This window comes from Vanessa cardui, chromosome 10 (assembly GCF_905220365.1).
Source record: "Vanessa cardui chromosome 10, ilVanCard2.1, whole genome shotgun sequence".
Taxonomy (NCBI): Eukaryota; Metazoa; Arthropoda; class Insecta; order Lepidoptera; family Nymphalidae; genus Vanessa; species Vanessa cardui.
In genome coordinates this window covers 11,329,104-11,473,282 of record NC_061132.1, presented here as the reverse complement: position 1 = coordinate 11,473,282, position 144,179 = coordinate 11,329,104, and the positions used below count along the sequence as shown (strand labels likewise).

The 144,179-nt window shown below is 33.7% G+C and overlaps 10 protein-coding genes across 22 annotated transcripts in view; 6 read left to right on the top strand and 4 right to left on the bottom strand.

Annotated features, from left to right (window-relative positions):
- The window catches only part of LOC124532820 (serine protease gd-like), a 27,960-nt gene extending 10,148 nt beyond the window's left edge, over nt 1–17,812 (top strand). For 2 of the 6 annotated variants that reach the window (XM_047107903.1, XM_047107901.1), the window contains 9 exons: nt 917–1,401; nt 1,707–1,820; nt 7,346–7,424; nt 10,339–10,446; nt 11,054–11,230; nt 11,904–12,071; nt 16,276–16,432; nt 17,027–17,059; nt 17,416–17,812. In XM_047107903.1, coding sequence (XP_046963859.1) covers nt 917–1,401; nt 1,707–1,820; nt 7,346–7,424; nt 10,339–10,446; nt 11,054–11,230; nt 11,904–12,071; nt 16,276–16,432; nt 17,027–17,059; nt 17,416–17,603 — 1,509 coding nt within the window. In that variant the 3' untranslated portion in view covers nt 17,604–17,812. The remainder of the gene's footprint in view (nt 1–916; nt 1,402–1,706; nt 1,821–7,345; nt 7,425–10,338; nt 10,447–11,053; nt 11,231–11,903; nt 12,072–16,275; nt 16,433–17,026; nt 17,060–17,415) is intronic. The other 4 variants (XM_047107902.1, XM_047107906.1, XM_047107905.1 and 1 more) reach the window with 4 other exon arrangements.
- A 3,454-nt stretch (nt 17,813–21,266) lies between these two features.
- LOC124533010 (sex-lethal homolog) lies at nt 21,267–42,719 on the bottom strand. 6 transcript variants are annotated; one of them, XM_047108166.1, is made up of 9 exons: nt 42,576–42,719; nt 41,890–42,096; nt 34,678–34,893; nt 33,577–33,684; nt 32,520–32,701; nt 31,366–31,453; nt 30,624–30,680; nt 30,011–30,098; nt 21,267–21,950 (listed from the first exon to the last, which is right to left on the bottom strand). In XM_047108166.1, the coding sequence occupies exons 2-9, from the start codon at nt 41,968–41,970 to the stop codon at nt 21,676–21,678; spliced, it is 1,095 nt and encodes a 364-aa protein (XP_046964122.1). In that variant the 5' UTR covers nt 41,971–42,096; nt 42,576–42,719; the 3' UTR covers nt 21,267–21,675. The 6 variants fall into 6 exon arrangements, with proteins under 6 accessions (XP_046964122.1, XP_046964123.1, XP_046964124.1 ...); XM_047108167.1 differs by having other exon boundaries at nt 30,026–30,098; XM_047108170.1 differs by lacking the exon at nt 21,267–21,950 and adding an exon at nt 29,131–29,613 and having other exon boundaries at nt 30,026–30,098.
- Nucleotides 42,720–43,417: 698 nt separating this feature from the next.
- On the top strand, nt 43,418–63,415 carry LOC124532878. Its single transcript, XM_047107991.1, has 3 exons — nt 43,418–43,648; nt 44,219–44,377; nt 60,355–63,415. The coding sequence occupies exons 2-3, from the start codon at nt 44,235–44,237 to the stop codon at nt 63,188–63,190; spliced, it is 2,979 nt and encodes a 992-aa protein (XP_046963947.1). The 5' UTR covers nt 43,418–43,648; nt 44,219–44,234; the 3' UTR covers nt 63,191–63,415.
- A 2,598-nt stretch (nt 63,416–66,013) lies between these two features.
- Nucleotides 66,014–95,886, bottom strand: LOC124532879 (ceramide synthase 5-like). Its single transcript, XM_047107993.1, has 8 exons — nt 95,562–95,886; nt 92,478–92,592; nt 74,686–74,910; nt 73,832–74,053; nt 73,024–73,142; nt 70,693–70,837; nt 68,224–68,315; nt 66,014–67,600 (listed from the first exon to the last, which is right to left on the bottom strand). Exons 1-8 carry the CDS (start codon nt 95,738–95,740, stop codon nt 67,591–67,593), a joined length of 1,107 nt encoding a protein of 368 aa, XP_046963949.1. The 5' UTR covers nt 95,741–95,886; the 3' UTR covers nt 66,014–67,590.
- On the top strand, nt 84,509–85,038 carry LOC124532880 (histone H2B). The gene has a single exon (XM_047107994.1). The coding sequence runs from the start codon at nt 84,553–84,555 to the stop codon at nt 84,925–84,927; it is 375 nt and encodes a 124-aa protein (XP_046963950.1). The 5' UTR covers nt 84,509–84,552; the 3' UTR covers nt 84,928–85,038.
- Nucleotides 95,887–102,062: 6,176 nt separating the features above from the next.
- Nucleotides 102,063–134,812, bottom strand: LOC124533176 (ceramide synthase 5). Of its 3 annotated transcripts, XM_047108345.1 has the most exons (9): nt 134,444–134,812; nt 133,544–133,664; nt 133,009–133,029; nt 109,233–109,454; nt 108,627–108,848; nt 107,856–107,974; nt 106,938–107,082; nt 106,207–106,298; nt 102,063–103,680 (listed from the first exon to the last, which is right to left on the bottom strand). In XM_047108345.1, the coding sequence occupies exons 1-9, from the start codon at nt 134,620–134,622 to the stop codon at nt 103,671–103,673; spliced, it is 1,131 nt and encodes a 376-aa protein (XP_046964301.1). In that variant the 5' UTR covers nt 134,623–134,812; the 3' UTR covers nt 102,063–103,670. The 3 variants fall into 3 exon arrangements, with proteins under 3 accessions (XP_046964301.1, XP_046964303.1, XP_046964302.1); XM_047108347.1 differs by lacking the exon at nt 133,009–133,029; XM_047108346.1 differs by lacking the exon at nt 102,063–103,680 and having other exon boundaries at nt 106,203–106,298.
- A 1,196-nt stretch (nt 134,813–136,008) lies between these two features.
- On the top strand, nt 136,009–136,504 carry LOC124532962 (DNA-directed RNA polymerase III subunit RPC10). The gene is made up of 2 exons (XM_047108100.1): nt 136,009–136,149; nt 136,319–136,504. Exons 1-2 carry the CDS (start codon nt 136,009–136,011, stop codon nt 136,502–136,504), a joined length of 327 nt encoding a protein of 108 aa, XP_046964056.1.
- A 3-nt stretch (nt 136,505–136,507) lies between these two features.
- LOC124532960 (yrdC domain-containing protein, mitochondrial) lies at nt 136,508–137,322 on the top strand. Its single transcript, XM_047108098.1, has one exon. It carries the CDS (start codon nt 136,508–136,510, stop codon nt 137,282–137,284), a length of 777 nt encoding a protein of 258 aa, XP_046964054.1. The 3' UTR covers nt 137,285–137,322.
- A 387-nt stretch (nt 137,323–137,709) lies between these two features.
- On the bottom strand, nt 137,710–138,609 carry LOC124532961 (mitochondrial inner membrane protease subunit 2). Its single transcript, XM_047108099.1, has one exon. It carries the CDS (start codon nt 138,450–138,452, stop codon nt 137,958–137,960), a length of 495 nt encoding a protein of 164 aa, XP_046964055.1. The 5' UTR covers nt 138,453–138,609; the 3' UTR covers nt 137,710–137,957.
- A 385-nt stretch (nt 138,610–138,994) lies between these two features.
- On the top strand, nt 138,995–142,162 carry LOC124532936. The gene has a single exon (XM_047108068.1). It carries the CDS (start codon nt 139,490–139,492, stop codon nt 141,548–141,550), a length of 2,061 nt encoding a protein of 686 aa, XP_046964024.1. The 5' UTR covers nt 138,995–139,489; the 3' UTR covers nt 141,551–142,162.
- Nucleotides 142,163–144,179: the final 2,017 nt, after the last annotated feature.

Below are 144,179 nucleotides of genomic sequence, written 5' to 3'. Positions count from 1 at the left end.
GAGTCTTTGATTTATATTAGTATAGATTACTATAATTAATATTGTTGGGATTTTTAGACTGTATGACAATAAACATTTAACATGTTACGATTTAAAAAAAAAACATAAGAATACGTTCGGTACATCTCTAATTCTATCTGGATAAAAAAACACGTTTGTTGTTATTGATTTATATGCATAAACCTTATTTACGTACGTAAATTGAAAATACATAGCTAGAACATTTTTAGCAATATTTATTACAAATTTTCATTACCAATTCAGTCAAAATTCAAAGTAAAAAGTCGTAGAATTTCTGCATAAATTAGTATCATTTTAACAATGTTTTTATTAGTTGGACGTATTTTTTGTTTTCATTTATACCTAAGTTGACCTTTAGCGCGTGCAGTGATCGTTCGTTTCTTAGAATAACTTATATGAATATTAAGTTTTTTACGCATAATAGGAAATAATTTATTATTATATATACCCTACGTCTTCTTTAACTTCTATATAGTTAACAAAACGTAATAATTTCTCCTCTTTGCTTGGTTAAACAACTCAACTGATTTTGATGAAACTTTGGTGAGCTATTATATTCTTCCTGATTTCAAATCGATATTATTATTTTTTTGAATTTAGCATACCTGTATAACACATTGACTTTATAAACAGTAGACTATACTGACTAGAATTGTTGTCATATTTTAAAGACAGATTAATAATAAATTATAAATACAATTTAAATTAACAATGTATTACAAAATGATAAGCGTTTGTTAATAATTTGATTAATAACCTACTGAGCAAATTAACAGTTAATAAATATGATATTATTGTATGTTTTTCTTTGAATGTAATTCCATTAAAACCCTTATCTTAACGGTTAGCTCATTTTATAACAATTGACGAATCGTAATAGGGTTTTTTTTTGTAGAACTGGGTTGGAGACGTCACGACCACAGACAACATAGACTTCAAAGTTGAAAATACAAAAATGAAAATCCACCCGGGCCCAGCACTTTCCGTTCGATTCTTCGTCCAGTACAATCCTCTTAATAAAGTCCCAAGACTGCAAGCGATTAGACTTAACGGCAGAGAGATATGCAATGCCAATTCCCCTCAGCCAGCCATTGATCGTGTCGACACAATCAGACCTGATATAACATCAAGCAGACCTCGGCCTGACTCCGGTGTGGAACATTCTCAGCCCGTGGAAAGACCCGTGGAAAGACCTGTGGAAAGACCAGTAGATAGACCACTAGAAAGTAGACCGAGTAAAAGACCTCAAAAGCCAATTATTAGGCCCGAAGACAAGCCAGAAACCAAGCCTGTGTATGGAAGACCTTCAGGAGATGGGCCCGTTTACGTAGCACCAAGTAATCGACCAGGAGAACAGAGCAACGCTAATCCCTACAGCATGTAAGTATCGTTGATTTAATACCATTAAACGCAATCAAATACATTTAAAGTTAATGCATGACGTTAAAAAGGAATAAAAAATCATGATAGTAGTTAGTAGACTTTTCTCTTTTCTCCACTGGCATCTAAATCTACTATCTCTTAAGTATCACATTCAGTTGCATGTATAAACGATTTACAACTTTTTCTTAAAACTGTCTGCCTTTGAAATAATTGTCGATTTTATTATTGGTGCTAAAATTGGACATGCCAATGCTCCCGTGTAGTAGCTATCTTCACTAGATTAACTTCACGCTCGTTAACAGCGGTGATGGCCAGGTGCCTGTTCAGAGCGTTACAGAAAGACGCCCGAATCATCAGCTGACAACCACATCATACCGTCCCATCAAACAGAATGACGACGACTATGATAGTGTCAGGTAAGGCTTGGCGTTAATATACTTTAAATACGCAGTAGCAATCTTTATGGATTAAGAACTCACTGTATAATGGTAGATCCATGACACAGACTTGGCATAAACCTCAATTGAATTTTGACTATGCAACTAAGCGCAGACAAAAGTCGGTGTAATGGAAAATTCGGAGCTATTCTTGATAGTTGAAAGTCTGTACGTATATCCGCTTATTATTTGGAGCTATATAATTGACCAGTAAATAATTATTAATTGATTAAATTTTTAATGAAATAAGTATGGAATACACGAGGCAAAAAAATGCGATTTATATTCAATAATTCTAGTTGATAAAGTTTTTAATGAAATATGAATGAAATATAATGGAATTGCAACGATACTGCTACGTCTGTGTCGTGTGGACCCACGATAACTCCTGAAATGTTGAAATCTGCCATACAGTGATACATCGTGTGACCCATAACACTTCCTGTCATCATATTCTGTAGTTTCAACTTTAATTATACACATTAGCTCCACTTATTAAAGCTTTTTTCTGTAATAAAATAGTATTAAGGATTTGCTTTATTTGAAATTTAAGACAAAGTCAATGATAATGTCATCAAAAACCCAAATTAAAAAAAAAAATCTGAAAGAAACGAGCAAACTTTATTATCTTGGTGTGTGTGACAGCTAATACAAGGCAACTCTTGGCCAAATAATGGCCAATTATTTGTCCAAGAGTTGGCCCATATTTTTTTTGGAGGCGTTTTCAAATCTTTTAGTCTGTCTAGACATATATATGATCAGAGCTGAAGTTATGATCGCTCTTATGTGAGTATAAAATGTGAATCAGTTCCTATAATTTTAAAAACACTTCTAGGAATTATTAGTTGTCACAATTGGCCCAACTAATCAAGTTTCCTAATTTCTATATTCAAATAATCTAGATAGTATGTATTTTAAATACCTATTCAATTTAATTCAGTTCAAGGCTACAATTTTAAATTTCGAATTTATTGTTATATTTTTCGTCTTTGGAAATTAATGTGTTTTTATTCTCAAAAATAGAACTATGTTCGATACACAGACGGACATAGTTTGACATAAGGCTTATTCATTCGATATTTAAAAATACAATCTATAAATATAATAAAATTGGAGTGCCTGTTTGTATATTAAAATAGCCCTTTTTTACTCAATGCATATGTATTTATACACGGTACATATACCAAAATAACATTTTTTTACAATTTTTGTCGGTCTGTGTGTTTGTTCCGGCTAATCTCTGGAATGGCTGGACCGATTTTGACGGGACTTTCACTGGTCGATAACTGATATAATAGAGAGTACCATAGGCTACATTTTTTTGTTATATTTAAGGGGGCCGTCCTTACGGAACGCTAAAATAGCACTTACTAGTTTTTAAATATCTGAAAACTGGAGCATCGAATATGGATAAAAAATTACATGCAGTATCTTAATAGATATGTCTCAAGTTTTACATCTTAATATATCTAAAATATACATCAATAACCTAGCATATTCATCGCCAACATGACTCCAAACACTGAAATCGACCTTTTTTATTTAGCTTTACTGAGCTATTTAGCTGCTAGTTTATTCATGTATTTTTGCTTAAAAAGGGTCTCAAAAGTGCAAATAATAATTGTACCACATTAAATTTTTATTATATTACACAATATTTTAGTATTTTTTATTTAAATATTACTTACTTTTTTGCATTCGTCGTCCATACATTTTAGTATGGAGAAAATCATTTGACGGTTTTGATTTTTTATTCGACATCGCTGTCAATAAATCTTCAGTCCCTCCCCAGAGCTCAAGGTGAGAGCACGTCAATTTTATTTCGAGCCGAACATTATAATTACGCGAAACGTCTACGCACACATAGACAAGCGAACATAAGGGTGGGGCCCGAGTGTCGTGGGACGCAATTGTTTTTTTTTTACTTTTCAAGGAATCAGATGAACTGAACAAGTATGATTGCTAATCGGTTAATGTTTTACTTATCATTGCTTATTAGTGCAGTCATTTCGTCGAAAAAAAAGGCAGATAAATGACAATGAAAGGCCATGAATTCCGGGGCGCTAAGGCCGCCATCTTGAAAAAATGGTAAAATTTGTTCCCGGCAATAACTCGGCAATCCGATGAGATTGGAAAATTTTTACGAGAACCTTTTTTGTACCTTTTTTTGTGCTCTACAAAGATATCTTAATCATTTTCGCGTTCGTCGTTATCGTCATCATCGTCGTCATCGTTATGAAAATGTCGATCAAAAAAGTCAAAAATTAAGCAACAATTTTTGTTTTAATTTTTATTTTTGGTCATAAATATCGAAAAATTTGTAAGATGCATTGCGTAGCTCGATCGCCCGTTCGCTGAAATGGATATTCGAGTTGTGGAGATCATGTTGCACAAGTCTCGTGATTTTGTAGTTTGTCTGAGCCCTATCTGATGAAGTAGATGTTTACCTCGTCGCTCCTGCATGAGCTGCAGAGTCTCTGTTGAAGGAATTTCTTGCCTTCATCTCGCAGAATTCCTACCACTTGTGCAAGTTTCTGGTCAACGTCGTTTGTGGCTTCCAAGGCAGCGAATCGGTTGCTATCTCCGGCTTGAAGCATGTTAGGTCTAAACGTAGACTTCATCAAATAGGCACGTTCGAGCTTGAAACGAATATCCAGAGTGCCTCGTACGAGTTGGTGATCACTTCCGGTATTAAACCCGGTGACCAAAGAGACATCTCCTAGTATCCGTCGCTTGTCCTTTATGATGAAATTTATCTAATTTATGGTCATTGCATCGGGGCTTTGCCTGATATGCCTTGGTACATATTTTCCTCTTTATCATCTGAAGGTGTCTTGTTGGGTGCGTAACCTGTACAACTTTGAAGAAGTACGCAACCCCTGTCAACTCACTGGAGATTTCGACAACGTTATTAATGAGATTTAAAATTAACATGGCTATTTTTATCATGAGACTCATGCACAAGACATTCGTAGATAATGTCCAAAATGGAGCTGCATCTAAGAAACATAAAAAATATGGTAAATATCCCATTTGTTTTGAAGTTATTAATGAGGTCCTTATGCACCAGAAACCCGGTCCCGCATTGAGATTGTTGGTTTCCCTCCCTGAAGTTCATAAGAGGACCCGAATCTAAGTGATTTTGTCCTCTCCCTCTCTTCGGACTTCGCAGATACCTCAAAGGTATTATCTTATATATTTCAGTTCCTCTTCCAGTTGCACCAGATGTTCATCAAACCTAATCGTTTGTATACGATAAACCTAAACCTAAGTTTAGTTGAGTCGAGATGGCCCAGTGATTAGAACGCGTGCATCTTAATCGATGATTGCGGGTTCAAACCCAGCAAGCACCGCTGATTAATGAGCTTAATTTGTCTTTATAATTTATCTCGTGCTCTGCGGTGAAGGTTAACATCGTGAGGAAACCGAAGAACAGCGTGGTGGAATATGTTCCAAACCTTCTCCTCAAAGGGAGAGGAGGCCTTTAGCCCAGCAGTGGGAATTTACAGGCTGTTGTTGTTGTAGGGTTAGTTTGTTTGTGGGGCCGTTCGTAACACGGAGTTTCTTGGCAGAGCCTGCCCTACTGTTACTGTGGCCACCGCCGTAATCAAGAATAGTAGAATAGTGGAGCCGTGGACATTTTGGTCCTTCTTTTGGAGTAAATGTATAATACTCGCCAAGCTTGGCTTTCGGGCTGGAAATCGCAGGGCGTTCACGCATAGGTGACTATGTCTGTATCACTTATTTACGCTGTTTTAGATGTTCATCCTACCATCAATCGGTCGCCAGGGTCGCCTCGTAGATCAGGGTGCACCACATGCAGATGTGGATGACTTGGGGCACTGAGATGAAGTTGCGCCCCTTTAGGTACACTTTTACGAGCAATTACAGAAAATCACAAATCGCAATTCGGCATTTGGATACATGATTTCAAGCATCTTCAACTTTTAAAAGAAAAAAAAGGATTTGCATTCTGAATTTACCTCTGTAAAATCTTAAATATTAATGTGCAAAATTTTTAATGTCGAATTAGAAATGCAAAATTGTGAGGATGAAAATTGTGGAAACCTGAATATAAATGAGACTGCTGTGTCTGGTTTTATGTCGAAAGGTACTGGTTATGCTGGATTAAAACAGGTTTCTGCTTATCTTGCAATACCCTGTAAATCTAAAAACCTGTACGATTAATGTCATACATGGAATGGAAGAAGCTGCATAGGAATTTGATTTAGTGTTACTTGACGTCGCAGTAGACATTAACGGAATACCTGTGATCATAGTAGTAACTCATACATGCTCGTCTAACAGATCATACAGAAAAAACTACACGGCTCTATCATTTAATCAAAGACACTCTATCGTCATATATTTTTAAAATTATATTCCAAAGTATTATTATATTTCTCGGTTGACTTAACTGGAGAGTTTTACTGCTTTGGAGCTGCTGTTTTATGGAGGATTTGCTGCCTCACAGTTGCCTAATTTTTTTTTCTAAATTCCAAATTTAAAACGAACGGTAACTCATACCATTGCTCATGATGTTGATGACGTTAGTCTGCTTAATTCTTAAATATTTAACTGCTTTATTAATACATTACTTAGTACATAGTGCTAAGCAAAAATGTTGATATACATTCCTCTGTGTATTGATGCTTAGTACTTTTTATGAGCAGATCCCGTCAACGGCCCAACTTTATTTTTATATACCTAATATAAAACAATTTTAATTGAATTATTTCATAAAAAACATTTTCTTGTGTTATTGACTTGTTTAACCAAGACAAAGATTTTTTATCCCCCATAACACCAAAAAATTTGTTTTATTTTTTTGTAAATGTATTATTAGTTTTTTCTGCTTCTGATTGTAATTTATATAAAAAAAATTGTTTTAGATATTTTTTTCATATCGCTGTTATCGTAATAATTGTCAAATTGTAATATTTTTTGTGTTTATTTAATAGATTTTAGTGAAATGAAAAAAAAAAAGAATATAATTAATATATGCTTCCGTTATTTTTATTTATTAAATATTAGTAAGTGATTATTTAATGTGTCTAAAATATTCTCAAAATAATAATTATTTATTTAGAAGCAACAAAAGCAGTTGAAAATCTAAAAATCATTAGGTATATTAGGCATCTTATTGCACTCGGACCGCACCCTTTGCTAACAAACAATTTAAAATTGATTTTGCGAGTGACAACCTCATAGCTAATTACATTGCTCGTATTTAAATGTATTTTTATAAATCCTACGTTGTGAATGCGCAATGAAAATATAATTTATTCGTTGCATCGACAAAAAGCAACTAAGTATTTCAGGGGATGCGTACGATACACCGAAAAATGCAAATGTATTATTGTAAAATACCTATGTGTGTGTTCGAAAATAAATTCCCACGCTTACAGACTGCGCTCTTAAAGGCGTACAAGTTCGCGGGCACAGCTAGTTTAAAATATGACATCAAATTCTGAATTTAAATATATGTTTATTTTCTCCAACAGCAGTGATCCCTCCGAATACTTCACCGGTGGTTACCTTCTTGTTACACCAGACAAAACTGTGGGTGGCACCAAGAAAAATGTAAGTTTAATATGATTGTTTTATTTAAAATAGGTAATATTATATTTTTGATAAATCAGCGATTATAATAAGTAGATCTTTAAAAAGGTTACAATGTATGGAGCGATGGATTAAAAAAAGAGGCATTTTGGTCTAGAGCACAGAGCAACAAATTTGGAAGATAAGAAAATTGGCGATTTCATTAACGCTTTTCTTATTTTCCAGAACAAAATAAAATATCCCAAGTTGTTACTAAGAAGTGATTTATTTTATTTTTCTAAAAAAATTGTATCGAAACTTATATCATTCACTATACTGATATATCAAAAATGGGGCAACATATTTACAGTGCCCAGGAGCTTCAAATAATAATAATAACAGCTTGTAAATTTCCCACTGCTGGAATAGAGCCTCCTCTACCTTTGAGGAGAAGGTTTGGAACTTATTCCACCACACAGTTCCAATTGGGGTTAGTTGGATTCACATGTGGCAGAATTACGTTCAAATTAGACACATGCAGGTTTCCTCACGATGTTTTCTTTAATGGCTAAACACGAGATGAATTATAAAGACAAATTAAGCACATGAATAGTAATGAATAATTAGTGGTGCTTGTCTGGGTTTGAACGCGTAATCATCGGTTAATGCACGCGTTCTAAATACAAATAAGCTACTAAAATATTTTAAGAATCAACCATAGCGTGAATTACGATAGAACTCTCCATTGTTGCCACACTACAAACTTCTAGGTCTGAGTTAACTTCGTATATTGAAATTTACAAGGTATTAACTCAGCACAAATATTCGCATGTTAATCTAGCGAGGATGCTTACAGCGCTTCTATTCTAGACCGAAATTCCAATTCCTAATTAAATACTACTCTGCGACTTAATATACCAATTTCATTATTTAATTTTGATTAATTACCTTCTCAAAAGAGAGGGGAGGCCTCAGGCCTGCAATTAAAGACTTTGACTTTTCCAATACTTTTGTCTGTGCGTAGCCTGTGTCGTGTGGACCTACCATTATATACGAAGTGAGGCCTCAGGCAGGACATTTGTCCTGATATTTACATACTTTGATTTTATTCCGACTAAGAAGTTTATGCTACTAGATATATATGACGAAAAGTTATGATCATTAATCTTAAAAATATCAGCCTGTAATGAGCTAGACTAAATTAAGCCTCTTCCCCTGTTGAAGTGAAAATTTGCTGCTTCATAGCAGCATATGGTAATAACCCATTACATACCACATGTATAGTAAAATTTCGGACGACAAAAGCAGGTTTACATTTTACAATAGCTTCATCAAAGAAAATGAGACAATTATTACGAATTCGCAGTCTTTTTAATTCAAAATGTTGAAAGATTAATATTGAACTAACTTCACTGAATGCTGGTTTTCATTTAAAATTGGACAGAAGTAAAAAAAATAAAGAATACTCAAATCAACCACAATTTTTTTTTTCTCATAAAAGACTTATAACAATAGACATTAAAAAATACTCTTCTATTTTTAAATATTAGCTGTTTTCCGTATAAAAAAAAAACACTAATTCTAGACCTGGTTTACATTATGTAGGGCCGACAGTTATATCGCTGACCCGACATCTCTCAATATTCACACTATTGTGCTTACACACTACACATTTGTCAAAGATGACCATGTAAAATAATATGTGAATATGCTAATCATGTTATAATGTACAGTAATTATGACGTTGATATCAGGACCTATTAATATGAATAGAGTCAATGGAATTCGTAGGGTAGAACGGTCTGTAAACGGTATACTGTCAAATCTCGATTCGACTTAATGTAAACCGGATCTAAGCTAACCAGTGTCAATTAATCATCGAAACGCCATTTTTTTTTCGTTAACATTTATTCATATATTTCTTACTATAATAAGGAACTTTAAATAACCTTCACCTCTACGGATTTATTATTTATGGCTAATATAGTGGTTTTTTATCATAAAAAGAATTATAAAAAATATTACAATTTTTAAAGTAATGTGTTAGTTATTCCTATTTTGTTTTTGTTTTTTTAAAAATTGTTCACAATTAAAAGTAAAAAAGTAGTAAAGTAACAGCCTGTAAATTTCCCACTGCTGGGATAAGGCCTCCCATTAAGGGGAGGGTTTGGAACATATTCCACCACGCTGTTCCAATGCGGGACGGTGGAATGCACACGTGGCAGAATTTCGATGAAATTAGTCACATGCAGGTTTCCTCACGATGTTTTTTAACACAAATAAGTGCATATTATTGAATTTTTCGTACGTCACTGTTTTGAAATTATTTAATTGTCAGCGAAGATTATATACTATTTATATAGAACGCTAGTATTTTTAATTTGTCATTTAAAGTTTCCTATGTAAATTAAATTATAATGGAATAAATTCAAAGTAAGGTGAAACAGGCTCGTAATTATGAATTTATTTATAAGTCCATACGGAGTCCATAAGGCGTACGGATTCAAGTTACTTGTTCTAACAAAACTTGCTTTATTGTAATATATTTAAATGTTACTGCCCACTAATATGCCAAATATGTAAAAACCGTTAGCGTTCTATAATTAACTTATAGTTATAACACCATTCTCTCTGACTCTTATGCTGTTTAATATACCATATAAGAAATATAGACATGAATTAAACATGACGAGGCCCATAGGTAACGCAATATATAATACATTAAAAAGTATACATTATTTTATTTTTTCCGAAAATATGTCAAAATGTTTTACAGACCGATTACTAAAAAAATTGTGACCTCCAATACTCAGAACATTGTAAGCTAGAACCTTTTTAGAACTTAACCTTCTTGGAAGTGATCCAAATATGTGTTTACACTTCTGAATAGAAAAGCGACATAAAAATTCGCTGCATTACTTTCAATTGTTTAATATTAAATCGTTTGTAATTTCAGAGTCAGTGTGGTAAAGTATTACGTAACAATCCCAATCCTCTCGTCGTGAACGGAAAGCCGACTCTAGAGGGACAGTGGCCCTGGCAGATAGCCCTCTACCACACTCAGGTACCAAAATTATTCCATAATATATCCACAAGATTTAATGGATAAAAATATTGATGGCAAAATTGTACATTACATCATAATATATATAGCCCTTTCTGCGTACGGTTGCAATACTACAGAATGTTTCTTGTATCTTTACTATAATATCTATGTATTATATACAAAACCTTCCCCTCTAATCACTCTATCTATTAAGAAAACCTCATCAAAATTGTAATCGTAGTTAATTTTAAATATCTAAGCAAAGGGACAGACAAAAGTAAGAAGTAAGTGACTCCGTTTTATACTATGTAGCAATTATGATGATAGTGATATAAATAAAGCACCTTTCTAGAATCCTCTAGAAGATCTGTCAATATGTCAATTATTTAGTATTTGCCGAAATACCATAACAAGTGGTATAACAAGTTCACCTTGCATTGGCCCTTAAATTTTTACAAATATTGACCACTTTCTTTTGTCCATTTAAACTGTTTTCTGATCATTCTAATTCTAATATAATATTTATAATGATCACACCGTACAATAATAACGATACAATATTGATAGAAGAAATCAAACAATCAGCATATTTCATCATCTCATCACACCGCATATTGATCTCTAGGTGGTCGACAGTAAGTACATATGCGGTGGTACCCTCATCTCCCACAAGCACGTGATCACGGCAGCCCACTGCGTCACGCGCAAGGGATCCAGTCGACCTGTCAACAAGAACACCCTCACCATATACCTCGGAAAACACAACTTAAGGACGTCGGTAGAAGGAGTTGAGATACGTTTGGTAAGTATGACAAGACATTTACATTACATAACTTACAAGCTAAAGAACAGCCTAACAACAATGTTTTGACGACCTCCGTGGTCGAGTAGTGTGTGCTCGGATTTCATGGGTACGCCACTCCGAGGTCCCGTGTTCGATTCCCAACCGAATCGATGTAGAAATTTCATTACTTTTCTATGTTGTCTTGGATCTGGGTGTTTGTGGTGTCGTTACTTCTGATTTTCCATAACACAAGTGCTGTAGCTACTTACATTGGGATCAGAGTAATGTATGTGATATTGTCGCATATTTACTTATTTTTTATTTAATGTCCTCTATCGGTCCACTGCTGACTAAGCCCATAGCCTACCTTTGATGAAAAGGGTACATAGCGAACTATAAAGTTATTGTAAAGTACATCCGTACTTTTGGTTGGAGAATAAGAGTTCATCTGTGCCAATTAGCTGCCATTGGGATCGGCGGATGAAACAATAAATTAAGAAGTATTTATGGTACTAAATATATACAAATATTTCTCATCACACAATGTTTGTATTAAGATCCAATTATTGACGCTTTATTTAATTTTTTACTCGAAATTGCGTTCAAGCGAAGATTTAGTTAGCTCTGTAGTACTCATAAAAGTATACCCTAAATATTACATTACCAACCTTAATATGACAATAACTTTCAGGTTTCCGACATAATAGTTCACCCACAATACAACGCTTCATCGTTCAGTCGAGACGCCAGCATCTTAAAGATGCGTCAGCCGGTTGAATACACGGAGTTCGTGCGGGCTGCCTGCCTTTGGCCGGAGGATCAGATAGACTTGAGCTACGTCATTGGGAAGAAGGGTTCAGTGAGTATTTTTTGATAACTTCTTATTAGGAACGCTTCGTTACGTAACGCGTAACTTTGAAACTATATCTGGCTCCCTTCCTCTTGGTGAGATATCCACGCAGGCCCGCATAGGCCCCGGGGTAACTGGTCGGGGCGATGGCCCCCTACAGTGGTGGCAACGCCGACTGCAACTACAGCCGGGTCACTGGGTGGATTGCAATCCATGGTGTTCGATCTGGGTGGGGTTCACGCCACAGGGCGATCAAGCCTTGGCAATCGGCAACCTGTGGCGGATCCCACTGTGGTATGTCCATGTGATGGCTTCTCCCGTCGCGCAGCGAGGTCGAGTTCGTCGGTGGATCCCGGCGAACGCCCGTCAGCCGGCGACGACGAAGCGGTCATGGTCGAGTGAGGTCGCGTGGTAATCCTCTTGGGTCCGGTGGTCGCCGATGGTATGGCGCAATGCCCTGGAGATGCTGGGATCGCGCTCCGTCGGCCCTCGCGAACATACAGTAAACAGCAGCTATAAGTAGTCTTATCTCTCACTCTAACAAAGAGCGCTAGCTGTATTTTGGAACAGTTATCACTTCTGTCGCGTCCCGATACCCAGATGTATTTCTTTTTTATATAATCTTCTACTTAGTGGTAGGGATTTGTACAAGCCCGACTGGATAGGTACAACCCACTCATCAGATATTCTACCGCTAAACAACAGTACATAGTATTGTTGTGTTCCGGTTTGACGGTTGAGTGAGCCAGTGTCACTACAGGCACAAGGGACATAGCATCTTAGTTCCCAAGGTTGGTAGCGCATTGACGATGTAAGGAATAGTTAATATTTCCTACAGCGTCATTTTCTATGGGTGATGGTGACCACTTACCATCAGGTGGCCCATATGCTCGACGCCAATCTATTCCATAAAAAAAATCATCACCAGAGAAGTATTTGTCATGCCTTTTGTACATCTTATTTCGATGAATGTAGTTTTGCTAACTATTCAAATTTTTATTATACTTTAATCTTGTAACATTTTGATTGCCATAAGTGTCTTCAGAATAATTATATTCTACTCTATATTCTAAATCACTTCCTAAATTTTAAGGACAATCTCTCGAACGAGATACTTACATGACTTGAGATTCTGATAAGACGATAGTGCAACTTGAAAAATTCATTTCTTTCTTATATAACAAGTACGACACAACTTAGTTGTAGCATCGGCAAAATTCGTAAAACCGATCACATCCGAATTAAGTACGCTATCCCAAATTATCAATATTTATTTCTCATGCGAATGTGATCTTTAAAACGTAATAACTTGTAATATAACAAACGTAATAACGTAATAACAAACGTAATAACTTGTAATATCATATGACCTAATATATTAGTCAATTTGACGCGTCGATTTACATGCACTTGGTTTCTCTGACGCGTGAATCTATAGCGACGAACAGCGTCGAATGGCGCGATAGGGAGCTATTTCTATTGGTTGTGTAAATCGTCAGCAATCGGTTTTATTTTCATTCCATTGCATTTTCCGATGCTACAACTAATTTGTGTCGTACTATATATAGATATACATATGTATATTAAGCTTCTTGATAATTAACTTAAAAATTGTCCGAACAATGTGTTTTAATATTTCGAATCTTTTTTATTTTTTGTTCGTCTATAATATATATTGATTGAGTGCTATATTATATATATAGGCGGTACATTTATACATCATAGAATTTTCACGCCCGTGTTACCCAGGGTAGTTCGTTAGTAATACATAATAATTTATTTGTATTTCTCCATAACGAAGTATCAAAAATGTAAACAAAAATTTTAACTGTATAACACCAGTTCAAAATTGCACAAATAAAGTGTAAATAATTTAACGAAGTTGGTCGTTTCACTAAAATTTGTTGAATCAGCGTCTATCTGCAATGCCGACGAGATCGATCCGTAACAAATTCAATTCCGCTGTTGTTTGTTGTTTCCACGTAGAATTGTTTATTTGAAAACTTATTTGTTAAAATCATCTCGTTAATTACATGGAAACGATGAATAGATCATAACAAAATAGTCAAAATCAAAAATCTAAATCAAAATAAACTTTATTCAAGTAGGCTTTTATAAGCACTTTTGAATCGTCATTTTACAATTAAGTGAAGCTACCACCGGTTCGGAAAGTAGATTCTACCGAGAAGAAACGGACAGAAACTCAGTACTCTTTTTTAACATTTAAAAAATACAACGTCATGTTAATTAAATACAATTATTTCAATTAATGTATCCTGCTTGGTAGTCAACAGGTATTAACTTCACGCTTTTTTATCATCTATAAAATCTTATATCGAATAATATGCTTTTACAAACGATTTGAATTAACTAAACGGCAAATTTAAAAATTTCTGCGGAATTTTATCATAGAAACGGATACTTTGCCCCAAGAAGGATTTATTGACTTTGCGGAGTCGGAAACTTGGCGTTATAAGCTTATCCTTACTCCTAGTGCACATACAATGATCATCACTGATTTTATCAAAGTGATCAATGCTACTGTGAATATACATAATATTGTTGTAAATATATTGCGACGCAACAGTGAGTATTCCCACTTTGTTAAAAACATCCCGAAGAGAGTCTCTAGCTCCAAGATTATAAATAAACCGGATGGCTCTCTCTTGTTGTCAAATTTGAACAGGTTTTTTTATAAAATAGGTAGTTTTTTGGGCTAATGATACCTGGTGGTAAGTCTGTCTTCAGACATGGTTCCGCTATTTTTTTAACAATTACATACATCACCAATTCACCTTTTAACTGGGATGTTATGTCCCATGTGACGATGATAGCGAACTCAAACTTGGTGAAGCATTTCTACATATTCATGATTTTAATATGTGTTTATAAACATACCATACAATATAATTCCATACATTAGCCGTGCTACTGGGCGCCAACAGTGGCGTAAATAGGGTGGTGACATCGGTGCCCAGGCACAGAGTGTAGACTCTCGAGGGCACAAGAATAGACAGACTGTGCAGGACTATTGTTTTTTCGTTTTGCTCTTGTTAAGATTCCGCTGAGCCCCTAGTACTCGATTCCAATACAAACGTACTCACATGCTAGTATCATTAAAAACATACATCGCGCTCACTTTTTTGGCAACGCACGAGCGCATTTGTGTTTAGTGTCTATCGTTAATGGGCAACGCATTTGCAGTAGTGAACCTGTGTTTAAGTTTTAGTGAGTGAGACTGTAAAATAGGCAAAGGGTCTGCTTAAATAGGGCGCAGTTATAGAAGCTCGCACAGGGCGCAGAAAAGGCTATTTACTGCACTGGGCGCCAATTAATTAATATTACTTGATTATAAACCTTTCTAACCGAAGTAGGAGTTTGGGGGGGCAAACTCATATTCTACCGCCAAACAGCACGTGTCAGTGTTGATGTCTACCGGTTAAGAATTAATTAGAAGTATAAGGATGGTGGCGCTTTGTTCATTATGTAGATGGGCAATATCTCCTCTATGGGTAGTAGTCTATGGTCCGTGTCAGTATCTATGGTAGGGTTAATTAACCCTTACGATCAAATAGTCCAGTTACCAGTCTGAGTATCAATTTCAAATGACAAAATATTATAATTAACTAGCGACCCGCCCCAGCTTCGCACAAGTGCAATACTTATACTACTTATACTACGCAATTTGTTTATTTATGACATCAGATCAGAAACTTCTAAAATTATCCGTGTTTTTTTAGCATATTGCCCATGTATTATATATAAAAACCTTCCTCTCGAATCACTCTTTCTATTTAAAACAAACCGCATCCAAAACGGTTGCGTTACTTTAAAGACCTTATCATACATAGGGATAGACAGCGGTGTGCAACTTTGTTTTATACCATCTAATGATTCCGGCTACAATGATTTTATTTTACGTTATGTTTTGGTTTGACGACCTCCGGGGTCGTATAGAGTTTACACCGCTTTTCAAGGGTACGCCAGTCTTTAGTCCCGGGTTCGATTTCCGGACGAGTCGATGTAGAAAAAGTTTATCAGTTTTCTATGTAGTCTTGGGACCGGGTGTTTGTGCTACCGTTGTTATTTCTGATTTACCATAACACAAGTTGAAATACTTACATTGGGACCAGTGTAATGTATGGGATGTTGTCCAATATTTAAAAAAAAAATGTCTATAATAATAAATTATGAATAATATATATTTGTACAGGTTGTGGGATGGGGCTTCGATGACACGGGGGTTGCAACCGAAGAACTGACATTAGTCGAAATGCCGATCGTGGACACTGAGACCTGCATCCGTTCCTACAGCGAATTCTTCGTTAAATTTACTTCCCAATACACATTCTGTGCTGGATACAGAGATGGTAAGCTTTTTTTTTTAAATCGTTATTTGTGATCAAAGTCCATCACTTGAATAAAATGTAGATTATAAATTTTATGGTAGATTAAAATATCATAGCTTATAGATTCATTTTTTTTATATCATCTATGGCTTCTGCTTCGTTTTTACATTTAGTTATTTATGCGGCCTCTATTAGCTTATTAGTACTAGTTTGTTTAAAAAATAACAGTTTTAGAAGACTCTAACTCAAATGACATTCAGTCTGAAATAGTATATATATATCCAATTTAGATGCACAAATATAACAATGAATATTCAGTAATCCAACAAGAATGTGGAGAAATAGAATTAAAAAAAAAAAAAACAGATTATAAATATTCAATTGAAGTTTATAAATCCAAATATTTATGAAAAAAACAGTACCTACATGTTCTACTTAAATAGTTAATTAAAAACATATTTAAAATACTGAGTAAATCTTTAATATATAATACAATTAAATAGTTTTTGTTCATAATTTATTTAAAAATGTATGTTTAAAATTGGGTAGCTCTGTTTGAATCGTGAACTAGGAAGCGCTTTAATCATAACTGTATCATTACAAAATTTATTACAGGATCGACCAATGACCGTACCGGCATTAGAAAAAGTATGTTCCCTCATAGAATTAATATAGCTTCAGTCTAATTGGGAATAAAAAGACAGCGCAGCTTTCCAATAATTTATCTTTAACTATTCTGAACCCTCTGTATTACTCGCATGTTATTTTTACTAATTTTATGTCACTAGCTGCAATAGCTGCTTCTCATTTTAATCCCAAAAACATTTAATATTTAAAAAAAAATTATAAACACGTTTAATGAAACACTAAAAATATTAAGCAATTAATGGATATTATGGAACTAACCAAATAATTTAAGCATTATTTTTTTTAATCTGTCAAGCAACTAATTAAAAAAAAATCTTAATGTTGCCATTTATATATTTTTGTGTTCTGTACGACAGGTACGTCCGTTTGTAATGGTGACAGCGGCGGCGGTATGGTCTTCTATATGGGGGATTCATGGTACCTCAGAGGTCTGGTCTCCCTGTCTGTTGCGAGACAGAACGAGTATCGATGTGATCCAACGCACTTCGTAGTTTTTACTGACTTATCCAAATTTTTACCTTGGATTAAACAAAACATCGAATAAGTATTTCTAAAGGAGATTAGATATAAAAACTTTTTATAGTTTTTTATGGATATATTTAGTATAACGCACTCCATGACTTTTGTGTAGTTTGTGCTATTTTAATCTGCGTAAATTTAATCGATCATTTGTGTATGTGTCAAGTGTTTACCTAAATTTTTGTAATAATATTAAGGGTGATGAATGATCTAAAAATAAAAATTATAAATGGACTATATCGTTTTTTTACCCTATTCAAAAGCGAATGTAATCACCATCAATTTTTTTTTCAGATGACATATTTTGTTAATTCAGTCTTACACAGATTATACAGACTATATACACTTTTAGCTACGACCATTAGTATCAGTAAAAATAAACTTCAAATAATTGGCCATACTGTATCCAACTGGCATAACATAAAGGCACAACTGGCATCACATGAAATAAGTTGATGATACTTGAGGCGAACTCTTGTATCATGAGTTCGATTATTATATACTTATAGAAAGACTACTAAAGCTGAAAACGTATCTAAAATAGTTGCCAATAATTACTTATAGTGTGCGTTTACATTAAGTAAACGCACACTAGATTTCTTTTCGTAGATCTTTTGTATACACTCTATAGGCATATAAATAACTCGATTTTTATTATTTGTCACAGTACTACATAAAGGTTTTTCATGTAACTATGGCTGCATTTCATTTGTCAAGTAACAGAAATGGTAGAGTTGATGTTCTCTTGGCGATTTTGGCCAAGACAATATTTTGGGCACACTCAAACCCCTCCAGTAGTTTGAAAGACAATAAAGCATCAACTGAATTTAAATATGTTTAATTTTGGTCAATCTACTTCTATTATTAGTATACTTTCCAGTATTTCAGTAATATAATTTTATAAATTTAGTCTTAATTACCATTATTGATTGAATTTAGCATTTAACGATGCGGCGGATATATGCATACCTATAAAAGCCCCTTAAAATACTAGAACTAAAAAAAAGAACCTTCAATAAACAATCAGTTCCACCGATATAGTTATGTATTCAGAATGTTTCATATAAGTGGGAATTCAAAGTAAATAGAAAAAAAAACATAATATCAAATCATTATTTTAATAAAACCAACATGTTATTGTTTTTTCTATATTTTACAAACAGACTTACCCAACAAAAACAAGCAATAAAAATCTTTACATTTTTATCTACATCAAGGTAGAGAGAGACAAAAAATATAAATACATTAAACTAAATCATACATTCTATGGACAAAAAAAAAACGTTTAAACCAATAAAGAAAACATTTAAATAAGGACAAAACTTAATTAAACCTTTACGACAAAAATGCAGAGAAATCCATAAAGAGAAAAAATTAAAAGAGTTCGAAACTGCGTTTCCGTATTGAAAGTCAAGTTGGTAACATCTGTGTTACCAGCAAAAAAAATATGAATTATTGGTTACATTCTGTTGAATAGCAGACAGAAATTGCCAATTAATTCACAATAATGCTAATAATATATCCATTTAGCTTAATTATAGCAAATTAATTAATCCCTTTTTTCCCAACTTGCTATGCACATTTCCTTTTGGAAAATTCCCACCAAAAGCTGCGATACCTGAGTTACACATTAAAAAACATTTCACTAAAGAAATAATAGGATTATTTTAACGGGCAACCCTCACTAATGTCAATAGTAATCACAGCGTTTCTTATTCCAACACATTAAATATACCGTTGTAGATTTATAACAGACTTCGGGGAAATGTCTCTTTATATAAAGTAGTTGGTCACACATTCAGAAGGCATAAAAGTTGTAAATATTTTTTATCTTATATGATTAGGTATATTAATTACTGAAAGCGTACGTAATAAAATACTGGGATTTTAAAACTTTTTCAAAAGAGTGTTGTTAAATTTATTTTATTAATCAAAATTACTTTTTTCTCATTATTAAAAAAAATAGGCAGGATAACTGCCGAAAATATCATACTTTTAGTAAAAATACATCTGTACTATAAATCTATACATACTAATATTATAAATGCAATACTATAGTTTATAGTTACTCTGTATCTTTCTCTGTGTGTTTGTTGTCCGTTCATGACTAAACCAATGAACTGAAATTTATGAAACTTGCTATTAAGCACAAAGTAAAAAGAATAGACACAGACTACTTACTGTATGGCTTACACGCCGACTAAGCCTTAAAATGCAAGCAAAACCGCCGTCGACAAAAAGGACTTTAATACACAAACACGCCAGTTATATTGATGGGTAACTTTGGGAGTGGGAAGCGGGTACAGGGAAAGCGCGCGATATTTGAATTGACCAAACAGCGCGTGCTAGTAATGTTGTCTTAAATTTTCGCGATGATTACACATTTAAATAAAACTATTTATAACGGATGAATCGCGTATATTAATTATTTTTAAGTCTGCCCGTGACCACGAACACTGCAAAGTGCTCGAAACGTCGGGATGTTTAAAAATAATTAATATACGCGATTCAGCGCGTGCTAGATTGAGTTGAGAAAAGCCCCGGTCGTCAAATAGGACTTTAATAAATAAACCCGCTGCCAGATATACTGATGTGTTCGTGCATATTTACAATACAGTTAAATGCATTAAAGCTAGGGACATACCTCCTACTTTAAGAGCATATTTGAAGCTCCACTGAGGATACATTTCACATCGCTGCTTCGCTGACCGTCAACGAGTCTATATGAAACATTTACCAAAATCTGCTATTCGAAACACTAATAATAATAATACAATCGACTCGAAATCTTCACACAAAGATAGCAAGAAACGTTTCTCTATATAGCAAATGTATGTCAGCATATTTTCATTCATACCACACATATACAAATACACCGATACAATACTATTTAGCTCCGCTGAAGAAGATCGCTGAAGCTACATCCATTATTATGATTTAAACATATCTAACTAAGGTAAACCTACTCCAATCACAGGAGATGTAAACACATCTTTAATATTAACTTGATATGATTCATAATGAATTCGTGAAAAAATGGCGATTTGGATCTTTTCGAAGTTGTGGCGAAACTTTTCAATGAAAATCAGACTACATATAAGTAGTTAAGTAGATATTTTTTTGTATTATGAATAAATTGTATAATAATCTTGAACTGTTTGTAGTGCATAATCAATCTAATAAAAGCGAAGTCTTTCTTTTTCGCAGAATTTTCACGATATCTCATAAACTGTAACACCTGCAAACATGAAATTTGGCAGGTAGGTTCCTTAGAGGGCGTAGTAACCCCTAAAAACGGATTTTACGAAACTCTACCCCTTAGGGGATAATACAGGTGTATACATTTTTTTTTATATAAATTTCCCGCGGATAAACCCGCAGGTTCAACTAGAATATAAATATAGGATCAGATCGCATATAAGGATATATCTATATATCCATGGCATTTTATAAGGAAGGCACAAAGCAAAGATGTTAGTATATAATAGACTATATATCCAAGTTGCAATTAACAATGAACATTCTAAATTCACGAGAAATTGATTTTTTAGGATATTTACTATTACGTCTTAACCAAGTTTAAAAGCCTCATAAACCCGGCATTGGAAACTAGTTAGATTTTCTAATAATTATTGTATAAGTAATTTTAGGGAATAATTTAATTGCATTTATACAAAGACCGTAAACGTTGTTTCATTCACCGGTCGTTCAATCGTTCAACCTCCACAGACGGTAGTACGAAATTTATAGAAACCTTATCATCAATCCAAGATTACAGCCTCAATGTAACACCTAATGCGAGTGTCAAAATCATATTTAATCTTTTATTAAAACATAGACTTAGGGCGTAAGGCATTAAGGTTCAAAATCGTACACGCAATTATTACATATTTTGTCAGTTAACAATAGTCGTTAATAAGAATGTTTATAGCCTTATGTCTGACCTTTCGACCTTTATGGTCAGCATAATTTTCTTCCACAGTTAAGGACAAATATCAGACGCACTCCGAAATATCACTTCTTATCACTTCGATCTCCTCAAAATGACTATTTACAGCATGAGATCATATCACACATACAAACGCATTCAATGTACCCTACCAGTATGGGGCAGTGCCGTTTCTACACCGCTGTACTTTATATCTCTCGTCGCCGCCGAATCCTTGACCCCAAGGTAGATTCCTACCTCTACCTGATCTCTGAGCTGGTTTACCGGGGTGATTTTGGGGGTAACCCATCCTCTGGTTCGCGCAGGCGCCTGGCCGGCATCCGTTTCTGGGTGTATTTGGGTGGCTTCCTGACAGGGGGGGCGAGGAGAAACCGTCCCACGATTCCGGCATCATGCAGTTCCCGCAGCTCCATGCGAAGTCACCTTGAAACACGGTATAAAATCGATATTAATATATCGAATAATTAAGCAGTTTTGTCTTTTACAAGTAAAAATTTGGGTATCTACAATGAAACAGATGGCGATTTAGTAATTATTATTTATTTTTACAAGTCTACCGTTTGGCCAAAATTTGGAAGAATACCTGTACATTCTGTTTCCATCGACGACAATACTTACATAACAGTTAGCACTAGCGCGCACTGGTGATTTTTGTCACGGTGTCTGTTTCGTCACACTTGTCAAGTTCGTGAATATGTACAGGTGACGACACAAATGTCACGTCGTAACGTGCGCGCACCTCCATACATATTCATGGACTCGACAGGAGTGACGAAACACTCACCGTGACAAAAGTTACCAGTGCGCGCTAGTTCTTATCGATAAAAAATGAGCGTAGGTAATTATTTCTTTATAATGTTTCGTTTACCTACCAACATATAATATGTTATGCAAATTATCATTGAAAATATCATAACGATCTTTTAAAAGTATTAGTGACTACAAGCGAAATCGATTCGGAATAATCGTAACGTCTAAAAATTTCGAATAATCTTATTAAAAGGTAAAAACTTTTTAAATATATTAAATACAAAGATTTTTGGTCATCTACTTATATACCAATATAAAACACATTTTCTACATAACAAGATTATTTTTTATCTGACGCTAAGAGGTTCGATTTACAATAAAGTTTATAATTATAGAATTAACTTAAAATTATTTCGTTAAGATTATTCATAAGAATTTTTAAATTAAGAACATATGTCTGAAAATAAAGTTTTTTAAATGTATAAAAAAATATTTCGTATTGAGGTTGAAAGAGTTTATAATAAAAAAATAATATTTAAAAATATAGCATATGTTTAATTTACAGATTAATAATAAAGAATTACATGAGCTTGTTTGTAATTAAAATAAATTAACATTCAAAGATTACATAATGTTACTATGTAACCTGTGTGCAAGAGAGAGACAGAACTAGCTAAAACACTTTCTTACTTCTTCCACATTAGACTTGGAGTATCATAATAATATATATTTATAGACCTGCCTGCATCACAAAGGGTTGATGATACACAAATGATATATTACGACATCATAGTTTTAATGCTGGTATAGAAAAATCCAGAGAAATTGGGTACAAATATAATTATAACTTATAGCACAAAAATATTTGTGATAAGCTTTAATTTAAAAACAGATAATATACTGGGGTTCATCGGTTTTCTCTTTGAAATCTTTGATAGTTAATCTATTTTAATACAAACTCCTTACATTTCAAAGATAAAATATTTTAATACTTAAAGAATAGATGAATGCGTTCTAAGATTATTAAAAAAAAAACTAAATATTTACCGTTGCTTACATCCTATAGATTAGTTTAAGTTTTATTTCCCAAGAATTAAAATTAGTCGAATATAAAAATAAATATTAATAATAATTCAAATTTGAAGTTTTAAATTTATCTTCTTGTTCACTTAATAATAGAAATTAAAAAAAACAAAAGTCTGTATTTGGTATAAAGTTCGAATAATTTTATCGTATGGCAATACAACAATTCAAATTAAATACAATTAGCGAAATAATAATACAATAATTTAACTAAAATAAAAAAAAATACCCAACAGCTGTCGCATATGATGTGTAACATCAGACATCTCTCTTTATATCATCTCAGAAAATAGGTTGGTACCACCTGACAAACTAACACCGTGCGCGCTCATTGTTCAAATCAAATAACATGTATATCACCGGCTTTAAGTTACACACTTCCGTCCCTTTCACCCAAAATACCAATGGCGGATTTACCAATAGGCTAAGTAGGCTGGAGCCTAGGGCGTCAAATTTAGCCCAATTTTTTTTATTATCTTACAGAAATAAAAAAAAAACATAATTATATGCATACACATTACGTCCGCAATCCGTATACTCGTCACTGCATAGCGGGTTGGAAAAATAACCTAGTAACTGACAGAAATATCACCTAGTTTATAATCATACTAATGACTGGAAAAACCGATGTAATAAGGACGATAGAATACAAATCATAAATATTGCAAAAAAAAGTAGGGGCGGCAAAAAATTTAATAGCCTATAGAATAGCGGCAAATGTGTAATCCGCCACCGCAAAGCACACTAACACGTTTGCAAGAACGAGATAGATGATGCTACACTTCATAGCCACACAAAAAATACAGTTCTATTCGAAAAAAAATAATTGCTAAGGATTTTAAAAACTTACATAAATATATGAAACGCGAGTTTCTACTATACGAGGCCAATAATATATCTAAAGCTAAGTAGATATTGCTTACAAAGCTGTAACAATGATTAGACTATAGCCGATTTAAATAGGAGGTATAAAGTGAAACAAACAATGTTGACCTTGAATTTGTAATATTACATATTAATAAAAAAAAGTAAATTTGTCTATGTCTCAATTCCATTGCCTCTGAGTTCATACAACATTTGACAGTACGCCAGAATGCTATTTTAGAGAATATTTTGAAGGATCAAAGTGATGAGCAACTGACGCAACATCGACAAATATCTCTATAATCTGTGATATACCCGAAAAAAATGACATTTCGAATGTCAGATAAATTGTTATTGAATAATCTCGACCGTACCGTTCATTCATCGTGTCTTCTCCATCGCACGTGACATTGGCAACATAAACTGTGCCCTCAAGACAAAAATAAAAAAAGTAATGAAAGCAAATTAAAGTAGACATTAGTATAATTAAAAATTTGTTTGATTATAACTAAAAATGATACAATAATCAAGAGTATTTTACTTCATAAAGTAGCAGGCTATGAGCTATTCGCATGGACAATTTGAATCTTAGATTTGTCTATCTTTACTCCTCCCGTCATCGAAACACATATATATATCTTTTCGTTCTATTACCACACAGAGACCTCAAGAATTTTCATCCGTATCTAACAATTACAACGCAGTCTTCACTTTGAGTCAATTCATAAAATCCTGATTTATGATTTATAAGATGATTTATTGATCCCAGTGATTCTGAGATGACATCTGCATGTAGAAAAACTCTTCATAATAAAACCATAACCCATTATGGTTTTATTTTGGAGAGTTCCAGCCGTGGAAATGCAGAAAAAATAATACGTGCGAAAAGACGTCGTCAGCTAACAATGACCAGGGACTACAATATATTCTCTTAAGATATAAGAAGAAATGATATTCTATGTAGTTAAGTAAATTTCAGGACTAACCATTGAACTTGGCACCCATTTAGATCTCATTTTTTTTATCGTTGAAGTCAAAAACCAAGGCCTATATCAAAATATTGAACTTGGCTCCCATTTTACATTTATGGTTTTGATTCTAACATGACTTTGTATTTTTTAAATGTTAAAAAGAGTAACTACTGAGTTTCTTACCGGTTATTCTCGGTAGAATCTACTTTCCGAACCGGTGGTAGCTTCACTTAATTATAAATGACGATTCAAAGGTGCTTGTAAAAGCTTACTTGAATAAAGTTTATTTCGATTTAATTTGATTCGATTTGAAATTCACAAGAAAATTTTGACGTTTAATGTTAATCGCCATTTTTTTTCATAAGGATTTTGACTCAAAGGGAAGACCGTTTGCCCATCGATTATTTATGAATATAACGAATATTCGAGAAACTATCTATACAATTATTAATTCGATAGAATAATTAGTACTTCCCAATAGCGTATATACAATGAATTTGTCGTTTCATAATAATCAACTCGTTCCTAATTACGTTTCTATAATATAATTAATAATCTATTTTATTTCGTTCAATTATATGAAACACTAGTGATGTACCAATCAAATTCATCGTATATCGATATAAAATTAAGAAAATCTTTAACAATGAGCAACGACAGTTTACGCTTAGAAAATACGCATTATTAGGCACAAATCACTTCCGTAAACTATATCTAGCATTCTATACCTACAGACCATGTTCAGTGATGAAACGTTTTGATCTTTGATTACATACGAATAGAGTTCATAATTGAATAACAAAAAAAATACAAATCAAATCATTTCACACTGAACAATCATAAGTACATAATCTACTTCGTTTATTAATTAGTATATTAAAAATTTTAATTTAAATAACTAATTATGAAGATATAACAGATTGTTTTGGGTGTCAGAGGAATAATAATAATAGTTTTTTCTAACACAGATTAAATATACTTATACTTACGTAAACTTCTACAAATTTACGTAAATTATATAACCAATACGACTTATAAAGACAATATTTAAAACTTTTTTGTCCACTAAAACAAATATACACATAATAGAGTATATAGAAAAGTGACTGTATAAACCGAAAACATGGTACCAAAAATCACTAACTCAGATACCCTGAACTGCAACCTAAAAACACCCCGAAACAGTCTAAAAAGTCACCAAAACGATTTCTATGCTCAATTCAAAGATACACAAAACGCACAAAAGGTCTGCGTTGATTTGAAAATTAATTAAATAATAGTAATGAAACATCGGAGCTGAGATGGCTCAAAGGTTAGAACACGTACACCTTAATCGATGATTACGAGTTCAAACCCAGTCAAGCTGCAGCTAGCAGGTTTATACTTCATCTCAAGCTTGACGGTGAAGGAAAACATCGTGAGAAAACCTACATAAGTCTAATTTCAACGAAATCCTGCCAAAAGTGAATCGAGCAACTCGCATTGGTACAGAATATGCTCTTAACTAGCTCATCAAAGGAAGAAGAGGCCTTAGCCCAGCTGTGGGAAATTTACAGATTGATACTGTACTGTACTGTACTGTAATAGTCCGTCTGACACCCACCACAAGTATGGAAGATACGAACAAGTCATTCATAAACACTAATAGACTCCGAATTAACTAGAACATTCGAATCACCGTTTTATATTGTCAATGTATAACCCGAGTCGATGAGAACGATTAAACGTAACACATTTGAAAATGGAACAATCTATATTCACCTCTCGCTCGCACAATATCTCTGCTTATCCTTACACTTACAGTGAAAAATATAGAAATTTCCAGAACAATCATAAAGCTAGTAAGTAATAAAAAAAAATAGTTTAAATAAATTTGTTTCAAATTACCATTATTTTGATTTTAATGACCAAAGAGAACAAAGTCAAAATTTATAAAACGTCATAAATATCACTGTTCTTTTTTTAAAATTATATCAATGGCACAGAAAAAATAAATAACATCATTCACCGCTCGAGTCTTCCAATATTTGTATTTGAAAATAGAACGTCACTTATGACATTAGTCAATTACAATAAATATTTGAAATTATTAACCCATATATTCGAATTATTAGACAGGCAAATGAAATGGTATATTCTGCCTATGAAATTGTAAGGAATATAAAGGCATTTTTAAAACCGTCAACGTACCACCTAATACGGAGTCAAATTTGTTAAATCCCTTATGTAAATATACAGGCTCTATAGGTCTTCGAACTGGTACGCATAACAAATGCTGTTCCGTTACGGGACTTGCGAAAAATTGGTCAAAAATGATCATCATCATCATGACTTATCTCAAGTCTTTATACCTTACACGGAGTCACTTCAGACTATTATAACAATACAATCACATCGAGGATAAATCTTTACATTAATTTCATAAGAGATTTCTACTTTTATTTTATTTATAATTTTTTTATCAACAGTAATAAACTTGTTTATTCGAAAAAATACTACTACATACATACTCATTTAAATATAACTATTACAGACAGTAAATGTCAAAAATACAGATTAAAGAAAAGTCATTATTATTTGACATTACTAACATAGAAAATATACTGTAAATAATATCATTATATTTTTAAATGACAAAGCGTGCAATCAACTGTAACAAAAATAAACATCATGTTTTTTTAAATAGACTATTATTTATTGAGCACATCACGGTTCAAGCCATTATATATTAATACCATCGGCCTAACTTGAATATAAAAAATAAATATATTGTCTATGGATTATATTGTATAATATGCCCTTATATATGACCTACTATAATTTCTATAATTAACATTTCAGTATTCATTTAGTTATTTTCATTACGGCCGTTGGTATATCATATACATATATATGAAATAAATTGACAAACGCACAACTAACATTAAAGTAATCTATTATTATATATTTCTTGTTCCTCGCTAATATTTTTGTAAACTAATTTGCTAATTATTTAATAATATTCATAAATCTACCTCGAAAATATTTATAATCATACATAATCTAAATTATCTACAAATATAGCGAAATAAAATATATTGTTATCATTTTCATATTAACTTATTAATAGTTTAATACTGCTTGATTGACCTTCATACACCAGAAATAAAAAAAATAAAAAAAACAAATATTTTTACTTTTTAAAATCTCTGAAATTAATATAATGTTATTAAAATAAATAACGTTACAGTAATTACAAAAACAAATGTTTACTATTTATCTTGAATTAAGTCTATCTAAAAATCACATTTTTTTATTTATAACATTTTTTTATATTATTGTTTATCATATCAATTCCATAAAATAAGGTTTAATGAGAAAAAAAAAACTAGTTGACATTTTCATTATATTACTGGTAACCCTAATTTAATAAACGTCAGTTACATAAAAAGCTTAGGATCGTAACAATGGAGATGGGAATCTAGACGCAAATAAATCATTAATTTATACATATATTTCGTTGTGGAGGAAACTTTACTATATAAATATATTGTCACTTAGACTAGCATCTATGAAATAATAAAAAGAAACTATACGTTAAACTCTAAACGTTTTTTATAACGACCTCTTTGAATTAACTTGGAATACGTACTACTGGTATGTTTATATTTTCTTAGATATTTTTTAGATTAACTGTTAATACATTCGTATGATCTCGAAGGCACTATGGGAAAAGCCACAAGGAGAATACAAGTTTGATCAAACAAGTTTCTGGTTTATTGCACAGTATCCAAAAAGGACCAAGAAGCACACACAGATCACTGTATAGAGTACAACGCCAAACTGATAACTATCCTGAGAAGAAGACAAGTCTTAAATCAACCAATAGTAATTGGTTATTCATAGATTATCTTGCCAATTTAATTTAAAGAAAAACAATTGTCATGAGTCACGTTTATAGCACACCCAAAAGCAATGAGATACTATTTATGTCTGTTACTCCAATAACAGATTAATCTTAACAAAAATATTTTGACGTGACAATATTCAATATTTGAACCAGCAGAGGTACATTTCCAAGCGCATCCATAAACAATACCAGATCACATACCCATCAGTATTCACCTATACAAATCATATAATCCTTATAGCTGACTGAAAAATGAACATCACTACTAACATAGCTACAGATAAAAGTATCCCCCACAACGCACATCACTAGCACTAGCACTGATCGTCCAACGCCTATATCCGTGAGTCGGTCAGGCGAAACTTCTTACAGTAGAGCCCTTTTCAAAACGGACGGTGGTGGGCCATGTAGGCAGGCTGGTGCTGATGGTACTCGCGCCGGTACCTGTTCTGCTGCAAATACAGGTCCTGTCTGTGCAGCATGTCGAGCTGATCGAGGCTGTGGTGACGCTGCGGCGTCGCGTGCGGCACTGTGTCCGAGCAGCGTGAAATGTTTCGGTTTGCGCGTTAACACGTTTGCGTGCGTGCACGTTTTGCGCGTTAACACGTTTGCGTGCGTGCACGTTTTGCGTGCAAGCACGGTTTGCGTGCGTGCACGTTTTGCGCGTTAACACGTTTGCGTGCGTGCACGGTTTGCGTGCGTGCACGTTTTGCGTGCGTACACGGCGTGTACGCTCGTAATTATAACCCAATCACTATATATCAGGAATTTGATATCCAATTCATTGGCGTATGTTAAACTTTAGTTATGTATGAAGTTTTTTCAAGATTACGATATTTACAAGACCGAATAATAACTAATATTCATAGTTAGCTTTTACACTAAAGACAATACGATACTTTAATTCTACACTATTTTAACTGTACCTTTAATGGCCTCACCTCGATTGTGATGGAAGCCCGCCGCCCATCCAGCATAATAAGCGGCTTTTTGTTTACCATGCTCCTCCGCCACCTAGAAAGGAATTTGATTCTGAAGACCCAATTTCCATTACGTACAGTTTATTTCATATATTTTTTTGGTCGTTAATACTAAATTATTTGTTTATTTCCAAAACCAATAGCATCGGCTCTGCTTCAAATATGTTTATAAAATTATTGTATCGCCACGCTTTATTGTATCAAAACATATTATCTGTGTTATCAAGATATGATTCAATGAAAAAAGGGGCGCATTATATATAGCCTCATGGATGTTTTTCAACAGGCTCATTTTTGCATAGTTTTCAATTTTGATTTTGGTATTGATCGACCTTTTTATTTCCAACAAGCACTGTAGTAATCCAATCATGGAAGATTATTAATTAAATTACCATTTATCAAGTAGTTAGTGCTTTAAATAATGTAACTTTGTTTAATACATAAGATGAAATTGAGGTCAATATTTAGTCATTGATCATAAAATTTGTCTTCGATTTTCAATCATCAAACGTTGATTGGGCAAGTGGATTAAACGTAATGTTATAGTTATCTAGCGCACCGTAGTGTCGCTGAGCAGTCTCCGACGCGCTCCGTACACTGTCCCCACGCTTACCGTCTAATTTAGACCATGTCCCAACCCAAGACAGCCAATTGGTAGCATGCACAGAGAAGTTCAAACGATAGAAAGAAGGATAGACATTTGAGTACGATGGAGAGGAGTTATGGAGGAAAATACTCTAACAGTTAGAATGAGGGTAGTTTTAACATATCTACTAGGTATAGGTATAGGATCATTGACAACACTAAACCCTGAAGGAGGGTCGGGGGGGGGGGTGTTGCTTAAGTCAGACTTTCTGTAAAAGATTGCTATTGTTATAAGGCCAGGATAATGCTTGGATATTGGGTCAAATGTTTTGAATGTGTTGGTCAATAATTTACATACAGTACACACATACATATATAATGTATTCAGAAAATGTAAATGGATTTTTTAATGTACCATGCATTTTTTAATTACATTTGATATAATATATTATATGTATGATTTGAAAACATAAAGGATACAGTAATTGAAATAGAGTTATTTTTCTTGTAACAGTAGCAATGAGAAACTTCGAATAAATTTAACTGATATCGATTTAATTGTGCGAACATCTTAATCGCTTTTATATCGATTATGCAATCGATTAATTTAATTTAAAATTCGAATTTGCTCATCACCAATAAAGTTTACAGTCGACATTCGAGTTGTCATAAGAGAGAAAGAGAAAAAAAATCGAATAGATATTCGAATCACCAACCTTGACGCTTAGTGGTTCCGTACCACCTTCCGGTATGACGTTGTTTAGGGCCGCTATTGCTTCTTGGGCTTCTTCTCGCTTGTCGAACCTAAGAAGAAAGCACCATTTATTAGGATGGGCTGCTGGGCTAAGGCCTCCTCTCCCTATGAGGAGAAGGTTAGGAATATGTTCCACCACGCTGTTCCAGTGCGGTGACATATGTGGCAGAATTTCTATGAAATTAGAAACATGCAAGTTTCCTCACGATGTTTTCCTACCCCGTTAAGCACGAAATGAGTTATAAATAAAATTTTAACAAAAAGAAAAACCGACTTCAAACAAAACACTATTTTAAAACAAATAAAAATTTACTAAAAAGTCATAAAAATAATTGCATATTTAACATATTTTTGAGAGTCCTAGTTAAAATGAAATGAAAAATATTAGACTACTTAAAAGTCGATTTACGATTATATAATGTAGTTATAATTATTGCTATATTTGGAGCCGGTGTCAGCCACGGGCACACGCTTCAACAATCAAAAGAAAGAAGCGATACGAGCCTCTTGATTGACCCAGTATAATATCGTATAAAAGGTAATTTGTAAGAAACATATTTCTTAAAGTATTCTCGTATGGTTTTTTGATATATATAGTATAGGGTTGGCTGATATAAATAATTAATATACGGAATTTAAATCCATTAAAACTAGTTTTATTTCAACACAAATTAAACATATGAATATTCAGTGGTGATTGCCTGGGTTTGAACTAGCAATCATCGGTCACGATGCACGCGTTCTAACCCAGTGGCTAGTGATCACTTAAATTTAACATTCTAACTGGCAGGTTGAACTAAATGTTATCAATTAGGCCCAGTGGTTCGAACGCGTGCATCTAAACCGATGATTGCGTGTTCACACCCAGGCAATCACCGCTGATTCATGTGCTTAATTTGTCTTTATAATTCATCTCGTGCTCAGCGGTGAAGGAAAACATTGTGAGGAAACCTGCATGTGACAAATTTCATAGAAATTCTGCCACATGTGTATTCCACCAACCCGCATTGGAACAGCGTGGTGGAATATGTTCCAAACCTTCTCCTCAAAGGGAGAGGAGGCCTTTAGCCCAGCAGTGGGAATTTACAGGCTGTTGTTGTTGTAGGGTTATCTCACCTTACAAAAGCGACACCCCTCGGCGTGCCGTTACTCTTGTCCCTCAGGATGTGTTTCTGCACTATCCTTCCGTACTTGCCGAATATCGTCTCCAACTGTTCCTCGGTTATCGCACGGGGGAGATTCGTTACGTACAGATTTGTGTCTTTTATGTCTTCACCTGATGGACGAGCGTAGGAAACCTGATAAAAAAAAAGCAATTTTAGTTCCACTATGCTATAGAGGCTGCATTTGACGAAACGCCCTCCCAAAGATAGCAGTCCTATACGCTCATTGGGTAACTCACGTGGTCTTCATTGGCCTAATCGCTTTGATTGTTATACATAGATAGATATAGATATTGGACAACATCAGATACACTACTCTGCTCCCAATGTAAGTAGCTAAAACACTTGTGTTATGGAAAATCACAAGAAACGACGGTACCACAAACACCCAAGACATAGAAAACTAATGAACTTTTTCTACATCGACTCGGCCGGTATCGAACCTCGGAGTCGCGTACCCATGAAAACCGGTGTACACACTACTCGACGGAAGTCATATTTATTATATTGTATTGTCTTTATTGTTAACTATTTAGTCATCTGTAGCCACGCATCGACCAATGAGATTTGAGTATTTTGTGTCCTAGGAGTTCAAATCGTGGAATGGACTAGAATACTATATCGTTTTTGTCCCAATTAGAACTTTTAAATGACGATAGGCACAATATAGAACCTCAGCACCTGTTTCCGACCTGATTCCAACCGAATCCATCTCTCATATAAAATTATTTTACTACTAGTTGTCGACCGCAGTGACGTTCGCGTTTTAGGGCTTTGGTTATCATTTATCAGGCACAAAAAGTAGTCTATTTCCTTTCTTGAAGGTCAAATTTATTTCATACAAAGTTTCATCAAATTCGGTTCAGCGGTTTAATATTGAAAGAACTACAGACTATAGAGTATAGATCTTCCTTTAGTAACGTAACACAGTATCTTGTAACGGTATTATACTCAAGCGCAAAGAACAATGCTAATAAATAATTATGTTAATGAACAGATATTACAATAACCTTTAACCGTTTATTCCTGAGCTGGTAACCGTTGAACGTATCTATTGCTCTCGCGGCGTCCTCTTCCCTCGTGAAATTGACAAATCCAAAGCCGTAACTATAACCAGTCTGAAAGTTAAAACATATCATATTACCAAAATAAATATAATAAAGGAAATACATAAAAAGTGGGCGTGGCTTAAAAATTACCATAACATTTTATTTTTATATATAGACATTTTTCAGTCAATCAAAACAATAAACATACGACAATCAACCTACGATGAAAAAAGGAAATCAGGAAAATAGCATATTGCATATTTACAGTCGAGTTAAGAAAAGGTTCGTCACCTTAAGATCTATTTTCGTGTGCTCAGTATGAGCGATAATCTGCTTTACCGATCGAGAATGACATATTGCGTCGCAATGATTTGATGTTCAGATTCAAAAGATCATAAGGGTTTAAGACTTGAAAGTTTTCTTACTCAGACTGCACTCGAGCTAATTCTCGTTTGATCTTTTATTCAATAAATAGAGGAAGACTGCGAAAACATTTTATTTATTTATGTAGCTAAGACTTTGCTTATGCCGTTTATGTGGATTTATATAGCAAAGGTATGCTAAATAGGCCACCTGATGATAAATGGTCACAACTACCAAAAGACCATTCCTTTCATCGCCAATGCTTCATCAACCTTGGAAGCCGAGATATTATGTAGCAATACTTGGTGGTAGAGCTTTGTGCAAGCCCGTCTGGGTACCACCCACTCATCAGTTATTCTACGGCCAAATAACAGTATTGTTGTGTTCTGGTTTGAAGGGTGAGCCAGTGTAACTACAGGCGCAAGGGACATAACATCTTAGTTCCCAAGGTTGGTGGCACATTGACGATGTAAGGACTAGTTAATATTTCTATGCTCATCCGCCTACCTATACCATTAAAAAAAAATACATACCATCGCTGTTTACCTGTAGAATGTATATTAAATGATCTGTGGTCAGGGGGGCTTGCACAGAGTCTTGCATTAAGGTAAAGAGCTCATGAAATGCTTAAGAATGGGGAATGAGGAGAAATCCAAAAGTACTACTTTTATACCCAAAACTTAAGGATACCATAATAACCTTAAAATCCTTCATAACGCGACAGCTCTCAATCGGTCCGATGGTCATAAACATGGCGTACAGATCCTTCTCTGTCATCGTCTGTGGCAGGTAGTTGACGATGAGGTTCGTCTTCGCCGTGTCACCTCCAGCGGAGGATATGCCGCCTCCTTCAGACATGCTGCCCCAACACCGGACACCGCCACCGACTCGACCTCTATACTGCTGTTGGATTTGCTGCAACCACAAAAGAAATGTCATAAGAAAATTTCGTTTAGAGAATATTGATAGACAAAATGCTTTATTTGTCAAATATAGTATGACTTTTAAAGGTTTCAATGATACCAAGCGATATTTAATTTTGGGTTGGTTTCAAAATCAAAAGTCAAGATCAAAATAAAATTTATTCAAGTGCGCTTTTACAAGAACTTTTGAATCGTCATTTTACAATTAAGTAAAGCTACCACCGGTTCGGAAAGTAGATTCTACCGAGAAGAACCGGCAAGAAGTAGTTACTCCTTTTCAACATTTAAAAAATACAGTCATATTAGTTAATACAATTATTTAAAATTAATATTTATTGGGATAGGTTTTTGGAGTAGTTCACGGCGGTAATCATTTATTAATCATCAAAAAATACAATATAATATGCTTTATTAGTGAATAGTTCCTAGGTGTCAAAAATATAACCATCATTGTTTATGATGTAGAAGAAACTTTCCAGGCTCAAAGATGGTAAATCTTGGCTACGAGGAATTCTTAGATACTAAAAACATTTGCCTCGTCCAACTTGTGTACAAAACAGGGAACTAAGGGATCGTATAGAGATAAAGTCCTATAAGTTGTTTTGCGTGTATTCCATAAAAATCTTCTCTAAGAAATACATTAGCCCATCTAACAAAGCCAACTACATATACATATATTGGTAGGAGTTATTCGCAATACCAAAGATTTATCATCTTAAGAATCCTCATGGTGGCACAAAAATAATGCTATCTAAATCTTTCTTAACACAGGCAGGCGTCAAGCAGGCGGCAGCCCGGAACAGTCTGCCAAATACCTTTTTTCCAATGTCACAGAAATTGACAAATATCCCGTATTTAATCGTTTTTATAAAAAAGAAGAAAATAATTGATTTTAATTGATACTTTTTTTTTAATAAATTTTTGAAGTTGCATTTTTGACAAATTATGAAAAAAGCTAAAAAACACGATAACTCAAAAATGGTTAATTTTTGCACCATGGATATGAGGGGTATTATTGCAAGTAGTCACCCCTATGACCACCTAATGGGAATACGTCGAGTTACCAATAACCCTGTATATATAGTATAGGTATACTTAAAAATGTCAGATATCAATTACTATAATTTAAATACATAAATGTAGGTATTTGTTTATTAGAAATACTTATTAATTACTCACGTAATTACGTTTCAAAAAATGCCACACGCTACATACCCGCTTTCGAAAACGACTTACTCATAAATAAATAAAAAAACGAATTCAAAAACCTTAAATCTCATAAATACACAAAGTAAAACTCTCTCAAATTCCGCATTTCCGCAAACATGTCAATACCGAACGTACAAACTATAAACATAATCATCTGAAGAAAAAAAAACTAGACCGAAGCCGTGACCTACAAACATGTTTTACTATTATATGCAACTCACTCGATTCCAAGAGTGCTTGCCAAGAGCCCCTAAAACTACTTGAAAGTGCCGATAGAATGATCGCTATTGTTACCAAAACAAAAGGGCGTGATGCTGTAAGAAACACAGCTCCTACATTAAATGGATTACAAAACATACAATTGATAGACCTTTCTTTTCTCTTTTAACGTTACAATGATCAGGCAAACGTCCAAATAGGTCATGTGGATGGAAGAAACTTTAACCCTTTCTTACCTCCCAAAGAACGCAGCCCTATACGCTCATTGGGTAACGCACGTAGTCTTCATTGGCCTTTATTTTTTTTATTTTACGCTTTGATTGTAATCGATAGATGGATATAGATATTGGACAACATCACATACACTACTCTGATCCCAATGTAAGTAGCTAAAACACTTGTGTTATGGAAAATCAGATGAAACGATGGTACCACAAACACCCAAGACATAGAAAACTAATGAACTTTTTCTACATCGACTCGGCCGATAATCGAACCCGGGAGACCTCGGAATGGCGTACCAATTAAAACCGGTGTACACACTACTCGACGGAAGTCATATTTACTATATTGTTGTCTTTATTGTTAACTATTTATTCATCTCTAGCCAAGCACCGACCAATGAGATTTGAGTATTTTGTGTCATAGGAGTTGAAATCGTGAAATGGACTATAAAAAATAAATCATTATAAACACCTTTCTTTTCTCTTTTTACGTTACAATAATCAGGCAAACGTCCAAATAGGTCATATGGATGGAAGAAACATTAACCATTTCTTACGTCGCCAATGGGAGCCAACTATCTAAGATGTCTTATCGCTCGTGCTGAACCAGATCACTGACCTAAAAAGTTATGTTGTTTGGTGATCGAATGATTAATTATTGAAGCCATACCAAGCCAGAAGAAATTCACATAGACTTCTACAAGTGCACACAAGACATCCATTAATAACTGCTTCTGTGTGTGTGATATATTCATTTCGAATCTGACACACGTAAAATGAAAATGAAAATTGCGAGTTCAATCGGGAAAAATGTCAACCTACGTGTTTCGTAAACTCGCTGTTGGGTTCCAATAACAGCGTGGTAGAATCCGCTCAAAACCTTCTCGATTTATATTTAAAAAAAAAATTGTAAACATAAATAGGTATTTAATTGTCGCCGGGACAGAGCCCCCTTGGAGCCCTGGCAGACTAGACAAGTAGCCTAAATAAAACACAGAACGAGCAATGTTTCATTCAAATCTTTTGTCTTGACAAGATCTTTGTTTTTGTCAGATATATATTTTGACAAATCGCTTAGAAAAAGACCCGGATAATATGAGATTGTACGATTTCACGACCAACCGCCAGCATTACATCTAAAAGTAGGTTACGTATAGGTCACGAAAAATTAGGACGGAATCAAAATTGTGAAAATCTCTACATATTGTCAAAGCCCCGAAATTCATCTCCACCGTTCGTCCGCTTGAATGAAGAAAGTGTTAATGTAGGTGTTTAAACCTTAGAGAAGGGACCTTAGGAAATGTAACAAATTAATTCACAACTTTTTTTACGGCGTATGTGACAAACGAGCAGGAACTTGCAACACCTTGAGGTTTGATGATATCCATGACCCAAGACGGCCCAGTGGCTAGAACGCGTGCATTTTAACCGATGATTTCGGGTTCAAACCCAGGCAAGCACCACTATATATATGTGCTTAATTTGTGTTTATAATTCATCTCGTGCTCGGCGGTGAAGGAAAACATCGTGAGAAAACCTGCATGTGACTAATTTTATTGAAATTCTGTCACATGTGCATTCCACCAACCCGCATTGGAAAAGCGTGGTAGAATATGTTCCAAGCCCTCTCCTTAATGGAAGAGGAGGCCATTAGCCCAACAGTGGAAAATTTACAGGCTGTTACTTTACTTTTTACTTATCTTTTTAGTACACCGAAAGGAGTATATGAGATTTTCAGTACGAGACATAGTTTAATCTCAATAACTCAATGATCAATTCGGACGGCTAGCGACGTGAGTTAACAGCTTCGACCCTGACATCTTATTATTATCCGTCTTAGTATTCCTAGTAAGACTAATACTTACGAGGAAAATAGTAACATACATAATATGTAATGCCATAACAACTGAACTACTAAAATCTTTACACAGATAATCTTCCACACGTGTAACTGAACATACCTAAAGCGTTAAGCCGATTTCGATGAAATTGCGTATATTTAGAATCAAGCGTCAAAGTTTCGCGTAAATGATAAATATTAACGAAAATATTTTTAATAACTTGTGCTTGTTCCCAATTCTGAAGAAACAACAACGCTTTGGAGCCGTGTGGTGGAATAAGGTTTCAGAAGAGTTGAGATCTCAAAAGAGGCTTTAGCCTTAGTTGGGCGTAAACGTTAAAAGATTTGATACATTTATATTACTTTTATTGAAGTATGCATAAATATTCAAATAACAAGACTAGACGTAAGTTATCCATTGAACAAAAGGCTATTTGACAATGCGAAAAATAAATTGTGAATTATTGTTATCAGTGTATATTATGAGTTTAAAAGTGGTTATTTACTAACGAAACTTGAAAATAATACTTAATTTATTAAAAATCAATAAATAAAAAGGATTTTTTTTTATTTTGTCACAAAACGCTCCTGATTGGCCGGGCTTATGATGAAGCCACTTTCTTGTAAACCTTGCTTTTCTACTATATGTACCACAGATTAAAATACAGCAAAGTGACGTCACCGACCCCATCGCAGCGCCATATTGTCCAAGTGGCGTTTTCGCGCGTTATTTCAATATGGAATTTTTAATATGATATTTTTCGGTAAATATGTACTAGAAATAAAAAAATCAACTTTACTGGGTTCCATAACCTCTACTAAATAGTATAAAATGGATTTTAAAAACCAGTCAAATAGCCAAATATCTTCACGATCTATATTACTAGCTGATTCAATCCATATAGTGTTTTCCGTTGTAAGTTTATAAAGAAAACAACAACAATGTTATTTGTATATGCCTAAACAACAATTGCTATCCAAATATCATCCAAAAGTATGGCGCGCCTACACGTTCTTGCGGGCAGACAAGAGACTCTGGCAAACGTCCAATATAAATGGCTTATTCTTTATAAACTACTAATGCATTCGTTACGACTTTCATTAATAATGTATACCGATGCTGACATAACTAAATTACTCTGTTAAGTAAAGAAGATTATACGTATCATGATAGCTTATTATAAAACTTCTAGAATAAGAACACGAATTTCACGCTTGTCTCGCGAATAGACTGAAAGTGAAAACTGCTAAGTGAATCTTCAAACCGCGCTGTATCTTCTGGTAGAAGTATCATATATATTAATTAAGTACCTTTTTTTACTAACGCATTACAAAAAAGTCTCCTTACTTATAAATTACAGATATTGTGATTCTGTTTCAAAATAGTAATGCATTTACTTACGCAAAATTATCTCGATTTTTTTTCTTCCAAAAACAAAAATAACAAGCAAATCGACAAAAAATAAGACAAAAAAAATCCAAACCGTTTAAACGCAATAAACAACAACGAACTATTTATGAAAAGAAACCAACTAGATCATTAAAATCTATGAGGCTCGAAAATACTTAAAGATTTACAAATAAAACCTCTTTTCAAATAAATACTAACGGAAACATTTTTTTTTTTTTGTAATGGCATGCATAACAGGCACTTGACACAATGCCTAACATAACTTTGGAAGCTGCAATAGAGACCAAAGTTATGTTAGGGATGGTTAATATTTCTTACAGTCCCAAAGTCTATGGTTGGCGATAACAATTACCGTCAAATGGTCTATTTAACAGTCTGCCTGCCTAATTCATATTTCACAAAAACTTATCAAATGATATGATCGTCGAAAGAAGTCATCTGTCAAGAGTAGAATGGAAAAATTAAAATTTTTCAAATATTGGTAAAGAACTACTATGGAATTTCTTGTTGGTTCTTCTCGGTAGAATCTACATTTTGAAGTAGCTTTATATTAAACATTATTCTGTAAAACGACGACCTCCATTGTCGAGTGGTGTGTACACCGGTTTTTGTGTGTAACCCACTTCCATTCTCGGCCGAGTAATAGTAGATTTTCATTAGTTTTCTATGTTGTCTTGGGTCTGAGTGTTTGTGGTACAGTCGTTACTTCTGATTTTCCATAACACAAGTGCTTTAGCTACTTACATTGGGATAAGAGTAATGTATGTGATGTTGATGTCTCATATTTATTAATTTATTTATAAAACAACCAATTTATTAGTAGGAGCCTTATTGAATAAAGTTTTTGTTTTGATTTTGACATTGATCGATAATTTTTTTCAGACATATTTGAAAAGGTGACAAAGAAAATCTCCTGATAATCCGGTTACCTGGGTCCATGTTCATTCCAAACCAGTAATAGCTTTATATTTATTATTAAAATATAATTTCCTAAAAAGTCTATCAAAATGTTTGTTAAAGCCTATTTGAGTAAAGTATACTTTCCGATGAGAGCCATCAAGTTCAAATTATATATGAAAGTGTAAATGGCCATAGTGGTGATATTCTTTTTATCAACAACTTTCTGTAGATCAGCCAAAGCCAACATTATAGTAATGTCTATCAATAGCATAAACAAAAAGATAAGAAAAACTATAAAAGGAGATATTTTTCTGAGGTCATAAACTCAGGTCTGTCTAACAGGGAGGTCTCATTGGGTAAATAACAAGAACAAGATGCATATATGCCTATATATAATGTATATGACATATAAAAAACAAAAGACATTCCATTATTAAAATGCTTCCCCTCCAATTGAGAAGATTTAGGGAATGATGATGAATTCTAAAGAATATGTCTTTTTTAATGACAATTAAATTGTATGCATAATTACTACATGTATTTGTTTATCTGTAAAATTTCTCATGGTATATCAGGCAAGCACCGTAGTACACTATTTATGTACTTTATAACTTAATCTAAATCTATCCCACAGACAGCTGATACAGTTATCATTAATAATTTATAGAGAAATGAGATTTAACTCCATCACAAATTGTATATGTAACTCTGACTACATCCTATTAACATGGATTTTTTTTGGATTGTTATGTAAGTAGTAATTTTGTGTTACTCACAAATGTGAAAGACCCACTAATTTGGAGTATTTGTTGTTTTAATATTATTATCATGTGCATAATTGTAAATCAATGATATTAAATAACCATGATTACTATTTTCAATGTTGGAAATTAATTTCTTACATTTCAAATATATAATATGCAATTTTTGGTTTGACTGATGTACAAAATATAAAATATGGCTTAAATGCATCGAAAATTTCAATTTCGAGTTTTGAAGTTAACATATTATTTTAACATTTATACACAATGTAATAAAATTGTTTTTAAGACTATTATATTATTGTATTAATACTATGATGAGGTCAGTATCATATTTGTCTCATAATAACTTGTAGAATGAGTGAGATATATTATCTATATTTTGAGCAGTGATTTGTATATTTTTTTTAAATATATAACTTACATTTTCTAGTGAATTAAAGCTTCTATCCCAACTGCTGACCGGAGTCCCCCCGAACAGGTATCCTGGGTAGCGTTCACACATTTATCAAACTTTTATATACACTTGTCCTCAAAATCTTCTTGTATTCCAATTGTATTGAGCAAATTATCTATTATAACTGCATAGAAATCATTTTATACACCTATTTAGTGTGTTTGTTTGTAGAATCTGAAAAACAAAAAAATATTTACTTATTTACCAATTAATAAAATCTTGTAAACAGGATGGTATACAAAATATTTTATTTTTTTAAGAGGGCAAAGAATTTCGAATTGATAACCTTTCATTTGGTCAAAAGTATGATGAACAGTTTACATTTTTGTGACAACAAACATGATTCGAATATTTTTTTCCGAATACTTTATTATGTAAAACATATAATAAGTATTAGCGATTGTATTGATTAATCTAATTATAAATCCACACAACAACAATTCATTAATAATACACTCGTGTTCGAACATATTATTGATTTATTTGCTGATCATTTTAAATATCCCAAAATAGTACCGTTTACATTTTAGGCAATAATTGGTATAAGGTAATACTTTATTTACGCAAATAAAGTATCGCCTTAAGTCGTTTTATGATCATAAAATTCCACGAATGTTATTATTAATAATTTAATTAGGTAACAATAAACTCACAATTATAAGTTGAGAAGTAAATAAGTTATAAGATACGATTTTTTATATTCAAATAGGATTTCTAATGAAATTTATCAGCGCTAACAATTCTGAAATGTCAATCACTTTTTTTTATTTTCAGTTTTACTGACCCTGAATCTCAGTTTTTGGTAACTGTCACTTCTTTAGTCATAGACAAGATCATATCACAATTTAAGAGATAAGATTTAAAAAATTGTAATATTAATAACAATTTTGAAAATACAAAAAATTGCATCATTTGGGAACAGTAATTAAAATAATAACAAACTAATTTTTACAGCAACAATAAGGCAATCTTCAACTTTACCGAACTAAAATATAATTGCAAACATAAACAGTCTTACAAGATCATTTCATCGTTATAGTTAGCAAAAATTAATAGAAGATATAATTAAGTCAACATGAATATGTACGTATTTGAAAAAAAAACTAATTAATAAGTACGTAATTAATTTAAAAATCAAATGTACGACAATAACATAGACATTTCCAGTAAATAATTATTAGGCATCCCTAAAAATTATCATAATATACACACGAAATTTAAAATTTCAACTAACATTTATGTAGATTTTAGAAGATAGATATTCAAAAGCAAAGGTGTTTCAATCTATTTAAATACATATTATCATGTATGGTCTGAGAAATCACGTCGTAAAATTGTAAACTTTGGCTTCCACTGTGTAAAAATCAAGAAGGGTTATAGTAATAAGTAAGGTAATAATAATAAATCATTTGAAAATATTTATAAAAATACAAAATTGTGTTTTATTTTTGTCTGGCAGCCCATTCTAGTTACAATATCCGCCGCGTGTTTTGTTTTCGTTTGGTTGGCGATTGGCGCTGACGGCGCGTTGATTCTGAATTCTGATTGACGATTCACAATTGTCATTTCTTTACCGCCATTTTGTTCTCATGTTAGCTTGGAATAGTAAAATAATGATTTCGTTATTAGTATGTGCTAATTTGTTAATTTTGTGACTTTCCTGTGCCTAAATATGACATACATTTTGTAAGAGCAGTGTCTGATATATTTTTTAGCATTTACGTAGGTAAGTTCGCCCCAAGTTCCTTTCTATAATGCATCAATAGATAGTTATCATAAAGTATTTTTTCATGTAAAGGATTCTACTTATACTTGTTATGAATCATTTAGACAAATCATTGTGAAATATGAATAAATCCTTAAATAAGAATGTAATGTTTTGTTATGACAAAGATAACATTTTAGCATGTAACAGACCACTAAAAGTCAGCGCTAAACTATTAAATAAACTAGTTCAAAATACTCTAGTTTATAGCTATAGACGTATTATTTACGTTGGAGATCATCACAATTACGCTTTTTACTATGAAAATTACCAATTATATATTTTGTAGAGCACTATCAATGTGTAAAATCTTACGACAAGTATTATATAAATACAATACTAAGTTATCTTTACTACTTATTGAATTTTACAACCCATATATGTCGTTTGCATTTGTTTAATGTATGAAACAACTTCAAAGTAATTTACTTAAATGAAAATTATAAATAAAGGATGATGCTGATCAAAAAATCATCTAGAATATATATGTTCAAATTCAAAAATGGACAGGTTGTTTCAATCTGGTTATAGATATCACCGTGCAACCATGAGTGTCATCATTAGACTGCAGAATCTGCCGTGGTCAGCTAATGCTCTCGACATTAGGAATTTCTTTCGAGGACTTTCTATCCCCGAGGGGGGTGTGCACATCGTAGGCGGCGAGCTTGGAGATGCGTTCATTGCGTTCAGGTAGCTATGTATACTTCACAGATTATAAATATTAAAAAAAAAATCACATTAAAACTGTAATATCTCCCTGAACTAATTTCATTGAGAATATTACAGCTAAGAAACTAAGCATAATTAGATTTAAGTAGTAAATTGGTTAAGTTATTTTTTTCTAAATAAATGAACCACACAAATGCTGTCTTTATACCCGCAACATTGTTATCTAGCATAAAATAAATACATTCTTAATTTAACTGGAAACACATCAGCATCACGTAAATTAATTTTAAAAAACAACAAAATATACACTGGTTTTAAATATTCTTGTCTTTGAAAACTATAATATATTACATGAGTAAATAAAGGCTAGCTATAAGAGTTAAATTGACATAAATAGTATACTGGAATATATTTGCAAATAAGTTACATTGAAAAATCCATCATGTAGTTTCGTCTTCATCATATGCTATAATCGTAAACTGGTAATGAGCTACATACTGTCTATAAAACTAATAAAACCTATTTAAATATTCCTCATTCTTCTCAAACTGAATAAGGTGTTGGTCGTAAATAGATAACATTAGTGATGCGTTTTAGTAAATATATTCACCGTAAATGTACTTGAACTTGGTATTTGTACTTTATTAAGGTAAGTATTCTGGTGTGTATAGAGAACATATAATTAAAAGTATATGATAAAATAAATGATACAAGAAGTATATGATAAAAAATAACACTTGGAATCGTAAGTGGTTTGGTGGGATGATCAAGTATAAGACACGAGTACAATGATGCTGCTTAGTTGGGAAACTCGCTTGAAGCATTGATTGAGGAATTTACTTAATAACAGACCCAGATTTCCTCATAACATCCTAAAAATTATTATTGCATTGGTTTTATTCTTTCTGAGTTAAGTTTTTAATCAGTATTCAAATTAATACTCAAGAGGAGAGCCTCACTAGTCCTGGTCCTGCGTGCATCTGTTACTACATGCATATCTGTCAATTAAAATAGAGTTGCAATGAAACTATGTTAAGAAAATATTTTTTTTTTTAAATATCTAAATAATGACTGCAATGACTTAAAAGTAAATGCTCCAATAAAAAAATATTTATTTGAGATTTTTTGTCTTGACCATTGTCAAGACACTCACTAACTTTTAATAGGATTTTGACATTTCTATTATCAAAAAATGAGTAGAAGTATAAATTGGTTTTTAGATCTGGCCACATGCAAATTACTTAATTGATTATAACTTTTTTCTTGTTTTCTACTACTAAATTGACTATACAAAATATTTTATAACTTCTATATATCTAATACTTCTGTTTATATATTTTTATACTATATTCTATATATAAACTATTATCTTTTCCAATTGAAGGAGAAAAGGCAAATAAGAAAGTTTGCAAAACTAAATCAATAAAGTAGCAGTTTTTACTATAGATACTGAAACTTAGTAATGAATATATTCTAATATATTCTTTTGCATGTTACATTACATGTACATCTTATATTACATTATAGTTTGTTGATATATAGAAAGTTTAATTTCCTTTTTTTTAATTTTTTACACACAATACTCTTTTTCACATTAAATTAATACTTTAAGTAGATTGGGGTTATAAAATAATTACATACATATATATATATATAAGTTAAATATATACTTATTAAAGAAAAATGATGAAGAAATTTTGTATCATAGGTTGTCTGAATATAATATAGAACAAATTGCAGACTTGCTAAGTCTGAAATTTGACAGAATATTTATTTCGGATATTCGGTTTCTCTTAACCCCTGTCATTGGAATGGTCTATACATCTATAGGTAAAAAGTTAGCTCATGTTTGTGTAAGTGTACTGTTTATTTATCCAATATAAATATTATACATATGGTAACCGGCATAAAATATGTACTGCACATGACAAGGAATAATATATATTCGAAGAATAGAGTATGACAAGACTGACAAAAGCTATGATAGCCTTCACGATGGTAAATTAGTGTAAGAGGTGCAAAGTAAACGAAAGGAACCATATTGTTTATGGAGTTGCTACATCCAACTTACACACAAATGTAAGGGTAACCATGCTTCAAATATAATAAATAATTATAGTAATTATGAGTAGAAATATTTTTGAGTACACTGAGCTCAAAAATAGCGTCAGTAATGGCACCGAATTATGTGCGAATCTTTTTACATGTAAGCCAGGTGGCAGGTAGGGTCGCGGTCGGGGACACGCGGAGGTACGGGATCAGCTGATCAATAGCACCTCGACTATATGGTTAGGCCTACACCGAGTTTTTGGATTATATATGTATAAAAAACAAATACCAAAAATTTTACGTGACATCCTAAACTCCGATATTGGCCAGTCTAAGGCGACCGAGAACACATTTGGGTTATTATATTGACACATTTTGAGTCGTTATTCTACTGACTTTTATAGTGGTTGTTGACGGTCTGAAAATCATAATAGTTGAACACAATTTGTAAGCTGTCTTACATATATTCTAAAGCACTTTTATACTCTATAATTTTTTTTTAATTTATCGTTAATCGGTTTGTTATCAAACTTACTGTCTTATTTTGTCCGGTTCGAAGGATGATTGAGACAGTTACTACAGGTTCAAGGGACATAACATCTTAGCTTTCGTGGCGCTTTGGTGTGATGTAAGGAATGGTTACTATACAGCGTCGACGTCTGGACGGTGGTGACCACTTACCATCAGAAGGCCCTTTTGCTCGTCCTACTGTTAAATTACAAACCTTTGAACGTATTCGTCTAAGGGAAGACGAAAAACTGTAAGAACTACCTGGTCGATATATGGAGGTTCCTGTGTATGTTCTGTAGTAATTGTTATTTATTAGGGGTAGTATTAATTAGGGAAATATTTATAAATCACATTACTTATTAACAAAGTCAATTAAGTTATCGTTTGAAGCTGTTACTTATAAAGTTCGTAAAATTCTGGAATATTGAATTTATTTCCGTATAAGAATATATAACGTTTTATTTATTCAACAAATAATTATATTTAATAAAAGCGGTCGGCGTTAAAATGTATTTTAATTTTATAACGAAATATCTCTTGAATTGCATATCAACAGAAAATTATGTTTCGTTTTCCCATCGCTATTACCATTTAAGTTCTAAGGATGGGAATTGCAAATCAGGATAGCCAAAATGGATAGCAGGCGCAAAATCCTGCTGTCCAGAACCAGCATGCGGGGCATGTACCTCAAGCGACGGCGAGAGCGTCAACTATGGGGTCTCTTCACGATTATTTTTCTTTTTACTTATTTTGTTCTTATAAAATAAGTTTGTCTTCCCAGCTTTTTGTGCAGTATAAAAAGTTTACACTTTTGAATCTTTAGTCAGACGTTCAGGTATTAATTCAACTAATTTGATTTTTAAGTTCGGACCTATTGACATTTTTAAAACTCTTATTAAGACTGACAGGAATCGGTATTTCTGGACCCGAGTAACTGATGATACGAGTCGCTCTTCAAATTTTTAAAAATTTAACAGTTTATTAAACTATTTAGTCTAAACCGCGATTGAGTGAGAAGGGCATAGTCATGGAATTGAGAAATCTGAAGCTAAATTAATAAAAGTACTCAACTTAGCATACGCTCATATTTCTGAAGTTATGCGATTTATGTAGTTGGACGACGAGGAAACGAAAATAAAAATTGAGAAGATATTTTGTAAAGTTAATAGATTTATAATTCGAAAATTTAAATTTATGCATTCTCCATTGTCAAAGCAGAGACAACATACTGGCACATTATTTACCAGATAATTAAACAGTATCAATCGACAATGTCACGTGGAACTTGTGACTACCACAATAGCAAACGCGATCCTAATATTATATTATCTGCCGGCAAGAAATCATAAAAATTATGTAAGCCAGCACCCTTAGGATAGAAGAGTTTTGAAGGTTATGGTTAATGGTGAAATCAAATGGCGCCGTGGCGCAAGTGGGTGTACCACAGGGTTCAATTTTGGGACCTCTCTTGCTCTTAATATATATAAATGATTTACCTTAATTTGTAAAAAATATTTGCGATATCGTACTGTTTGCAGATGACACATCCCTTATTTTTAACTTGACATAAAAATAAACAACTATGATGTTGTAAGCAGCGCTCTGTCGCGGGTGCTTGGTTGATTTGACATAAATAATTTAGTACTAAATGCCAAAAAGACTAAATGTGTTTTGTTTTTATTGCCAAATGTCAAATCAAATCCTGCAATAACTTTGAAAAATGAAAGGCTTGAGTTTGTTGAGTCGACGGTCTTTTTAGGGATAACCCTTGACTCCAAACTGCAGTGGGGCACCCAATTGTATGCCCTAGCAAGGAAACTAAGTAGTGCCATTTATACAATAAAAGTAATTAGAAAACTGGACACGGACATAAGTACTGCTAGACTAGTTTATTTTAGTAATTTTCAGTCTTATGTCATATGGAATGTTGTTATGGGGTAATATATTGAAGTTGTTTTTATTCTAAAGACAACTACAAAAGAGCTATCCGATCTATTTACAATATAAGCTCCAGGACATCATTACGCGAGAAATTTGAAGAAATAGGTGTATTAACGGCTGCTTCACAATATATTTATGATAAGATAATCTTTATACAAAAGAATATAAAAAAATATTCTATCAATGCTGATATACATACTATTAATAGAAGAAATAAGAATAAACTTGTAACCCCACCTTCCGTTTGCACACGGTAAATAGAACGTTTTTGGGCAATGGTATACGCTATATAATAAGATACCGGAAAATATAATCAATTTACCATTTTCAAAATTTAAAAAGATTATTAAAACTAAATTAATAAATAAATCATATTATTCATTAAAAGAGTACTTTTTAGAAAGAAACACTAGGAGTTGGGGTCGGGTTCCATCATAGGACACTAATTACTGTAAATAACAGCATTGTAAATCTGTTTATTTGAAAAGAGCAACTATGCGAGTTTCTTGTCGTTTCTTCTCGCTAGAAGCTGCTTTCCGAAACGGTGGTAGTATTTAATTATTGACGATTCAAAAACTCTTCATTGTGAAGTTTACTTGAATAAAATTGATTTGATTAGAGAAAAATATGCTTAGAAGGCTTATGGTATATACTGGTGTTACAAGGTGCTCGATTGTTGTCAAGAGGCTGTGGAAATCACTTAATATTTTTTCGACTGATGCCTTATAGGCCTTCAGGTTAGACGGATATTACAGTACTGCTGTGCTGCAGGAGAATACTTGCCCATAAAGCTGTATATAAACCGCGCCATCGATATTAAAAGCGTTATTAAATAGGTTTATTATTGATTTCATATTGCTCTCATAAATAAAATTATTTATATTAGGTAGGTAATCTGGTCTGGAGATTCAATATGGTGAGAACTCGTCTAAATATGTAATATATATAAATATTCGTTTTAAGAGTTGTATAACTCAATTTAACCCATTACTCCATTGGATTCTTTACGCCTGAAAACATAACACCACTTTATCTGAAAATTATAAATAACTTATTAAAAATTATGCATGCTTTTTTAAATCGCTGCCAAAAGGAGTTTATTATTTATGTGAATTAATTACTGGCACAAGAGACACAACATAAGTTCCAATGGTTGGCGGTGCATCAAAGATGTACGTGTAGAAGAAAGTAAGTAGTCGTCGGAAGCGTCGCACGATTTTATAAACATAAGTCGAGTCTTAAAAGTAAACAACGATTATTTGAAATAAAATAATGCCAGTTAGAACTCAAAAACGAATTTAATAAATGTTATGCATTTTTAACAATCTGTTTATATTGTCTGTTTACCGTACAGTAAGAAGTCTAAAAATTACTCCAATATTTAACTCAAAATATCACTGGAACTTCAAAGTCGGATCATTCTGTCTATTATATCTAATCAAATTTTCGACTCAGTGGTTGTCAATCAACATTTTTATGTATGAAGGCGTATTTATATATTTATATATATATGAATCTAAAGGCTTTCAGGATATCCTTCTAGCTTCGCACTCTACAATGACCACAGGAATGCTAACAGCACACGAGAAATGCCACGTCCGTCTATTAATCGGGAAAATTTTTGATTTAATTTTCAATCAAAATTTATTTTGACGCTGTTTTAGTTTAGTATTATATAAAAACAATAACTTTAACGTGATTAAGTATTGTTGTATTCTCTGTACTCTAAATTACGATTTATATTTACGATAAATATTTTATGTGACTATTTAATCCTAACTTATATAAAGATCATAATTATTCGCAATTTTTTGTTCGTCCTTAGAAGCAAAACTAATATTTCGTTTTATAAAAATTTAAATTAACACTTTGCACTTTGATATAATGGGAATCTTTAGTCAAACGTATAGCAGGAATCGTTCTTCGCGAGCTACCGAGAAAACGTATGCTGCTACGGGATTGACCTCACAAAGGACGGTTGCTATTCATCACTTTTTTCTACCTATAGGGAATCTTAACATGATCGAAACGTGTCACAATAAGTCAGGCTATGGCCTCCCATAGCATATCAACAAAAAGTTGTTTCGTTTTCCCATCACTATTACCATTTAAGTTCTATGGATGGGGATTGCAAATCAGGATAACCAATATGGAAAGCAGGCGCAAAATCCTGCTGTCCAAATCCAGCATGCGGGGCATGTACCTTAAGCGACGGCGAGAGCGTCAACTATGGGTCTCATCACGATTATTTTTCTTTTTACTTATTTTGTTCTTATAAAATAAGTTTCTTACGTCATGTAAGAGTTTATAAGGATTTCGTCTTGTCTTAAAACAATCACATGTATTTCTCCCACATCTGTGATTTATTTAATTATAATTTCAGACTGTTCCATTTTCTTTAAGTAAAAAGAGATTCTAAATTGGCCAATTACCTATTAAGTAATTTCTTGGATCCTCATAGGAATGTTTTTCAACTTGTTTATTTGATAATTAACCCAATAAAACAATTCTTATCGGTACACTAACTTTTAAATCGGGATACATTTCGAGCCCCAAATACTTTCAGTACTTTTGGCTTAAACAAGATCTTTTCAATTTATTGATATTAAACGTCAGTTCAACTTGGTACTCTAAAATCGCTTTGTGATAATCTTCAACATTCGATACTAGTATTGTATTCGTTCAGATTATTATATTTCAAACTTCAGGATTTTATAACATTGTGCTATATGTATGACCTTCGATTACAACACTTGAACCACTACTGCTCTGGCACAAATATTGCAGAAATCATGCTTAAACTTCTATTTTCTTCTCTGCTCTACTAGACATTGACTCTTTCTTAAATTATTCTTTCAGGTCTATATATTTAAGATTAGAAAAGCCACTACCATAACGAGCGCAGTGCTTGGATGATGATATCCAGTGGCGTAGCTAGGTCAGGGAGGTGTATAGAACACTCCTCTTTAACTAATAATTACCCTTTAAAATTATAGATACCAAATAAGAAATCTTGTACGCAGGGTCGTGATTTTCTAGCTCTAGAAGCTTAAGATTTAGTTTAGAGGGCCCTATAGCTACGCTACTGATGATATCCTAGTATGATTAGTCTGGAGATCGTTTTAGGTACTGGTATGTGTTAGCACGTAACATTTTAAGATTCGTGTTGTGATTCTCGTATCGCGCTTTTAGGGTTGACTTACTGAACTTGACAGTGACTGATGGAAAACCTGATAACTGACGCACAAAAAAGATCCGACTATGAGCTCGTATAACATTGGGCTATTGTAAAGCTAGGCATTTTGATAGACTATCAAAGGTCTTATAGTTTAATCGAATATATAAATTTAACTGATAATTTGTAGTCTTAATTTCTGACAAGGCTGAATATAGTTACTTGATGAACCTGAGGATGACGCGTATTCGCCTAGATATCTAAGCTACTATTGTTAAGATAATTTCAGAGCCTTCAATAATTAAAAATAATTACATTCAAGAATAAGCCTATTATAATTATTATGTGGTATTTCGAGATATGAAAAGACAGCTAGACAATGGTCTCATCTTTTAAGGAGATGGTGTGGAAGTCATGCCAGCACACTGCTTCACTGCTGGGTTGTTATTGTGGAGTATTTATAAAAAAGCTATTTAAAATAATTATTTTAAACTAAGTTTTAGAATCGAAGGAACTTGCATGTGAAGAATTTGAAATATTTTAAACATTTCATTATTTTATCAAAAAATGTAATTAAATCTTTTAGTACAGTCTTAGACGACATATACCCTCTATGTTGACTTTTTAGGAGGTTGTATATCTGGTACCGATATTATGCTGCTACAAAACACCTTATTCAGTTTTTTTTGCCTACACAAAAAAGTAGTTTATATGGTCTACATTAGGTATTCACAAAGGTTTTAAAATGGAAAGTTTATGGTTCAGTTTCCGCGCTATTCTACTTATTTTCGAGTACCTTTTTTAGCTTAACCTTCCACTATCTTCTTTCAAATGTATTTTTTTTTTACTCTGTATCGCTGGGAAACAGAAGGGATACGTTGTTTGGGGCTCGCCGATGCCACACCTTTTCTCAAACAACAGTTTACATATCCAATGTGATTTGCACTGCTATATTATCTACTATAAACAGTGAATGACTTCCATCCACTTTATTTTTTAAATTTCAAGCTTGGGTAACAATTCACCCACGCATCTTGCTTATCACCGTCGCCACGCATCTAATGATCAATGCCTAGGTGAGACCGAAATATCATGTGGGCAGGGGTATCTTCAGTTACTCCCGAGCCGTGATTACGTGACTTTTTTTCAACAACAATTTTTTTTACAACGATGCAAATATATTTAAACAACTGTCGTTCGAAGAAATTAAGAAGAAATAAAATGTATTTCTGGGCCGATTACAGCGATACATACCAACTAGAAAAATAAAAAAAAAACTAAAAATATACTCAAATAATTTACACAAAATGTTAACGACTTCCGAACAATCGTTTAAGAGGAGTTCAGTTTCAAACACGTATTAGCTACCCATTCCGACTGCACATGGGTACATAAAAGGTTAAAATACAAGTTTTACATTTTGTATTTCAATGTTAAACTTGTTCAATGTAGAGCTAGCTTTTTTAATTACGCGGATATTACGGTGACAGAAAGTCGATGATACATATAGACCTTCATGTACTTTTCTCTTTGAGAGCGCTGGCCCTCGTCCCACACTCCTTATGCCGCCTCTTCTAATGGTTTCATAATTTCATTTTACAAAGTATGACCAAAAAACCAGAATTAGAGAATGTTATGAAGTATCTCATTAATCAAACAAAATTTAGGCACATGTATAAAAACAAATAATAATAAATTTAGACTTTATGAGTACTTAGTTTTACTGAATTACAAAGATGTACCTACTTCGCGCAAAAAAGTTTAGTATAAAAGTTAATTCAAATTATTAGATTTTCTATTTGTATACGCAGTGCGTATACTATAAATTTATCTTTAATGATGTTGGGAAACTTCATACCAATGTATTTAATGATGTGTGTTAAGGCCTTCGGACACGTTTGTATGCACCAAACCGTAGGAAAAGTAGTTTGGTAGAGTAAACTGTAACATCGTATGTCAAATGCTTTTTGGGCCACAATTATAGCCAAATTGTCAAAAGTCTCCTTAGTGGCTAGTGACGTCGCAGCAGGCCTCGTCGGAGAAGGAGAAAGCCAGGTTTATACATAGTAATAGTCTCTGGTAGTCCAGGAAACAGAGACAACTCAGATGGGGACCTGCATTTTACTCCACACTTACGTAATTTTACTTATTTTTTTATCTCGTTGGAAAAACGCGTTTCCCTCACGTGGAAGGAGGGTATGTGAAACACACCGGTGCCCTGTACGCCAGGTGCGACCAAGTACCACTGAAAAGCCGGCGATGCCCCCTGGGTTTCACACTGGTGGACACACTGACAATCGGGCCTTCAACACCTAGGGGGATCTCATCTCGTAGTAATGAGAAGCTCTAGTCCCTGCAGCGCCTATTGAGGTAGGGTAGAAGGTGCGCATAGCGCTTCTTCCTCCTCTCCGGTCCCGGCGGAGAATGGTCTGCAGTGGCATCCTCTACTCGCTCCCGCTCCGCGGCTTCCTTCTGCGATATGATGTTTTCGAAGGAGGGCATCTCCAATCAGCACGTCACTAGTTTATCGTTTTATACGGCAGCGAGAGGTCCAGACTTACGTAACCTTATACTATATAATAATCGAAAAAATCTTATACCTTTGTCCTTGAAATTATAATGTAATTTGCAAATAAACCATAGTTAAAAACTGACTGAATCTGCGCATTATTGGCCAGCAAGGTTAGAATAGGGATTTTTAAGGAAAATCTGTCAATTTAGCTTTAGTAGTAATTATTATTATTTCTAAAATAAGAAATTACGTCGCCTTCAACTCACACTGGTTCACTGTGGTGGAATATAATCTAACATATACTGGAAAGTGCTCGTACCCAGCAATACCTAAATGTTATTGTACCAGCACAGGTACAATAACATTTACGTATTGCTGTTAACGTACCAACAAATATGACGTCATAGGTAGGTACCATTCATCACATATTCTAACAAAAAACAACCGCACTGCAACTTATCTTCCTGGCACCAGGCATGAGGGACTTTGTAATGTTATGATCTGGTTTAAAGGATGAATGAGACAGTGTAATAACGTGCTTAACATAACTTCTTAGTTACCAAGGTTGGTGGAGCATTGCCAATATAAGGGATGGTTAATATGTTTTACATTACCAATTTCTATGAGCAGTGGTGGCCACTTTCCAATGGACTCCTTACCAGTCTGCTTGCCAATTTACATATAATAATAACTTACATGCAAACCTATTTCTAAAGGGGTAAATTAATAAGTAGGTGATGTTTGTTTTTGGGTTTTAAGTTTAAGGTACACGCACACAAGTACACGCGAAATGACATCAAATTAGTTTAAAATTAAAGCTATTATATATTATATCTATACATATATTATGCATAACAAACGGACAGACGTACATCAAAAAAAATGTTTAGGTAACTCGCAAATGGCCATATTAACTTAATAAACGCAGTTTTATTTAAACACACGTTTACAGGCATATGTTCCAAATTTATTTTTTATTTGATTATTATTTATTAATAGTGGTCAACACATTGTATTTACGCTTAATTATTTAATTAATTATTTGTTTTAATAAAAAAATGTACGATTTTATATGATTTCCTTATCAGTTGCTTTATCACTATTAAGAAGATTACTGTTTCAATTGACGCGAATTTGATAAACAAAGTAATCCATTGAAATTTAGCATTTTTATGACCCCAAATAGAATAAAAACGATATAGGAATCTTGAATCTTGGATCTTTAAGCAAACGTTTCATTTCACGCAAGATGAAACTTAACATTTCAATGGACATTAAAGAGATATATTAGCGACATTTTAGAGAGAGCTACGTCAAGGCGGTTTAGGTACGTCTCTACCTTTAACAATAGATTTCTATATTAAAGTGTTTTGTAATGAGAGACATAGTATAATTAATTCAAAAAATTAATATATATTTAATCACGTAAATAACTATAATTCCAACACAAAAGGACAAAAGCCAATAACCAACGTATAAAATAGAATTAACGCCATATCATTGGTCGAGAGCTTGAATAAAAAACGAATATTCGTTATTGATTTAAAAAGGGGGTTTTGAACGTTGACGAAGCTGTTATCGAAATCTTGGAAGTAAAATAAAAGTCGAAACAAGTTGCTGAGTGTGATTGCATCAATAATAAATATATATTAATCAACCGGCTGTGCCCGCGACCTTGTACGCGTTTGAATATAACAACAAAAAATTGTAGCCTAAGTTCCTCCCTATTGTATCAATTATCTGCCAGTGAAAGTCCCGTCGAAATCGATCCAGCTGTTGCAGAGATTAGCAGGAACAAACAGACAGACCGACAAAAATTGTGCATGCATTGAGTAAGAAAGGGCGCTATTTTAATATTACAAACAGACACTCCAATTTTATTGTATGTATAGATAACTGTTAGTAGCGTACAATATAGATACGCTATCTCATAGGATGCGTTAATATAAGGTTATTTTCTGTTGGAATGGGCTGTATGGAATTCCAGACGAACTTAAAGTCAATGAGCGCTTCGCGTAGTGGTTGTGTTATTATGGTTTTTAAATTATTTGTCTTATTAAACTACGTTATCACAGACTTCTGGCAAAGTACTCATACATAGCCCTCTGACATACTGTCATACGTATATACGACACTAGTCAAAGACAATAAAAATTAAGACATGTGCAATGATGTTCTAGTAAACAGATGAAAAAAGTGAAGAGTAGAAAACGTCCTAATTGGGACGTTTGCCTTTAGTCGTTTTCATCATAATTATGCCAGTAGTACGTTATAATACATCATAATTATGTAGTAATACGTTTTGCGTAATTAAAACATCTAGTTATCCCTTTTACTTATTGTTTTTGTCAAGCTATCCTTTTTACTTGTAACGAAACGTAAAATAAACGGGCCCCGGCGCGGCACAGATTTTTCTTTTGTTTAGTATGGGTATAACAAATCTGTTTATTAGAATATCATTGGACATGTGTAATAATTTCCCTACCTAAATGATTTGAGAAACTGCTCACAGGTTTTTTTTCGAAAATAAAATCGAACACAATGTTAGTCTATTGGCCACAATAGCAGCTAATTAGCAGCTGTTCATTAATTTCACTTTTTTTCTGTTTTGGTAATAATGGAATTACCAAGCAAATTATTATCTGACACACTTACCAAATTATAAATTGCTATAATTATGTCTACGAAAAACATTTGATCTCGAGTACCTTCTAAAGAAATAAAAAATGTAATATATAATTAAGAGTAGATGTTTACTTGCATTCTGTATGTAATTTTTGTCAAAATTCAAAATCAAAATAAACTTTATTCAAGTAGGATTTTAAAAGCACTTTTGAATCGTCATTTTACAATTAAATGAACCGAGAAGAACCAGCAAGAAACTCAGTAGTTACTCTTTTTTAACTTTTAAAAAATATCAAGTCATGTTTGTTAAATACAATTATTTAAATTAATATATCCTGCTTGGAAGTCAACAGGTATAACTCCATTCTTTTTTATCATATATAAAATCTTGTATCGAGTTAAGAGTCAAAAAGGCACAGACTATCCTATCCTAACCTGTACTGTAAATATATTCTCAAATAATCTACAACTTTGCACTTTTGTAAAACTCTTTAAACCTAATAAAAGTACGAAATTGTTCCGACAACAATTTACGAATCGACAATTATTCTAACAATTAAATAGATTTATATATTTTTTAACATCTATATAATTTTGCTGGATATATTCTTTCTCGTAAAGTTGGAAACCTATTGGGTTTCTTACACACTAACCCTTTGCGACGTGACCGGGTCGGAAACACTGACAGCGTTCCAATATAACTGCTTCACCCCCGCACAGAGGTCGCAGAGTTCTCCTCGAGGACAATATACCTTGTGGTAAGGCTTTATGCATGCCCGTCTGTATAGGCCAAACCACAGTACTCAGTATTGTTGTTCCGATTTTGAGGCTGAGTGAGCCAGTGTAACTACAGCCAGGGGACATAACATATTAGTTGAAGGTTGGTGGCGCACTGGTGTGGAGTGTGGAGGCATGGTTATTATTTATTATAATGTTAATGTGTATATAAATATATGTATTTGACAATAATTCATAAAGTTATATTAAAAATTTGGTGGCGAATAACTCTGTAACAATAATTAATTAGTACATAATGAATAAATATTTTAAAAAAAGGTTTGCATTGAATTCGATATATGCAATATATTAATTGATAAACAAATATAGGTACTCTTACTCGGCGGTGAACAGTGAAGGCAGTGAGATATATAAATCTTTAACAGAGCTGGTTAAATTCCATTGTCAACATCAAAACTTCTCAAAGAACGAGAAGACAGCCTTAATGCCCCGTAACTAACTTATCAGATATGAACTGTTATAATATTATTGTAGTATTAAATTTTTATACTATCTACGATGACATTACATTTGTATATCGATTTAAGCTACCAAACTGTGAAAGACATTAATATGAATACACTACAATGTATGCATTCAAATCGAAGAAGGAATAAAGGTAAACAAACATTAGCTAAAACCTTAACTATATTGCACACCGTTAACAGTTCTTGATTAATATTTTATAATACCACACTATTTCAGTTAACTAGGTACTTGTAGGTATCCATTTTAATTTGACTCCCAAAGTTTCCGTAACAGCATTTACGACGTCTTTTCGAAAATTCCTATCGAATATAAACTCTCGACACATGAAATCGCGCCAGTTCGATGTGATTTATTGTTGTTCTTTTGTTTTTATTCCTCTTGTGGTTGGAATACATTGATACTAATATTCAAAAATATATTGCAACTTATCGAACATACGATTATGATATCAATAAATAAATAAAAACTCAAGAAGTTTTGAAATCAATAATGCTAGGTATAAAAGTACTTATTTTAAGGGCAATTTAATTGTTTTAATTATATTGATAAGAATTGAAGTAAATTATATGATACTAGCGACCGGCGACGATTAAATGCACGATAATATGTAAGGTACTTAATTGGATAAAGATTAATACTACACATACAATATAGATTTGAAGTCATATAGAAATCGTAAAAACACCATTATTTCTCGTTAAAAGTAGAGGATAAAAAATGATTATTGTGGGTTATTCCTAAGGTTATAAACATATACGGCCTTTTTTGATATTATTTTGATCTATCTCGTAGGGTTCAGCCAGCGTTTTCAAAGTTAACGCAAAAAATAGTGTTAATTTACGACACATTAGAATTCTTTAAATTTATCATTATTTCTCTTCTATAATATGCATTTATTATACATATATACCTTCTTATCTGTTAAAAAAAACCGCATCAAGATGCTTTGCGTGGTTTTAAAGGTCTAACCATGTGTGGTTAGACCTTTAACAGACAGAAAGCAGCACCCATTTTTTTTGTTCTATATAGATATGCGTATGTAGGTGCATGTAGTGCCTGAAATAGGCAAATAAATTTCGTTTGCTAGATTGGTAAAATTTTGTTCCAACTGCTGCTCCTATAAACGTCATCAATTAACATAAATTATAATAAAAACTAGCTCAACTATATAACTAACCCTTTGTACGGGTTAACCAATAGCGTATTAAACTTTCGCTAATTAACTCATCTGCGCGTTTACAGACAGTCCTCGTACTTAAGGCATGTTTGGCATATTAGAAAATATTAGATTGATTAGTTTTTTTTCACACATTGACATCGCGACAAATATATTCTTATATGACGAAAATCGAAACAATTGACGTATGCTTGAGTTAAGGAATAGTATCAAAACATTGTTCTACGTATGTAACTGAAAACAACGTAACTTGAAAAGACGTAAGTCGAGGACTATCTATATTTTAAACCTACGAATATGTACTTACAAACCTATAGATCTTTTCGCTCATGACTCTCGTTACAATATCGACTCCTCGAATAAAATAATCTTAACCAATATGATAAAATTTGTGTTATTGTTGCTGTCTTTACTCGTAATCGTATCATGCACACTATGACATCTTCACAGTACGACCGTCACTCACACTAATGCAAGCCTATTAGCATATTTTAGGCTTGTGCTCTAAATAGTAAAAAGATCGTTTCTTCCAACTTATACTAGTTCGGAATAAGTTGAAAGATTCTTTTATACAATATCTATATAAACATTTTAAAATTTATGTATTTTTTTAATTTCATAAGTATTAATCATAGTTATCGTATTAACTAAAGTGTTATAAGTATTTTGGCCAGTGAAAAGACTCAGTTTTATTGTCTATAGATCATATATTTTCAATAATTTTATTTACATCTTTGTTACAGTACGGACGAAGACGCGCGCCAAGCGATGATGCTAGATGGAGGGAAGATCAAGGAAATACAAGTTAAATTACTGCTGAGTTCGAGGTCGGAAATGCACAAGGTGATAGAAACCGCACGCCAGAGCGTTCCGTTGTTAACACTCGCCGCCCCGTCGCCTGTGCCGCCTCCTGTCATTCCTCAGCCAACTCAGGCACCTCAACCAATTATCTCCGTCGCACCCGCCATTACTCCTTTCTCAACAGCTCTTGGTACCACCACAATCGCCGGTTTTGGAATACCAGGCATCGGTAACCCACAAGAGATTCCCCAACCTGCTGTGATAGAACCTCCCGCGCCTTTACTTAGTCCGCCCTCAAAATCTCCTCAAGAAGAAGACAAAGACGAGGATAAGTTAGATAGAAAAAGAAGCAAAGACAAAGAAAGACGGCGCTCTAGATCCCGTTCAAGATCCCGCGACAGAGAAAGGAAAGAAAGAAAAAGAGAACGCAGAGACAGATCGCGCTCGAGAGAGAGGAGACGGAGAGACCGAAGTCGCAGTCGAGACAGGCGCGACCGTAAGCGAGACAGAAAAGATCGCAGTCGCTCTCGTGACAGGTCACCCTCACGTCGCTCTCGGGACAAACGCAACAACGATCGCAACAAATCGCCTCAGAACTCCCAGGAGCGGTCGCTTGATAACATTGACGTTAATATCGCTCCACCTCCGCCCGCTTTCGGCAGTACAAATGGACCACAAATGCCGATGATGCCAACAAATAATATGGTATCAAATGGACCCGTAGGACCATTAGATCAAGGACCGAATCGGTTCAATGATCCGTCTTTAGCAGAGGCATTTAACAAATTACAAGAACTGGGCAAAAAACGCAATCCTAATGCATTCCAAGGGGAACAAAATGGAGCCAGATTCCAAGCCGGCCGCGGGGGAGGTAGTATGGCGCGCGGAGGAAGCACATTCCGTCGTGACGGCCGTTCATCAAGATTTGAAGAGGAGCAAAAAGATTGTTGCGTGGCTCTCAGAAACGCACCAAACCATACAAGCTACGGAGACGTCCGCCGATTTTTTCCGTTCATGATCGATAAACATGGAATCAAAATGATCAACGATAACATGGGTCGTCGGACTGGTAATATCTTTGTCAGATTTTGCGCTGCTCGCTCCAAGCAACTCGCTCTACAGCGTAAGAGTAACGAATTGAAGGGTGCTGAGGTAATCGTTGAAGCTTTAGACGATGAGACGTACGAAGCTGCCGTTGATTCATTTTTACCTTTCCGTGAAGATAATGACGACGAAGATCAGAGTCTGGTTGCAGCTGATGGAGAAAACAATAAAAAATCCTTCAGCGTATTGAAATTGACAGATTTACCGAATTTTGTCAAGGAACATGACATTATGAAAGCATTTAATGAGTTTTCTCTTTTGTCGATTCAATTAAGTGATTGTCGTATTACTAGGACTAAAATAGCATACGTCCAATTTGTTAAAGCTGACGATGCAAAAATGGCTTTTGAACGTAAGGATAGTTACATGTTCGGTAGACGTCAGGCGACTATCGCGCCAGTGTCTAATGAAGAATACGACCAAGTGAAATTAAACCAAGATAAGCCGGATCAAATGAATATGAACCGGTCCACAAACGACAATATGCAAGAACAAGTCATCCCACGAGACCCTCGCCAGCGACGCCAGCTAGTAGATAACGGACCAAGTTCTGCCGGTGCTCAAGCACAGGGAGCAGTTCCGACTCAGTTGATGCCCAATGCTCAATTTTCCCAAAATTTTGGTGGATCGTTCCAAAACCCTCAATTTGGAGCTTTTCCTAGTGGCGGTAACTTAGAACCTAGAGCGGTCACATCTAATACTTGGACAAACCGAATGAGTTTTCCCAAACAATCTGATCAAGATATACAGGCGATGTCGTCTCCCATGGGCAAACCTAAAGTTATATCCGTCAACATGGAAGATGAACCTCTCGACTGTGTTCTCATGAAGAGTCTTCCACGAGAAGCTACTGACAGAACTATTGTCAACTTCTTGGCCGATACTGGCGCAGTACCATCTAGAATACATCTTATGCTAGATGCGAACGGTCTTCCTTCCGGTGATTGCTTCTGTGAATTTAGGTCGGCTCAAGAAGCCCGAAAGGCTGCTACGAAACATGGCCAGCTCTTAGACGGGAGTCGTGTTACAATAGACCTAGTTATGCGAAGTGTTGTAGAGGAAGCTTTAGAGGGACCGAAATTAGAAACCCAACCTGGTATTCTTGGCAACGCGCCTCCTCACTTCATGAATATGCCCCGCGGCGGTTTTATGGGACGCGGGCAGTTCCGTGGAAGGGGTATGTTTGATCGAGGAGGTTACGATAGAGGTGGATTCAGAGGAGGTTTCGATCCAAGCAGAGGAGGCTTCGACCCAAATCGAGGCGGATTCAGAGGTCGGGGTGGTTGGAGCGAACGTGGTATGCGCGGGTTCGATCGGGGCAGAGGGCGAGGGTTTGCGCGAGGGCGGGGAGGGTTTGACAACATGTCGATGCCAATGCCAATACAAATGCGAAACGATGAGGAGCAAGATCCCGCTCTAGAAAACTTCGGAACCCCGGGCTGCATCGTTACGATGGAGAACGTTCCGTTCAGAGCAACTGTCGATGACATAATGACCTTCTTCAGCGACTTCGAACTGACCCAAGACGATATCATCAGGAGGTACAATGAGCGCGGACAGCCCACGGGCGACGCGCGGGTTGCGTTCCGAACGCCCTTCGACGCCCAGCGCGCTATCAAAACTCGCCACATGAATACAATATTTGACCGAAGAATCAATCTAACCATTCTCTAACATAACACACCGGTGCGGATCGAACCGCCACCGGACCCGGTAGTGCACGCACTCTAACACTACTGGGGCAGTCGATGCCTTTACCCGCCGTGGTATGGATATTGATATTTGCAAGTAACTCTAGAGCTACTGTGAAGCTGAGTAGTTTAAAATTAAGTTAAGGGTTATGTACTATAAAATGATAATAGGTTATTTGAATAAAACAAAGATTTTTGATAATTTAAATCACATAGCATTTTTATTTTCAAATCAAACACAACCTGGTTAAATTTAAGATTCTGCCGCAGGGACAGCACGGTCGCCTCGCATGTGACGTCATCACAACGCACTAAACATGTCCTCCGCGACAATATTTAGTTTATATAAACACATCTTAAATATATTGTTATATTGACAGAAATACGCTTAGTGCACGTTACATTAATTATTCAACACACACGTTTACACTATTATTGATAATAAAAATATTCTAACATTGAAAAGGCCAACTTAGCTCAGAATACTCTAGCGTAACTTGTATACACGCAATTATAATCTGTATAATAATTCTTATAAAATGTCACAGTTTCAATCATTATATAGAATTTATATAATACATCTCATAGAAAATTAATCTGCTATAGGCAACCACAACTGTTTTTAGAAAGAACATCCCTGCGACACTTCCGCTTACAAAGAGAGCATTTTACACTGTTAATGCGCTCAGTCGAGCCCGAGATATTGAGCAATATCATATCAGTACTCAGGTTTTGCTGAGGTCTAGTGCGCGCTGCAGACGGCACAACCGATCTTCGTAAAACAACAAGGCAAAAACCTTATTAATTTATCATCGATATACATTTAAAAATGTGAACAGAATTAGATTAAGACTAGGTATAAAAGATGCGAGTCGGGCCTGCAGCGCGTAATGTGACGTAAACACAACACAGGCGTTACAATAGTAACAAAATTAGCCGCAAAATGCTTTTTATAGTTAACATTAAAATTAGCAAACACAGTTCAATTTGTGTATGGAATTATATGGATAAATTATTTTTGTAAATTTTTATGGTAAATTATTTAAAAGCGTCAGTGGCTAATTTCGTAAAACTTACAAAATAAATGAACATCGATATATGAATTTATAGAAAGCTTACATTAACAACATTTAGAAGTATCATTCAAGGACTTTGAGAAAAAGAAAAAAACTAATTTTATTCAAGAGTACAATATATTACATATATGATAAAACATATATTTTTAAATTCACATTAATATAGACAAAATAATATCATTTTAACAATACTGTATACAAAATTTAATCCGAAAATAATCCACAACGCAAGGATTAGTGTGATGTTAACTCACGATACACTTACACTGGGCTGTCGCGTCGCCGATATCGTACAGTAGGCCACTTTTAACACAAATTCACAACTGACATTGAAGTAGCGAAAAAAACACGATTATAATTTACTAAGAATTTATTTAAACAAAAGTATGCAGATGTTTTAAGAGCTTATAAGTCTATTATCCGTAAAACATAACTTCTATTTACGACGAGTAGTCTTTGGACCTTGATATTTAAGGAAGAATTTAAAGGTATTCTAAATTTCAACAGAACTTTTGCAAAAATATAAACGATCACTTTGAAAAGTTTCATTAAAATCTAATTTAATTAATAACGAAGACAAAATTATTTTATACGTTGGCTCTATGGATCAATGTGGATATTTTCCATAGACTAAACCTGAGGAAGATTGACAGATAAAAAAAAATAGCATATTATTAAAATTATTTCATATTAAATAAAAAAAAAAACGCTGTAATTTAAAAGAAATAAACAAAACATAAAGACTACGCTACACTTAATATTTCTACTATAATATATAATCATAACTTTTGGTGGATAATAGGCATATAACTGTTTATTAAATTGCCTAATAAATTAATCGAAACCACATAGTCCACAGTTGTTGAAGTTACTATACATAAACGAAGAATTTCAGTAAAAAATGATAAACCATTATTATAGAATTGTTTCAGAATGAAATTAAATCAAATTTAATTATTTTTTTCATTTAAATAAAGCAGTTATTTTGTAATCGCTCTACACGGTCTATTAATCGGAACACTGACGTAATATACATATACATGTATGTACCTATTTAGGTAATTAATATTACAGAAACATATTCGAGACTTAACATCTATCATATAATTTATACGAAGGTATATAATGGTTCAAAATATATTGTATAGTTATTTATCAACACCTATTATATGTTATAAAAATAAAAAATAAAATGGAATAGTTCAGAAAATAGTAGATACGATTATTATTACAATATTACAAGCAAATCATGTAAATATTTCACTATACAGTTGACATATTCTCTAGATACATTTTTTTCTATAGGTTTCATAATGTAGAGAAGTATAGCTTCGTATACGGTTTTTGATTACTTATTATTTATTGATAATTGTTTACTTTACTTTAAATTTTGTTATCTGTGGTACTTAACAAATCATTTCCTAATGTTGTTTGATTGTTTTCAATTACGAAACATACATTCTCATAATTATTTTCTATACCGCCTACAAATCTAGAATCGGTTTATTGAATTTATATGTATATGTAGCATACAATACATTTGAATGGTATTCTCATTTACGGAAGCGTTACGAAAATTATTTTTATATGAAAGATACACCCGTATGTGACCTAATATTGTAGATGTTTATTTCACAAGATTTCGACGCTAAAACGTTTTCTAAAAATACATATTAATTTAATTTATAACCAAAATTTCGTTACTTCAAAAAAAAAAACAATTAATAATAAATGCTTAAAATGCTTTGCTTTTAATAAATGTATAATTGGAATAGCACGTAGTCTCAACACTATGTAGAAAGCCTATTGTTTATAAACTATCTATTTATAAATACTAAGAATAGTCGGTGAAGCTTCAGGAATTATTGTTTTATTAGATAACAACAATGTTTACATTTCTACAATTAAATTTAAATTTACAAGGTATATAACATCTAAGTTATTATATACTTTGTCAATTTAATTCAAAGAATAGTTGCTTATTGGTGAATAGTTTAACTTTTTGAATGCAATGCTACGGGCAGTTTGACCTTTTATCATCAAGTGAATGATGTGCCCAAATTCAAATTTTACTCAAAATTTTTATGCCTGTTATTTTTTTATTGTGACTATGTAAAGATGGTACATATGGTAAGAATGTAAACATTGTCCTCGAAATGACATGAAATATAAGAGTCTAAAATCCAACTATGTGGTCCCAGCACGTAGATAGTTATATAAAGTTCCAATGACTACATTATATACAAACATGTAACATGTATAAATATAATTACCTTACATTAATTAACACGATACACTGTATATACATGCAGGAGGAAGTGTTATCATATAATGACATACATTTTTAGACGTTATGTCGAATCAAACATATTATAATTTATTATTATTATTATTACTTCCCCTTACACACTTACATAAATTAGAACACAATGACCTCAACTTGAAATTAAAAAACAAAAAATACAATGAATTTATTAAAATATTCATGATATTCAATATCTTTGATATTTACTCGGCTGCCTCTGCAGCTTATCTTGCTGTTTCAATATATGGATTTAGTTTTCCATAATTTAAAAATGATGATATACTTTTAAATATAATAGTTACTAGTACACCTATAATCAATTCCAATGGTAGTAGCAATAAAGCTGAATAAATCTCTAATATGTATTTGATTATTTTATAGAGAAAATGGTGTTCTGAATGTAATTGTAGAAAATAAATAAATATATACAGATACCTTAACAAAGAAATATTTGAAGAACACAATAAACCAGAGCGCTTCTAATTAAAATCTGAGGTTTTATCTTTACTCCTATTGCCTTTGGAATGTACTATAGTGCTTACTTGAATGGTATTTCTACAGAAAATCGTTTTAGGATAGTTTATATTATTTATCATATAACCAAACGTCCAACATAGCATGGAGGTCTATTTTAACTGAAGAATATGCTTTACTATTGCTAATATAATTAATAAGTCGTTTAGATTTCATTTTCCTTTAGAATTTAAATACATAGAACCAATTATGATTTCCAATGACATTGGTAGTGTCGCTTGCCATTAATACTCAAAATTCTGCATGAGTAATTACTTTTCAATTTGTTAATGAATGTCATTAAAGAATATTATTTAGACAAATTATTCTTCGATAAAGATCAGCAATATGAACATAAGTTAAAGACAAGAAAATCATAATACAATATTCAAATTTGCTTATTTGTATATAATACATCTAAAAATAGCAGACATATTACCCGAGATCCAGTGTGGAGCTATAGACTTGCATGTTCCGCTAATGTTACATTTATGTGTGTCTGAAACAAATTACATGTAATTATAAAACGAGTATAAAAGATAATGACACTATTATACAACTTTTTGTATTGTCATTGCTGTTGTGTTAGTAAATATATAAACTAATATATTGTACAGCAAAGATAAACTATTATTTTTCAATTTTAATTTCAACAAGCTTATGCCTGGCATCCATTGCAATGCCTAATAAGTATGTTTGTGAAATATTATGTGATATGATTTAAATTGAAGCATTATTAATGCTCAAATCTAGGCACATTCTAATGTGAAATAAAGAGTATATAAGTTAATATACTGAATCGACAATTAGCGACGATTTACAAAAAATTAAATTGTGTAGAAAAACTACTTGAAAATATAATATACTAAATGTCATAATCTGTCAATAGATTATGTATATCAAAATATATCAAAAGTCAAAAAAAGCTGTTATACCAATATCTATTGCTAACAGCTTTTATTTAACATTAAATCTTGTGAGCTGAATTAGAATTACGTGCTCTAATGAAATTACTATGCACCTTCATTCTACACCCTGGATTAGTTGCAGATAAACGAATTCATCAACACTTTTAGAAACATATGATACTATTACTATATTATTATAGACAAAATGACTTACTTTTTATTATTGGCCCGCGAGGGCGAACTGTGATTGGAGTGATTTGGACTGTCACTGAGTTCGGAGCTTGAACTTCTTATGTCACCTTCCATCTGAAACCATAATTGTTATTTAACAAATTAGCTTCTAAATCATCACTTCGATAACATCCAAGATGGACCATTTAAATAAAACTAATTATAACGGATGAATCGCGTATATTAATTATTTTTAAACATCCCGACGTTTCGAGCACTTTGCAGTGTTCGTGGTCACGGGTAGACTAAGATGACATTTGTCTATTTGAAGAACAAAGGAAATATTATTAACAACTACCGCCAACGATTTCTCAATTGATGTCTTGAGTAACGTTCCGGTTGCACGCAGAAGGCACTAACTGTATCTTTAGGTCTTGCAGTCTGTTGGATTTGGGATTTTAAATTTTTAATAAGTGGATCCCAGGTGTTAGAAAGTCTCCAACCATCTTCTCTATTGAAGTTCGGATGTTTTTGAATTTCAATAGCCTCGCGTATCATTCTAGGAATGAATCTGTGTTCTCTAGCGAGGAGGATGTTACATCACTGCCTCACATCAGGTTATCTATTGTGGAATGATGAATTCTACGTACAAGTTGACGGGGTAGCCATGGGTTCTCCAGTATCCCCCGTGGTCGCCGATTTATTCATGGAAGACCTGGAGGAGAGGGCTCTTCGCTCCGGACCAATAACACCTAGGTTTTATAAACGGTACGTAGATGACACTTTCACAATATTACCTAGTGATCTGACATCTGCATTTTTAGTACATCTTAATTCCATAAATAAAAACATTCAATTTACTATGGAATTAGAGGCAAATAATTCTTTAGCTTTCCTTGATATCCTTATTATCAAGAATCCTGATAATACATTAAGTCACACAGTTTATAGGAAACCCACACACACCAACAAATACCTCAATGGTGACTCGCACCACCACCCTAGTCAGTTAGCTACCGTTGGCAAATCTTTGTTTCAGAGAGCCCACCATCTCTGCGATGCTGAACACCTAGAGGACGAGCTACGTCAGGTCAAGCTTGCACTCCACCAGAACAAGCTGCCCGTGCCTCGCCAGCATCGCAGAAGCCGTACCAAGCCACCCACAGTTGAGCGACAACCTGCATTTCTACCGTATGTGAAAGGGGTTACAGACAGGATTGGCAACATCTTGAAGCGAGCTTCGATTAAAACCGTTTACAAGCCTCATAAGAAAGTGAGCCAGTTCTTGAGACCTATCAAGAGTAATATCCCTTTACAAACTGCAGGAGTATATAAACTCGAATGTGAGTGTGGTTTATCTTACATAGGCCAAACAAAGAGAAGCATCGGTACCAGGGTCAAGGAACATATAGGAGATGTCAAAAATAGGCGTTCTTCAAAGTCTGCAGTCTGTGAACATGCTCTGGATAAACCTAACCATTTTATCCGATTTGATAAACCACAGATCCTCGCTAGAGAACACAGATTCATTCCTAGAATGATACGCGAGGCTATTGAAATTCAAAAACATCCGAACTTCAATAGAGAAGATGGTTGGAGACTTTCTAACACCTGGGATCCACTTATTAAAAATTTAAAATCCCAAATCCAACAGACTGCAAGACCTAAAGATACAGTTAGTGCCTTCTGCGTGCAACCGGAACGTTACTCAAGACATCAATTGAGAAATCGTTGGCGGTAGTTGTTAATAATATTTCCTTTGTTCTTCAAATAGACAAATGTCATCTTAGTCTACCCGTGACCACGAACACTGCAAAGTGCTCGAAACGTCGGGATGTTTAAAAATAATTAATATACGCGATTCATCCGTTATAATTAGTTTTATTTAAATGTGTAATAATCGCGAAAATTTAAGACAACATTACAAGATGGACCAGTTTGTAGAAAATGTGGTCCTTAACCGTACTTGGTAATCAAGAAAAACATTGTTAGGAAATATATATTAATCTGCAGTGGAATATACCCTAAGCCCTCTCATTCGATCTCAACGAGGTTTCTAGCTTGCGTTCACGCGCTATCACAACAATATCTCTAAGTATAATATAAATATTCAATCAATCAATAAATTCCCTGAAGAATCATTCTCATTTTTCAAAAGTTTCCCTATTGACAACACACATAAAACACTAACATAAGAAATCTAATTTATCGTTATGTTTTTGTATGTTTGATTGTACTGCCCCATTGGTGTAATATTTAGGTGTATGGTCGCAGACCCCGGAAGCTAAAAGTCTGGAAATGAGTAGTTTGTACATATGCGTGTATAGGAAAGCATATATTTGGTCTTATGCTGTTTATAATGTTTTTGCGTACAAACTTGTACTCTATAATATGTCCTGTGTTCTTAGCTGGTTACCCAACGGTCAGAACAATATCATCATGGGTCTACACAAGAAAACACATACACCAAAAGACTATGACTATATAAAAATATTCTGATGTCACAACATACCTGGCCAGCTTTAATAGTGTTATATGCGATCTGAAGTATAAGGCACGTCCACACGATATGCAGAACTAATAGCAGGCAGAGCAACGAGTTAAAGATGTAGTAGGCTGGGAACATGGGCAGCAGCATTGGAGCTCGGATCGATGTGCTGAAAAATATGAAAAGAAAATTAGTAGTTTACTTGGTGGTTATATTGACCAATCTCAACTAGGCAGATACCACCCAATAATCATATGTTCAACAACAGCCTGTAAATTCCCACTGCTGGGCTAAAGGCCTCTCCTTTTGAGGAGGTTTGGAACATATTCCACCACGCTGTTCCAATGCGGGTTGGTGGAATACACATGTGGCAGAATATCTAAGAAATTTGTCACATGCATATTTCCTCACGATAGTTTCCTTCACCGCTGAGCACGAGATCAATTATAAAGACAAATTAAGCTGTGTTGGTTGTGCTTGCCTAGGTTCGAACCCGCAATCATCGGTTAAGATGCACGCGTTCTAACCAATCGGCCATCTCGACTCTCATATGTTCTACCACTAATAATATTTAGTATTACTGTGATCCAGTGCGAAGGATGAATGAGACAGTCAATAGGCATAACATAACATCTTAGTGGTACATTGGTCATATGAGCAGTAATTTTATTAATAATTCTTACAGTAGCAGTGGTAATCACTCACCATCAGATACCTTGTTTGCCATCTTTATGAAATAAAATATTGAATTTATCAATTCCTTAGCCTTAAACTTAAATAAATTTAATGTTAAATTTGTAGAGGAAATGTATTATTAATATTATAAATAATATCAGTCTGATGAATAATAGACTGTTAATATTAATCTGCATCAAAGTCAATTATATTCTAATTATTTAAGGTGCACTTTTTTCTTTTTTCAATTGCTATACAATTAGAGATATAAGGCGTCTTCCACCTGGGTTCAAATGGGTTTAAGCGCTTTCCGTATTTTTTAAAATTTATTCTAATAGTAACAACTTACAATTAAAAGTAATGCAATAGGCAAAAGGTTGTTTTATTTAATGGTACTAAGCACAGTAAAACATCAAGGTCATTGCATAGCAATTATTGATAAATATAATATCATTCCGATTATAATTATTATTATAATTATTAGTATTATCTTTGCGTAGAAAAATCGGAAACTTGTAACATACTTAATAAATATAAATAAATATGAGACAGCATCACATACATTACTCTGATCCCAATGTAAGTAGCTAAAGCACTTGTGTTATGGAAAATCAAGAGTAACGACGGTACCACAAACACCCAGACCCAAGAAAACATAGAAAACTAATGATAATCTACATCGACTCGGCCGGGAATCGAATCCGGGACCTCGGAGTGGCGTACCCGTGAAAACCGGCGTAAACACCACTGAACTACAGAGGTCGTCGATGTTGACTAGGGAGGGGAGTTGTTGTCGAGGAGGGGCGAGGACGGGAGGTGCGTTGTGGAAAGAACTCTCCTCGAGTTGTATAAAATAGGCGGCAATGTGTGATTCGGATTGCTTTTGTTACATAAATTATCATATAAAAGTTGTGAAAGAGCGATTAAATAAGTTTAATATCAAATGCAGTGTTTATTTTTTATCTACCGGCGTTATATTATTATCATCATGTATCACACCATACGGAAGAAGTGACGCATTTGCTAGTTATCTATATTTAATATTATAAACGTGAAAGTAACTCTGTATGTCTGTAGTTCTTTCACGACCAATCCGTTGAACTGAATTTGATGAAATTTGTTATGAGGCAAACTTGAAGTTCAAGAAAGGATATAAGGCTATTTTTTGTCCAACACGTGACGACAAACATCCGAAAACGCGTGCGAAACCGCGGAGAATACTAGTTACTAAATATAGATCTAAAAAGCGTGAGAGAGTACAACGAAATATATATATATATTTTAATTTTTTTGTAATATGTTGTAGTGCAGAATATAATCCTATTTTCATATATAAGACTAGTTGTGCACGCGACCTTGTACGTGTTTGAATTTAACAAAAAAATATTATGGTATCCTAAGTTACTCCTTATTTTATCAGTTATCTGCCAGTGAAAACCCCGTCAAAATCGTTTTAGCCGTTCCAGAGATTAGCCGGAACAAACTGACAGATAGTCACACAAAAATTAAAAAAAAATAAAAAAAATTTTTCGGTATATGTACCGTGTATACATACATATACATTGAGTAAAATAGGCTACATTAATATTACAAATAGACACTCCAATTTTATTACATGTGTAGATATATTATGACTTTTGCTGACTCAGCGTTACATGTTAATACTATTTTTTATCTCACCTCCAAATAATGTAGAACGGGAAGATTCCAACCCTAGTGCTGATCCAGGACACGATCAGACCCAAGAACATTGTGTCGCAAGTCTTCTGATAGCGGGCGTATTTGGCTGCCTTCACCGCCTGAAAATAATCATTACAATATTTAATACAAATATTAATTAATTGCTTCACAAAAACATCATATTAAGTTTTGACTATGGAGGCTTCCACTCAGATAAAGAAATACTTTAGTACACAAGTGTAAGTAAGCATAATTATACAGCAACATTTAATAGCTGTCCGGCCCGGGCAGAACTTATAAACTACAAATTAGATCTACAAGGTTGTTGACGTAGCTTATTATAGCTTTAACAATATTTAGAAAGATCGGGAAAAATTATATACCATTTGTTAAGAATGTATTATGATCACAATATATTATAAATAAAAATTTTAACAAAAACAAAAACCGACTTCAAATAAAACACTATTTTAAAACAATTAAATATGCACTAAAAAGTAATAAAATAAATGCGTATTCAACATATTTTTAGAATCCTCCTAAGTAAAATGAAATGAAAATTATAAGACTACTTAAAAGTCGATTTACGATTATATAACGTAGTTATAGTTATTGTCAAATTTGGAGCTGGTGTCAGCTAAGAAAACCCTACAGTACATCTATCGAAAATCATTACGAGAATACTTTATAGTAAATAAATATCAAAATCGGTGTACCCAGTGAAAAGTTATGAGGAAAGAAAAATAAAAATGCAGACGAAGTGATAACCTTCACCTTTTCGAAGTCGGTTGAAAATAAAAATCCATACCTCAACGAATATATCAGCACAATCGTGCAACAGTAGAACGAGCGTGCCGATACGGTGCAGGTTGCAGACCCAGCTGAAGGACAGCAGCGCGATGGTCGCGATGTGGTGCACGAACATCTGCCAGAAGTCCTTGCGTCTCACGTCCCAGAACTGGGACAGCGTCAGCGACCAGTAGAACGCAGCTGATATCATGTAGTACCACCACACGTCGTTTGTTAGACCCTGGAAATTAATATGTACACATTTTAAAAGTAACAATCACTTAAAGTATTCAGACGTTTCTACAAATATCTTCAATTCAATTCTTAGTTTAATGGTTTTTAGTTGTGCCGGCAGGGCACGGATTATTTCGCCAATGTGACGTAGGATGGAGAAGACACGAATGAGATTGATCGGTATGGTTGACACTAAACTCAATTGAATTTTAAAGCCAAAAATAGTAGTATTAATTTCCTTTTTAATCCTTAACCTAGAACAACACAAACATTAAAAGTACAATAATTCTTTCTTAACGACAGTGCTTGGTGAAACCATTCTAACTTATTATCAATTCATATTTTCTTGTACTACCGTTAATCAGTAAATATGAGAACTGTTATATTCTAGTAATAAAAAAGTAAATAAAAAATACTTGGCTGTCATCAAAAACAGAGGAAAGTTAAAAGGATTATTTTAAGATCATATAAATCAATCTAATACTGTCAATTGGAAATATATTTCATTAAAAAATACAAGATTAAACCGTAAACCTTTAAACTTTTTGGAAGAATCGTCTGATACCATAATTCTAACATCTAGAACACATCGTTTTAGCAACCAAATTCGATGATTAGCCAGGTAAAGATTCAACTGACCTGATGAGGATACCCAATATAGCACTGGTCAATATCCCACAGCCACCCCTTGTCCCAGAGCACGTAAAGTCCGAATGCGAAGTTGCAAACGTAGAAGGTGAACTTGAAGGCATTCTCGCAGAACTTCACGAGGGTCGACGGCTTGTCCTGACAGCGACGGAGCCGCCACCACCGCTCCACCTGGCGCTCCGTCATGTCCAATTGTTTCGCTAGGGCACATAGCTGCTGCGATTGGCAAAAACAATAGCAATTAATATAGGGTTAGTAGTCTTTAAATTAGGAAAATAACTCAAATTCAATCAATAAAAGTATTTTTATGTCAAAGGTAGGATGCCAGGAAAATATCACATATGATACACCCCCAAATGCCCCATCGCTTTTGGGTACTAAGATACTAGTCCCTTGAGCTTAGTTACACTGATTCACTCGCCCTTCAACCCTGAATGAAACAATACTAAGTATTGCTGTTTACCGGTAGGATATCCAGTGGCGGATTTACAAATGTGGCGCTAGTAGGCTATTCAATTTTTGCCGCCCCTAATACATTTATTCTGAAATTGCAACTTTATGATTTATTCAATTGATGTTGTTAACATTACATCGGCTTTTTCCCGTTATTAGTATGATTATGAAGTAGGTGATATTTCAATCAATTACTAGATTATTTTTGCAACCCGCTATGTAGTCACGGACGTAATGTGTCATAAGTTTTTTTTTTTTATTTCAGTAAGAATAATAAAAAAGTTGGGTAAATCCGCCACTGAAGATATCTAATGCGTGGGTGGAACCTACCTAGACGGTCTTGCATAAGGCCAAACCACCAAGTTTTTATCGGCAATTATTAACTAATTAGTTGATTATATATATTCATATCCACTTAAGCTGGGATTAAGGCCTAGTACGTCATGAACTATGTAGCTATCGATCTGAGCGAAGTATCCCAAGTCGCAAATTATTAAGTCGAAATCAACATCTGCAACTTTTGTCCATTATAAAAACATTATACTGTGTCCATACAGCACTGTTGCCGTTTTTGTCAGGGCCTTTGTGACACGGTATTGTTGATCACGCGATTTCACTGTACGTCATTACTTTTGCGGCGCCTTACGTAAACCGCTCACACAAATCTATGATCATAACAAAGAAATTACCATCAGCTGTAACTGAAACTACAAATATTTGCATTGTGTGAATGATTTGGTGACACCAACAACAACAGCGTGTAAATTTCCCACTGCTGGCCTAAGGCATCCTCTCCCTATGAGAAGAAGGTTTCGAAACATATTCCACACGCTATTCCAACGCGGGTTGATGGAATGCACATATCCCAGAATTTCTATGATATTAGACACAGGCAGATTACGTCACGAGTACGAGATGAATTATAAACACAAATGAAGTACATGAATATTCGGTGCTTCAACTGGGTTTGAACCCGCAATCATCGGTTAAGATGCACGAATGCTATCCAGTGGGCCATCTCGGCTTGAAGAGACCAATTATTAGTAATTCGGAATAAAAAAATATACCGATGATGTTTAACGGATCATGAATTAAATATATTTTTTACGTAACATGGAATGTCACGGCCATTTGTTATGTAAGATTAGCATTGGCATTTCAATCTCCTAGGCCACAGAGCGTGTCCTATGACCCTATTTAGTATTAGAAACAATTGGTCGTGTCATAGTCAAGTGGTATTTTATTGGTTTTACTACTTGTAATATTATCGCCTTGGATTTTTTACAGAAATATTATTTCACTTCTTAGTATGAAACGAAGTCGCTTCCAGCTGTCTGTCCATATGTATGCTTAGATGTGTAAAATTACGCAACGGATTTTGAACGTGATTCGAAAGGAAGGTTTTTGTATATAATACACGGAAAATATAGTAACGAAACACTGATCCTTTTAAGTTTCTAACGTGATATCGTAAATAATAAAATTCAGTAGTATATTTAGTATTAGCATTGCACCCTTGCGAAGCCGGGGCAGGTCGCTTGTCTACTGAATAAGTTAAAGTGTTTTGTGTAAAGACGAGAGACGAAAGCTGAGATGGCCCAGTGGTTAGAACGCGTGCATCTTAACCGATGATTGCGGGTTCAAACCCAGACAAGCACCGCTGATTCATGTGCTTAATTTGTCTTTATAATTCATCTCATGCTCAGCGGTGAAGGATAACATCGTGAGGAAACCTGCATGTGACATATTTCATAGAAATTCTGCCACATGTGTATTCGACCAACCCGCATTGGAACAGCGTGGTGGAATATGTTCCAAACCTTCTCCTCAAAGGGAGAGGAGGCCTTTAGCCCAGCAGTGGGAATTTACAGGCTGTTGTTGTTGTTGTTGTCCAGTCAATAGCGACTGGAGAAATGTTCTAGACGTAACGTTATTGAATGCGTAATAGTACAATAGTCTCGAAATTCTAAAACCGTTTAACGTAACCGTCATAAGCTCACGGAAATATGTCTCTGAGAAAACAGGTTTGGCCTTGACGGGCCCGGCTTATGAATGGACACCGATGGATTTTCGGGAAACCTGTTCTTACACGAGACAAGAAAATAGTAACGAGAAATCGTGTCTCGATCGTGCGTGCGCACGCGCTCCGAGCACGTTGAACGTTCACTCTTCCGTTCCGGTTGGTTAGTCCTGTTCAGACATGACGGAACTGCGCGTGTTTGGCAGACCATCATTAATAGATATAGTACGACACTACTTATATGTAGCATCAGCAAATTCAACAAAACCGATTACTGCCCATTTATACAACCAATAGAAATAGCTCCCTATAGATTCTCACGTCAGCTCAACCCGAGAAAGCAAATCGACGTGTCAAATTGACGAATATATTAGGTCATGTGATATTACACGTTGTTACGTTTGTGTAAAGATCATATTCACATAACAAATAAATATTGATAATTTGGGATAGCGTACTCAATTCGGATGTGATCGGTTTTACGAATTTCGCCGATGCTACATCTAAGTTGTGTCGTTCTATATATCGAAAGTCATTGGAAATAAACAGTAATATACATTATTAAAGTTGTAAATTTTATTTTAATATAGGCGCACGAAAATGTTTTCTTTACTTTGGATTTACCTTATGTATTTATTTTATTCTTTCATTTATGTCTAATGACTGGCAAATAAATCTACCTAATGGTATAAGTGGTTACTACAGCACTTAACTAAGACTACAGTTCAGAACTAAATTGTTATCTGAATTTTAACTGTAGTTACACTGGCTGACCGGCCTATCAAAAATGAACACGAATAATCGTGTCAAAAAGCGATAGTAAGGAGCGGGTGGTATTCATCCAAGTATCCAGTATTACAGTATTTTCTTAAGGAATCTTCAAAAATACTTTGAACATGGATAATATTTCTTGAATTGACAACATTTTGTATATGAATAACTTACTTATTAATAATTAATTAATTATGGTTACCTACCAGGTAATGTACTAAACAGGTTGTTTACTTTGGTCCATTAGCTCGTCGTCCGCCTATCTGAGCCATGACAGATAAAGCAATTACTGCTAATAATTATAAAATTTACAACAGCTCAATATTGTCAAGAACTAGCTAAGAAAAACGTTAACCATAAAACCATAAAAAAACATTTATATCGATAGAAAACGTATGGGTTCCCTCGTTATCTGGAATTCACGTAAGATAAGAAACTGATTATCAGATGCCATTAATGTTCTAGTGTTTTAAAAGTCGATTTTATTATAAAAATTCAGACCAATAGTTCAGCGGTTGAACGGGTTTCTGGTATAGATCTCGATTTATTTATCTAATTCCATATTTTAAGGCTAATATATTATAATAATATTTACACACGCATTCTAAATTAATAGACATTTTAAATACTCGTTGAACCCGCCGCTTGGAATTCAACCCGTCACGATCCATTGCAATCGTGCTATTTTAACCTGTAGATTATCTATAATGTTATTAAATGCGAAAGTAACTGTATCTGACTATCTGTCTGCTGCTTATGCACGGCAAACCAGCAACAACAGCCTGTAAATTTCCCACAGCTGGGCTAAGGCATCCTCTCCCTTTGATAAGAAGGTTATGGAGCATATTCTACCAAGATGGGCATTGCGTTTTGGTGGATTCGCATGTGGCAGGATTTCGTTGAAATTAGACACGTGCAGGTTTCCTCACGATGTTTTCCTTCGCCGCCGAGCACGAGATGAAATTAAGCACATTTTACAAGACACACACAAGACAATTTAGGGTGCTTGCCTGCATTTGCCTGTTTGCAAGCCTTAATCAGTGGGTCATTTCGGCAAACCGTAAACCAAAATATTTGAAATTGATTTAAAAGCAAGTTAGAATCATTGAGAAAACATAGGTTATCTTTTTTGTCTATAACTGGAAGATCAATTTAAATGACGCAAGCTAAGAAGAGAGTAGAATCTATATTTCTAGTAATAATTAAACATACAACAACAGCCTGTAAATTCCCACTGCTGCGCTAAAGGCCTCCTCTCCCTTTGAGGAGAAGGTTTCTTCTAATTAAACATATTTAAATCAATCAAAATCAGCAGTAAGAGTTAAATTTGAGGGATAAAGTGCTAGTAGTCTAAGTTGGAGTCTTAAAATTTAACTAACAAGATCATCACCAAGGCAAGCATGTCTGGCTTTTCGAATTTATATCTTGCCTTCGAGCAGCTTTGCGCCAGCCTATACCTTATGTTGGCAAAGTAGCCCGTTATTTCATCCCTTATTACTAATCCATATAGTATTTTGTAATTCCATCTTAGAGACTAAGAAAAGTTTTACTAACAAATATACACATTAAGATTATATAATGTATTTTCAGAAGAAAGCTTTAATATCTTTAGTTGATTGTAATATTCAATTATAATTTTATAGATTGTTCAATTGAAACGCCGTGATTTTTCTAATAGAAAGAATAATATGTTAATTTTTGAGTTTACGATAAAGTTTACGATGTTTTTTATAAGTATAATTCAGGTCAGGGCAGTCTCAAGGTATGCTGGGGCCCTTGGACGCACATAAATTTGGGGCCCTTTGCTATATATTTACCTAAATTTATTATCTAGCAAACTATTTAACAAAATTACATAAAAACCATTATAATACGTCTACCAAATAATAATTAGCTGATAGGCCTGCCTTAAGTTATTTTCAAATAAACGGTGCCGTTTTAAGTTTCATAAATTATTAAAAATCTGATGGGTTTTGCAATTGTATGGCCATAGCATATCTACTTCTATTATAAAGAGCATGAATAAATTTTTAACTACGAATATAGACATTTATTTAAAAAATAAATAGTCAACGTGTGTACAGTCGTTTGAGATAATTTCGTCGTTTAAGATGCATTATTTCGACATTATTATATATTAATACATTAATTAAAATACTTCGTAATAATAATAGTTATATTCAATTAATGAAATTCGTAGTAAAACTTATTTTTTCGTTTTGAAAGGAAATTGTAAGCAATAAAAAACATATATAATTAAAACAAGTCGAATAAATAATAAATATCGCTGATTCTTAATAAGCGTAGATTTATGACTTTTTTATATGTTTTAGAAACTTCTCGAAATATTACGATAATTCTCGGGATTTCCTATTTAGCTGTTCCGGTGTCCCGAGAAATATGAGTCGAGAAACCTGAAACCTGGACTTATTATGATGTCCTTATATTGTTCATAGCTGACCTCTCCGCTGTTTGACCATTATCAATCAAAATAGTTTTTTAAACCGGTTAGGAGATATTTGAAAGTACAAATATAAGCACAGACATGGATTTCACTAATCCTTCAGTGTTATATTCCCAAAAGGTCGAATGAGTAGTCAGACGCAAGACCAATGGCTTTACTTTAATGTAACATTTATAATTTCAGGGATATGTAATCGGAAAATCATTAGTTAATTGGTCACTTGATGTCACCACCACCTATAGATACTGAAACTAAAAGGAACAGTAACCATCTATTACATCGCCAATGCGCCACCAATCTTGGAAGCTAAAATGTTATTATTATTTGTACCCTTAAGAACACAGAGATATTAAGTGTTTTTTTTTTTTTTGCGACAGCATATCTGACAGGGTAGTGCTACCACCAAACCGAATAAAGTAACCATCGAGGCATTTTAAAGAATTATATTTGCTTCCACTAACTTGTGAAACCCAACATAGCATTATACTTGTATATTATCGCCGTTATTTACTGATGCGTAAACTGTTACCAATTTAATTGAAGATTGGGCAAAGCAAATAGAAAAAAATATATTACCAACGATTTACATATAATTATCATATCGTAGTTACTTTTCTATAAAAAACTCAAGTGGTGCTATTATAATTATCAGCTAATTCCAGTCTATATTTACGTAAGCGACATTGTAGCAATACCTAACTCAGGTTTGTATCTGATAGGTGGCAGGGGTCAAATAAGCTATGTATATAAAATTTAATTGCCAGATAATTTGTTTGTTATATTTACAGAGCTCCTCATGAGCAATCGAAGTCATTTAAATAAAGTAACGAAATTTATCAGTTTAAATTTCAATGCGATTTTTTTTATTTTTATAGAATAGGCGGACTAGCATATGGGCCTGATGGTAAGTGGTCACCATCACCCAAAAACAATGACGCTGTAAGAAATAGTATCTATTCCTTACACCGTCAATGCGCCACCAACCTTGGTGAACTAAGATGCTATGTCCCTTGTGCCCGTAGTTATAGCGTCTCACTCACCCTTCAAACCGGAACACAACAATACTGCGTACTGTCGTTTAGCGGTAGAACATCTAATTTTACTTTAAACTTTTCGAATGTTACAAAAGCAACTAAATGGGCACTAGGAGAATATTCAAATCAAGGGGCCATTGCCATGCGCCTCCTTAATGTTAATTAGGGTACTATATATTGGTAAAGAATGATAGAAAAAACACTTTTCAGGTGGAGCCGTGTTTCGACAAATTTAACGACACATTAAATGTCATATATGACATGATATATCATATCATAAAGTATTTCATCGAACATATATATTAACCACATATTTAGACTTAGCTAGTTAACACACGACCAAGCATGCCTAAAATTCGTGCTGGTTACAAAATTGCAGCGCTACTAATTGAGTTTGGATTTGTGTAATTCTGTTGCTATAAAAACTCTTCTGGGGGTAGTTAATAGAGTCAATGATAATATCAACTTCTAGCGTTAAGTAATTTTGTTGCTCAAAAAGCTGAAATTGATTTTCATCAGTCAACGTACAATGATGAAGACGATGACGATGTGACGTCATCGTAAGTATAAAAAACACACTTTCGATCTTTATATTATTTAATTAACACACAATATCTAGTCTACTCCAAGCTAAAGACAAACAATCAAAGTTGACCTTGAATTGACGTGATGTCATTAGTCGAAATCATTAATAATCTATATTATTATGGATTTGTAATTAAGACGACGATGTATATAATTAAAAAGAAATAGTGTAGATTTAATAATCAACAATTGTACGTAGGCATTACTATGTCAGCTTGATATGAGAGAGCTATAATTAAATCTGTTCTAATTGTTTTTTTATGATATAGCAAGGGTCAACTGTTGGTAAGTGGTCACCACCACCTATATACATGATGATGATAAGTGGGTGGTACCTATCTAGACGAGCTTGAAAAACTGCCAGCAAGTGAATGATATCCTTTTCGATTGGAATATTACAATAAATTTAATTCAAGATTTCATAAACTTAAACATTAAATTAGTATCATATGTGTTGTAGGTAACTTTATATAATACTAGTAGTCCTCTGCGACTTCGCTTGCGTTTTAGGATAGATTGCGTTGATTGTCATGTGTTAGGTAACAAAAGTAGCCTACGTCCTTTATTTTCGGTTTTTCAGCGAAATTCGGTTCAGCGATTTAGTCGTCAAAGTTACTTTCACATTTATAATATTACTGTAGATATAGATAATCTTATAAAAACCATAGTGTTTACAAGAGCGTACTCGAATACAGTTCATAATGATCACAATTAAACAGAACAAAATTATAAATAGCAAGTGTACAAAACATGACCTCGTAGTAGCGAGAATGTTAATAGCATTTTCTTGTAGAACAGCAAACCCAATTCTCAACTTGATAAATGTACTAGAACTCATGTTAAATTACATTTAGTATAAGACATTTAGTACATTTGACTCGACTAGTGCTCGATTTTCATTTAAAAATACCGAGGAAACTTTAAAAAAGTTAATTAGTATTCAACAGGATTCAACCAATTGACCCAGGATTATTTAGTTAGATAAAACATGCGCGAGAGAGGTGAGATGATCTTAAACGATGATTGCGGGTTCAAACCTAGGCAAGCACCACTAAATATACTTGCTTAATTTGTGTTTATAATTCATCTCGTGCTCGGCGGTGAAGCAAAACATCGTGAGGAAACCTGCATGTGTCTAATTTCATAGAAATTCTGCCACACGTGTATTCCACCAACCCGCATTGGAACAGCGTGGTGGAATATGTTCCAAGCCCTCTCCTTAATGGAAGAGGCCTTATCTCAGCAGTGGGAAATGTACAGGCTGTTACTTTACTTTACTTTTTTGTTAGAAAACTCATTTGCCATTTGTCAATGTTCAATGTATAGTCAGAGTAAGAAAACCCTTTGAAATAACTGCATATAAAATTAAACATACATAGTATGATAACTTGTTTCAAAATAGTGTAACAAACTACTACGTCTAGTTTTATATAAATATGAAATCTTTTTAAAGGCGTAATTGGTCATTCCAAATTTAAATTAGATATGATATCTTCTACTGAATTGTCAAAACATGTCTGTCAGTGTCATATATTTTCGATCGGTAAAACAGATTATCGCTCATACTGAGCACACGAAAATAGATCTTAAGGTGACGAACCTTTTCCTACCCCGACTGTACATATTATCTAACATTAATCATTGTCATAATTAAATATATTATTATATATTTATCCCAACTTAAATGCTAAAGTACCCTTACTGTTATCGCTTCACGCTTAAACAGCTGATTCGAGTTTACATGAAATTGGGTAGGGGATTGTTCGATTCCCGGGAAGGACGGAGGCTGCTTTTTTTTTAAATTCACGCCTCGAGATGATACAGTCTAGATTTATATATCATAGTTATATATGAAATATAAAATGAAAAGAACGAATGAATATATATAAAATGAAAAAATAGGTAAAATTTCCTCTGTTCGTCAATTTTTCCATATTTATTTTTTGTTCGGTTACTGAGGTATAATATTTCTAATAAAAGTAATCAATTGACAGCAAAAACGATTCAAACCATTCGATTACAAGTCGATACAAGTTTTCCTATTTTCAATAACGCTTCTGGATCACTTATGAGTTTGGACCACAGCGCGAACAATAAAATAACCAGATAAAATGACATAGTCCAGTTTTTAATCTAAGTCATATTTCGTAAGTTTATTTGTTACACATTTTTTTCTCTTAAGCTCAGTGAATTGAAACATCTGAGGTTATTTGTAACGATTGTCTATTTCTATACAAAAAATTATGGAACCTTGATATAAGTTCAGTGATATAAATCTTCTATTGCCAAACAGCCTGGAATGCAGATTCTACCGAAATGAGCCAGCAAGAAACTTAACTAAAATACATGCTTGAAATATAAAATACGTATCTATTTATTAGTTTCGACTGATCATAACGGCTGGAGATTTCGACGGGACTTTAACCCAGAGATGGTGGATAATAACTTAAGTTCTTAACTCGCTTCTGCTCTCGTACGGTACGCACGTGTATCGTATTTATATATTGTGAATTTTTATATTCGACGACATCATGCCGCCTAAGACTAGCGGTAAGGCCGCCAAGAAATCGGGCAAAGCCCAGAAGAACATCTCCAAGTCGGACAAGAAGAAGAAGAAGCATAAGAGGAAGGAGAGTTACGCCATCTACATTTACAAAGTACTGAAACAGGTACATCCCGACACCGGTATCTCGAGTAAGGCGATGTCGATCATGAACTCTTTCGTGAACGATATCTTCGAGCGCATCGCCGCCGAGGCCTCTCGTCTCGCTCACTACAACAAGCGATCGACTATCACATCGAGGGAGGTGCAGACGTCCGTGAGGCTTCTTCTGCCCGGTGAGCTCGCCAAGCACGCCGTCAGTGAAGGAACCAAGGCCGTAACGAAGTACACGAGCTCTAAGTAATCGAAGCGTCTTCTCGCGAACACACAAGCACAACGCAACGCGTTGTGCTCGTCGTCGCTTTCGACGAGATCGCTACGATTTATTAAGGAGATTGATAAACTTTTAAAAAGGCCCTTTTCAGACCCCATATTCTTAGTAAATTTTTCAACTTTTACGCGGACGAAGTCGTTGGCAACAGCTAGTTTTAAATAAATAAGAAAACGTTCGATACCGCGCTAGCAGTTATACCAGTAAAGCGCTGATTCATTAAAACCTACCTCAAAAGTAATTGTAGACTATTGAAAAGTGACTAATTATCACTAATCTTCCTATCTCTGGGGATTAGCAAGATTAAAGTTCCACCGAAAAATATCTTCAGCTAGATAAAATATATATCAAAACGAAATACCTCTCTCCGATTAATCAAGAAACATCGAGTATAACACCTACAAACTTGATAATTTAGCAGGTAGATTCTAGTACACCGTAAAGATGGGCTCAGAACGGATTTTACGAAACACCATCCCTAAGGGGATGACACGAGGATTGGGAGTTTGTATTTCATAAATACCGCGCGGTTAAAGTCGCAGGTTCGACTTGTATACATGTACAGTAATAATAGTAGTATTAAAACTTAGTCTAGGTACATCATTAACTCATTAGATTACTGCAAAATAGTTCCGGTGGGCCAGTGTAACTACAGGCACAAGGGACACAACATCTTAGCTCCCATAGATGTGATCCCAAGTGGCGTATTGGTGTAAAGAATGATTAATGTCTTACAACGTCATTGTCTGTGGGCGGTGGTGTCCACTTACCATCTGGCCCATTTGCTTGTCCGTCTGCATATATCATAAAAAAGTACGTCCCACTGCTGGCCTTATCCGAATAGACCACTAAAATACCGATTGGCGGTTACAAATGTAAAAATTACCCCAGCGGTTAGTGCGCGGAAATCTTAATCGAAGAAAGATTAACTAACTCTATTAAATAATGAATTAACTTAATTGAAGATAAACCGCGCAAGTACTTACAAGTACATATTATATTATATGTATTGTTTAACGTTGAAAGAATATCTAGCTTAAAACAGTTAGTTTGAGTCTCGAGAACTTAGGCTACTTTTTTCACACCCTCGAGGGTGTAAAATGGGGGTAACGATTTATGTCTTATAGGTAAAGTTTCATAAATGTCACGTGGATAAAGATTCAGCTAGTATAATCTAAATATCAATTATTAATATAAGTAATGATAATCAGATATCATATTTAATAATAGAATTATTACAAACAAACAGTTTATCTCATAGATTGTATATCTTTTGGCAAATTCTTTTGTCTAATATATACATGCGAATTGTTTAGTTAATTTACTCAAAATTAAAAATAAATAAGTATTCCACGGATTACCTTAATGTGTTTCAAACAATGCAATCTACAACGAGAGAGCGACAATAATACAAGGTCATTCTCATTTCAATACAAAAACTATTTAACATTCTATGAAAAATACAAAGATAATTTTCAAGTAAATACATTATCTGTGAAAATATATTATCCTATGGAGGTTAATGTCCGAAGTTTCGATAAGCCTTAAGGGGACTACATGAGCTAAATGCAAGTTTTAAAATGCCAAAAAGTATATAATCCAATGCAATAAACCAAATGAAAAAAATATATGTTAATCTTCAGGATAGATGCTAGTTATTAATTGTGTTGAAAACATGATGTAATTAATTTGGTACGATAGAAAAAAATCGCAAAGTTACCTCTAAAAAAGTCTTTTTTTGTTTGTTAACCACACTTATATACCTTCAATAATTTTGGTCTTTTGTCAGATTATTCTACAAACAACTTACTAAAAATTTATTATCTTAATTATTTAGTAAAATCAATAGATTTTTTTTAAAATCAGATTTTCTTATTTTCGACCAAAATGCGTAAGCATGTGTGCGTGAGCGCCTCGTACAGACACTGCCGGCCGAGGCCTGTTGCTATAAAGACGTGTCGCTCTTTTCACCGCATCGTTGCGAATAAAATCTCGTAGATTTTATTTTTGTGTAATTTTAATTGTAAATTAATTGTCGAATATTATTCTTTTTTGTAAATAAATATATTAAGTTAAAATAGTCTAGTTGTAGTTTGCCATTTATTTTTTTATTAAGTTATTTTTTATAAAGTTTAATTTTGTAAACATAGGAAATAAAGTACAATCTGTGAAGAAAACTAAAAAACGTTCATATAAATTAAAAAGCCGAACATATGAAAGATAATATGAAAAGGTAAGAGTATTTAATTAGTAAACATATATATAAATATATATATTTTATAAATAATGATTATTGGAAACATTTATTAAAAACAATGCAATTAGTTCGCATAGAATCAGATTTTTCGACATATTTCTTACAGTCACCATGGAGTATTTGGTATTGACCAAACTTGGAGTTGCTTGCATTGGCAAGCAAAACCAAGAAGAATGTGCGGGTTCGATCCCCGCACTCTGAACTAAAATTTTATATTTTATAATTATTAAAATTTAATTGCTAACAACTATGCATTTATTTTTTCAGAATTAAGAAAATCGAAAAAAAATAACACGGAAGCTATTTCTATTACGTTAGAATTTAATTTTATCAATTTTGTTTATAATAGGAAATATAGTTATGTATGGATGAAATTTAATAATAAAAAAAAAAAAAAAAATACAAATTAGCACATCACATGAATATTTAGTGGTGCTTGCCTGGGTTTGAACCCGCAATAAGATGCGCGCGTTCTACCCACTGGGCCATCTCGAAATATGTAATTATTGTGAACCAAAGAACTAAAATATTTAGAAGTGTCATATACGTAATTCAATATTTTTTAAAGATTGGAAATAGTATCAATTGAATAGTACAAATTTTAGCTCGTAGCTTCAGTGAAAGTGGGTGAAATATTGACTGCAAGTATCCAAGATATTTGAATAACGAACGACGACGAACGAATAATTAAAAAAACATATTTTGATAAAAAAATTGAAACGAAATTTATTTGTTTTTTTGTTAAACCAAAAATAAATAAAAATATTTGAATTTAATTGAATCAGTTTTATTTCAAATATCAGTCAAAAACAATACAAATAATTCTAATATCCAAACTATTTTTATGAGATTTATGACTAAACCCACTGTGATTGACCGAGTTAACCAATAATTCTACTAAACCGACTTGACGATATTATTTTTATAGTAACTTTTTGATGCTGACTTTTTTAACTTAATTTTTTTTCTTTGTGTACCGATAGTAGTAAAATGAACAAACTCTACGCTTTTTGTCAGTGTACAAATTACGAACAGTTCCAATTTTATTTAATAAATCGCTTAACAAACTTATAAAATTTAAAAGTAGGTACGATTTAATATTTAGTATTACAACTAATTGAATTGATACAGTAAAAATTAAAGAAAAAAATGTTTAAATTAACTATTTTTTGTACACAAAATAATAATAATTTATGTTTAATTAATTCAGTTTAATTTTATCATAATTTTTTAAATGACACAAAAAAATTAAAATAATTCTGTTGTCCTGTCTATTTTTATGAAATCTATGATTGATAGAATTGATAGAATTGACTTCGCTTCGCTTTCGCTCGGCGCGGCGCGCGGCGGTTCGGCGCCATCTATTGGAATATTCAGGCGTAACCTCGCCGCCTCGCTAAGCGTAGTGCGCGCGGGGACATGCCGTTTTTGTCGTTAGTGTAAGTGTGTGCGCGTGATTCTCAAGGGCAATTAGCTCCTGTAGTCCCCTTAAGTTTTAACAATAAACGATTCCGAATAATCTTTGTATAATGTACTATCGACCAGCCCCGGCTTCGCACGGGTGCAATACTTATATTACTTATTCACATAATTTGTTTATTTACGACATCACATTACAAGCTTCTAATATTATCAGTGTTTCTTTACTATATTGTCCATGTATTATATAAAAAAAACCTTACTCTAGAATCACTCGATCTATTTAAAAAAAATGCATCAAAATCACATACAATCCTTTACACAACACAATCATTTGACGACTTCCATGGTCGAGTGGTGTGTACATCGGTTTTCATGGGTACGCCACTTTGAGGTCCCGGGTTCGATTCCCGGCCGAGTCGATGTAGATTACCATTAGTTTTCTATGTTGTCTTGGGTCTGGGTGTTTGTGGTACCTTCGTTACTTCTGATTTCCATAACACAAGTGCTACAGCTACTTACATTGGAATCAGAGTAATGTATGTGATGTTGTCTCATATTTATTAATATTATTATATTACTTATTTACAGAATTTGTTTATTTACGAAATCACATTACAAACTTCTAGTATTATCAGTGTCTCTTTACTATATTGTCCATGTATTATATAAAAAAACCTTCCTCTGGAACAACTCTATCTATTTAAAAAAACTGCATCAAAATCCGTTGCGTAGTTTTAAAGATTTAAGCATACAAAGGGACATAGGGATAGAGAAAGCGACTTTGTTTTATACTATGCAGTGCTTTCAAATTTAAACAGGGGTTTAATTAAACAACAGATTTGATATTTACTAGCGACCCGACCCGTCTTCGCACGGATGCAAAGCTGATACTAAATATACTACAGAATGTTTTACAACGTACAGTTTTTCAGTTTTCACACAATACAAACCGCAACGTCTTACGACATCACTTTAGAGACACCAATTATTTATTTCTCTACTATAATGTGCAAGTATTATATACAAATAAACCCTCCTCTTGAATCTGTCTTTAAAAAAAAAATCGCATCTTAATCCGTTGTGTAATTTTAAAGATCTAAATACAAATAGGGACAGACAGCGGTAAGCGACTTTATTTTATACTATGTAATGATAATGATAACAATATTCCGCGCTACAGATTTACTAATCGATTCTAAGAATGGATTTCTTAAAATTCTAGTCATAACTGTTAAGTTTCAACGTCAATTCAAATAACATGAGTAACATTATTACTACATTATATAATCTTAACTTGAGAGTCGAGGTGGCCCAGTGGTTAGAAGGCGTGCATCTTAACCGATGATTGCGGGTTCAAACCCAGGCAAGCACCGCTGATTCATGTGCTTAATTTGTCTTTATAATTCATCTCGTACTCGGCAGTTAAGGAAAACATCGTGAGGAAACCTGCATGTGACAAATTTCATAGAAGTTCTGCCACATGTGTATTCCACTTACCCAATATGTTCCAAACCTTCTCCTCAAAGGGAGAGGAGGCCTTTAGCCCAACAGTGGGAATTTACAGGCTGTTGTTGTATAATCTTAACTTGAAACATATTCCGTCAATTTAGGAAAGGCTAAATAGCGACGATTTGGTATATATTTCATTGCGATTCAATGACAATTTGGAATAGGAACTGTCCCTTGTTCGTTGTATATGTGTCTCAAGAAATGCGATACGCGTTTCCTCAACTTGAAATGGGGAGTAGATGCCCAGGCCGAGTGGGCCCCAAAACACCAGCCACCCAATAAAATACCAGCGCTAACCTCTCCGCAAGCTACAGTGATGCCCATACCACGTAACGTCATCGTATTCGAAAAATGTAACAAGTTCAATGTTCCAAACGAAAACACGCTGTGTATGTCCTACTCCGAATCTGTGGTTATTTGAATCTATTACTTGGACCCCGTTATACCGTCGCTCTGACACAAGAGCGTAGGCAGATGACAAAGTGGCATACTTAAGAAAAATAGGAGGCCTTATGAATTCGGCACCATTCACGATTGCACATAGAAACATTTTTATAGCATATGACACAACTATATCAAACTCAGCAATCAAATACTTTTGATATTATTCTATTTTAAACATTTTAAGTTAGGAAGCGGAAGCTTTTAAGAGCTGAGATGGCCCAGTGGTTAGAACGCGTGCATCTTAACCGATGATTACGTATGATATATGTGCGTAAAAATCTGTTGCGTATTTTGAAATATCTAAGCGTAGTGGCAGTGGGAAGCGACTATGAAGACATATCGCCTACTTATATATAACTTATTCAAGATTTCCTAACTTAGTAAAGTAAAGTAACAGTCTGTAAATTACCCACTCCTATTCCATTAAGGAGAGGGTTTGGAACATATTCCACCACGTTGTTCCAATGCGGGTTGGTGGAATGCACATGTGGCAGAATTTCAACGAAATTAGACACATGCAGTTTCCTCACGACATTTTCTTTCACCGCCGAGCACGAGATGAATTGTAAAAACAAATTAAGCACACATATATAGTGGTGCTTGCCTGGGTTTGAACCCAAAACCATCGGTAAGATGCACGCGTTCAAACCACCGGGCCATCTCCGCTCTTATAAATATCAATCTGTCAATAATTCAATATCAAAACAGACGTTCAAGTTATTTTTCAAAAACCATGTGCAATTCTTGTGATAATATTAAATGACGATGATACGAATGATGATTTTGACGACCTCCTTGGTCGAGTGGTGTGTACACCGGTTTTCATGGGTATGCCACTCCGAGGTCCCGGGTTCAATTCCCGGCCGAGTCAATGTAGATTATCATTAGTTTTCTATGTTGTCTTGGGCCTGGGTGTTTGTGGTACCGTTGTTACTTCTGATTTTCCATAACACAAGTGCTTTAGCTACTTACATTGGGATCAGAGTAATGTATGTGATGCTGTCTCATATTTATATTTATAAATGCATTAAAACTTAAGTGCATATTGTTAACAATATTTAATATATGTAACGACCACTGCAAACGAATCTGAGATTAGCTTATCTCCGATATGTTTGTTGATAAATAAGCTTACCGTAGAGGTATTTCCCGTTTATATTTGTGTGATTTAATGCGATGAATATAAAACTATTCCCAACCAATATTAGGTACGAAATTAAACGTATATTATCACACAGACAATATTTTATATTAAAACGATATTTATTCCAAGTTCTTACATTTGTATTACATCGAAAATTAGTAAAGTTATATAAATATCGGAAATTAGATTGTTTTACACCTAAACCCCTAAGTCTTTAAAGGCCCGGATATTGGGGCTGTTCGGACCAAATATCCGAGTCTTTAAGAGACGAGTGTGGAGAACACATGCCCCATGCCCCATCAGGTCGCACACTTTGCAAATGACCTCTTTTTACGGCTCGTAAAGGGTTCGGGGTGAAAGTTTACACATTTTATAAGATACAATCTATATTTATATTACAAAATGTGAAAGTAACTCTTTCTGTTGCCCTTTCACGACCAAACCGCTGAACCGAATTTCATGAAATTTGGTACGAAGCAAAATTGAACTTGATTTGAACATTCTTGGAGAAAGGACATAAATACTTTTTTTGCTTAACACATGACAACCAACACCCTAAAACGCGAGCAAAGCTGAGGGCGACTACCTACTAGTATTCCATAATTTAATTGATTTCTAGTACAAAAAGACGATTTATAACTCCAATAAAATCACACTTTCATAACAAAGTATTAATACAATACATACTATGAGTCTTTAATGATGTGATTGTAGCTTAATTTATAGAAATCTATTTTAATTTCTTACCTGTTTCGTACGAGGGGAGGCTTTATACGCTGCTTCTAGTTTAGGATTCGGTGGGGGCTTCTTAGGTTTCGTTCCTTTAATCCCTAGATACCTCCCAAACGGGGAGTATACGTATCTGCAAAGAAAACATTCGTTTATATTTATTTATATGTCACGCTATTACTGGATAACCTTTTACCTACTGATAGGGGAAATCGCAATGAGGAAAATAAATATAAACTCATAACTTGCAAAAGATTTGCATGTATTAAGTAAAAATTATAACACTTTTCCGTTCTGAGCTATTTCTCTATTTAACGTTATTTGATGTCTATGTCGAGGTAATTTTAAATAAATGTTCTATAAAATTTTAACAAAATAGCGAGCAACAGTCTTTTCTTAATATACGTAGGCAGTTGTATTTCCTGTTGATAAGTGGTCATCCCAAATCATAGACTGCTTATCTAAACATATGATAGCCATTAATTTTACACAATATGTCGATATTAGGACTGGTAATTAATGAATCGGAATGCCAAGTAATTAACTTTCAGCGAAGATGATGAAGACACAGTTGACAAAATATCCTGATCCAAACCTGTGTCGTGACGAGAAACAAAGGATTGAGAAATGCTACTATTAGAAAAGTCTTATTAATAAATAGTCAGTCTTATTAATAATAATCAGTTTTGGTTAAGGTTGCGAATATATTTTTAAATCGAATATTTATTACAGTTACAGTTCCCATAACATCCCAATAGTCATTTAATGCAATGAAGGGATCTTTTTAATTAGGGCATTTTATTGTACACACTAATTAATAATTTTTCTACTTGAATAAATATCTAAAATTTTTAGCTAGTAATGTATATATTTATGCAGCAAAAAGTTCTTACATTCAAATTACGTCGAAAATTAGTTAAGTTATTTAATACGAGATATTTACCATGTTTTTTTTACTTTTTGTTGGTGGAGCTCGATATTTCGACATTATCTACGAATGTCTTGTAAACAAAATAACTTGCATAATAATATTATAAACCACGTTCATTTATAATCTTACTACTCTCTGCACTAATTAATAATTTTTCTACTTGAATAAATATCTAAAATTTTTAGCTAGTAATGAATATATTTATGCAGCAAAAAGTAAATACATACTTTTGTGTTTATCAGAGGTAAATAATTAAATTAATTCATGAGATAAGATTATCTTTGGTGTCACTTTTTACAGATGGCACACTTTTCAAAGATAAAATTTTGACAAGTCTGCATAGTTGTGCTTAGATGTGCATATGTGTGACATAGTTGTGCTTTATTAAATATAACTTTTTTTTTACATAAAAAAAATCCCATGAAAACTTTTTAGGGTAGTGATTTTCGCATATAGTTTCGAATCCATTTTGAATAAATACATTAAATTATAAAGAATTAAAACAACATTGTAAAAACTTAGTTTAAACAATAAGGAAACACTATATTTCATTTATTATAGAAAAATGTCAATAATAAATGATAATGTTATCAATTTAAAATCCACTTATTCAGATAACTAATACCTAACCGTATCTGATCTTTGAATTAATCTTTGCATAGACACCATTAAAATTATACGACAGACAAAATATTTACGATACATATTTTTTTATCGAAAAAATAAAAAATGGTTTACTAAAATCAGAATGTCACAGCATCGATAATAAACCCTCGAGAAATACATTGTATTTACGTTGTATGTATCTAATTCGTTTTCCTTGTAATATATAATTATTCCTATTAATAGTTATTTTGTATGTAGTTTAAAGACACATAATTCTCGGTTTTATGCATCGGACACTTTTATATAATTATATATATATTAAAAGTTAAAATGCATGTCATGTTGGTCAATGTATTTAACATCAAGAATAAAACTTGACTATTTCAAATTTTTCACACAATTATTCAACAAAGAGATATTGTCTAAGAGATTTGGACGTTAGTTGAAAATTTTGAATGGCAAATCTGTGTCAAGGTGGTTATCTATGAAGGTCTAATTTTTTAAAACTGCTTCATAGCTAGCTCCTGCGAATAACATTCTAGGTTGCAATACAGTCAATCAAAGTTTATGTCGAAAATTGTCAGTAACCCAGCGTTAAAAACCTTGTGGCTTACACAGGGAATCACACGAGTTGTTGGAACAACCTCCTATCACGGTAGATTGCCACCTCATTGAACTTTAACTGCAATTATGATATGCACCATATTATCTTTATGGTAATTTACACATTTTTATAAATGGAAAAAATAAATAAAGTAAAATATTGTTTATGTTTGTATTCATTATAAATTTATTCCATATATTGAAATTGTTTTTTTTCTTATTGTTGTTGACTTAAAAATATCACATTAAATTGACTACAATTACTTTTTTTAGATGTTTTAATGTTGTTCATAGTATTAACTTGAAGTCTACATGATTAATTAATTCATGTAGACTAATGATAGGAACTCATTGTTGAAGCAACATATTCAAAATACTAACATTTATTTTCATAAAACCATAAATTTTATGAATTAAATGTTCTTGATTTGCATATTAAAATTATGACAAAAATATTTCAACTAAAAATTTTGAACACATTAGAACTTCAAGGTTACGAAATGATAAAATTGATAATTATAAGTCGTGGTTAACATGTGAAGATACTATTGTTTATTTTATCTCAATAAATCTATTGGACCTTTTTATGTCAAGATAATAATTGCGAATAACTGCATGCAACAGATATTGTTGATAACTAATACACACTTCCTATCAATTTAATGTGACATTTTTAAGTCAACAATAAACCAAATTATAAACGATCTTAATATATGGAATTAATATTTACTTAATATAAACATATGCAATATTTTATGGACAAGCCAGTTTTTATTGTAATTTAATTTATTCAATCAATTATCATGTCAATAGAGTTTTAAATAACCGTTTGGATAACAATATTGGAATTATAATTCACGAATTTATCATGATAACGAAAGAATGGTTATGACTCAAGATACCGTTTACGCCCCCGAAAACTAAATGCGTGACAAACAATAAGCTTCATAAGTTACACTTACCTTTCTAGTACATAACGAATAGTTATGAAAAGCAGTGCTAACGGTATTGGGTAGAAGACATGCCGATGGTCGTTATATATTACAGCCTTATCAGGCCGGGGCGCGAGGTCGGCCCATGTAGAATTAGGTGGTAACCACACATCTTCATTCCAAAACGCGTCTATAAGCGGCCGCAGCATTTCGCTATTAATCACTACTGTAAACAAGATCACAAAATCTAGTATTAATATACTAGAATTCAACGATAAATCCAATTTCTATCCATCGACTGCTACTAATTTGATTTAATGACGGACGGAGCGCGGAGTGCGGGCTGCATGTCACAGATAATATAATTACAACTTACAAGATTTAAGTTCTCTCTACACGTTCGGTTCTGCCTGTAAAGTTAAATTATATTTAATGTAAACTTACAGAATGTATTATCTATGGTTAAAAAAATTACGGACAATATTATAATGGAACTGATTTAGATATTAATATATTAGTATAAAGTAACTGTTTGTTCTTAGTATGTTCTTGATAGAGCAAAAAACAAGATATAATTGCAAGTTCATCATAAATAAATTATAATAATGTGTCATTTGAAGTTTATGTGAGCTGATAATGAAATCGTTCCACCTGAAAACTGAACTTCAAAAAAATTGTAATTCACGATTTCAAGATTGTTTGAACTCTCGGTTATATTGTGGTTCTCAGTGGTTCTCATCACAACCTCAATTTGTAAGTAGAAGGTAGTGGAGCGTGTGGCCGGAGCTTTACTAGGAATACGCATAGACTTCCGCTCTGAAAAAGACAACTATAAATTCAAATTAACTGTCATACGGTTTTTTGGTTAAAACAAAATAGTGAATATTTTTATTTTTGTTATCCCTTTAATGAAATAAGCACATAATTGTCAATAAGCTGATATATGGTTCGAAAATAATATTAAAAATATATAAAAAAAAGTTGGTACGGATTGTGGGGAGAACGACCTACATATGATAATTTTACGGTCAAAGTTGAAAAATATTTTTTTTCAATATAATAATCATTTTTGAAACGTATTATCCTCTTCTTTTTTTATAGTTTGAGTACCCTTTTGCTAACCATTAAAATGTACGAGTAGAGTACCTATACAAAAAAAAAGATAAAAAATATATTTCTTGAAGTAATGTTCGAAAATTGACGCCTCTAACGTTATACAATATTTAAAGACAAATTTGAATTTCGAACGCCGAGTTATTGTCGCCTTAGTCATTTACGCGGGATCTTTTGAATTTAAGTTAATTTTCAAACTTTACATAATAAATATTCAAAATGCATTTATAAATTTACGTGGTATAAAAGTTCAAATACATATCATGAATTAAGTCAAAAGAAAGCTATTGATGCGTATAAATTACCTTCTTAAAAATATGCTTATACCTAAACAACAAGCGAATTTTACACTAGCGTTTAGTTCATTCATTTAGTGCAGAGCCTCAGCGCAGTGTGCGTGACAAAAAAAGGAAGACTTACAATTTACCGCCTGTTGTTCTTGTAAATGCCTCTTCAGGTCGATGGTTTTCCTTCAACTGCTGATTTGCATGATTATAATGTACGTCACGGTAGCATGCGTAAGCGATCCCGTGGCGTCCGCCGAAAGACGGAGAGTGTACCGCTGATTTTTTAGTGGGTAAACCCGGTGTGCTTGGGCGCACTCGGCGTCTAGGGCTTCGGGGAGTGCCCCCACTTTTCATCACGTGGGGGAAGCGCGTAATACGTTTTTCAAGCGAGAAAAAAGAAAAGAAAAAACGATGATTATAATGCCAATGAATAAATTCAATTAAAGAACAATATAACGCCTCTCGAAAATGTCATATATCCACGATACAGAACCATAAATAAGGCATAGCCACAAAACTAAATAAACCTGTAATCAAATAAATTATTTATCTCGATGAAATAAAACACAAAGTTAATATTGTAATGATTTTTTATATTTTCATTCAACTTTTTGGTCGCTTACAAAAGATAATTGTGCATAACGAAGCTCACCCATATTTTCTAATCACACACCACTGTACAAGATATACCTTAAAAATACAAAATACTCTATAAATTACAAGTGAATTAACGAACATAAAATTTTAAGTGTGTTTCTCGTTGCTAATTGTTACTAATTATTTAATTATTATTACAATATGAGAAGGCAATGCAATTCCACATATAGATCTCCGATATTAAATAAATATAGGATTAAGGTATACCATAGAAGTGTATTAGGCCTATCGAGGATTTGGTATCAATCTCTGAGGGCTGGCAGGGCTTTCAATTCAAACGTACCTCAAAAGTTTTGACTGACTTTTATTTTATCAAGACCGAGGTATTCCTTGCGTCAGCCTCCATAATAATGTTGGCGATAACTCGACAGATCCGAAAAAAAGTCTAATTTATTTCGGTCATTACCCATTTGCCAAGGCTCATCGATCTAACCCACAAGTAAATCTAGTAACACAACCTTGTAAATATTTAATCAAATCGAAAGTCTATATATTGAGATTAATGTCGGCTGTACACTCGCGCGTATTCAGTATTCTAGGATGACCGTGTACACTCTCGTTTGTAAGTACAGATGTAAACACTGAAAATATGGACATGTGAGACATGACAAGTAGGGCTCTTTGAATCCAATGCGCTACAGTCGATATACTTAAACGGCATAAATAAGACACATTTTTATAAGATGGCGTGACTCGAGATGATCGTCGCTCACAGTGCATCAATAGAACACGATAAGCACAGAATAGAGTGATACAATCGCGTTTAATCTCGATAATAGGCAAGGCACTTTGAATCGCGCACAAAATACTGACTCGCTACACAGAGAACACAATGCGAAGCCATACAAAAAGCGAATTTAGCATGTACACTTTTGCAATCGTCATGCGGTACCTCGGGGAGAGTGTACAGCCGCCATAAATATATATTAAAACAAATGCACTATTAGGATATCGAAGAAGCGTTGACATAGTACAGTATAAAAGGAGAAAGAGATCAACAACCCTTAAAATCATCATCATTCACTTGAATTTTAACCTCAATTCAATATTTATATTTTAAGCTCGTAACATCAAAAATTGTTATGAACATTCCTTAAATAAACATAAACTCCCAATTACCATACAATCGATAATCGAATATCAAATATAATCTAGCTTTACTATATAATATTATATATAATCTGTAGTGCAATAAAAGTTGCATCGATAAAAATCGTAAATTTTTCAGTATTTTTTTTAATTTATAATCTACCCTAAATTGTCAACAAATATTAACACAATGGCTTGTAATTGTTGGAGACTCTGAATAAATCTTAAACCAGTGGCAAAATCTTGCCAACAATATAAAATTTTCACACTCCCCAACTGCAAACATTTTGCAGCAACAATGTTTTAGACATTTAAAATTATACATATTTAAAAAAAAGTTCCAATTTAATTGATATTTGATTTTCGATTGTCGAATCATAATAAAATCATCCACCAAGATTGATCAAGCATTTTTATTACACATCGATGTAAAACAAACAGGCCTTCATTATGATAATTAAGTTTAAATCTTTCTAAAGGACGTCTTTAATCGAAAATCTCTTTATTTAACATTTAAAATAAATACTGTTACGCAATATTGAGCCTTACAGCTATAACTTTAATTACTAAATCGCAATAACCAGATACAAAAAGGCACAAAAAGTCGGATAACCCCGACTGTATATTGTAAATTCAATCAAGTACCGCGACATTAAAATTTATTAAGTATTTATACTTTAGTTATAGTGATATATTTAATTATTTATCATTCAAACTATTAAGTAATTTTCACAACACCTAATATGTAAATAATATTTTTGGAACAATTATTCTTATAAATAAAATATTGCATTATAATAGGAATACTTTTCTCTAAAGGTGATCTATATAAATAATAAAAAAAAAACAACATATCGTTTATATACTCGTAAAAAACTTAAAAATAATTGTTAATAACAAATAAAAAAATCTCTATGAAAGGTACAAATATGTCTGTGCGTGCAGCTTTGTAAAGAAAACGGTACAGATTATATAACATAATTATTAGTACAATTTTGTTCTAATTTCAAACATAATAGAAATTCTTAAAAAAAAATAAAAAGCAAATATTCGTTTTATAGAAACTATTTGCGACTACTGAATGTACCACTATCAAAGGCATATAGAAAATTAGTAAAATTCTAGATAAATTTTAATCAATCACAACTAAGAGACATTTAAATCACATTATAGGCCTATATTAATATAAAAATAACATATTTTCTGAATGCCAAGGATACAATGTACACTATAACAATATATTATCTACGAAAGCGTCTTTGGGTGTTTCATATGCATAACCTACAAAATGTGCAATCATTAACAATTACATAATGTCAAATGATATGGTTATTTTTGGTATTGAATTATCTAATATTATCACCATACCACAAAACAGTGCAGTCTAGCCGTAACACTCGCGTGACGTAGTTCTTGACAACATTACCAAATTTATATGGACTGTAGAGGTATGAAGGAAGTAAGTTGACCCAATTTGCTGATATACTAGCGAAAGAAAAAGGCTTTTTAGCTATGGTAAAGCCGGGTACGGAAATCGAGGTATACCACCTTGCCCAGGCCTTCAACGATAGCTTCTGCTATCGTGGAAAAAAATTTTGAACCAGTGGTGTGTCCAGTTATAGATAGTGAATACTATATTAATAAGGCTTCCATAATTTGCTAGAATGTCGCTACTATAGCAATGAGTTATTACTTGAAATTAACATTTAAATATTTATAGTGGGGTTTTATAAATTTTACTAAAAACTTATTTGAAAAAAATAAAACACTATTTAAAGGGGTGGGTGGGAATATTATCTGACTTAAGGAGAAGTCCATTTCAATATATAATACCCGGTGTATTAGCGCTTTCCTTCAAATTTCGCAATCTAAGTCCAGCAGCGCCAAATTAATAGGACACTTTTTATTAACAGGGATACTTCTTCCCTCTACACTCCATGACATTAATATCACACAGATAAAAAAGATATGTATTCATAAAATGTATTCATTATTTATTCCACATAAAACGTTATGTTTTTCAACATAAAAAAGAGCATTTATATAACTGTATATTATATATTTTTGATATATAGCCACGCGAGTGTTTACGCTATCATAACTATATAAAATAAAGTTTATTAGCCTATCTAATTAATATTAGAATAACAATTTCTTTGTAAAATAAGTATATATCAGCTAAGTAGGGTTTATCTATTACAAATTCGAAGTTAGCAAATCAACTTTCTGTAATTAAATTTGACAATTTCGTACATATTTTCTAACCATCGTTTCTCTAGCGAATAATTAAAACAATTTCTACTATTATTAATGTCCATTATTTATAAAGTTAGGAGTAGAATTAATATTTTTGATCGTTATTTAATAAATGTGCTTATGTATCGTTTGTTCGATTGAATTGAAACTTATTAATTATTGTACCATAAATGTACAAAAGATGGCGTTAGTGTTTACAAACAATCAAACATAAAAAAAAACCAAATATACATGTTTTGTAGACGCTGCTTTTAGAATACGAATGAAATGAAAGCTAACAAATGGGTATATGGCATCCTTTGTCCAAAAAAGCAATAAATTGTTTTTATAAGAGGAAATAAAAGTATTTTATCATTCAATACAATTAACTTTTGATAAAATAACACTGATTTAAGTCTCATCACACAAACGTTGAATATTGAGTAATGTCTTGTTAATCATAAGCGATTAAATAAAAATGAAACGTCCAATCTATAATAATAAGTAGCGTGGTTGGTAAACCGTTCATTATAAGACTCCTTCGTTCATAAGTCGGTTTCTACGATAACGTCACTTTAAGTACAAGACGCATTAAATATATATTCATTATTTTGTGTACAGTACTTTTTATCACATGAAAACAAGGCTGCTCTTTCATTAGTATCTAATCATAGACAATTTCCTCTTATTTTTATCATATTGTATCTAGATTATTCACAGCCAAGGCATAAGTTTATTATTTAATATTAAATAAATAGTTAAGATTTTATTTTGTATAGTAAAATATATTTTAAATGCGAATAGGGTATGAGTTACAATGACGATTATAATCGGACTGGAGTTATTTTATAAATCAGGGATAGAGACCAAGGCAGAAAATTATTAGGGCGGCAAAATCAGGATGTAAAATTAAAAGATAAAAATGTTATCTTCAAAAATGTGAATAAAAAAACAATTAAAACAAATCTCTTATTGAAGGGCCTATTTGTGGGCCAGACCAGAGCAAAAGCCCTAGGGCCTCCACAAGAGAGGGGCGCCAATAACATAACAACGGTTTACAATTTTAAGGTAATATGTACAGACTAAGATATGTTCGTATAGACAAATAATAACAATATATTATTAATTATTTTTTTAAAAGTTACTCATATAAAGAAGTATATTATTGACAAGCATATCTGACAGGAATGAAAATGTTCAATTTAATTTATTAATGACCTAATTATTATCTAATTAGGGCCTCCACTCCTTTGTGGCCTCAGGGACTCCCGGCCTTTCAATCCAGTTCTGAATATATAATATCATAAATAAAACCGTAGACAAAACTGTTCAGGGCCGCTTTTTACTCTGTATGACAATCCATTCCATATTGTTTATGGTAACTGTTTACGATTTGTGTTATCAATATAAAAAAAAGAACAGAAAAAATTCGAAACATGCACATGTTTTTTGCTTTATCTAATCATCTAATTTAGTTCTAACATGACTGTGGACACCTGCGTGATATCGGACATTGTGTTATCAATGAATAGATAACAAATCGAATTAAATAATTGTAAAAAATAATTTATCAATGATAATACTTATTTTTAAAATACAATAAATTGAATAAATAATATGTTAAAAATACTTCGATACTTATTCATATTAATAGCGTTTGTATTATTATTAGCGTTGTAAATATGTTGCCACTTCGAATTTGTAAAAGCCTTCACGGTAACGCGAGTAAATTTGTTTTAATCGTTAACATTAATTTTTAACTATCAAACACTGGAAGAATCTACTTTATATCTGTAACATAATTGAATAACGTGATAAAGTTATATGTACTTGTATTATGTAACATTTTCATTATTATATATTATTTCAATATGATTGTTTTGTGCTATTATGAAAATTAATTGTAGGACATTACAATGGCAAAAGGACTTAAGATGAACAAACCATAGATTTTGAATTATTTGCGATTAGCTGATGCTTCTGATTTTTATACACATCTTTATTTTAAATACAACACTGTTGCACTTATCATATAAATAGCATTCACTATAATTTCTTAAGTTCCAATAAAACCTTCGCCGACATTTTTGTGTATACCATAGATTATTTTGTGTCAATGTCAAATGTCAATTCAAGTTCAAATTTATAGGTTAGTTATTTTCACCTTTTGCCATTGGAATAGTCTACAGAAAGGACTATTTACTAAACGTATTTATTTTTAAATTAACTTAACCGACAGTGGTCCCAAGTCGTTTTTTTACGAAAACCTGACCCCACATAAAATAAATGCAAAAAGCGAAGGAACATTAATGTTAAAAAATCTAAATATATAACGAAAATAAAGAAAAAACTTTTTGGTGTATTATTTTTAGATTAACGACTAACCTACGATTTGGAATTTTGACTCGTAAACTTTGGTACAGACAACAAAAATATTCCACCAACAAGAGCGGAATTAAATTACTTTATAAAAGAAAAAAAAAATGTCAATTAGAATTCCATATCAAATACGACAAAAAAATATATAACTATTACTATAAAAACAATCTTAAAAATAAAAACAAAGAGTCAATGTAACATGGCAACACTGACTTCACTTAGCGTTGCTTGGGACAAATTATTATCTGTGTTTTTCGTCTACGTTGGGTTATTTTAGTGTAAATCATAGCGGTTGTGATATTATTCGATATTTAAAAATGTATTTACGTTCTCCACACTGCTGCTCTCCAATTAGATGCTGATATAAAAATGCCGACCCCTATGTACTCCTGGAAATATAAAAATAGTTTTATGATAATCAAGCAATAATTAACGCTTATTATTTTTAATAATAATAATCACTACATAGTATAAAACAAAGTTGCTTTCTCTGTCCCTATGTCCCTTTGTATGCTTAAATCTTTAGCGCAACGGATTTTGATGCAGTTTTTTTAATAGATAGAGTGATTCGAGAGGAAGGTTTTTGTATATAATACATGGACAATATAGTAAAGAAATACTGATCATTTTAGAAGTTTATAATATTATGTCGTAAATAATCAAATTCTGTAGTATATTCAGTATCTATATTATACCGTGCGAAGCCGGGGCCGGTCGCTAGTAATAAAATAATGCACACATTTATATAATTTTTATACATTGTTAAAAAAATATTTTTAAACTATAATATAATGAATATACCTTAAATATTTTTATTTATTTCGCCTTACTTTTTTGTAGTAGGCAGAGAAACTGGCAAGTATGTATGATACTTGTTGGGAAGTGGCCAATACGACCTACATATATTTGTAAACATCAAAACATCAGGAACATTACCACGTGATGTGATGGTTCACTCAAGCCTCAAAACGAAACACAAAAATAGTCCTTACTCACTCACTAATAAAGTACTAACTCGTTAACACTGTTTTACTCGCATTTTAAGTTACTAGTATATCATGCTATGAATCGCCATTGGGCGGCAAGACATATAAACATTTTTCAAGGCGAAATTCAGTGACTATTCATTGTTATAAAACAGTATTGCTTTCGATTAAAGTAAATTATGTGAAAACCACATCTACCCAAACTTGGTTATTACAGAGTCAAATTTTCAATGAACAAATATAATAGTCTAATATATATTTTAGATATTGATCTATTGATTTAGGTACGACTTGAGTCAGGGCGTCAAGGTAGCCTGCGTAAGCGATCCCGTGGCGTCCGCCGAAAGACGGAGATGGTACCGCTGGTTTTTTAGTGGGTAAACCCGGTGGACCTGGGCGCACTGGCGTCCAAGAAACGGGGAGTCCCACACCCCCTCCCCACCTTCCATCACATAGGGGAAGCGCGTAACGCGTTTTTCCGAGCAAAAAAAAACAGAAAAAAGAAAAATGTTCGACTCGAGTGATGCTCGTACTAACAAGATGTCTTAATGTGTGTGACTGCTGAGAGTAAAGACAGCAATAAAAGTTAGTTATATTTCTTAAGCTTGTATAATTTAAACGTTGATAACTTAAAGTGGAATGTTACGTTTTTCTAAGCCAACAGAACTATGTAATTAAGTGGTATAATTTGTGGACAAACATAACCTAGTATACACTATACACTAATATTATAAATGAGAAAGTAAATCTGTTTGTCGCTTTTTCACAACCAAATCAATGAACCGAATTTGCTGAAATTTGATGTGAAGCAAACATGAAATCCACTTAAGGACATAGGCTACTTTTTTGACTGACAACCAATCCCATAAAAACCGAGCAAAGCCACCGGCGACAATTAGTAGTTATTAAGTGTTACTTGTTGGTTAGTGGTTGCCAGAAGATCATATGGGCCACCTGATGGTAAGTGGTCACCATCGCCCATAGACAATGACGCTGTAAGAAATATTAACTATTCCTTACATCGTCAATGTGCCACGAACCTTGGGAACTAAGATGTTATGTCCCTTGTGCCTGTAGTTACACTGGCTCACTCACCCTTCAGACCGGAACACAACAATACTGAGTACTGTTATTTGGCGGTAGAATAACTGATGAGTGGGTGGTACCTACCCAGACGGGCTTGCACAATGCCCTACCACCGAGTAAAGTCGAGAGTAGTCAAAATCAAATTATCTTATTTACTCTATAATTATATTGTCATTGGTCAATGGCAGGATGACGTAATGTATGTAGTTTTCAATTTTCACTATGATTATTAAATTTGACCTTGATCACTGTTCGAGACAATGAAGATAAGTGCTTATATTATCTACACATATAATAAAATATGATTGTATGTTTGTAATATTTAAATAATCGATTTTTATTGAATGCATATGTATGTATACGGTACAGTCTCATGTCTCGGTAGAGTCGAGATGGCCCAGTGGTTAGAACGCGTGCATCTTAACCGATGATTGCGGGTTCAAACCCAGGCAAGCACCGCTGGTTCATGTGCTTAATTTGTCTTTATAGTTCATCTCGTGCTCAGCGGTGAAGGAAAACATCGTGAGGAAACCTGCATGTGACAAATTTCATAGAAATTCTGCCACACGTGTATTCCACCAACCCACATTGGAACAGCGTGGTGGAATATGTTCCAAACCTTCTCCTCAAAGGGAGAGGAGGCCTTTAGCCCAGCAGTGGGAATTTACAGGCTGTTGTTGTATGTATCTATTTGTTTCGGCTAATCTCTGGAGTGGCTGGACTGGCATTTAACTGGCAAACACTTGATGTAATAAGGAGTAACTTAGGCTCTTTTAGAATTAGTGTTAAAATCAAACGCAGGCAAAACTAATTAAATATATAAGCTGTAGGGATTTGACTTACTTTTTGCTATTGTATCTGTTAGGCGTGCTGTGATTGGACTGATGCGAACTGTCGCTAACGTCCGAACTAGAACTTCTGATATCTCCTTCTATCTGAAACGCAAAATTTCCGTTGAGCATTCGATATTTAAAACTACCAAAAAATCATTAGAACATCTAAAAAAAAAAAATATAAATAAAAGTCTACGTCGAAAACAACGGCCTTTTTTAAAATCGAACGCGATACGTTTTTAAAATAATGTCATTGGGTGTCGATATTCAACCAAAACATAAAAAAATCAAAATCAAAATAAACTTTATTCAAGTTGGCTTTTACAAGCACTTTTGAATCGTCATTTAACAATTAAGTGAAGCTACCACCGGTTCGGAAAGTAGATTCTACCGAGAAGAACCGGCAAGAAACTCAGTAGTTACTCTTTTTCAACATTAAAAAAAATACAGTCATGTTAGTTAATACAATTATTCAAATTAATATATCCTGCCTGGAAGTCAACAGGTCAACATTCCACGCCTTTTTATCATCTACAAAATCTTGTATCGAATAATACGCCTTTTTTACCAATGTATTTTTATATACGTTTTGAATTTACGAGACGGCAAAGTTAAAATGTCTGCGGAATTTTACTCGTTTAAAAATAATATCCACGTATTTCCGAATTGTTAGACTAAGAATGCTTGATACATGAAACTTTTCTTTGAAAGCAATTAATAATGAAAATTTCTGTAACTTACCTTTCCAGCGTTGATCGCCTTATACGCGACTTGCAATATCAGCCACGTCCACACCATATGGAGGACCAGTAACAGACAGAGGAGGGCGTTGAAGAAGTAGTACGCCGCGAACATTGGCAGGAGCATCGGTGCTCGTATTGACGTGCTGAAAGAGACGTAAGAATATCAATGGCAGATCAATGGCAGGCGAGAGTTTGAAGAGAGTTACTTGGTGGTAGGGCTTTGTGCAAGCCCGTCTGGGTAGGTACCACCCAGTCATCAGTTATTCTACTGCCAAGTAACAGTACTCAGTATTGTTGTGTTTCAGTTTGAAGGGTGAGTGAGCCAGTGTAACTACAGGCACAAGGATCATAACAACTTAGTTCCCAAGATTGATGGCACATTGACGATGTAAGGAACAGTTAATATTTCTTACAGCGTCATTGTCTATGGGTCATGGTGACCACTTACCATCAGGTGGCCCATCTGCTCGTCCACCAACTTATACCATAAAAAAAAAATAATAAAAAAGAAGTATAAATGGTCATATAGTTACGATATATCAGTTCAGTTTATTATCACGTCTTCTATGTACTGGTTAAATATAGATACTTTAAAATAAAATATATTTATCATTACTTTCGATAATTTTTAATTATCTGATTTTTTTTCTCACCTTGCTTTCATGATTACATATATATCTGACAGATTTAATATGTAAAAGCAATAAATAAATGGATTACTATTATTATTGTTTATGTTATATGCATATATAATCAAGTTAACAAAAAAATGCGCGCAACTGAATAGTTGAGTTCTAATGACTATTTATATAGGCGTATATTGTGTTACGGCATATAATAATTTTTCTTATTATTTATTTCATATATTTTAAGGCAAGAAAAGTAATATATAATATCCAGCTGTTCCAGAACAAACCTCCAAATAATGTAGAACGGATATATTCCCAATCTCGTGACGATCCAGAGTATTGTGAAAACTGCAAATATCGCGTCACATAGTTTCTGATAATTCGCGTATTTCGACGCCTTCGCAGCCTGAAACGCACCAAAAACAACATCATATCACATACCATATATAAATGTTAACAAAACTAGACCCTTTTCACGAATTTCAAGATTACACAAATGACATAACAAGTAAGTAAAACGCTCATAATCCTATTTTTAGGAAGATCCAAAGCATTATAAAAATATTTACGCTATGCGTAAGCTGACCAATTATTGTGATTAATAAATGTTTTATTTTTGAATTAATCTGACATAAGAAATAATAATTTGTCGTTTATTTTTACTCAATACAACTACTATAAGACAACATTTAGATGGAAGACCAAAAATATTAAATATTTTTTACTTTCGTCGTTATTCCGTTTATCTTAACTACTAAAAAAACTAACTCTACTAATAAATGCACGTGTTATACACATCTTCCACTTGAAACCCTCTTTCTATTGATGACAACGGCATCAAAATCCATCGTGTGGCTTAAAAGATCCAAGCGTCGAAATGACTTCGTTTTTTACAAGATTATTTTGCTTGACAAACAATCTAAGGCAGACTATTTAATTCTTACCTGTACAGGTGAGTTTTGATCTTATGAAACCAAAGGCAATTACGAGGAAGCAGGTCACACTTAAAACTTATAATTAAAAGCAGTTTATAAATATAGTCACACCAAAGATTTTACCTCTAGGAATATTTCAGCACAATCGTGCAGAAGCAGCACCAGCGTGCCGATACGATACAGATTGCAGACCCAGCTGAAGGACAGCAACGCAATGGTCGCGAGGTGGTGCACGAACATCTGCCAGAAATCTTTGCGTCTCACGTCCGAGAACTGGGACAGCGTCAGCGACCAGTAGAACGCCGCTGATATCATGTAATACCACCATACGTCACTAGTTAGACCCTGAAAAGGTTAAGAAATTTAATTATATTCCTTTTACGCCAATTTTCAATGTTGGTAACAGTCAATTAACTTTGATTTGAACTTGATATTTTCAATTTATTACGGTATTAATTGTATTATTACGGAAACATATCTTTGTTCAAATAAATTAATAATAAGATTTTAAATCAACATGGTTATTATTATTATTACAATCATTAAAAACGGGATATTTATCATGTGTTTTCACGAGACTCGTGAACAAGACATTCGTAGATAATGTCGAAATATCGAGCTCCTCCGAATAAAAATAAAGAACATGGTAAATATCCCGTATTATATAACATCAAACGGTATTATTGAGTGTATCACATTTCGTCATATAATTTTCATTTCTAAACTAACCTGATGAGGATACCCAATGTAACACTGATCGATATCCCAGAGCCACTCCTTATCCCACAAGATGAAGAACCCATACGAGAAGTTGAAGATATAGAAATTACACCTCCACGCATTCTCGCAAAACTTGACGAGCGTCGAGGGTTTGTCCTGACTACGGCGGAGACGCCACCACCTCTCGACCTGCCGTTCTGATAAATCCAACTGTTTCGCTAAGGCGCATATCTGGAATTAACATATTCGTTTTGGATCTTTGATATTATAGTAATTAATATATGCGTTATGAGTGAGTCTTTATTTTGCACGAAAAAGCAAAAAAAATACGGACATGGTGCGCCATTCCAACATGAGACGCAGCAGGCAAAATGTATAATGAACTTTTTGCTAATCGCTAAAAAATTTGCAACATGCATTGTAAGTAAGACAATGGCAAGATACTTATTTCTTTCTGTGAGAGTTATGGAGATTGACAGCCTGAGTTTATTTTATTGGAACAAGAATAAAGCTTGAGCATTACCGAAATTTTCGATTTTGAAAACCATCATCGTCATAATGATTTGAGCGTTGAAGTTTAGTCAGACAATCGCCAAATCTATTGTAAAATATTGAATTAGAACTGGGTTTTGCAATTCAGGTAGTTACGATCTTATCACCAATATTTTGTTGAGCTTACTGAAGACGAGTGAGCGAAAGGGTGTGCCGAGTGTTAAGCAGCCCATGTCTTAAGTCAGAGGATAAACAATATCCATTAATAATCAGTTATTTATGGAGACTGGATTAATATCTAAGCAGATTTGCCATTCTTTAGATATGGTCGAAAATAACCGATTAGATATTGTAAACATCAAAACATTAATTATAAGTTTTCGGTGACATTCAATATTTCTCTAAGTTCGGTTGGAGGAAACTAAATATTTGAACACTTAGAGGTTTATTTCTTTTAATTAACATGGCACATCTGTAGTTACTCACTCTTCTAAACGGAACACAAAAATACTATTGCTTATATGATGAGGTGGTACTATCGATACGGCCATATCGACTGCCATTTTCAAAAAAAGTTAGCTGAACTTCTTATAGTTCGCAAGCGTACTGCGAGTTTTCTGTTGCGATTTTTTCACACTTTTTCTATGTTACTTTTCTCTTGAGGGGTTTCATTCGTTAAACTGAAACTGACTGTCATAAAACTTATATTATTTGAGTTATTTTTTTAAATAGTTCTAACATTTTTACCACTTGCATTCACAATACCTGAGTAAAAACGATTGTATAATTTACCAAGTTTTACCAAGTTGTATTCTCTATAATATTGACACATTTTAACGTCATCCCACCTCTGAGACTTGACACTTGGCACGTTTTCCCAGACAAGCTTACTCAATCGTCTACTTTACTGAAATTTAATGTAAGTTAGGTCCTCTTAGATTTTCTCTCTATATTCATAGGCCACGCGCCTTTACCGTCCCATGAATTTCCCATGCCGTACTAATTAGTACAAATGCCTGCTATCGAGTGGGTGCATCGTTTTATCTGATAACAAAACGTTATCAACTCCATTTGAAAACAAATTTTATAGTTATTTACTTTAGAAGACAGATTTTACAGGGCAAATGAAAAACAATGGAGAAATTACAATTGGCTAAAAGACAATTTGGACATAATTGACGTTAAGTACAAGAAAATAGCTCAATGAAATAACGATGTTATTGGTTAAAAGATTCGGAACCAAATAAAAAAAATATGGTGTTCGTTGACAGAAGCGATAATAATATCAAGTCTTAAAGCATCTCATTAGCATAACGATGAAACATATAGTATGTCTATAACTATTACAAACATATGCTAAATTAATAAATGTGCAACTATTTTTATCTACAACTTAGCATGCATTTGTGACAGGAAATTTAAACCACGTTTTATTGAGATTCTTTTTTAATCAATGCAAATAACTACATAGTTCGAAGTACGAAGCAAATAAGTGTATCATATCGGAATGTGATGAAACTACACCGAAATTTATATTAAATTTATATTTAAAAAATGCCTCAAATTAAATTGAAAATATACAAAAGTCCTTAATCTTTGCTTATGGAATTTAAACAATAATGAATAATAAATAATAATAATAACAATAATAATTTACGAGGATACCGAGGTGTATAAATGTACGTATGTTAAAAACTTGTAGAAATATCAGCTGAAGAAGACTAGCCAACTTCTCCTTCAACGTTCCTCAGTTCTCGTTCCTTTCCATAAGGGATTTTCCCTTTTTTCTTGATTGGGACCCAAAATAACTATTTACGCCATAAAGTAATTTCGCAATGGCAACATTGTAAATGTGGCTTGCAATAAAATAATAAACTTAAAAACAAAAAAACTCTTTTATGTGCTTAAAAGAAATAGCCATCGCGAAGTTCATTAGCAACTGAGAGAAACGTAAAGCGTTTGAATTACAGGTGCTTACGAAACTGGGTCGCTTATACTCAAGGTCTGATGTAGACGATAATTGGATACTCAATGGACGCTCATTGTGCTGAAAGACTCCAACTGCTAAAATATACGCCTTTGGATATTTTATTTCAAACTAAATTGACTTACTTAGTAAATCATATTCTATTTACTAACGAACCGCCCCGGCTTCGTACGGGTGCAATACTGATACTAAATATACTAAAGATTTTTTTTATTAACGACATCACATTACAAACTTTCAAAAATTGTCAGTGTTTCTTTGGTATATTGTCCATGTATTATATACAAAGAACTTCCTCTCGATTCACTCTATCTATTAAAAAAAACGCCTCAAAATCCATTGCGTAGTATTAAAGAATTAAGCTTACAAAGGGAGATAGAGAAAGAGAAAGTGACTTTGTTTTATACTATGTAGTGATCTATACGAATATTATACATATATGACTAATTGCTTGTTTCAGTGCGCTAATATTGGAATCTACCAAACCGATTTCAGAAAGTCTTTCTCCGTTAGATAGTGCATTTACTGAAAAAGGTTAAACAATATAACATCAGACATCCACAGATGGAGAATAATGAGCCAAATTTGACAGAAGTGAAACGGTTTGGAGCAATTAGTTAAATATAAAACAACCTTCGCTGATAACTGGTTCTTCATGTGTGGCAATTCAAAGATTGTTATCTTCATAATCTGTCCTGGTTTTATAACGAGACAGATTAAAAATATATCTATAATGTATAAATAGGCAAAGGCCAAACAGTTCGGTACCTTTTCCTCTTCTGCTTATCATGCTTTGCTAGGATATTATCATTAAAATTTTTGGAAAATGATGATACGACAAATGTTCAAACTTGCAAATTCATGGTACAAAATATGTCTCGGGGTTTAATTACGATCATGCTTAGGTTAGTGAGTTTTCATATGCAAAATTTGTGCAATACGTTTTAAGAAAATCTTAACCCTTAGAAGGGCCCCATTGTTTGGCCAATACAGGTTGTTTGTTTCGTCCATAATGCCCAATTGGTCCATAGACTTCATAGGATCCAATATTTATATGTGTACAATATTTATTGGGTTAAAACAATAAGTGGAATAAATAAAAAAAATCTAGAGCCAATAGGCTTTGTGGTCTACTGATTAATTTACATATATTTATGTTTATGTAGTGTTGTGATTCGCTAATAATGATATAACTTATCACCTCACTTATTATAAGTAGGAATAAACGCCGATCTAACGAGCTGAAGGAAGAGAATTTGAACCGACCCGCAGAGTTACCGCACTGCGGTTAAGTACGCGTATCTTTAAATTGTGTATATAAAAGTCGATTTTTACGTCCGTCCGGTTGCTTGCTTGCATCTTATTACAAAATGATAAACAATAATGATACTAGGGATCCACCCCGGCTTCGCACGGGTGCAATGATATGACATCACAGTAGAGACTTCTATAATTATCATGTTTCTTTACGAATTTGTGTTATATATAAAAAAACCTCTCGAATCACTCTATCTCGACGACCTCCATGGTCGAGTGGTGTGTACACCGGTTTTCATGGGTACGCCACTCTGAGGTCCCGGGTTCGATTCCCGGCCGAGTCGATGTGGATTACCATTAGTTTTCTATGTTGTCTTGGGTCTGGGTGTTTGTGGTACCGTCGTTACTTCTGATTTCCATAACACAAGTGCTTCAGCTACTTACATTGGGATCAGAGTAATGTATATGATGTTGTCTCATATTTATTTATTTATTTATTATTATTTATCTATTGAAAAAACCGCATCAAAATCCGTTGCGTAGTTTTAAAGTATTAAGCATGTATAGCGATGTAGGGACGAAAAAAGCAACTTTTTTTTATACTATGTAATGATAATGATGTATTAATTTTGTCACAATAACGCTGTTGGATCTTTATAATTTTCTATGTAATCGTTAAGTGTACTTTAAGAGCGCTGATAGAGTTACTGACTCAAGCATAGACACCATCAAATTGTAACTATTAATAATTCTGTATTCAATTGGTCTTAAAAAAAATCGCGTATAGAAAATCTGCCTATGACAAGATAGGGCATTTCTATTTATATGAAATTGTAATTTCCTCATAATCAAAATAAATATCATACGTATTTTAGGTCTTTAAGAAAAGGAGAGATGAACCGATCCTCACGGTTTCATCTACGTTGAGAGTTACCTCCGGCAGTATTACTTTCTATAATAAATGAGCTTTCAAATGCATAAAGATTTCAGCTTTATATAATGACTAGAAGTCGCCCGCGGTGTCACTAGCGTTTTAGGATATTGGTTGTAACTTGACAGGCAAAAAGGAGTTTATGTCCTTTGTAGTAGTTTAAGTTTGCGTCGAACCAAATATCATCAAATTCGGTTCAGCGGTTTGGTCGTGAAAGAGCAACAGACGGACAAGAGTTACTTTCACATTTATAATATTAATATAGATATACATTAATTCTGTACGACTGTTCGAAGTCCGACGAAATTATTAGTTCCTTTCCTTAACTTAACAATTTTCAGCACAAAAAGTGTCTAAAAGATTTCGTAAAATGCTAATCATTACTTTGTGGTATCCGTAAGTGTTATGAGGGTAAGTAAGCAATTTACAACCCGGCGCTTGTTAAAACATATCAAATTTAGTTTGACAATTAGATAAGTATAGTACGACACAACTTAGATGTAGCATCGGCAAATTCAATAAAACCGCTTACTGTCGATTCACACAACCAATAGAGACAGATAGATCCCTATCGCGCCATTCGACGCTATTCGTCGCTATAGATCAGTTCAACCCGAGAAAGCAAGTGCATGTACATACGTGTCAAATTGACGAATATATCAGGTCATATGATATTACAAGTTATTACGTTTGTATACAGATCATATTCACATAAGAAATAAATATTAGTAATTTGGGACGTATTTAATTCGGATGTGATCGGTTTTACGAATGCCGATCCTGCAACTAAGTTGTGTCGTACTAAACATAATGTCCTTATCAAACTGACATTTATGACCACAGATTAAGACTTTTATATTTCACTTGAAATTATAGGATTTCCCTAAGACTTACAAATACTGACCGACTTTAATGTACTTTATCTTAATGCACGCGGATAACATGATTTATTTTATGGGATAAATAAAATCTAAAACTGATGATTAAATAAATTCTGTATTAATAATGGTCTCTCTCAATATATAATTATATTTCTCCTAGAACCTATAGTAACAGCCTGTAAATTTCCTACTGGGATAAGGCCTCCTCTTCCATTAAGGAGAGGGTTTGGAAATTATTCCACAACGCTGTTCCAATGCGGGTTGGTGGAATGCACATGAGGCAGAATTTCGATGAAATTAGACAATGCGGGTTTCCTCACGATGTATTCCGTCACCACCGAGTACGAGATGAATTATAAACACAAATTAAGCACATATATATAGTGGTGCTTCCCTGTGAACCCGCGATCATGGGTTAAGATGCACGCGTTCTAACCACTGGGCCATCTCAGCTCAAACTATAATTGTTCATAATTATAATTTCAAAATGAAAATAATTAACAGGCTTACCTTACTTGAGGTTACAAGTCTATAAATAAATTGTCAATTTACCGCTATCGAATCTAAAACGATTGTTGCCGTTCAATAATGTTTAACTAACAAAATGTTATACTCTATTCTGACCATCGGAGAAGAAAAGCCAAATAAACAACATTTCGCAGCAAATTGTCCAGTCACTGCTATCGGAATTTTGGAAGTAAAATTAAATTGGAAATAAGTAGTTAAGTCTAATAATAGTACATAGCTTTCTATATTTAAATGTTGAAAAAGAATAACTACTGAGTGTCTTGCCGGTTCTTCTTGGTAGAATACGCATTCAGAACCGGTGGTAGATTCACTATAATTTTGATTTTGAATAAAGAACTGTAAGTAGTCTAAAATATAGCTGAGTTATTAACAACTCGCATAAAATACCAAAATCTAATTGCTCATATTTTTTCGTCCTTCCATTAGTATAAAATAATTGTAAAACAGAAGTGTCTTTAGTTACTTCATGTTACATCAGTTATATGCCAGAGAAAGTCCCGTCAAAATCGATCCAGCCGGATCAAAGACAGACGGAAAAAATTTGTACAAATTTTTCTTTTTGGTAGATACCTGTATACTTACAAACACACACACATACACATATGTTAAGTAAAAAGCTGTTATTTTAATACTAAAATCAGACTTTACTTGGTGGTAGGGCTTTGTGCAAGCCCGTCTGGGTAGGTACCACCCACTCATCAGTTATTCTACCGCCAAATAACAGTACTCAGTATTGTTGTGTTCCGGTCTGAAGGGTGAGTGAGCCAGTGTAACTACAGGCACAAGGGACATAACATCTTAGTTCCCAAGGTTGGTGGCACATTGACGATGTAAGGAATAGTTAATATCTCTTCCAGCGTCATTGTCTATGGGCGATGGTGACCACTTACCATCAGGTGGCCCATATGCTCGTCCGCCAACCAATACCATAAAAAAAAAATTAAAAAAGACCATCCTTTACTTGGTGGTAGGGCTTTGTGCAAGCCCATCTGGTGGCACATTGACGATGTAAGGAATAATTAATATCTCTTCCAGCGTCATTGTCTATGGGCGATGGTGACCACTTACCATCAGGTGGCCCATATGCTCGTCCGCCAGCCTATACCATAAAAAAATCCAATTTGATTATAAGCATAGTTATATTATTAAATAAATAGTAAAATAAGTGATAACAAAACAATATAAGGCGTATGATATTTACTACTATCGGAATCATTGCAGGCTGGGATGCAAATGGCTAAGTATGAGCCGTTAATCACCATGCATTAGTTAACTTTTCCTGTTTGACATATATCGATACAATGTTGCTCGCCAATCTCCATAGCACATTTATTATTAACATGCTAATTGTTTCAAGTGTATCTATTACCTACTAGAATAATTAGTCTTTACGATTGCCGAGGAAGTGACATAAAATTGTTTTTTTCAGCGAGCCTAGGAATTAGATAAGTCATATAGCGATTGTCGCTTAAGTTTTCAGAAGATATTGACGTATGTAATTAAATTTAAATGACAACGAATGAATGAATGAAATAGAATCGAAATTTTCACCTCTTGGACCTGCATCAGTTTAGTCTTGATTTAATTTTTGGTAGCTGATGAACAGCATTTGAGACGCATTAGGAAAATCGTTGTTAATTTTCAAAATGATATTTATTTTTTATTGTATTGGTATGTGAACTGATTGATTAAGGGGCCCATTGATAGTTTATGTTTAAAACTGCTTAAAGATATCTTAACCGTTCCTTACAACACCAAGACGCTACGAAATCTAGGAACTGATGTTATGTCCCTCGTGCCTGTACCTCGTGACCCAAAGCCCTAAAACCAAGTGTCTACTTTATGGTTCTACTCATCGTCCCATGTCCTATTTTTTAAAGTTTTCTTTCTGTCAAAAGATTTTTAAACTGATTTTTTTTTAACTAGACTTTCGCATTCGTGTAAATAACTTAGACTTTCAATCGTCACGCCACGTTCAGTAACGTATTTTTTGTTAAATATTTTAACGTTAAACTCTATAACGAAACGAAAATGTTATAGTACGACACAACTTAGATGTAGCATCGGTAAAATTCGTAATACCGATCACATCCGAATTAAATACGCTATCCCAAATTATCAATATTTATTTCTTATGTGAATATGATCTTTACACAAACGTAATAACTTGTAATATCATGTGACCTAATATATTCGTCAATTTGACACGTCGATTTACATGCACTTGCTTTCTCGGGTCGAACTGACGCGAGAATCTATAGCGACGAATAGCGACGAATGGAGCGATAGGGAGCTATTTCTATATAAATCGGCAGTAATCGGTTTTATTTAATTTGTCGATGCTACATCTAAGTTGTGTCGTACTATAGGTATCAGCAGAAGAGAGAGAATCCAGCATAATCATCAAACAATTTGTAATAACAATAATTTTTACGTGACGTGTCAAAGCTGAATCACGCTATCAATATTTTCCGTGAAAATTACTAGATATACCACTTCTATTAAGTAGCATCAGTAGCGTTATCAACTATCTGTTGATGCTACTCCGACATCTTTCGATATGTCTTTTGATCAGCTTCATTAGCTATGGCTAAATTCAAGCCAAGATGTTGGATGCCAATAATAATAATAATAGCCTTTTATTATCTCTTAAAGGTTACAATAAATTTGGACTTAAAAAACGAATACTAACTCTTAACTAAATAAAGGATTTAAACTAATATCTGTTTCTTGATTAATTGTAGAGCCAATATGAAGCCTTAAATATGTTCATGTTTGTATTTTAAAGGGTTAATAATTCTTATACAAATAAATATACAATACTCTTATAAAAAAAAACAATAAGACGAATTATAATGTTATGTTAAGTTAAGGAACCTTAAAGAATGTTTTATAATCATTTAAGATCGTTTAAACTAATCCTGTCTTGTGATTATTTAAAGATTTACAGCTATATTGATGTTCGGAATTACTTTCGAAGGGACATACTAAGTAAGGCAAATACTTTTTTTCCAATAAAACGAAGGCTTCACAAATGATCGTTATATATTTATAATCATTATAATCTGTATATGATTTTGGACACAATGTTTTATACCGATGCAATTTAGCTCATATCTTTAACTCCATAATGACAAATCCTCGTCAAAGTCATCTAAGATATCATATCATTTCAGACTTTAATTACACTGGATCACTCACCTCTCCAACCGGAACAACGTAAAGATATTTGCCTAACGATTATAACGCGATGTTTATAATTATATCATTCAAAGAGATCTTAAATTAACACATCGCAATTGTACCAAGGCCGACCTAGATTAAACAGTGTGATCATACGCAGATTATGCATTATCTACCTTAGATACATACCTATATGTTCATAACATATTTAATATTTAAATAAGACATCTGTTAAGCCTGTAAGCTTCACGGTTAGGGATCAATATTTCAAATTATCATATTTATTATTGATATGGGTAGTAAGTTTTGCATAATTATGATTTCTTGAGTCGTCTTGTCAATCTATGGCAGCGCTGTTTTTATAAATGTATGTTTTAGTGAAAAATTATCAAAACATATAATAAAACTGGAGTGTCTGTTTGTAATGTTTAAATAACCCCTTTATACTAAATGAATATGTTTTATATATTGTCTGTTTGTTACAGGTAATCTCTGGAACGTCTGGACCGATTTTGACAGGATCTTCACTGGTAGATAGCTGATATTTTAAGGAGTGACTTAGACTACAACATTAACATTTTTGTTAAACACAGTTAGTTGAAAATATGAACGTGGCCGACTGAGAATAAGAGCTTATGAATTCTGTTAAAAACTTAGGCGAAATGGTAAATTGGTCACCTCATGGTACGTAGCCACCACTTTTAACAGACGTATTTATTGTAAGATGCATAAAAGATTTCTCATATCAACAACGCAACGACAACCCTGAGATCTAAGAAGTTATGTCCTTTGTCGCATTTATAGATCACACCCTTCAAACTGGAACACAACAATAGTAGAAATAACCAGACGAGCTACACTTACCACCAAATAAAAAGCTCGTACCTAGAACAGAATGAAGACATTCTGCATTCCCTTTCAGCAGAATTGCTGACTAAAAATGACCGAGCGATCGATTGATGTTGTGTTTGCGTACATTATTGTTAACTATATTTCCTAATCATACTTATGCGTGCTCCATCCATGCTTATGTGTGTCACGAACACCATTAGGATATTTTCATTCAATACCATAGACAAAGGTTCTAGGATTAGTAAATTTGGAATTGGAATAACGAAAAAAAATAAAATAAGAACGACTTATAAATATATATTTTAAATATATATCCTGCCAAACATGATCGCAAATATTTAAGTAAACTATTAAAATTTTTACTTGATTTTTTTTAAATAAATTTATAATTTATAAAAACTGCGTCGAATGCTGCGGGTAATATTTAATTCAGTTCATTCATATCAAATGCGGCGAATACTTTTCAAACTAATTCTACGATTCGTTCAAAAAAATATTTTCGATGAAATATTTAAATATTTTTTTTTATAAGTACCTTCGCCTGGTTTGATACGTGATAATAATTACAACTCTCAATTAAAAGACATACAATTCGAATTTATAATTTATTCGATATAAAAACTTTTTTCTCGCCAAGACATTAAATATCTATGACTATCTCGATCTTGAGCAACCCGGAAACAAACTTCAGAATCTTTCGTTAGATTCAAAAGCATGAACAGTTTCAAATCCTGAATGGATTTTTTATCTTCTGGGCTCTCGGGGGATTAATTAATTATCCGAATTCCAATCAAAATTGACCCCTGATACTTTCAAAGAATTAATTATTCCCTGCTGATCTGTCTCACTTTCGTTATGGTAACATGCGAAAGCGATCCCGTGGCGGTGGTCTTCAGCAGGCTGAAGAGACTTCAAACAAAACACATGTAAAACAAATAAATATGCACTAAAAATTTATAAAATAATTGCGTATTCAACATATTTTTGAGTCCTCCTAAGTAAAATGAAATGAAAAATATTAGACTTCTTAAAAGTCGATTTATGATTATATAACGTAGTTATAGTTATTGTTATGTTTGGATGCCGATATAACTTCAGAAAATATGTAAAACGCGGTACATGTGCCTATAAAATTTAAGGGTTCCCCTCGATTTCTCCAGGATCCCACCATCAGACGTCATATCATCATCTCATCATCTCATCATGGTACCATTCTAGGTGTACCTCCTTTCTAACTAAAAGAATCATCAAAATCGGTTCATAAATGGCGAAGTAATCGGCGCACAAACATAAAAATTGGTCGAATTGAGAACACTCCTTTTTTGAAGTCGGTCAAAAACCTTATCATAATTTATATATCTCAAGTACTGTAACTTAATGCTTTATCTCTGATAGACGAAAAGATTCAATGACCATATATGCAGTCATACATAGCATCAGGATTGAAGCTTACGATAAAAATGAATCATTAGTACACTTATCTAAAGTGTGCTTGTAATACCGGGATGAGTAATCCAGTTCACTGTAGCATTATGGAAGCTATTTCGCCTACGAAAACAGTTTATAGTGCAAGAAAATAGACCTTTAAATTAAACGTTGAGATAAGTTTTGGAATGTTTCATTTATAAAGTATTACTTGGTGGGCTTTGTGCGAGCCCGTCTGGGTAGGTACCACCCACTCATCATATATTCAGTGGCGGCGCAAGATCGAATCTTAATGTGGGCAAGATACAGTTTGCGAGGCCCATGTTTTTTTTTTCAGTACTGTGATCCCAATGTTATGTTGTACGCGAGGCCCTTTGAACCGCGAGGCCGTGGGCTATGGCCCACACAAACGCCAAACAACAGTACTTGGTATTGTTGTGTTCCGGTTTTAAGGGTGAGTGAGCCAGTGTAACTACAAGCACGAGGGACATAACATTTTAGTTACAAAGGTTAGTGGCGAATTGGCGATGAAAGGAATGGTTATATTTTCTTACAGCGCCATTGTCTCTGGGCGGTGGTGATCACTTACCATCAGGTGGCCCATATGCTAGTCCGCCAACAAAAATAGCATAAAAAACGTATATTTTTTTATGGTATATGTGGCAAACGAGCAGGATTTTCACCTGATTGAAAGTGACTACCCCCTCCCATGGACATCTGCAACACCGGGCTGGGGTGGTACATCTATAATGCTGTTGTCTATCGTGGTAAAAATGTAAGCCTATGTAACATATCGACAATAAGATCATTAATTATTTCGATAGAGATTTTTTTCTTATTAATATGCAATCAAAAGAGAAAATCGATCATGTCAGTTACCGGCATTTTAGTAATGCCACGACAGCTTGTAGGGCAATATATTAATCATCACCCGTCGAAAGTTGTAAGAAATATAATCAAAGTTTCGTTTACAAATGTATAAACAATCAGTGCAAGAAAAGTCATAGGTACAGTTAGGGTAAGAAAAGGTTCTATACCATAAGATCAATTTTCGTGTGCTCAGTATGAGCGATGTTCTTTACCGATAGACAATGATATTATGAATATTTCATCGCAATTATTTGATAAATCCAAAAGGTACTAAAAGTTTAACACTTGATAAAGGAATGAATTTATAAACTGACGAAGGTTTTCTTACTCTGACTGTACATACGTATGAGGTATCAAATTGTCCTTGATCAAAGTTGTTGAACTTTACATAGTTCCACAACAATTTCCCTTTAATATTTTTGGTAACAAAAAAATTAACAGTGATAGGGCCGCTAGCTATACTTAGTAGAACTATTCTGTAAAATCACATGACATCAAAACTATGCTTAAAATAGAATCCTCGCCTATCAATCATGTAATGTCAGATATTGACTGACCCTGACTGACCGTGACTGACCTGTGAGTACACGAACACTAACATTACGAAATAAACTTGTGTTTCTAATTTTAGCTTACTAGTCTCGTTTTAGCTGTGCGAAGATAATCAATCAGCATAAACGATTTTGTATAAAAAGTATTGCACCAGTTTCTTTTACAAATTGTTTTTCCATAGATCTATTATGCACGATTTTACCCTATATATAGCTCTTCAACAAACTTACCCATTCCACTTGCCTATTAAAGTTTCCAAACATCCTTTCTTAATGAACGTCTGCTAAAGTCACTTAACTTAATTTCAAGTAAATATGTCCTAGTTTCGGTCCCGGAAAAGTAGATCGCGGATAAGTCTGTCTGACTGTCTGTTTGTTACGCTATAACGGCTAAACCTAAAAGCTTGGTTGGTGCACAGTCAGATATTTTCGTACCTAAAACCTACGCCCGAACAGCCTTATCAATTTAATGTTAATCGTTATATATTTGCTTTAGATATAATATAAAAAAAAATATTTACTGTACAAAATATTTATGATACTACTACAAATCATGACAATAATATTAGCAGAATGTTGCACCGCAATTCCGATCCTCTGGGAAGAATAAATCATCCATCCTGTCACCAGTGGAGTTAATGAGGCGAAGAAATAATATTAAGATCATTATTATTTTTGTTGTTGTGTTTGCCAGGCAAGCACTTCTTAATATTCATGTGCTTAATTTGTGTTTATAGTTCATCTCGCTCGGCGAAGGAAAACATCGTGAGAAACCTGCATGTGTCTAATTTCATAGAATTTCTGCCACTTGTGAAATCTACCAACCCGCATTGGAACAGCGTGGTGGAATGGGTTCCAAAAATCATCATCAAAGGGAGAGGAGGCCTTAGGCCAGGGGGGATATATACAGGCTGTTGTTGTTATGTTTCGGTTTGAAGGGTTTTTTCAGATTTGTTATACAAAGACGGTACATAATATATATATAACCATGTGGCCTATATACAGGTGTTCCAGATATTATAAAAACCGGTCAAGTACGACCCGGATTCGCTTTGAGGAGGTGATTATTATGCTGATACGCATTATGTCTCCGCCGAGTATCCAAAGACTTATGTTTTTAATTTAGTTTTTCCTGTAAATTAATGAGGTCGCTTCTCCGTAGTCATAGATATAAAAAAAAGATTAGAAAAAATCGCGAGATTTTTTTATTTCTGCCTCAAAATAAATCTATAAATGAGATCTTTACTTGGTGGCAGGGCTTTGTGCAAGTCCGTCTGGGTAGGTTAAACAACCGCCAAACAACAGTACTCAGTATTTTAGTGTTCCGGTTTGAAGGATGAATGAGCCAGCGTAACTACAGGCACGAGGGACATAACATCTTAGTTCCCAAGGTTAGTGGCGCATTGATTATTTAAGAAATAGTTAATATTTCTTTCAGCGTCATTGTCTATTGGTAATGGTGACCACTTACCATCTGGTAGCCCATATGCTCGTCCGCCAACCTATACAATAAAAAAAGAAGATCTTGTATCATTGCACTCTATTTACGTCGACAATTAGGTAATATTAATACACTCTACATGAATATCATTCTTTTTTCGTTCATTATCTTCAGATAACAGGCAATGATATTTAACTTCTGCAACGAAAAATCAATAATTACTACAAAAACTTCTAAATAAAAACAGTAACTCTCAAATAGAATTGAAAAAACTTATTAAAATCTTTTTAAACTCAAGTGAATGATCGAGGCGACAGCAAATAGACCAATGAATGCTAGCCCACATACTTTTTGTAAGTAACTCCAATTATCTTATAGTAGATATGTGTGCTCTACAATTGCCACAATCATATCCAATAGCTTTAATGGTGTCTTCATGAAAACAATTGACTTTTAAACTCATTACCTTTCATTGAATTCCTATGGCGTCAATGTATGGACGACGATTCTATTGAGGTTTTCATATCTGTGACGTCATTACTAAAATATTTCGAGATGTAAAAAAATCGAGATGGCCAGTGGAGTCAGAGTTGAACATTAGCCGTCGTAGGCTTTTTTGTGATATCAATATGGTCTTAGTGTCAGCTAAACGGGAATGGGATGGAAACATCGATGGTGTGGTATCGGCACTTCCTCAGCTCCATTTCCCGGGGTTGTCGAAGTGCCGATTCAAAAATGGAACGTAATATAGGGGCTGTCTATGCATGACATTTATAGAAAACCCTGTAGAGGTTGGTAACCGGTATAACCTCGTGCTGCTGTATGCATTAGCGAGAAATGCGGTTGGTGGAAAGGGGATTCAAGCCACAAGTGGAGCACAGCATGGGAACAGCCATGAGTACGGGAACATTTCAATACAACCAACACGTTCCCACAACATCTCCGATCTCTGCCGGAGACGTCCATTACTGTGGTATTACTGGCTATAAATTCCACATAGCCCGGTTTAACATTGGTATTTTCTGACATACTATCAAAACCAAATACAGTGTACATCTCTTACCTATATTATAAAGGCGAAAGTTTGAATGTGTGGTTGTTACTCCTTCCCGCAAAAAATACTAAATGGATTACAAAATATTGCACAATAATATAGCTTATAATATGAAATAATATTATAAAAATAATACTTGACTATCAACCCCTAAAACGCGTGCAAAGCCATAGGCGAAAGCTAGTCAACATTTTCCAAGATTTACTCTACACAGTGTAGTTGAAGGAACAAGTGTTATTACATCTTAAAACCCATGTTGCGTTGATGGTTATTTTATTTCGTAGAATGAGTCTTAACTTCAGGGTGCCAATTTACTTGTTTTTTTTTTCCTAATAATCTGTTATAAATGGACAATGATATGTCAGTTTAGTACCTTTCTGTTCTGTCAATCATTGTTTTTATTTGGAAACTCTTGAGGAGTTATATTGTTGTCATTAAAAACTTTTTGGTACCAGAACCTCATTTGATTTCGTTCTGTTAGCGTTTGAATCGGTTAATAGAAGTTAATAGCCTCCATTAATTGGTTGAATATCGACGAATAGAGGCACATTAGTATAAAAAGTTGTAAACACTACGTGTAAATTAAATTTTGAAATCAAACGTTGGAAATAAAATTCCTCTAGGTACGTTATAGTACGCTCCATAATTTGATTAGGGCACGATTGCAAATGGTTCTAAATGAACTAATTTGAAAGGACTCAAAAACTACATATTAAAAAGTGATCGGAATATTCCAATAACTGTCTAATGTAGTTTAGCACTAGTGTAGATATAATAACAAAACAATTTCATACTTCAGACATTGTAAATGATACCTGAACTAAGGTGATATGACTTAAGAACACGCTATCCTTCTTTTATCCCAGACTTTTTTTTAGAGACGTACGGCATTATTACGACATATTGGAAGAACATTTCTATATCTTTCTACACGTCACCCAGTCTATATATATATACTATAAATAACAGAGATATAGCAAAACAAAGAAATAGTAAAGTGATAATTTGTTTTTTAGTATGTCATTTACGTAAAGATAATAAACAGCCAAAAATAAGCAAAGTAATCATGATTCTGTCAAGATTTTTTTATTGCAGTTTGATACTGGCAATATTAAAAACAAACTGTTGTCTTTGTATTAAAAAAAATTATAAGATAACATCAGCTAAATGGTTTATTGTACATGGATGAAAAATCTCAAGAGAATGATAATCCAAATTTGAATTTATGACTGGCAGTTAGGTTCTTGTGCCATTTGGTGGGGTCGCGGTTGCATGCCCTGGGCGATCCCGTTACCTCACCACTCGGTGGCATGGTGGAAACCCGAGGATAGTTTTAGTGGGTAGGACAGGGCCTACAGCCCTGGCACGGGGCCCTTATGGCCCCGGTTGAGTCCCACATACCCGTCCCGGTCCCCCGGCCGGGCGGGAGGCGTAAATGCCTTTCCTCGTAAAATAAAAAAAAAAAAGTTCTTGTGCCATCTCTTTTTCCAACTTAGCATAGACAAATTTAGAGCATAAAACCTTTTGATTCTGTTGAAAAATATAATTAATAACATCATATTATTTATTAATTATTCCTCCTCATTGTTATTTAATTAGTAACATACAGCCTTCAATATTAAAAACGAATTATTAAAAACTAATTGTACCAATTAATACAACCTCCATGGTAATAAAAACACATCAGCGAACAAAGATGTGAATATTATCACAATGTTGAAATTGAAAACAAGGACGCGCGCTGAAAACAATTAACCAAATTACAGTTGAAAAAAAGAAACAAAAGGCTTACATACGATATTTCATTAACATAAGAATAAATAAGTTAATTTATTTAACAAATATTTTAAAATTTTAAGTCACACGAATGACAAATATTTAAGTCCAAATCGTCTGTCTAAGGTGATTTGGAAATTCAACAGTCATTCAAAATAATTGTTGTTGCAGCTGTCTACTAAAACACAACATCTTATAAAACAAAGTCAAAACCCCCTTTTTTCTAGCTGGAAAAACGCGTTACGCGCTTCCCTCGTGTGAAGGAAAGTGGGAAGGGGAGTTGTGGGATTCCCCGGTTCCCTGGAAGCCGAGTGCACCTAGGATCACCGGGTTTACCTACTAAAAAAACCAGACGGTACCCTCTCCGTCTTTCGGCGGGCGCCACGGGATTACGAATGCTACCGTGACGCCCTGATGATCGGCCCGCCCATGCGGGCCTCCAACACCTAGGGGGAATTCCCGGGGTAAGTCAAAACCCCCTCCAACAACTATGAAAAACAAAAACATTCATTCTCGCTGAAAGAGTTTTATGCAACGCTTTCTGTATAGATACCATCCACTTGTCAGATGTTCTTTTGCAACGATATATATTGTTGTGTTCAAGGATGAGTAAGCCAGTGTAACTACTATAAAATAAGGGACATCATCTTAGTTACTAACGATGGTAGTGCATTCATGAAAAATCATGTCGGTTGGGGGGTTTTTATATGTACTCTCATATATTATGCATTTTGTGTGCCGCGTAAACCAATCGAGTATCACGACATAAACGATTTATATAGCTGGTGCCTAATTATATAGTAATTATGAATATGAAAGTCCTTTTTTATAGATACACTAGTAAATGTCTACCATCATCATCATTACATAGTATAAAACAAAGTCGATTACCGCTGTCTGTCCCTATTTAAGCTTAGATCTTACAAATAACGCAACGGATTTTGATGCTGTTTCTTTATTAGATAGAGAAAGGTTTGTGTACAGTCGGGGTGAGAAAAGATTCGTCACCTCAAAATCTATATTCGTTTGCTCTGTATGAGCGGTAATCTGCTTTACCGATCGAGAATGACATATTGCGTCGCAATGATTTGATGTTTAGATTCAAAAGGTACTAAGACTTTAAAACTTGATAAAGGAATTAATTTTAAAACTGACGAAGGTTTTCTTATTCTCACTATACATAATACATGGACAATATAGTAAAGAAAGAAGAAGAATTCTATACTATGTTTAGTATCAGCATAGCACCCGTTCGCTGCAGGGTCGGGTCGCTAGTATTCGTAAAGTTAAATTCATTACTTATGTGTTAATAATCTCCACAGTATTACTGAGATTTACAACATCAGTATCAAAGGGGCTCTGTTACATCTATGACCACTTATAGCTTTGACGATATAGGAAATGTCAAACGTTCCTTTCATCGCCAATGCGCCACTAACCTTGGGAGCTAAGATGTTAGGTCCCTTGTGCTCGTAGTTTGGCTCACTTATACTTTAAACTGGAACACAACAATACTAAGTATTGTTGTTTGTTGTTAGAATATATGAGGATTTGGTGATAAATACTCAATGATGGTGGTGGTGCTTGCACAAAGTCCTACCATAGACCAATATAAGTTATCAGTAAATATTATAAAACAGTCAAGAAAAGTCCCGTGGCCGCGTCTGTCTGTCTGTATTTTCGCGAAACACTTCAAAACTACTGAACGGATTTTCATGCGGTTTTCGCCAATAGACAGAGAAATTCATAAGGAAGGTTTAGGTATATATTTTTTTAGGTTTTTGTGTAAGTAAGTTGAAATAGAACGACAATTGAGACAACATCACATACATTACTCTGATTCCAATGTAAGTAGCTAAAGCATTTATGTTATGGAAAACCAGAAGTAACGACGGTACCACACCCAGACCCAAGACAACATAGAAAACTAATGATAATCTACATTGACTCGGCCGGGAATCGAACCCGGGACCTCGGAGTGGCGTACCCATGAAAACCGGTGTACACACCACTCGACCACGGAGGTCGTCAAATTTGTTAAAAATGTCGGAAAAAATATACAATATAATATAAATAAAAGTTAAAAATATTTAACAAAGAAGTTTACGTACACCCGTGCGAAGCCGGGACGGGCTGCTAGTAATTATCACAAAATAACCTCTATTTCAAACATCGTGAAAACTATTTCAAAATTGGAACACCTAAAATCTTTATTGTTTCTCAAACTTGTAAACAAGGGGGTTACTGAGATATAGAGATTTATAATCTGTGACGTCATTCATTTAATAAAATTTAATAGCTATACTAGTAACAAACCCACAAAGTTACGACGTAGTATCTATTAGTGAGTTTAATAAAAATCACATATATTTTAATGAAGCACATATTAATGGTCGGTAGGGGAACAGATTGAATTCGAAAAGAGTATTTAATATATGTACATATGGCTTACACTTAATCTGTAGGCGTGTGATTGTGTTTCTGTGTGCGCGCACGCATATATATTGAAATATTTTTATTCTTTTTATAAATAACAACTTGTGTATTAACTAGCGACCCGCCCCGGGTTTGCACGTGTGCAATGCTAATACTAAATATAGTACAGATTTTTTTCTTGTTTCTAATATAGTAATATATTGTCCATGTACTATACTATACAAAAAGCTTCCTCTCGAATCACTCTATCCATTAAAAAAAACGCATCAAAATTCGTTACCTAATTTTAAATATATCAGCATACATAGGGACAGACGCCGGTAGGCGACTTTGTTTTATACTATGTAGTGATAATTATATAGTAAAGCACAATATATTTTTAATGTTTGTTAACTGGCAATTTTTTAAAGGTATAGTGTAAAAAAACGTGTTGTATGTTCCAATTCTTTCTTTTTAGGGGTATTATTGTAGTATTCAGTATAAAAGAATAATTAAACTCGAATCACAATCCAGCCAACTCGAGTAAAAAACATGATATCGATCAGTTATCGATATAAATACTCATTAATATATCGGATGTTTATTTTTATCATAATCAGTCTGGCATTTTTGATGCGTCTTCATTGAAGGAAAATTGATAATTTCAATTATCTATCTATGTATATCAATCAATTATTCTGTAAATACATTTCAACATGTTACATAATGTTACAAAATACTGAATAAAAACTATATCAAATTTAGTATTTTATTTTAACTGCGCAAGTCTCCGTTGGTTGTCTTTCTGTCAATTATTGTAATCAGTATATATTATGAGTTTAAAAACGTTTATTTATTAGCTAAAGTTGAAAATATTACTAAATTTATTCAAAAATCCATACATAAAAATGCATTATTTTAAAAGTTTATCATGATTATTATGAAGTCACTTGCTTTATAACCTTGCTTACTATATGTACTACAGATTAAAATACAGGCAAATGACGTCACCGAGTTCATTACATCGCCATATTGTATAAGTAGCGTTTTCGCGCGCTAGTTAAATATTGAATTTATAATATGATATTTTTCGGCAATGTACTAGAAATAAAAAAATCAACTTTTACTGGGTTCCTTATCCTCTACTTTATAATATAAAATGGATTTTAAAAACCAGTCCAATAGCCTAATGGATATCAAGTAGTATGAATCATTCTTAAAACATAACATCTTATAACCAACCTCTTAAACGCAAGTAACGTCGCGCAGCAACTAGTACATGCTAGATAAACATAGAGTTGAATTCAGCATTCCTTGATTTTCATACGACATAATAAAGCATTGTTTTAACGTCGATAAATATCATTTTATATCTCCGCAAGTAAGTAAATAATAAATAAATATCGGACAACATGACATACATTACTCTGATCCCAATGTAAGTAGCTAAAGCACTTGTGTTGTGGAAAATCAGAAGTAACGATACCACAATCACCCAGACCCTAGACAACATAGAAAACTAATTAATTTTCTACATCGATTTGGTTGGATTCCTCGGAATGGCGTACCCACGAAAACAGGTGTACTCTACTTGACCACGGTTTTTTTTTCGAACTGTGTAATACTCTTGGCCCTACTGGCCTTTACAGCGTCACCGGGCGGGGGCGACCACGGAGGTCGTCGATAGTAGATAATGCTTACAATCCCGTGGAATCCCTAGGAATGGTTATAAAATTGAGGGTGTCAGCATGTTATTCTAAAGAGGCTCTTTCTCAAATCAAACCAAATCCCGTATGACCACTTGACATTTCTCTATATCGTTTAGATTCAAAGAAATAGACCCTGACATTCTATCATGATAAGCATTTTGATATTTAAATGTAAGATATGATAATGCATACATGAAAATGTCGTCAGTATAACAATCTTCAATGCGTACTTAGCAAATCTGGCTTAAAAAATCATAGAGAGAGATCACTTAAGACCTTCGTTATCTGTTTTGTTAAAATTGAATTTCTTTATAAATATAAAATTATGTTATAGGAGTATTCATGTGCTAAACATACCGATTTCATATACATACAACAAACAGAAACAACAGCCTGTAAATTTCCCACAGCTGGGCTAAGGCCTCTTCTCTCTTTGAGGAGAAGGTTTGGAACATATTCCATCACGCTGTTCTGCGGGTTGGTGGAATTCACACGTGGCAGAATTTCTATGTAATTAGTCATATATATATAATATAGCCATCAGTCCCTGCCTCGTATGGGTACTACTAATGGAATTATCATACGAACCGAACCTGTGTTTTGACGTCACTTTCGAATTTCCAATTGAAATTTATTTTTTGTGGTTTTTTATTACGAAAATCAAATACATATATACTCGTATAGATAGGGTATTCTATGTGCAAGACTTTTAAACTCATATTTCCAAAAATTCAAACATCATTACAAAGTTTTAAACATTTTGAGATGAAATATTACACCAAATTTTTTACAGACTTAACTTTATTGATTCGCACAGAGCACGCCATAGAAGCTCTCAGGCGGCAAAATTATTCCCCTCTTTATCAACATATCATATATACGTTAACTAATTAGCACAGAGTAATCATTAATTATTTACTTTCCACAATAATTCATATCTCATAGTTTCAAACAGAATAAAAGTCGACTTATGAGGTTTCTGAGAATTGCGAACATAAAAACAGGCGTCAGCAGACTATCTATACTAATATTGTAAATGCTCAGTTCGTCTGTCTGTTATGCCGTAACAGCAAAACCGCTACACCGATTTAATAGCTTACCACAAAGAACGTAGGTTTTTTTGCTAGCACTAGTTTATACCTCATATGTATATCAAAACTTAACCCGTTATACCGTCTACCCGAGCTGAGATGGCCCAGTGGTTAAAACGCGTGCATCTTAACCGATGATTGCGGGTTCAAGCCGAGGCAAGCACCACTAAATATACGTGCTTAATTTGTGTATATAATTCATATCGTGCTTGGCGGTGAAGGAAAACATCGTGAGGAAACCTGCATGTGTCTAATTTCATCGAATTTCTGCCACATGTGCATTCCAGCAACCCGCATTGGAACAGCGTGGTGGAATATGTTCCAAACCCTCCCCTTAATGGAAGAGGAGGCCTTATCTCAGCAGTGGGAAATGGCTGTTACTTTACTTTACCCGTTATCTAGCTTTTTAAATTTGACATATTACGTTTGTTATAATGGAATAGTTACGCTGATATATTCTAAAAAATAAAGCTACGTTTTATATCAAAAATATAACTAGTTAAACAACAAGTTTACAGAGATAAAGAAGCAAGCATAACGAAAGCGAAATTCATGTGAAATCAACTGTGAAGTTATGGCTATATGCAACTAAGTGACTACAATATTTCTAATTACAGATAGTAAAGAAATTAACGCTCCAGTTTCTTTACGAGCCGAGTTGGCTCAGTGGCTCAATATAACTGAAATTGAGATCGCGGGTTCATAGACACAGATCATAGACAATCATTACTTAATTGTCAAGTTTGTAATTGGCGTCAAGTGAACGAAAACATGATGATTTTTTTTTCTGTGGCGTGATAATTTTCGCCATCTGTATCCACCAACATGTCTCAAAGGAGCTCGATGGAATATTATCCAAGCTTTCACCTCAAAATAAGTGAACGCCGTTGGCCAGATTGTCTGTTACTTCTTTTTACATTACTTTTTTTCCGACGTAAATTCGAATACATAAGCGTTATTTAATTGTCTATGTAATTATGGTATTTATAAATAGATTAGTCATTCCTTTTTTTACTATTTTTCTTGCTCAAATAATGAATGTTTCAATAAACGATAAGCCATCTACCAATTTTATATCAACTAAGGATTTATTTACATTCCATTTTTAAAATACTATCAATCGTCCTTAATCGCGATCGACGTGAATTACAAGATAATATGACAATTAAAATTTCCATTCATTCGCGCCAATTCTGATTCGAATGATAACGAATAATAGAAATGAATGAAAGATTATAAAATATAAATACAGGTAAGTGAATGGATTTTGTTTTAAACTATTTGTGTGTATTTTTTTAGAAGCCTATTCTACTTGAGCTACGTAAAACAGTGCAACATTTACCTTATCCTTGCTCAAAAACAACTGGAAAAAAAGGAAGCACAGTTAGAGGATTAACTAGCGGAAGGATTTTTAACACACTAATCCAAACATCACACACACAAATACACACATTTTTGTGCAACACTGACTTGATTTAACACAAAGTAATGGTGTATCAAATATTTATTTTGATAATACCTTAGTTCTAGAAACAAACTTCTTTCATGATATTAATACAGGCAAAAATGTTTTTTTTTTATCTATGCCTTAATATACACACACAACAATACATGCACATACAAATACATTTACGTTACACTCACAAGCACACTTACATATTTTTTTATCATTTAATTAAATGTAATTAGCAGCAGAAACTCTATGTAATGATTCAATGAAATGAATTGGAAAACAATGTTATCTTTTAGTGTAAAATATATTTATCATAAAATAAATAACCAGTTCTTTTAAAACAAAATGTAACTTGGTTATTATTACTTTACTTTTTACTGATTTATTAATAAATTATATTAAATAGCATGGAGATACAACTTACTTGTTTGTGTTTAATTTTTGAACAATTGATATAAGCTTCTTCTAACGTTGGATTGCTTGGTGCTCTCTTCGATCTTGTGTTCTTAATACCTAATGACTTTCCAAATGGTGCGTACCAGTACCTGTTAAGAAAAAACTAATTAATAATCTGTGCTGAAGTTGTCATAAATATTTTGGCTTTTTTGGCAGAATAAAGCAACTAATAAGTTATTTTTATTTTTTATTTCATGTGCAAACACAGCACAGAACTAGATTTACTCTTCCACAATATTTTGTTGATATTTTGCTTCTATCTGTGTAGCCCGTTTTCGTAATAACAATTAAATAATATTTTTTTTAATTAAAATGAGTTTCGTTAAATGTGTGTCGTTGAATACAAAAACTTAATTATGTTCTGAAAAATGATACATTGTTAACAAAAAAAGTTATTCAATTATATCAGTACAAAACATTGTAGAAAAATGAAATTTCATTTATATTCAGGATTGTTCTGATAATATTAACATTCTATCGACAAACAATAGTCGACTTTGTTAAGGACACCATGGAATTATAATGAAACCTCTTTGTGAGATGGACCATTGCAAGATATTTAAATTTTTCATAAATATACTAATTGATTAACTTGGATTATGAAAAACATTAATAACATATACTGAATCCAAAATTACATTATATATTACATTATAATTATAATAATATATAGTAATTCCTGTAATTTAATAAATCATGAGTGGATACTTGGATTTGTAGTATATAAATAAAGATGTGATTACTACAACACAATATCGTCAAGTATACCAAGCTAGCTGATAAAAAATGAGTCACAGAGCGTAACTATATAGGTGATAATCTGCAGTGACCTAGATGATATCGAACTTTGATTTAAAAGTTAACTCACTTTTCCAATGCATGCCGTATCACTAAAAGCACAAGAGCCAAAGGTATGGGATACAGAAGATGTCTGTAGTCAGAATAAACTACAGCTTTATCTGGCCCAGGAGTAATATCTTCCCAAGTTGTATTCGGCGGCAGCCACAAATCTTCATCCCAAAATTTATCCAGCAACGCACGTAACATTGTCAACACTAAACTTATAATATTTCACTGTATTTTTAAGTCATGAACTCACTGTCATATAATTATAAAATAAATAAAAAATCACGCCATAAATACACCCAACCGAGATCGAAGTCAAATATAACGTCAAACACTTTAGACAACGACTTCGACACTCCGACTCCTACTCTGTTTCTGACAGTCGACAGAGATTTGTAAATTGTTTTTGTGTTGTACCTATTTTTCTGCAGTGACTTATCATGCGTTATTTTATAAGGCGCGTACACATATTCGAAATTAATTTAAAATTAGTTGTTGAATCAATAATTTAACAAAATATATTCTTTAAAATAATGCTATAGATATATATTAATGTTTATCAGTTATAATGTTAATATTCATACTTTCAATGATTTTTAAATATATGAAAAACTGTTGACTGTTTGTATATTAGGCTAGGTATCTTGTCGTAAGATGGTAATATATGGATGGTATAGATAAGTTGTCGATTGATCAAAATTATCTAAATGTTATGTTCCCTACTACTACTTAAATCTCCTTCTTTAGAATGATGGAGATTTAAGTAGTAGTCCTACTATTTTAATAGTTGTGGCGCATGTTCCTTCCTTTGACGAGAAGGTTTGGAGATAAGTCCACCATGCTGCTCCAATGCTAGTTGATTTTGTTTTAGTGACAATCTTAACATCAAATAACTAACTTACAATAAGGATTTGCAGGAATACTCGAATCTGATGTCTTCTTTGCCATATTCTGTTCATTCCTTTATCACCTATTTAGATACTGTGGCATTTTACTCATTAATACTATAAGATATGTATGTATGTATATTTTATATACATATAGGATTTATGTACTTGCATAATAAAATTCTTTATATATAGAAATTCTTATTGCACATTGTTGGTGTTATATGGTTGTTTGCCTAAAGCTCTAATATGGCTGTGAATATTTTTCAATTTCTGAGAATGTTAATGCATAAACTTTCTTTTTGTTACTAGTTTTAATTTCATTTGTTTGTTTTTTATATGACTAAGTATCAAAACTTATAACAATATAAAGCGGAGTTTACAAACTACTACCGATAAAGTAAAGTTTACGCTAACAACACCGCTAAAAAAATGTCAATTGTCAAATAATGTCAATAGAGGCAAATATCAAGCAAGTTATCAACCTATCAGGCATGCATGCAACTTGCGATACAATGTTAAATGTGAATTTTGCACAACTTAACAGACATAAAGCAAAGCATTGAAAAATGTTTTATGTGTAATTTGAATATCTAGTTATTGGAAAAGTATCTTCAGTTAAAACTTAAAAGCTTTATCTCCTTCAAATGGGAAAAATATATTAATGTATGAAATGACAACTTTGTTTCTTAAGTAAATAATGTTATTCTGTCCAACGTGTGCTAATATTTTGATGGTCGAAGAAGGGCCGGAATCAGGACTCCGCTACGCTTGTAATACATGCCCTTATGTTTATAACATTAAGAAGAAAGTATCATCACGCACGTTCCCGAAATTGAAGGTATTTCATGATAAATTTTATTGCATCATTTCTACTTCGTACATATTTTACTTTTTTTAACTTGATTAGAGGTTATTTTATTTTGATAACAATGTATAATCGAATCGAAAATTTTAAAATTAAATATAATAAATAGTATTTTTTTTAAATAAAAAAAATGTGATTTTAGGAGCTTGATTATATTATGGGTGGTGCTGCCGCGTGGGAGAACGTCGATTCAACTGATGCGGTTTGCCCTAAGTGTGGTCATGGAAGAGCCTTCTTCATGCAACTTCAAACTCGCTCTGCAGACGAACCAATGACAACATTCTACAGATGCTGTAATCATAAGTGTGCACATAACTGGCGTGATTAATTCATGAGTGTAGTGCTTAAAAGTGTTAAAACTTTCAGTATGAACATTATAAAAAAAATTAAATACAATTTTTATATAGTGAGAGAGAAAGGTGCCTGTACCAAAATGAAGCTTGAAAAAATGGCTTCCATAATTAATTGTAAGGAAGATAAGTCTTACATCAAAGCTGCAGATTTCCTAGCAAACGGTCATGTTATAGCAGTCCCAACAGATACTATATATGGTCTGGCCTGCAGTGCAAATTGCCCAGATGCAATTAAAAAACTATATACTATTAAAGGCAGGGATGCTGCTAAACCAGTCGCTATATGTGTAACATATATATCTGACATTAGAAAATGGGGTGAAGCTACACATTTAAGTGACCAACTGCTCAACAGTCTACTACCCGGCCCAGTTACAATAGTTTTACATAAAACAAAACTTTTAGACAATCCTTATCTAAATCCTCACACATCAAAAATTGGTATTCGTATTCCGAACTACGACTTTATAAATAACATGTCTAAGGTATTTAACATGCCCGTGGCACTTACAAGTGCAAATTTCAGCAATGAACCGTCTACATTATGTGTCCAGGAGTTTGGACATCTTTACAAGCACCTGGCCGCAGTGTTTGATGGTGGTGTTCTCAGTCAGGGCTTAGAAAGGAATAGAACAGGTTCAACTGTAATAGACTTATCAGAAATTGGGAAATATAGAATAATAAGAAAAGGTATTTCGTATGAAAACATTGTAGATTTATTACAAAGTCATGGTTTGACCAGTATTGTTGAATAATTATTGTTATATGTGTAATAAATCACCTAATTTAATAATGTTGTTTTATTTTCAAAAACTTCCTATATATTTATAAAAATGCACTCATTTCAATTACTGAGTTTGCCTCAAGGCAAACTTTTTCCAAAATTAGTTGTTTTTTCATTGGCAAATAATTACATTTTTTATGATTTATGATTTTTGTTTATGATTAATTTTAATTATCTGTCATATTTACAACTATAACAATTCGATATGTAATTAGATTAGTTATTTTGCCTTTAAGGTAGGACTTTTTTGTATATAAATTATTTTTATTTATTCGTCACTGATAATAATAATTGTACCATAGTTCCAAAGAAAACAAAAAAATTACTTATATAATGTAAAAGATGATATGGTGGGTGGATCAGATTTAAATGATTTTATAAGAATAATAAGCACCATTCTTGATTTAGTAAAACTTTATTCCTAAATATAAATTCATGAGTAAGTTTTTTTTTGTATTTTATTTAATTTACTTTTTAATCTAAATTTAACACAACAACCACTATTAATAAATAGTTGATAAAAAACAAGACATATAAATAAATATCTTAAGATCTTGGCTTTAAAATGATAATTATTTTTATAGCTATACTGTTCTTTTAAAAACAATTTTTGAAGTTGTCATTGTAAAATATATCCTGAAGGATCATACTGCTACACTTATTGGTTTTCTATTCTCTGGCAACTTTGCTTCCAAGCTCTGCCATCTGTCTGGTGGCCACACTATATATAAAGCTTTAGCACTTATTAAGCCTAGTGAGACTGGACCAAATGTGTTGCTATCAAGTGTATGGCCTGTATGATCACCTTCGACCCAACAGTAGCCTTCCGGTACCCTTACATATTTGTTTTTATAGCCAAGTGTGCTTACGACGTCTCCTTCTAACGCCACGACCCGCTTTATTATCATTTGATTGGGATTTTTCGGTGAAACCAGCGATATTATGTCACCTCTGTTCACTTGGTAATCACTGACCGACCAGCGTGATAGGAATACATAATCCTTATTTTGAGACTCAGGGTTGAGTACAGGCTGCATAGAAATCCCTTCGACCCTCGCAACATAACCCACAGAATCCAAGAATGTTACACCGATTGGTACACCGAAAAGAAAAGACTTAAATAAGCTTCGAAACAACATTAATAAGCCGGTTTACGTTTTAGGCAGTGAAATGTTACCGACATTATTTTTTTATATCAAATCTATAATAATTATATATGATGAAACATAACTAGTATTTTAGACCTTTTTTTCTTAAACAAAATGATGGATACATAACTTTAACGTCATTCCACTTTGACAGTTAACAATTGTCAATGAGAAATTGACAATTATCAAAAATAATGTATTAATTCTGATGTGACGATAAGATAATAAAAATATTTAAAGCTAATTATATTAATATTTATAACAAAAATACATGTATATTTAGCTATTATTTCTTTTACATAATTTCGTTTGAAATATTTATTGTGTTCATTTATATTTTTTTATAAACAATAAAGTAATAATTCTGATAATAATTTATTTTATTATAATTAAAAAATGTTTTACTAGGTAGAAATCATTAAACCATAATTATTATAAAAAAATGAAGTAATTATCCAGTAATTAATAATTTTTATACGCTGTCACGTCGCTCAACTTTTACGAATGAATGACCATAGATTATAGAACTTCAATTCGGTCTTTATTACAAATACTCAAAAAAGTGTTGATGCTTTCTGTAGTAAATCACAACCACCACCAACCAAACAGAAATTTTGGACATTTTATTTGTGTGTATCAAGCTATGTATCAATTAAAATGAAGTCAACAAAACTAAAGTTTCTTTAATTTGAGATCTAAAAATCGTTTAGAAAGGACTGTCTACAGATGGATGTGTTCCGTGGTCAAGAAAAACTTACAACCTGCATAATCAGCTGTCAGTGAGATAGATCATCTGTCCCTGTAAATATAAAAGCTAAAACAATCAAAACACGATTTTATTTCGCGTATGTAAATAATGAAGTGACCAATTGTTCTAAGATGTGAATCCGACACTGGGCTCGGTGTGATCCGACATAGAGACAGATATGGGATAATAACCTATCAAAAAGCGAGTGGATCGCTATGGCAGGAGCTCCGTGAGGTCACAAGGAGGGTTTCTCTTTCAGAAGGTCAGTAAATGCCAAAATATGTCCGGCGATTTCCCCTTCGCGGCTAAGATAGTGAGTCCCGTAAAGTGCAATGAAAAGCCTTGGGATTTGTGGGTTAGTGAGATTGGACATCAGTCGCCTCGGCAAGATGACGACGGCGCAGGGTTCACGTCGCCGGCGGCGGTGGATGGCAAGGGTAGCGCGTCCTCCCGACGACTACACGATTCCCATCCCTACAAAAGTGCGGACAAGACTCAAGCGCGGTATCGCAGAGCCGGCGTCAACCGTCTTCGCTACGAGAGCATGAGCTTACATGGCTTGTTCCCACAAATGGACAATTTAAATGCTGCAGTGTGTCATATGTGCGGAGTTATAGTGAAGTGCAGTGCAGCTTACAGACATTTGCTCGAGTCTCACACTGGTGCAGAACCGATACTACCGCCACCTCCCCCCACTGTGAAACTCAAATCTCTTCCAGGTAGAAGTAGACATAAAAAGGAACCTCCACCTCCTGTCCCTATTGACATCCTACCAGTTAAGATGGAGACGTCTCCTGTGCATACTGCCGCAGCTCCTATCTCTAGGATAGTGGTGCCACAACCTGATTTACAGTACTTGGATGAAGCTAGCACTTCATCAGCCATCACTGGTGAAGTTCAAGTTAGTATGGAGAGTGGCGAGTTACCAGTAGTCAGTATACAGGACACAGAGGATTTGCCCCTCGGTGAAAATATAACAGATGATATTTTTGCAATAATGAACTCTGAAGGCATTCAGAGTGCAGATGACATCACAAATGCAGCTGACTGGAAGAATATAATTAGAGATATAGGCAATATGCAGGAAATTAACTTCCCATCGACCACCGATACTGTACAATCACAAGACTTATATTCAACGGTAGATACATCACTAACAGGTTACTCATTATCTGATACCGACCTGTCTAATTTACAATTTGCTCCTAGTACGTCTCCAATGCTGTCATCTGTGATAGATAATAATGTACTCAATGCTCAAGCTTTAAAACCAGCACCAAGCACGCCCTCTACGAAGGCGTCACGAAAATCGAGTAAAACGAAATTTAATTTACGAGAATACGATCCGAATAAGCACTGCGGTGTTGTAACCGCTGAAAATCCAAAACCCTGCACGAGGTCACTGACATGCAAGGCGCACGCTTTATCGCTGCGGCGGACGGTGGAGGGCCGGGCGAAACCCTTCGACACTCTGCTGGCGGAGCATCGCGCCTCGCGGGACGCGGCGGCAGCCGGCAGCAGCGCTGCACCGGCCGCTCTGCACACCCCCGCACCACCCGTGCCCGCTACCCCCGTCAATCTCCCACCGGTCCTAGTCAACACGCCGCTCGATCTCGGCGCATTCAACGGCCTCACGGCCGAGCAGCAGGTCAACGACATATACGCGAGCCTGCTGAGCGTCGAGGATCCCGTCCTGCCGGATACTTCAAGTATTACGTCCCTGCTCAGTCAGCCACTGCCGACAGATCCCTTTATGCTGCCCGACGACGCGGACATCCCGAGTCACGTCCCCTTGCTGAGTATAGCGACGCCGGCGCCGCCAGCGAGGGAGGAGAAGCCGGAGGGCCCGCCGCCGCTGGTGCCCGGCGACGTGTGCTGGTACGCGTCGTGTCCGCGGCCTCTCGCCCTCTGCACGTACAACGCGTCGCACGCGGGCGGCGCTATTACCTTAGGAAAAAAGTTTGCGACCGTCAGGAGTAACATCAAATCGTCCCTCTCGCGGTCGAGCAAGTCCACGAGTGGTGTTAGCAATTATTACAATCAGAGTCTCTCTTTATCAAAAACTCTTCATATGAACAATGCTAGTAAAACGAACAAGCCAGAAGTGCGAAAATTGATAGTGACGTGTAGTGCGACTAGTGGGGGTAAAGAGGTGCAGCAGACGTTGAATGAGCTGTTTGGGGGGGAAGTGCGACACGCGCTGAACGGTCACGTAGGCCACGCGGGGCACGTGGAGCGCAAGGCGCGCTCGGGAGCCCTGAAGAGCGCCAAGAGGCCGTCCGCGGCGACGCTGGACCTCGGCTTGTCGCTCGACCCGCTGCTCGCGGACGAGAAGTGCTGAACTTTTATAAGCAATCACCGGTTGTGTAGTCACATAATTGTATATTTATTTTTCTGTAAAAATCAAATCGGACTTGATTGTAAATGTTGTAATAACGAATTTGTCCCCAACGGAATTTAAATGTTACGATAATGTTAAATCTCATTTTTTTTTTATCGAAAAACGAACTAATGTTTGTATTATTTTGTATATTATTTATAAGATTTTTTTAAAAACGGCGACGAATGTCCGTCCGTCGACGGAGAATTAATAGAATTATGCAGAATGGTTGTATTTTTTCGAATGAAATAACTCACTGTTGATACTGAAATGAATACTGAGAAAAGGCCTAGGATTAATGTTTAATGTGATGAAAATTTCCATGTAAAAATATAAATACTATTAAAATAAGTCTATCCGTAATAGTAAATCGCCTCCTTTTAAAAATACCTCAATAACTAAAATAACGTGTTTTAATTTATACGAACACCTTTAAAGACTGGTTTTTAAAATTACTTTCACGAACCGTGAGAGCCAATTGAGCAATTAATCAAAAAAATATTATGACTTTCAACAAATATGAACTATTTTAAGTTTTAAATATACTAATTATAATAAATTATCGATGAGTCGATGTGTATCTATTTTTGATTCGAGAATTATTCGACGAGCACTTTATTTTTGTTATCCATTTAACGTTAATAAATCAACCCTAAGTAAAAATTTAATTACTCATTCCATGCGAAAGCAGTCTATATACATATATATTATTAACGATTCGCCCCGGCTTCGCACGTGGACAATTAGTAAAGGAAATGATATGAAATAAATTTAATTTATACGCTAAAATATTCAGGAAAATGTAACGTTACCAGTAAAAAATAAAATTGGAGTTCCTGTGATTATATTATGTATATTATGTATATTATGTATATAATCACAGGAACTCCAATTTTATTTTTTACTGGTAACGTTACATTTTCCTGAATATTTTAGCGTATAAATTAAATTTATTAAACAAACAATTTTTAGATCTCTTGTGTTATTTACAATATAAAGTCACTATTAAGAGACCATGTGGCTCAGTGGTGGACATGTGGAACACTGGAATTTCAATCAAAGATTGCGAGTCCAACTTCGGCCAAGATTAACTAAAATTCCATGTGCATAGTTTGTATTTATAATGCATATAATTCTTGGTGTTGTATAAAACACTGCTGTATCCTCTGCTGTTAGCTCGGAACATCAAGGCTCTCTTTGATAAGGACCTCTGCTTAGATCAAAGTCCAGCAGGTTTTTTAAATGTTAAATTTCTAAATTTAAACAACTAACAACTGAATTTTAGTATCTCGACCTAAAATTCAGTTGTCTGAGTGTCTGAGTGATCCAGAGTACTGAGTCGAGATGGCCCAGTGGTTAGAACGCGTGCATCTTAATTCTTAACCGATGATTGCGGGTTCAAACCCAGGCAAGCACCGCTGTTTCGTGTGCCTAATTTGTCTTTATAATTCATCTCGTGCTCAGCGGTGAAGGAAAACATCGTGAGGAAACCTACATGTGACAAATTTCATAGAAATTCTGCCACATGTGCATTCCACCAACCCGCATTGGAACAGCGTGGTGGAATATGTTCCAAACCTTCTCCTCAAAGGGAGAGGAGGCCTTTAGCCCGGCAGTGGGAATTTACAGGCTATTGTTGTTGTTGATCCAGAGTACTAATCAAGTAGGTAAGTATAATACACAACCTCTTTATTATGACCTTATAGGTCACAAACTTTGTTTTGCGATTAATATCAAAATATACTTTTACAAAGGGATCTCTGAAACAATTTTTAAAGCTGCTTGCAAGAAACTATTCGACATGTTACAACTTTCGAAAAGGATACCATACTTGAAACAATTATATTGTTACACGATTTCTTTAAGTTGCATAAGGAATTCACCAGACTGCAGATGCACCTTGCCTGCCAGTAAAATTTGAAATGTTGGAAAAGATTATTCACTGCGTTTCTGGCTGGAATTTCTAGTAGAATTCAAATCGGGTGACAGCTGTACTTTTTATATTGTTCTGTAAAATCACGATTCAAAAGTGCTCGTAAAAGCGTATTTGAGTAAATAAAAAGTCGTTCGTCGCGAAGAACGCGTCTAAAATATATATTTTTAATATTAACCGAAAAGGCATACGACTACTCTGCCTGATGGTAATTGGTAGTGGAGTCCAAACGCGAAGATGACCAGTATAGTCTGGTCTGGAAGAATGAACCGCATTAGTTGTCCTCACCATGCCGGCCCGCAAGATCCCTCTTCACGCTTTGTTTGAAGGAACCCAGGTTCCACGTGTAGGTAGAGAATTTCATGTTTCGGCGGTATGACAGAAAATATTTGAAATTTTTGACCGTTTATGGTTTAAAAATATTTAAGATTACTGAATCCATGTATTACACAATCGTTTCTACTTTTTTTGTTTTAAATAACAATTATCTACTCATAATAACATTAGAATTTCAATTGAATAATTTAACTTTATGTTAAAGATATATTAATTATTAATCACCATGCAATCGCAATTTAATCACCGGTACATAAATTAAAGTAGGTACTTAGAACAGTCATTGTGGTTTAAGAATTTATTTTCTCATAAAGAACATAC

What these genes read in the sequence shown, in the direction of transcription:
- LOC124533176 (XM_047108345.1), bottom strand. Translation starts at nt 134,622, where the DNA reads ATGTTACGTGCGTTGCTGGATAAATTTTGGGATGAAGATTTGTGGCTG. An exon ending in TGTTTTTGAGCAAGGATAAG is followed by an intron (nt 109,455 to 133,008) that starts GTAAATGTTGCA and finishes TGTTAATTCCAG; the next exon opens with ATATGCGCCTTAGCGAAACA. An exon ending in AGGCGATCAACGCTGGAAAG is followed by an intron (nt 106,299 to 106,937) that starts GTAAGTTACAGA and finishes TTTGCGTTTCAG; the next exon opens with ATAGAAGGAGATATCAGAAG.
- LOC124533010 (XM_047108166.1), bottom strand. Translation starts at nt 41,970, where the DNA reads ATGTGTGAACGCTACCCAGGATACCTGTTCGGGGGGACTCCGGTCAGC. An exon ending in GCTTTAATTCACTAGAAAAT is followed by an intron (nt 34,894 to 41,889) that starts GTAAGTTATATA and finishes TTGTGGTTGCAG; the next exon opens with CAAATCCAACAGCAGTATAG. An exon ending in AGGGGTGTCGCTTTTGTAAG is followed by an intron (nt 31,454 to 32,519) that starts GTGAGATAACCC and finishes CTTTCTTCTTAG; the next exon opens with GTTCGACAAGCGAGAAGAAG.
- LOC124532960 (XM_047108098.1), top strand. Translation starts at nt 136,508, where the DNA reads ATGAGTGTAGTGCTTAAAAGTGTTAAAACTTTCAGTATGAACATTATA.
- LOC124532936 (XM_047108068.1), top strand. Translation starts at nt 139,490, where the DNA reads ATGTCCGGCGATTTCCCCTTCGCGGCTAAGATAGTGAGTCCCGTAAAG.
- LOC124532878 (XM_047107991.1), top strand. Translation starts at nt 44,235, where the DNA reads ATGAGTGTCATCATTAGACTGCAGAATCTGCCGTGGTCAGCTAATGCT. An exon ending in GATGCGTTCATTGCGTTCAG is followed by an intron (nt 44,378 to 60,354) that starts GTAGCTATGTAT and finishes TCTTTGTTACAG; the next exon opens with TACGGACGAAGACGCGCGCC.
- LOC124532962 (XM_047108100.1), top strand. Translation starts at nt 136,009, where the DNA reads ATGTTATTCTGTCCAACGTGTGCTAATATTTTGATGGTCGAAGAAGGG. An exon ending in GCACGTTCCCGAAATTGAAG is followed by an intron (nt 136,150 to 136,318) that starts GTATTTCATGAT and finishes ATGTGATTTTAG; the next exon opens with GAGCTTGATTATATTATGGG.
- LOC124532961 (XM_047108099.1), bottom strand. Translation starts at nt 138,452, where the DNA reads ATGTTGTTTCGAAGCTTATTTAAGTCTTTTCTTTTCGGTGTACCAATC.
- LOC124532879 (XM_047107993.1), bottom strand. Translation starts at nt 95,740, where the DNA reads ATGCTGCGGCCGCTTATAGACGCGTTTTGGAATGAAGATGTGTGGTTA. An exon ending in ATTCGTTATGTACTAGAAAG is followed by an intron (nt 92,593 to 95,561) that starts GTAAGTGTAACT and finishes TTTTCTTTGCAG; the next exon opens with ATACGTATACTCCCCGTTTG. An exon ending in CCGTTCTACATTATTTGGAG is followed by an intron (nt 70,838 to 73,023) that starts GTGAGATAAAAA and finishes CATATTTTTCAG; the next exon opens with CACATCGATCCGAGCTCCAA.
- LOC124532880 (XM_047107994.1), top strand. Translation starts at nt 84,553, where the DNA reads ATGCCGCCTAAGACTAGCGGTAAGGCCGCCAAGAAATCGGGCAAAGCC.